The sequence below is a fragment of the Pseudopipra pipra genome, chromosome W (assembly GCF_036250125.1).
Source record: "Pseudopipra pipra isolate bDixPip1 chromosome W, bDixPip1.hap1, whole genome shotgun sequence".
Taxonomy (NCBI): Eukaryota; Metazoa; Chordata; class Aves; order Passeriformes; family Pipridae; genus Pseudopipra; species Pseudopipra pipra.
In genome coordinates this window covers 45,157,207-45,301,385 of record NC_087580.1, presented here as the reverse complement: position 1 = coordinate 45,301,385, position 144,179 = coordinate 45,157,207, and the positions used below count along the sequence as shown (strand labels likewise).

The window sequence follows — 144,179 nt, the reverse complement described above, 5'->3', positions numbered from 1 at the left end:
TCTACATTGGAATGAATGATAATAGTATATGGATTCATTGTGATTCATCTCAGTATATTGGTCATCTGGGCATCTCAATGTGGAGTTTTTTTTCTTAATCAATTTATGAACTTCAATCATATTATTCATAGCACAAAAGCACACAAAGGAGTGTAGAGTATATCACAGTACCACTGGCATTACAATTACCATTTCTTCCAAAGCACAATAGTTGTTGGTTTTCAAACATAATCTGAAGTTTCCCCTCTTGGTGTCACTTTATTAATGTTTTTAGCTTCTTGTTCTATTTCTTGTGATTCACTAAGAAGTTGATGTAGCAAGCCAAACATGAGAACAAGAAGAGGAAGGCCTGGGAAATGTCTAGATGACCTTGTATTGTTTTCTCTAAGCTGTGATTTACTGTCCAGGGACAGAGCTAAGCTCTCCAGTTTGCAATTCACCACGTGGGGGTGTGAAAAAGGGGTAACTTGAAACTCCAAGGTCTATGTGTGTGTGATGTCTGGATGATCAGACCGGCCTGTGAGAGTGATTGATGTGTGACTTGCAGCTGTGTTCTGCCTTGATTTGCTTAACCGCTCCCAGCTGAAAGTGAATGAGGTAAAAACCCTGGATCATGAGGAATAAAGTGATTTCTGTCCATCAAGCCAGAAGTCCGTGTGTCATTCCATCACACTTTATTCCAATTATGTAATTCACCAGTGCTAGTGTACATTATGATTCCAGGAAGAAAGGCACTCAGACTCTCTAAGGTATTGATTAAAATATAATTTATTGCAGCTAGTATAAGAAGGAAAAAGAGAAAAAGAAGAATATGTCCCTTCATGTGGTGGGAAACCTTAGCTGTGGAGCATAGGATGGATCTCCAATCAGGGCATGGTATGTTGCATAGATCCCATCCATAGACAGGTCTTTAGAGCTCTTACAGGATTATCTTGCAAGAAAGCAATCATTTCTACTCTCAAGCAAAAAGATGTGCACATGAGAACATTCTGCTTTACTTTAAAATAAGGACAAGGCCATGTAGGTGCTCCTCCATTACAATTAGCTGGCTAAGTTTATCCTGTGGCCAGGGAATATGTACAACACAACACAGACTACACTAAGCTATAAGTGCATGCTTATAGTACAGCACACTAAGCTATAAATGCAGCACAGCACAGACCTGGGCCTGGGTCTATTCAGGGCATATGAGTCAGCAGTGTGCCCTGGCAGCCAGGAGGGCCAACCGTGTCCTGGGGGGCGTCAGGCATCAGGCAAAGCATTGCCAGCCAGTCGAGGGAGGTGATTGTCCTGCTCTGCTCTGCACTGGTGCAGCCTCACCTTGAATATTGTGTGCGGTTTTGGTCACCGCAATATAAGAAAGACACTAAGCTATTAGAGACCGTCCAAAGGAGGTCTACGAAGATGGTGAAGGGCCTTGAGGGGAAGCTGTATGAGGAGTGGCTGAGGTCACTTGGTCTGTTCAGCCTGGAGGAGACTGAGGGGAGATCTCATTGCAGTCTACAACTTCCTTGTGAGAGGAAGAGGAGGGGCAGACACTGATCACTCCTGTGTGGTGACCTGTCACAGTTAACAGCAGATCTGTCGGAAGGAAGACAGGACTATAGAGGCAGATAGCCTGAGTCACGGTGAGCTTGCTGGAGCTTAGTCACTATGAGTATACAAATGCTGAATCATGGTGAGTGTGCTACAGAGCAGCCAATCATGATGTATGTTTACAAAAAAACATCAATTGTGGTGTAACATGTATGTTATGCCAAGAGCTATAAATGTCCGTAACTTGTTACAATAAAGGATCTATCTATCCCTCTCCTGTCCTGCTTTTGGAAGAAAACTGTTTCTGTGTCGCTTTGGCTGTCTCAACAGCGACATCTGGTGACTCCGACGCAGAGCTGTGCCGAAGATTTTTCTCCGAGAGAGAGAGAGAATTTGCAGTGATTTATCTCCGAGAGAGAGAGAGAGTTTGTGGTGATTTCTCTCCGAGAGAGAGTTTGTGGTGATTTCTCTCCGAGAGAGAGTTTGTGGTGATTTCTCTCCGAGAGAGAGAGTTGGACCCGTGGGCCAATGCACGGGGGAGACGGTGCCCGATGAAGCTTTGAGAGCAGTGGAAGTTCTGCCCGGTCCAGACCTGAGATTTATTGACGCCTCGTTAGGTAAGCTATCGGGACGAGCCATCGGGAACAAAAATTGTAATAATGGGACAAAATATGCAGCTGCAACAGCTGCGTTGTCGTAAAGAGCAAAGCTATCAGTCAGCCATAGTGACTACATTTCACATCGGAAGATAAGCAGGCTGCTAGCGTCCTGAAACCATAACGAACTGTCTTTCTAACTTTAAAAGATCGCGCTTCTAAAAAACCCACGCCTCCAAAACAGAAAATGTAGAAAAACCTAGCAATTTATCCTCGGAGGCAGAAAAGAAAGAGTGGCCCCTCCCCTCCATTGCCGCCGGTGCGAGAATTTTCAGCTGCATAGTTGCGGAATGGCGTCGGCGCCGTGCCGAGGGGGGAGCAGTGCATCACTACCTGACACACGCTGCCCCGACCGAGCCATGCGGGACCGAACCGTGACTCACTGCCCAACCCACTAGGCTCCCCCTCCAATCAAGAGACCTTCCATCCCGGCTCACATACAGTGCCGCCGCTGCAGAAAAAACAGTTTTTCCACCGGATGACTCTGCCAAGAAAACAACTAAGGAGAGAAATTCAATTCGAGACGTGCAGGCAAAAGGAGTGGGGCAGAAACAAACTGGAGAGCCAACAAAGGGGCGGCAAAACCGAGCTGAGTGCCGTGGCCCCTCAGCAGGGGCCGGGCAGAGGACAAGAGAGCGGAGCCCGTCCTTGTACGAGCCATCGGACTTAAGAGTCGGCACCCACCTTCTTTTCTTTCCTTTTCACAGCCTGAGTTACCTATTCTTTGTTCATGTGCTAGTTAACTGTTTCAGTTTCACAGTGTGTGTAAGGCAAAACACATACGATATGCAACAGTTTTAAAAAGTTCTCACGGATTTAATGTAGTGAAAGCCTGAAGAAAGTGTCTTGAACAAAAGAGAGAGGGTACCTACGCTGTGCCACGACCCTGACGAGGATGGCCCCCGCCGCTCACAAGCGGGGGGGGGGGGAAAGAGAAGGGGGGTGCAGCCAGGCACAGGGCGGCTGACAGCGGCGCGCGGGGGGAGCGCGCTGGAATGGCGAAATGGTGCAGGGCTGGCGGTCTCGCTGCCTGCGGTGAAGAATTCCGAAGCATGGGGGGGGGGAAACGGCTTTCCACCGGAGCTGAGCGGAGGTGGTGCCAGGCACAGCTGTCCCTGCCTCCCCTCCCCTTCCTCCCTGCGCGGACAGCCGTGCAAACACCCTTTCGTTGATTTGTGTTTTGTAGACAAGTCTTTACAGATTGCTAGAAAAGGTTTTGTGTAGACTAATTTAGTAAAATGCCTGGTTCCAAGATATCTTATTTGACAAAGGCAGTTTTTGCCAGAAAAAGAAAAAAAAAAAGACAGAAATGGAAAATTGGGCCGTTTTAGCCTGAGATTTCCACCTTTGTGGGGAGAGAGATAAGATCTAAAGAGATAATACAGGGAATTGCCTAGCAACAGACAGCCTTTCAAATTTAAACTGTTGCTTAGTAAGTGAATAAAGGAAATCAAATCCTTTTCTAACTTTTATAACAACAAGCAAGAAACAATCCATGTAAACTTCTTTGATAACCTTGATTTTTCTGTTCTCTTCTCAGTAGAGCATATGCCAGAAAGACTGAGAGGTGGAAATTGTTTCTTAGTCAATTTTTTTTAATGCAAATTGTTGCTGAAAACCAGAAAACATTCTGAAGAACTCGAGTGCTTTCAGAACTGTGAAGTTTTCTAAGAAAGAGAAACAAGAGTATAAATACTCCTTCACCCAAAGATATTTTGCTGGAAAAGATAACAGCACCAATAACAAACTCTAAAATAGAACACAACTGACTATTAGTTACAGCCTTGCATTGATTTGTTTAGGTTTATTACATTGGGGGATTCAAAAGACAAATTCTGCCTTACTCAGATTCTGTGAAATACAAATATGCGTAATTTTGAAGGTATCTAAAATTGTTTTAAACTGCATCTGTTCTAGTCTCTGTGCTAAGCAGCAGAGGTGTGTCCTTGTTATCAAGTGACAAGCTTAGACCAGAACTGTTGCTGCTTTGCCAAGAAGCATCCCTGATCCCCCGGTATGCTCCTATAAGTAAGACCCTGTTGAAGCAACCTGAGTGAGTTTTGCTGTAGCTTTATTTAAATTGCTAAAGTTGGAAGTTGCTAAATGTTGTTTGCAGTTGTTAAATTCTTAAATGCATCTATGTAAGTTACACTGTTATAACTATTTTGTTTAAATAATGTGCTTAAAGTTTTCAAGCATTCCTATTCTTCATTACTTAATACATACAAATATTCTCAAAATATTATGTTATCCCAGAAAAGTATATAATATCAGCAAAAATTCAGAATTAGTTGCTTATAAATCCTAGCTGATCATATCTTTTCAGAGGCTAGGTGAGACTGCTAAAGTCTGAAAGGACGTGACTGTTCTGCAGTTTCGTGTTTTGCATCCAGAGAGGCAGAAATCTGCCCTATGAATTACTGTGAATCCTTACATTAGAAAGGTGGAAGTTTCAATTTTAAAAATGCTGTTCAAATCCCAAGCTATGTGTGGCTTGATAACAGAAAAGTAAAGGATACAAAACTATATTTAATCCAATTATGCAAATAAAACCCTTATCAAAATCAGTAATTCCATCCTCTGGGATTCCATATGCTGGAATTTCGAACAGCCAGTTGTTTCTTCATAATGAAAACTGACAGTTATCAACCTGCTCAATTAATGTCTTGCTACTTGCTTTTATCAAAGTTACGATGGCCTTCCTGAAATTCAGTGTGTTTTGCTTTACAATGGGAGAGAATTGTTCTGCAGTACAACCTGATAAAATGCTGCTCAAAATGATAAAAACAGAGTAAAAGAAAATACAGAAGTTAGAGACCTAAAAAGATGAGTTAAAACTAAATGCGATTGTTCTAACCAATGTTATTTGAGAAGTAGGATTGAAGAATGCTCCAGAAAAAATTCATAAAACCAAGCCATTGAACCTATCTCCTATGGAGAGAATTATACTGCAAAGAATCATCACTAAGCCTTCAACTTCAAAGAAAAACTGCGAAATTACCCACGATAACCACTTAAAACTGACTAAACTATGAATAACAAACTTGTAAGTTTTTTATTAAAGGTGAAGAACAACTAGAAGAGGCAGATGAACAAGAGCCGAGAGTTAACTACATCCCAGACATCAGAGACAACTTGGACTGACTTCTCACAGAAGATGCTGAATTTCAAGCTGTATTAGCAGACTGTAATAGTGACTTATCTATTCATTTTTCTAGGTACCGACTATAGACAGAAATCACGTGTTGCTGCCAATCACACATTACTCACGTAACTCAGACATTGGTTTAACTTCTCCACAATTTAGGAAGTTTTGAAAAAACTGTAAGGACAAGTAATGTTGTAATTTGCTGTTTTTCCAAAGTTAAAACAATTCTTGCAGGTTGAAGTGCATGTCACGCTGCAGACATCCGGCATAAATCTCTAAAGGTTGCAACATTATACTCAGTGTGAGGGGGCATGAATCTCTTTAACAGAATTATTTGCAATGTACTGCATGAATTCTAATAACTGTCTTGTTTTCCTTTAGTAACTACTGCTGTGAAACTTCTCTTGATATGCCTAATGTAAATGTTCAGAGATTCTTATTCAATATTAACACTGTTGAGTAGATAATCCCATGATAATGTATTGTACAGGCTAATTTAATCCATATTTGATACAATATCCCTTCAGTTCAGTCAGGATGCGAATTATGAGTAACTAGGTTCAGGAGGTGAAATACCATTTGTTTTGATTTGCAGCTCTTACAGCATGCTGCTAAAAGATGAACAAAAATATAGAATTAGATGATGTGCTAATAGAATAACATAACCCTGAATTTTACACATGAATAGAAATTGCTTTATAGAGCATTCCATACAAAATTTCTAATACCCTTTTTAATTAATGTTAAAAGTGGAAGTAAGGATAATTCTTCTAATGAGAAAATAGATGTTAGTGCCTTAAAGATTAAATTTCAGTAAGCAACAAACATGTCCCACTGTGGTGGTTTGAAGCTGGATCCCCGCCAAGTCTCCAAACCTCACCGCAAGAGCTCCCCCCCAAAAAAAACCAAGGGAAAAGAAAAAAAACAAGAGAACCAAAATGAGAGACAGCTAAAGCAATTAATATAAATATATTTACACTTATATTACATTTATATACAATTGAAATATATGTACAATTCCAAAAGGAAAAGGGAAAGGGAAGGGGGAAGGAAAAAAAAAACCAAACAAAAAAACCAAAATAGATATACACACGATCAGAAACTCAGGATCTAGCAAACTAAAGAATTAGCAAAAGAATATCTTACTACTCTCCTTGAGACAACCGAAATCGGGCTGGAACAACCGCCGGCACCTTCCACCTCCCAAGGTCCTACTAGGCCTTGCTAGACCCCACTCCCCCACACAGCAGAACTGACAGCAGGGAACCCGCCCCTCCAGAGCCACCGGAAGGGAAGAGGGATTATGTAGTTGGAGGAGAGGTAGCCATGTTTTGAGACCACGAGGAGAGAGAGGGGCCAGGGAGCCCCGCTGGGGGCCAAGGCCCCCCAGCCCCCCGACTGGGGCTGCAGGAACTCAACAGTGTTAACGTGAATCGAGTGCCGTGGCCAAAAAAGCTGGGGGGAGTTTCTTCGCTGTGAGTGGACAGCCGAAGAAACTCAAACAGCAGCATGAGCAGCACTGAACAGAGAGCTGCGGCTGAAAGCCAAGAAGATGGAAGCAGCAAAGATGGCATGGAACCAAGCTGAGAGACACAGAGCTGTCCAACGGAGAGAGACAGAGAACCAAGCTCAGTAGAGACTGTTTGGGGTGAGACTTAGCTTTATTTCCCCAAACCCTTGAGACCCCTTTTGGAAGGAGGGGGTAGACTTCCACTTGGAGGGAGTCCTGAAATGCAGAGAGGTCCTGGAGCTGCACCAGGATGGCCAGAAGGAATGCAGGGAAAGTGTCCTCCCTTTCCCCCCCCTTCACCATGCTGGCAGTTTGAGACAGAGCAAAGGAGCTCTGGTAGGACGCTTGGGGCAAAAACTGAACTGAAAGCCCTAAACGTTCTGACTCAGGAGGAACTTGAATCCCCTGAGGAAGGGACTGTCATGGGTGCCTTGCACTTCGTGATATGACCGTGTGATATGGTTTGAAGCTGGCTCCCTGCCAAGTCTCCAAACCTTACCACCAGAAGTTCCCCCCCCCCCCCCCCAAACCTCAGGGAGAAGAGGGAGAAAAAAAAAACTAAGAAAACCCGAAGCGAGAGAGAGACAACCAAAGTGAGATATATAAATATATTTATACTTATATATATAATTAAAATATACAATTTCAAAAGGGAAAGGGAAGGGGAAGGAAAAGGGAACAAAACTAAAATTATATATATATATATATATATATATATATATATATATATATATATATATATGTATCCCGATTAGTGACACGATATCTAACAACTAAAAAAGTTATCAAAGAAATAGCTCACTACTCTCCTGGGACGACCGAGAGTCGCTCCGGAACGATCGCCGGCAACCTCTGTCTCCCAAGGCCGACCAGGCCTAACCAGGCCTCGCTCCCCAACACGGCAGACTCAACAGCAGGGAACCTGCACCTTCAAGCCGCCGGAAGGAAAGAGATCGAAGGCCTCTCCTCCTTTCTTCTTATAATCTGCCTTACGTAAAAATCGTAGGGAATACTGGGTAAATCTGGACCCTTCCTTGGTTACAAACTGGTCACCAAGGAAGGCCTAGCCCAAACCACCACATTCTCCACCCCTTATTCCATACTATTTTTACGTAACACCTATATCTCACGTTCGCCTACATCCCGCGCGTATATATACACATATACATATATATATAGTCCTTGTTGGTCTCTCGGCGCAGTTGTCTCGTCGTTGGAAAATCAATACCAATGTCAGTTCAGTTCAGTTCAGATCTTTGGTCTCCTCAGTCACAATTACAGTTCTGATTTATGGCTGTTTCATCACTGGATACCAGCATCAGCTTAGTTCAGGTCTCTCTCTCTTTCATCTGGTGACTGGCTTCCTGTAAAAACACAACTCAGGACATACAATTAGTTTTTTCCCAAGGCTAAATTTCCTTGAGGCACACACTGGATGACTCCATCCTTCCTCATTATCCACCACGTATATCCTGGCCCTTGAGCAAAGACAATCCCACAAATGGGTTTGTCTTGGCCTGAGGCAGGGGTAACCCAAACAGCTTTCCCTAGCATTCCCCTCAAATGGATTGCTGGAACTTTATCTCCATCAACAATGTGAAGGAATTCTGCTTGTGCAGAGCCAGCTCGATTGACAGAACCCCTGGTGTTAACTAGCCAGGTAGCCTTGGCTAAGTTCTTGTCCCAGTTTTTATAAGTCCCCTCACCTAGTGACTTTAGAGTTGTCTTCAACAGTCCGTTATATCTCTCAACCTTCCCAGCAGCTGGTGCATGATAGGGAATGTGGTACACCCATTCGATACCGTGTTCCCTCGCCCAAGTGGTGACTAATTCATTTTTGAAATGAGTCCCGTTGTCCAACTCAATACGTTCTGGGGTCCCGTGTCACCACAGGACTTGCTTTTCAAGGTCCAGAATGGTATTCCTGGCCGTTGCGTGGGGCACTGAAAAAGTCTTCAGCCATCCGGTGGTTGCTTCCACCATGGTAAGTACATAGCACTTACCTTGGCGGGTCTGTGGCAGTTTGATATAATCAACCTGCCATGCCTCTCCATACTTGTACTTATCCCATCGTCCACCATACCAGAGGGGCTTCAGTCTTTTCGCCTGCTTAATAGTGGCACAAGTCTCACAATCATGGATAACTTCAGAAATTACATCCATGCTTAAATCCACCCCTCGGTCTCGTACCCATCTGTGGGTGGCATCTCGGCCCTGATGACCGGAAGCGTCATGGGCCCATCGAGCTAGAAACAACTCTCCTTTCTGCTGCCAGTCTAGGTCTACTTGTGACACTCCTATCTGTGCAGCTCGGTCTGCTTCTCTGTTGTTATTGTGTTCTTCATTAGCTCGTTTCTTGGGCACGTGGGCATCTACATGGTGGACTCTCACATTCAGATTATTCGCTCTGGCAGCGATGTCCTGCCACAAGTCAGCAGCCCAGATGGGTTTTCCTCCACGCCTCCAGTTCATCTTCTTCCATTGGTCTAACCATCCCCATAGGGCATTGGCTATCATCCACTAGTCTGTGTAGAGGTAGAGTCTTGGCCATCCTTCTCGTTCAGCAATGTCCAGGGCCAATTGGACGACTTTGAGCTCTGCAAATTGACTCGACTCGCCTTGACCCTCAGCAGCTTCTGCCACTCGTCGGGTGGGACTCCAAACGGCTACCTTCCACTTCCGTCTCCTTCCTACAATATGACAGGAACCATCAGTGAAAAGGGCATAACACCTTTCTTCATCTGGCAGCTGATCAAATGGCGGAGCTTCTTCAGCTCGGCTCACTGGTTCTTCCTCTTCTTCTGCCAGGCTGAAGTTCCCACCTTCAGGCCAATTTGTGATAACCTCCAGAATTCCAGGGTGATTTGAGCTTCGTAATCAAGGCTATCCACTTACTCCACGTAACATCAGTGGCATGATGCGTAGGGGGCACCTTCCCTTTGAACATCCAATTCAGGACTGGTAGTCGGGGTGCTAGGAGGAGCTGTGTTTCCGTGCCAACCACTTCTGAGGCTGCTTGTATGCCTTCGTAGGCTGCCAGAATTTCCTTTTCCACAGGGGTGTAGTTGGCTTCAGAACCCCTGTAGCTTCGGCTCCAGAAGCCAAGTGGTCGCCCGCGCGTCTCACCAGGCACCTTTTGCCAGAGGCTCCAGGAGGGACCTTTATCTCCAGCTGTAGTGTAGAGCACGTTCTTCACATCTGGTCCCGTTCGAACTGGTCCAAGAGCCACGGCATGTGCAATCTCTTGTTTGATCTGTTTGAATGCCTGTTGCTGTTCAGGACCCCATTGAAAGGTATTCTTCTTACGGGTCACAAAGTGAAGAGGGCTCACAATCTGGCTATACCCAGGGATTTGCATTCTCCAGAAGCCTATGGCCCCCAGGAAAGCTTGCGTCTCCTTCTTGTTGGTGGGTGGAGCCATGGCTACAATCTTATTGATGACATCTGTTGGTATCTGACGTCGTCCATCTTGCCACTTCACCCCTAGGAACTGGATCTCTCTGGCAGGTCCCTTGACCTTATTTTTCTTAATGGCGAAACCGGCATCAAGGAGAATCTGGATGATTTCCTCTCCTTTCTCGAAAACTTCTTCCGCTGTGTCCCCCCATACAATGATGTCATCGATGTACTGGATATGTTCTGGGGCCTTGCCCTTCTCCAGTGTGGCCTGAATCAGTCCATGGCAGATGGTTGGACTGTGCTTCCACCCCTGGGACAGTCGGTTCCACGTGTACTGCACACCTCTCCACGTGAAAGCAAACTGCGGCCTGCACTCCGCTGCTAAGGGAATGGAGAAAAATGCATTGGCGATGTCAATGGTAGCATACCACTTTGCTGTCTTGGACTCCAGCTCGTATTGGAGCTCCAACATGTCTGGTACAGCAGCACTCAATGGTGGCGTGACTTCATTCAAGCCACGATAGTCCACCGTCAGTCTCCATTCACCATCGGACTTGCGTACAGGCCAAATAGGGCTATTGAAGGGTGAGTGTGTTCTACTAACCACCCCTTGGCCTTCCAGCTTACGGATCATCTTATGGATGGGAATCACAGCATCTCGATTCGTCCGATACTGTCGCCTATGCACTGTCTTAGTGGCTGTTGGCACTCGCTGGTCCTCGACTCGCAGTAATCCTACAACAGAAGGATCTTCTGAGAGACCAGGCAGGGCAGATAATCATTTGGATTCCTCTTCAATCACCGCGGCTATACCAAAAGCCCAGCAGTACCCCTTCGGGTCTTTGAAGTATCCTCTCCTGAGGTAATCCATGCCAAGAATGCAAGGGGCCTCTGGCCCTGTCACAATGGAATGTTTCTCCCATTGGTCTCCTGTCAGGCTTATTTCAGCCTCTACCACTGACAGCTCTTGAGACCCTCCTGTCACCCCAGAAATTGAAACAGTCTCTGTGCTTACGTGTCCTGAGGGCATTAACGTACACTGTGCGCCGGTATCTATTAATGCTTGGTATCTCTGAGGATCCGATGTGCCAGGCCATCGAACCCACACAGTCCAGTAAACCCTGTTATCTTTTTCGTCCCTCTCCTTCTCCTGGCAGAAGGCAGGGCCCCTCTATTGGCTCTGGTCGGAGCATTCATCGTCGGATCTTTGCTTTGGCTTGTCAGAGGCTTTCCTGTCGTCCTGAAAACGGACTCCAGACCCTCTGCGTTTGGCAGATCTCAATTCTTTTTCAAAAAAATCTGCATCTACTACATAGATGACTTTCTTATCGGCTTCCTTGCGTTTTAGTTCTTTCACTCTGGCCTCAAGTCTGGAAGTAGGTTCACCATCCCACTTCCTCATGTTTTCTCCATGGGTGCGCAGATAGGACCACAGTTCATTGCGCTTAGATCTACGCTTAGGGTTTTCGCTCCTTCTGCGTGTGACGGAAGGAGATCGTGAGCGGGACCAGGACCAAGATCGAGATCGTGGTCGAGACCGGTCTGCTGATCTATCTCTGTAGCGTCTGTCCCTCTGGTCTCCGTAGTCATCTTCATAATCAGAGTGCCCATAAGGCTCATCTCTCTCAGGTCTTTGTCTGTAACTAGAATCAGAATAGTCTCTAGAAAACTCATTCCTAGATTCTATTGTTTCTTTTATATGTCGCAGAACCGTACACAACATGCTCACAGGCGTTTCTGGCATGTTTGGAAGCATCATTCCTGTCAAGGTATGGACATATGATGCAGGAGCACCCTGGATTATCTTCTTCCACATGGGCATTGTGCAAATGGCAACCTCTGGGTCATCAGTGACGGGATCGTAATGAGGGTCCTCATACATAAGTTCCAGCAATGCCAATTCTCTTAGGTACTGGATGGCGTCTTCTATCTTGGTCCACTTCCTCACGGGGTACGGTAAATAGTCTTTAAATGGAAACCTTTGTCTCACACTTAAGACAAGTCGCGCCCAAAGACTGAGGTCGGGTTTCTCCTCTGCAATTAAGCGATCAAGTTCACGATCTCCGGAGATGGAAGCTAGTTGTTCTGCTTCAGCAGTTGACAACATGTGACCTCTAGCCCCACGGTCTCGGCATCGGAGCAACCACGATAGAATTCGCTCACCAGACCGACGAGTGTAATCTTTTTGTAAGTCCCGGAGTTCTGATGGGGTCATTGACCGCAACTCTGTAGTTTCCATTTTTCGGGGTGGTGCTGCTCGTGGAGGTGGAGTTCTGGCACTGGCATCAGTATCAGTTCCCTCTCCGTCATCTCCTGACCTGTTTTGCTCTCCATCTGGTCGTAGGCTTAAAGTGTCGGGCGCTGGTACCCACGACTTCCTTTTCACTACAGGGGCGAGTGGTATCTCAGGTGGTGTAGTCTGGGTTCTACTTTCAGTGCAGGTAGTAGAAGTGGCATTGGTCTCAGGTGGCAGGGTTTGAGTTTCTGCCTCAGCCTTAGTCTTCCGAGCATAGTCCACAGCAGCTCGATAGGCACTCGCCAGGCCCCAGTACAAAGCAAAAAACTGCATATTTGGGTCCTCGTAAGAAAAACACCCTTCTGCCAGACGACGTGCCACCTCATCAGGATCAAACACCTGCTCTGGTTTGAAATCCCAACTAATGGGAGGTGTCACACGCCCTACCAATTTACCAAAGTTGACCCAGATTCCTTGCCATCCAGGGACTGGTTTTTTCAAGGCCCTTCCCAAAGTTCCAGCAAATCCCTTTGAGTTTTGACGTTTCCTGCAACAAGAAAAGCAGTACCACACCACCTTTCCAATGTTAAACACCACTTCCATGGCTTTTAGGAATAGTAGAACTGTTGCCAAACAATTTAGGTAAGGACTGGGGACAATTTTGATCCCAGGGACCTCAGTCATTAGGCCTTTGATGTCATAATTAAGGAAAGGCAGGTATTGGTAGATGCTTGTTGGGTTAGTTCTCACTGGATACCCAGCAGCATATATAAAAACGGCCAAAATAACCAAGAAAATGAATAAAAAGGCCATGTTTATATATTTTTCTCTCTTTGTTCCCAAACAAAGCTATATTTATATAAACAATAGGTTCTTGGCAGCTCTCCCGGTAGTGTTCCCAAACAATGGGCAGTGTTTGCACCAACTTGGCTCCCTTCCCAGACTTGTTCCCAAACAACTGTGGCAAAACCAAAACAAACCGGAGATAACCAGAGATAACCGGGTGGAAACACCAAAATAAGGTGATATGGTTTGAAGCTGGCTCCCTGCCAAGTCTCCAAACCTTACCACCAGAAGTCCCCCCCCCCCCAAACCTCAGGGAGAAGAGGGAGAAAAAAAAACTAAGAAAACCCGAAGCGAGAGAGAGACAACCAAAGTGAGATATATAAATATATTTATACTTATATATATAATTAAAATATACAATTTCAAAAGGGAAAGGGAAGGGGAAGGAAAAGGGAACAAAACTAAAATTATATATATATATATATATATGTATCCCGATTAGTGACACGATATCTAACAACTAAAAAAGTTATCAAAGAAATAGCTCACTACTCTCCTGGGACGACCGAGAGTCGCTCCGGAACGATCGCCGGCAACCTCTGTCTCCCAAGGCCGACCAGGTCTAACCAGGCCTCGTTCCCCAACACGGCAGACTCAACAGCAGGGAACCTGCACCTTCAAGCCACCGGAAGGAAAGAGATCGAAGGCCTCTCCTCCTTTCTTCTTATAATCTGGCTTACGTAAAAATCGTAGGGAATACTGGGTAAATCTGGACCCTTCCTTGGTTACAAACTGGTCACCAAGGAAGGCCTAGCCCAAACCACCACACCGTGGTGAAGCAAACTTGTCCCTGCTTTTGCAGCCCACGTGAGAAAGACCTTCAGCTGGAGCCGAAGGGCCGAGGGGTGAGAGGAAACCCCTGCATTGTAATGAAGAGAGAGAGAGATTTTCCAGCTACGACGGAGTGAACCTGCTACCTGGAAAAGACTGTGTTGCCTTGAAAGTGATTCTCTTCTTTTCTTTCTGAACTTTTATTTGGAGGGAAAGGAGGGATTTGATTTGTGTATATATATATATATTGTTTTACCATAGGAGAGATAGTTAGAATTCTTATATATAATGTATTATAATATTTATTGTTAGTAATAAATTTTAATATAATTTCCCCATGCTAGTAGATGTGTTATGTCTGGAAAACCCTCTCACACTGAAGCAAAATTGTGGGAGGGGGGCTTGGAAATTGGAAATTGGATTTTTGGGGGTTTCAAACCATGACATCCACCTATCTCAAGGATAAATAAGACTTTTAAGTACTAACTTTACATCAAAGATAGAATACATGTGACTCGAGCATTGCAATTTCAGAAATTTTCACTAAAATAACTGTCTCTCTTTAACTTTGTTTTGTAGTGAAGAACGTGATACAATAATATTCAACTACAGACAGAAGCTTTAACTTATTTACCTTCTGTTTTAACCTACAGGGACCAGCTGTAGGACTAGCAGTGCAGTATTGTTCGCTGTCTGTGTAAAGGGACAAAAACTCACGTTTATAGTTAAATTACTGATGTTTAAAAACTCCTGAGATTTTTATTATTCAAACAGTTCCTTCACTCGTTGCAGTTAAATTCAAAAATTTAAATTCTTGTTTTTTTCCCTTTTTGCCCTTCTATATGTCTGCTTACTAAAACAATAATTAAGAGTAATTTAGAAAATTTAATCCTAATCCAGGTTACTGTAGTCCTGTGATTGCAAACTAAACCTTCTTTCTTTCCTTTTCCCCCTTCCTGGCATCACATTTGTGTCTCCCTGCAGCAAACTCATTGAGGAAGTCTATTCAGCCAAATAATAAGTTGGGTTTTTTTGCATAACTAGATCAACCATGTGGCCTGAATATCGAGACTACGTTGTCTCCACAGTGAACTGACTTAAACACTTATGCAAATAAGCCCACGAGACAAGTGGAAGTAAAAATAAGATCAAGTAGTGTATATAACACATGATGTGTAATTTCTCTTGATGTTCCTTAATCATCCACTTTAGAATCATCCCATGGCTAGGCTTCGTGAACGAAGATTTGGGAAGGGCTCTACCCACGTTTGTTGCAAGCGCGTTGGTGGTTGAAAAGGCCAATACGAGATAGGCATGTCCGGTTGCAAAAGGCACAACAGAAAGACTCCTTAGATGGTATATTCTGCAAGGTACGATTCTTTCTGCCTTGCCTTTTCTCCTCAAGGGTGATCCTGCGTTCTTTCTCAAAAGCATCAGCAGCGTTATAGATGGTGTGTCTCCAGACTTCCCGATTGGAGGCCAGAGTAGACTAGTTATGGTGGTCAATATGGCCAAGGTTGAGATGTTGTTTCAGGGAGTCCTTGTATCTTTTCTTTGGGGCCCCTCTCTTGCAGCAGCCGGTGGCAAGTTCATCATAAAGCAGGATCTTAGGGAGGCGGTGGTCCTTCACCCTGGAGACGTGTCCTGCCCAACGCAGCTGTGTTCTCATCAACATGGCCTCAATACTTGTGACTGCTGCTTGTTCAAGAACAGATGTATTGGTCACATAATCTGACCAGTGGATGTTTAGGATTGAACGGAGACAGCGTTGATGGAAGCGTTCTAGAAGACGCAGGCGGTGGCGGTAGATGACCCATGATTCAGATCCATATAAGAGAGTAGACAGCACTATGGCTCTGTAAACACTGATCTTTGTACTTTTCTTCAGGTGTTTGTTTCGCCAAACTCTTTTATGAAGCTTTCCGAAAGCACTATATGCCTTTGCTAACCTGTTGTCTATCTCCCCGTCAATCTTACCATCCGAAGAGATGAGGCTACCTAGGTAATTAAATTGCTGGACTGATTTGAGCTCTGACTGGCCAATGGTGATGTGGGGATGATGGAAGACTTCCTGAGGTGCAGGTTGATGGAGAACTTCTATCTTCTTTAGACTGACTTCCAGCCCAAAGAGCTCAGCAGCGTCTGCAAAGCAGGATGTTAAATACTGCAGGGCTGTTTCTGTGTGGGCAACAAGGGTGGCGTCATCAGCATAAAGCAGCTCCCGGACAAGATGGTTTAAGGTCTTGGTGTGGGCCTTCAGTCGCCTTAGGTTGAATAGGCTTCCATCAGTACGATATCGAATGTAGATATCGTCCTGATCCTCGAGGTCTGCCGTGGCCCTTTGGAGCATCATACTGAAAAAGACTGTGAATAGGGTAGGAGCGAGAACGCAGCCTTGTTTCACGCCATTCTTTATTAGAAAGGGTTCAGAAAGTATGTTACCATATCTGACTTGGCCGTGCTGATCCTCGTGGAGTGAGATGATCATTTTGAGGAACTTGGGGGGACATCCTAAACGTTCCAAAATCTGCCACAGACCTCTTCTGCTCACAGTATCGAAAGCCATGGTGAGGTTGACAAAGGTTACATAAAGACCTTTGTTCTGTTCCCTACACTTCTCTTGCAGTTTCCCCTTTAGAATGCTCTGTATGTAATACTGTCTTCTTAACTTTGACTTAACTGGAAGTTAGTACCCAAAATGAAATAGCATGAATAACAGATAATAGTTATAACAGTGGAACTTAGGTTATGAAACAAATTAAGTGCCTTTCAGTTAGAAATTAAAAGTGTATGGGCATTACTTTCTTATGTTCTTTTAGCTCAAATGACGTTTCTATTGTGTTGCATAGGAAAATCAAATTACTGCAAACTGCAGAAATTACTCGCCAGTGTTATATCTTTGACCTTATTAGCCCTTACTATTCTAAACAAAACTAACTCACTCATAGAACAAGTTATTATCAAGAAAGCATTTTACACATCTAATGACTATTTTTAAATACAAAAAAAGGGGGATAGTGACTATGTATGCGCATAAACAGATGCTAAATCAGAATAGATCTCATTTAAATTTGTTAGACCTTATATTCCTTATAATAATTCCTCTTCAAACCAGGCAGAGTTGTTGAACGTGACTACCAAAAAATGACAGACTGAGAAGTACACAGTCAATAACTACTTAAAATGTAAAATGTGTAACGAAAATGTAAAGGTATAATAGAAATTCCAGTTATGCATGAGTGAAGAATGATTGAGGTGGCCACCTATTGAATAACTGGAAAAAGATTGTATGAGAGAGAAAAACTGTGTAGATATATATGTGTGTAGACTTAAAAATACTTTACATGAGTGTCAAGATTTTAAAGGAATATGTTACATGAATCTGTCGGACCATAGTGAGTCCTTATTCTAGATGGTAGATTAACTTTTTCTTGGTGAAGTGTTGTTATCCATCCTTGTTGGGAAATGCTGCATTTCTTCTTAGCTTTGAATCAGGGGTTGTTGATACTGATGCCTTGCTTGATCAGCCTGTTGCAAAGGGCCCTGCAACAGACTGTCAGGGACATCTTTGTGGCATAAATACCAAAAAAAGGGGGAATTGTCGGGGTTAACAGCAGATCTGTCGGAAGGAAGACAGGACTATAGAGGCAGATAGCCTGAGTCACGGTGAGCTTGCTGGAGCTTAGTCACTATGAGTATACAAATGCTGAATCATTGTGAGTGTGCTACAGAGCAGCCAATCGTGATGTATGTTTTTAAAAAAGCACCAATTGTGGTGTAACATGTATGTTATGCCAAGAGCTATAAATGTCGGTAACTTGTTACAATAAAGGATCTATCTATCCCTTTCCTGTCCTGCTTTTGGAAGAAGACTGTTTCTGTGTCACTTTGGCCATCTCAACAGCGACAGTGACCAGTGACAGAACCCAAAGGAATGGCTTGAAGTTGTGTCAGGGGAGGTTTAGGTTAGATATTAGAAAAAGGTTCTTCACCCAGAGAGTGTTTGGGCACTGGAACAGGCTTCCCAGGGAAGTGGTCACAGAAGCAAGCCTGCCAGAGCTCAAGAAGTGTTTGGACAATACTCTCAGGCACATGGTGTGACTCTTGACGATGGTCCTGTGCAGGGTCAGGAGTTGGACTTTGATGATCCTTGTGGGTCCCGTCCAACTCAGCATGTTCTGTGATTCAGTGGGTTAGCTGTTATGCACATCACTAACTCTTCAATGTACAGTAGTTTCCTAGTTAGGATCACTGCATGTGATCCCAGACTTAATCCCACTATAGTGTTTTTGTATGTTATATTGCTCTGTGTCTCAATTTAACGAGACAGAAATGTTTACTAAGGAGAGTGGGATTTGAGAAAAACTCAAGCTCCTCCTTCTGAGTAATTATAATTTTGAAATTAAGAGGCTCCAGTCAAAAAGGTGTAGAAAAGAAAATAACAACTCTTTACTAAAGAACATATTTATATAGGTAACACAAGAAAAACAAGCAATAATCCTGTAACCAAACTTCCACCAAAAACAATTAAGTACTTTTTTGCCTTTTGGTGCAGTTATAACTACACCCAGCAGGGGCTGCATTACCTCACTCACAGTCACCAGGTGGTGCTGTTGAGCCTCGGGACGAGCAGAGGCTGCAGTTGCTCTCTGATGGTCGGCAGAGGGCGCTGCGGGAAGCAGCCGAATGGGGACCCCCACCAAAGGGGGAAGGGAGAAGGGGAAAGGGTGATTCCTCCTGTGACTCATGCTGTCAAAGACTGGCTCCAGCTGGAGCTCCCCTTCCTCATCAATGGGTGTAAACTGCCACCGGCATGGCGAAGGAGGAGGGGGGGAGGAGAAGAGCAGCCTTTCTCCTTAAAAGTTCCTCCACAGATGGTACCAGCTTCTCCGATGAAATCCGAGGCAAGTCCAGGCAGAACAGGGAGTGAGGGAACGGAGGTAAACCAGGGCCAAAAGCAGCTAGATGACTTGACCCAAAACAAAATGAACCCCGGAGCTCTTCTCTTCACACACGCACTCTCCCTGAGTCAGGGCAAAAGTAAAGTGCCATCCTCAGAAGAAAAAAGCACTCACCTCCTCCTCCAGTCTTCTGAAGCCATTAGATTGGAATGTGGGGCTATCAGCCAGTCCTTTTGTGTGTGTGGCTCACTCTGGCCATCTCCTCCCCCCTCCCTTTCTCAACACCTTTCTTTCACAGTGGTAAAGGGAAAAAATTCCAAGCAGGGCGTTTGGTTTTTTTTTTCTTTAAAACAAGGAAACCTATGACACTCTGATTATACTGTAGTTGATGCATGATGTGTGGACATTGCAGATGTTTCACCCCTTATCTATAGACATGAGAAAAATTGCACATTCATTTACGTAATTTAAACCAATTTGGACATTGATTTTTAAGCTCTATGTGTTCAGGTGATTGATATTTTTACAGCAAGAAACCATTACTTTGGTTGTTTGCTGTCTTGTTAGTCTCAACTTCTAACAGTTGCATTTGGATACAAGCTCTGTCAATCCTAGTAACATTTCTCCAGTCTTAATACTTTTTGTGAGAAATATCTCTAATTAAAATTTCGGAGATGGCCAAATAAAGTGAAACAAAGAACTTTATTAACAGCGCACTGGGTGCAACAGACTCGTGACCAAGTCCGAACACATCCAGATGGGAGGGACGAGCCCTTTTAAGACCCTCGATTAGCATAACCACTCCCTCGCTCCTCCCATGCCAGGCCTCACTCTTTTCTTCCTTAAAAAGGCGATTTTTGCCTTCTGACGCAGTCCATTGGTTGTCCTCATCCACCTATCAGGTTGTTTCCCTGCCCCTGGCCTCATGGTTCCCTGGCAGTGAGCCCAGGCTGGTCTCACCACCTTACATTCTTCCTGGCTCGCCTTCACACTGTAACAGTAAGCAAACAGAACAGTAAGTAACAATAAGTAGCAGTAAGCAGGCAGAACTATAAGCAGAGCAATAGGCAACCTCAAGTAGAACTGTATGTAGCAGCAAGTAGGCAGCAGCAATAAGCAACTTCAAGCAGAACCACAAGCAGTCCACCAGTCCCCGACCACAAAATAGTTCCCCAGTCCTTCAAACAAAATGGCTCCCAAGTGCCCCAGCACGAGGCAGTCATGGAAACCCCTGCTTGTAATAAAACTGTCCTGTTTATTTCCCACACTTTTAATTATGTTAAAAGTTTTCATTGGCTTTGTTTACATTTTGTTCTCAATATGATATGATTAAAGCTTGATTTGAAAGAATTTCACAATCTGATATTTCCTCTCAGTTACTCTCTTGGTTACATTGATTTTCGATCAGCTGTTCATTTCAGGTTAGTATAATTTTTAAGACAGAAATAATATTTTTGCTTGAAATCAGAAACTTGTTAGCAAGACAGCATTATTCTTACCATCTGTCATATGAAAGGGGGGTTTCCTCGAACTCTCTATGTTTGAACAGTTGTTATAGGTTATAAATCCAAGGAGGAATTTTTCTTCCCCCTGCCCCCACTGTAAGAAAGATGGAGTTTGAATGGGAAGGGGAAAGGGGGGGGCGATTAGCTTTACAAAAGATCTGACAGAGCCGCATTCCTGACTGATGGCCCATCAGAGACTGGAGTGAGGGGGGAGGAGTTTTGTTCTGTTGCTGGCCCTCCTCACAAAGGAGAGAACAGTTTTGGGTGTCTTTCTGGAACGGAGATGGGGTCTGTGTGCATGCATTTGGAAAAAAAGCCTTGAGGCCGGATTTTCTTGCTCTCAACCTGGTCAGTCCTGACCACTGGCCTCAACTTGCTTGCACGCTGCCCTTGCCTCCAGCCTGAACCTGCTGTGTTTTCATCGGAGAGTTTTGTGCTCACTGGGAGAAAGGGAGAAGCCTTAAAACACCGTCAGCTGAGAACAACAGTGAGTTCCATGGTGGTGGACTGTTTTTCTTTTCCTCTTCTTCCACTGGGGGAAGGGTGCCCATTTTTTTTCAGCTTCTCCCATGATCCAAGACCCCCCGTGCAGTGACCACCAAAGCCCAACGGCGCTCCCTGCAGGCCACGACAGAGTACTGCAGGCTCTGCACCTCCAGTGATCCAACAGCGCCCCCTGCCAACCGTGATTAGAACCGAGCTAAAGGACAGAGAAGTATTCAGACTGTTTCCTTTTTGAAGGGGACTTCTGTGTACAGGACTATTGTCTAGTTGTTTTTGTGTTCTGTTACTGTCCTTGCCAACATACATATATCTTTTAATAAAGGGTTGTCATTTCTTCTTTTTTTCTATACTTCCTTGATTAGAGCCCCTTAATTTTGGATTTACAATTGCTGAGAGAGAGGAGTTTGGTCTATCTCATAACTCATCCTCTTTAGCAAACATTCCAGTCTCTTCAAACTGAGACAACAGTCTATCAACACCCCAAGAAAGACAAGACCCTTGCACCCAAGCAGTCTGTCAGTGCCCTGTTATGGGGACCTCACTGAACTGTTGGAGGGTGGTTCAGCTACTTATGGATCTCCCTGCTCTTAATTGTTATCAGTTTTGTCAAGTATGTCATCTGCTGCCAGCAGCTGCTAGTGCCCTTGAAGGACTCACACTAAAGATTTTACAGAATAACACACTTTATTAACAAACACACTGATAAGACTGTGACAGGTTAAGGTTCAGAGATTGCTGCTGATAGTAATTGACTGCAAAATGAACTTGCAGCCATATGCAGATAAGCTCTAATCCCCAATGTGAGCTAGTTCTACATAATAATTTAGCATGCATAGAATATGGTTCTAACTTAATAGGTCCCTATGGGGGAGAAGGCAGGTTCAGCCAGTTGACTGATCCCAGAAATTATGATGGAGTCTTCTCTGACCTCTCTCCCCACTTAAACTATATTTATATTATTTTCTTTGAGGGAGGGAAAAGGTAAAGTTACAGTTGATGTCATCTCATGTTTAGGTGGAGTTTGAGTGACTTTAGTCATTAGCATATGTAGGGGTGTGTGCAAGTTTCGAGCTGGCTTCCCGCCAAGTCTCTGAAACTTGACAACAAGGCCTGCTTCCCAGAGAGGGAAGAGAAAATGAACCACGGGAAAAACTGAAAGAAGTTTGAGAGAAACTGGATTCTATCAAAAAAGTATATATTTACAATTATATATATATATACAATTTGAATATATTACCTACAACAGGGAGCTCCCGGGAGGAGGGAAAAAAGGGAAAAGGGAGGGGGAAACAGGGATAAAAAGAAGCCTAAAACAAATATCTTCTAAATATACCTGTTAATAGACAGCTAGTCAATAAATATAAAAACTAATTAAATACTTCCCTGATTAGGACAGCAGAGGTGTGCAAGGTAGCAGCCAACTCCCCCACGCCTCCCGGAGATAACGGCAGGTCTGAGTAGCAGGCCCTGACCTATATAAGCAAAGCTCATCTACGGAGAGACCTGTCACCTTCAGCCACCGGAAGAGAGAAGAGAGTGAACTCTCTTATCTGCGCCTTTTTATATGTTGTGTTACGGAAAGGAATAGCATGGAATACTTCCTAAGTCATTACCCTAGTTCCTTCCTGGTTACAAGCTGGTCTCCAGGAAGGCCTAGAGTGAAACCATCACAGGGTGTGAAAAGTAATATGTATTTTGGAGTTAATGAAGCAAAGTTCAGCTTTCAATTACCATCTGGATCATTCCTTTAGCTTAGTTCCCATTAGCTGCATTGTTTACAACGGAGCATAACCACAACACTGTTGTGGTGCTTCAGCCTTTGTTTCATACCTACATTGATTTCAACAGTGCATGACCACAGCACCTTCATGCCACTCTGTTTCATGTCTCTCTCAGTGGTACACCAAGCTCCCTCAGTGTTCCTGCTCCTAAGGTGTGCAGACAGTTTGTCCCGGTGAACTATAAACAACGCATGCATTCCTTCTTGCTGAACTTTGTTTTTTAGTTTTCTCCCCACATCATCTTAAAACACAAACAATATTACTGGTTCATTGTAATATTTTCTTATATACCTCAATGGTGGAAGCAGAGACACTTTTTATTTTCATGATCAGGCATCCTCTTGTTTGGAAAAGGAGATGCCTTGAAATAGGATCAGTTTTTCTTCCCTCAGTTTGTCCCTAATTTTCTCCTGGTTTTCAGCCCTTAGCCATTGCGATTAATCTCTAAAGAAAGGTACCTATACCTTCTTCTTTTTCATACATGCACATATGACAATAAAATCAAAGCAACTGTATTGAAGCCACGTGACAATTAACAATAGCCATAGGGTTGAAATGGATGACTTACTCCTCTGTCAAAAACAAAGTGCATTAATGAGTAATTTAAGTTACCCAAGCTGGTACATCTTCCTTTGTAGGTGTTTCTGGTGATACTAAGTATCTAATTAACTGCATTTTTTTGTTTCCTTATTTTATCAATTTTATTAGCTAATATTTTTAAACAGCTGTTCACTACTCTTCCTTCTACACCTGTTATCCACTTCTTCCATTTCCTCCTTATAATAAACAAACTTTATTTTTGAAGTGAAATTAATACTTGGAATTTATGCATTGATTTTTACTGTTATATTTTTCCTCTTTGCTCTTGAAAGAAATGCTGGGTTTAAAACATCAATTACAGCCAAGCATTATAGGATTAACTTTTGTTGTTTTTCCAAGTTTATTCCACTTCAATAACAGTATTTTATTATTCATTATTCCCCTCAAACCTTCACGTACACATGCTTAACCCACCATTCAACTCTTAAGTACTGGTTCTTCTGTTTCAAACCTCTTCTTCCTTTTTTGACACCCTTCCTAGTTTTCTTTTATGAATATGCTCACATTTACTTGGAAACATTTCTGAATTGTATCTTTCTCTGTTGATAGCCCTTGGAGGATTGCTCTGCAAAACAAAATGTAACGATTTACCCAATCATTAGGTTATAATGTTTGTAATTTACTTTTATACAGCTTGAAGTCAGATTGGTGAATAAAACTTCTTCAAAGGCTAATCTAATCTTTACATCCACTAGTTAAACTATTGCATTGGGGAGTGTTTATGACCTAACAAAATTATTATGGGCAAATAATTTGATTGTTGGTGGTGCTGATAAATCACTAAAAGGAATGGCATATGTGATATGCTATGGGCTTGTTGTCATTCCCCTGTTGGAGGAATATGGAGCACGTGAACTCCAGAAGTTTATTAATTCATAACACAACAGAACCTTCAAGCTACAGACTCACATTTTACAGACACGACCTCCCTGAACTCCCAGATGGCCTGTAGTCTGGAATGCACATTAGATTAATGGCCCAAGTAGCTTCATAATGCAGAACTATCCTTCCTTTGATTATTTGTGGAAAAGATCTGTGGAGCAAAGTTAGAAATCTTACTTTAGTTGAATGAATGACCTTGCATTCGGATCTTGTTCTCCAAACAGAAATTCCCTAAAATTGAACTGTACAAAGGACTTGGCAAAGGTGAGTCTGTGCCATGACTCAATATTGTGCAATATTGTCAGTACAGGAAGAGTTTTAAAGAAACTCACACACAGAAAATGAATGAGGCTGAATCACCATAAAGCAATGGTGGTTTTCTATATCCTCCTGTCTCTGTCATTTCTGTATGAAATTTCTGTATGAAGAGAGCTGTGTAGTTACCATAAAGCAGTGAAAGGGACTGTGAAAAGTAGTGAGTACCTGTACTGGATTTGTGTGACCAAGTTTTGGTAGCAGAGGGGCTACAGGGGTGGCTCCTGAGAGAAGCTGCTAGAAGCTTCCCCCATGTCTGGTATAGCCAGTGCCAGGCAGCTCCAAGATGGACCTGCCACTGGCCAAGACTGGGCCAATCAAAGATGGTAGTAACGCCTCTGTGATAACATATTTAAGAAGAAAAAAAGAAAGCTATTGCGCAGATGTATTTGTGGCCAGAGAAAAGTGAGAATATGTGAGAGGAACAACTCTGCAGACACCAAGGTCAGTGAAGAAGGAGGGGGAGAAGGTGCTCCAGGCACTGGAGCTGAGAGTCCCCTGCAGACCATGGTGAGGCAGGCTGTCCCCCTCCAGCCCATGGAGGACCATGGGGATGCAGAGATTCACCTGCAGCCTGCAGTGGGGCCCCACACTGGAACAGGTGGATGCCTGAGAGAAGGCTGTGAACCTGTGGGAGGTCCATGCTGGAGCAGGCTCCTGGCAGGGACCTGCGAACCTGTGAAGAGATGAGCTGATGCTGGAGTAGGTTTTCTGGTAGGACTTGTGATGCCGTGGGGGACCCATGCTGGAGCAGGTTGCGCCTAAAAGACTGCACCTCATGGAAGAGTGACCTGCATTGCAGCAGTTTGTGGAGAACTGTTGCCCATGGGATGGACTCACGCTGGAGAAGTTCATGGAGAACTGTCTCCTGTGGGAGGGACCCCACTCCGGAGCAGGGGAAGGACTCCTCCCCCTGAGCAGTGGCAGAAACAACTTGCGATGAATTGACCATAACCCCCATTCCTCATCTCCCTGTGCCACTGGAGGGGAGGAGGTAGGGCTTGGGAAGGAGGGAGTGGGGGGGGGAAGGTGTTTCTAAGATTTATTTTACTTCTCATTATCCTGCTCTGATTTTGTTAGTAATAAATTCAATTAATATCCCCAATTTGATTCTATTTTGCCGGTGACAGCATTTGGTGAGTGATTTCTCCCAGTCCTTATCTCAACCCATGAACCCTTCGTTATATTTTCTCTCCCGTCCAGTTGCAGAGGGGAGTGATAGAGCGGCTTTTCTGGGTGCCTGGCATCCAGCCATTGACAATCCACTATAGTATCTCACAAGGCAAAGCACAGGATGGCAAGTAAAAGTGCTTTTGACCCTTATATTCTACAAGGTGGCTAGCTAGCAATCTGTGTTGTGGGGTGTTTGTGAAATTTAGCAAACTAGCCTAGAAAGGCCTGAAATGACCTTAGATAATTGCTGGAAGACATTCCATGATTTTCAGCTCAAGGCTGCAAGGCCCAGTGGTATCACTTCTCTGGAGGTGGTATGGTGACCTCTTCTTACATTACGTGAAAACCCAAATAAAATCACATGTGGGAATGAGGAAAAGGGGTGATGCAGGTAGGTGACATGGAAAATCTTATGAAATCTGGAATACTTTCTGTGGTGAACGACTGTCTTTGGGGATGGGCATTAACTATTAGAGTTTTAAAAGAATAAACAGAAGAAACCTTTCCAATGAATGAAATTTTATTTGGGGTTGTGTTGAGAACATGGGACTGCTGTGATATTTAGGAGTAAATTAATTTTTCATCTATACATTAAAACTCACATAATTTTTCTTCAACAAGTGATACCACATGTCACCTTTTAGTTAGTAAATTTTGCTAAATTAGGTAGCAAATTTTCCTGAAAACTAAAATTAATTTTAACAATTGTATGTTGCCTAAAAGACTGCGGAAAAAAAGACTCCAGGACAATTTAGTGTAGGAGATAAGATAAAGAGAGCTGATCCTTTAATGAATCCATAGGCCTAGAGGAATACATACCACATGCGCCTGTTCAGACACTGGTTCTATGATTTTATAATAAGGTCCATCCAATCCCAATTCTGTCCAACCCCAGTTCTGCCCCATTCTGCCCCCCGACACACCCCTTCGGGAATTGGGTCTGGGAGCGTTTGGGACCCCTTCTTCCTCATCTTCTGCTTCTTCGCAGCACGTACAGTCCTTGGAGTTCCTCCAAAGTTCTGGGCTTGAAGGTCGCTGTGTCTGTGTGATATCTTCTGGTCCAGGCCTTAAGGTGTTTTTCTACAATTCTACCTTGAAAAGAAGACTAAACACACTAACAGAATTTTGAGGGATTGATATGAGATGGGGTAGTAGGGTTGGGTATGCATAAACATTATGTTACAGGGTAAGGGATATAATACAGCTACATTAAAATCTACATTCACTACACATCTACTTCTAAAATCTATAAAAATTAAAAATAAAAAAAAAACTCTGAGGCATCAGTATGTATTTATTTTAATACACACACGTATTTAATTCTTGTGAGAAAATGTCCTAGCTGCATTCTTAGTATCTTTTAATGTAAAATGCTTGAAATTAAAAATGCTTACCAGATATATTAGCAAAGTAATATGCTGTAGCCATTGTGTCAAATTTAAGTTTACTTATTTATCAAACTCTATATGAAATGGTAAGGTAAATTGTTTGCACCAAGAAGCTACAAGCTACTGGTCGATAGAATTTTACCCCTTCAAATACTAACTGAAGTATTTTTGAAATGTATCTAAGTAACTGAAAAGTCTGTCACCCTGCCACACCTGCCCATTTCTTCTTCCCAATTGAAATTAACTGTTTCTTTCCAGACACTTCTTCTGATTGATCTTGCCAGTAGAGCTGGGCATCACTATAAAACGTGGAATTTTTAAATGATAATTAATCTTCATGTGAGGGACCATCACTGATTGCATGTAACCCTGGGAGGCCGTGAAGATCCCAATGGATTCTTCAAGGATTAAAGCTTGGTCCTTTTTTTGAAGGGAAGAAATTTGTCTGTCAGGCAATATGGACACAAATTACTAACCGATTATGCTCATAGCATCTCTGCTTCACAGTCTTAGGAGGGAATACAGTCCTTCATGAACTTCTCCAACATGGGTCCTTCCCATGGGCTGCAGTTCTTCAAGAACTGCTCCAGCATGGGGCCTTTCTATGGGGTGGAGTCCATCAGGAACAGACTGCTGCAGCGTGTATCTCCCAAGTGCCACAGGTCCTGCCAGAAAACTTGTTCCTGCATGGTCTCATCTCCACAAGATGCAGCCTCCTTCAGGATATATCCACCTTCTCTGCTGTGGGGTCCTCCACAAGCTGCAGAGTAGATATCTGCTTCACCATGGTTCTCCATGGGCTGCAGGGAGACAACTTGCATCATCACCATGGTCTTCACCATGAGCTGCAGAGGAATCTCTGCTCCTGTGCCTGGAGCACCTCCTCCCCCTCCTTCTTCACTGACCTTGGTGTCTGAAGAGTTGTTTCTCTTATATATTCTCACTCCTCTCTCCCAGCTGCTGTTGTGCAGCATTTTTTACCCTTTCTTAAATGTGTCATCACAGAGGTGCTACCAACATCTTTGACTGGATCAGCTTTGGCCAGCGGTGTGTCCATCTTGGACCCAGCTGAGACTGGCTCCATCTGACATGGGGGCAGCTTCTGTTTTTTTCTCACAGGAGCCACCTGCATAGAGTGCACACACTCACACACCCCCCCCCTCCAAAACCTTGCCACAAAGCCCCAGGTACCTTTGTTTTTTGTAAATAATTGATTCCTGTCCCTGTCACCGTGCTCTGCTCTTTCCAACTGCTCAACTCTTCTTCCCAAACAGTAGCAAGCGCTTGCATGTAACGAATGAAGAGCCAGCCCTGAAGCTGACGCACAGCCCCTGCAATAGCTCGGCTGCCCAACAGACTGATTTCAGTAGTTCCCACTTCTCCCACCCCCACCTGCTCCTCGCCCCGCCCACAAAACATTTGGCTGAAAGGGATAGGCATAAATCATTGCAAGGACAGCCCTGTTGCCGGAAAGGCCTTTGCAATTACAGACACTTCCTGCAGCTCCCTGCTAACTCGCTTCATGCAGGAGGGCAGGGGGGAAAGGTGTGGGGAGATGCTTGTAGATGCTTCTGAATTGAAACAATGGGAGAAGCTAGGAGTAGCTTGAGCATAAAGGACATGCTTGAGTCCTGATTAATGAAGCAACTCAAAGGGGACAATGGCAATTGCAGGTTCGGTGCATCCAATCTGCTCAGAGCTTTCCAACACAATTGATTGTTGCATATTAATTTCAGGCAGAGGGTCCCTGGTTTTGTGTAGATCTCCCAAGAACCAGGGCCACCCTGGTAAGACAAAGGTTCATTTAATTGAAAGTGCATGGATGGCATGGACCCAGGACAAGAAAAGTCTACCAAACCATTTCAAGCCTTCTTTGTTGAGTTTATAGCTGTGTGCATGCACACACACACAGAATCACACATAACGGTTGAGATTGGAAGGGACCTCTGGAGGTCATCTTGGCCAACCCCCTTGCTCAAGCAGGGCCACCTAGAGACAGCTGCCCAAGACTATGTCCAGATGGCTTTTGCATTATCTCCAAGGAGGGAGACCCCATAGCCTCTCTGGGCAACCTGTCCCAGTGCTCAATCACACTCACAGTAAAGAAGTGTTTCCTGATGTTCAGATGGAATCTCCTGTGTTTCACTATGTGCCCATTGCCTCTGGTCCTGTCACTGTGCACCACTGAAAAGAGCCTGGCTCTGTCTTCTTTGCACCCTCCCTTCTGATACATGTATACATTGAGGAGATCCCCCCAAGCTTTCTCTTCTCCGAGCTGAACAGCCCCAGGTCTCTTGGCCTTTCCTCATATTGAGATGTTCCAGTATATGCCAAGTAGTACAGGCAGTACTGCTAGCCAGTGGTTTTCTGTTTTCTATGTGCAATTCATGTGGGGTTGCCCTCCCTCCATTGTTCCTGCATGGTTGTATGCTTGTATGCTTTGGTCATAAGCTTTTCAAAGGAGAAGGGAAAAAAGATAAAAACAAGTGGAGCTCTGCCTGAACTCAGCACCAGGCTCTTGACTGCTGAGACATCTGTCACTGCCACCACTGGCGGTGGGGGCAAGTAGAGTCTGGGTAAAGAAGGGAGTAAGGCCTAGCATCTCAAGTTCCATATGATGCAGGACAGCTTTCACCTTATGAAATAGAAAATGAAATAAAATTTAGCTATGTTAATTTAGCTATGTAAGTGTGACTTTGCAAAATGTAAAACTGCTTAAAAGTTTCTGCCCAAACTGTGGGCAATTAAGATAAAAATAGCTTAGGGAACAGGGAAGGCTTTTTAGCACGTAGAGAGGGGTGGGGAACCTGAAACTGTTTGAAATGATAAAACTTTATATAACTACTCTGTAATGGTAAGAATAGGAGGTAAAACTAAGTGTCTATTTAGATAAGGTAGACTGCAAAAAGAGTGTGTGTATAGATAATTTTGAACTTGCTACTTTCAAACTGTATAAAAAGCTATGTTATTCCTTTGCTCAGTGGAGTGCACTGGGGAGTACATCTGCCCCTTTCGCATTCCCTGGTCGTAATAAAAGTGCTTTTCAGATTGTTCAAAGGTTTCTTTGAATCACTTACAGCATGGCCAAGTGATACCTAAGGTGGTTGGGCCGAGACCTGCTGGTGAAGCTGAATGCTGGGATGGAAGGGAAAAAAGTGGAGAAAGTAAGGAGAAGGGGGAACAAAACAAGGGGAGAAAAGTTTGTGTGCCTGGTGGGGATGAGACCCTCCCCTGGTTGTTACATTTTGTTCCATGTGAGAGCTGGTGTTCCAGAAAGGCTCTGGCCCCTTCTGCTGCCTTGGGATGCAAGTGTACAGAGTTGGTATGGAAGAAGGAAGATGTAGGGATGTCTGTGAGCTGAACACCCATCTTTCTCACTGTGTATAATTTATGCTGGGATGGTGAGGCCGATGGCAGAGGAAGAAGGAAGCAGCATTTTCCCAGAGAGCAGCCAGAACAGCATTAGGGGATAGAGGACTTTCCCCTTCCCTACACAGGGAGAGGGGAAGGCACACGCACACACAAAGGCGAATCTAATATATGAACAGGCACCCACGGGGAATCACCTCCCTCTTCCGGTCAGGCCCAGGATGGAGAAGTGGACCTTGCCGTCTTCTAGGCGGGAGACCAAGACGGCAGAGGAAGTCCCTGAGACGGAATGGCAGAAGGCTACGGACTTCACCGATTCCGATATCCTTTTCTTTCGCTCCCCTGGCGTAGCGCTGTTATTGTTTCCAGGGTGGAGGCGAGGGAGGTATAATAGCCTTTGTTTTCCCTCTTGCACTGAGTTCTAGCCCTTTGAGTCGTGAGGCATAGCTAATCGCCTCCCCTGCCTAACTAGCAGGCTCAGCCCCTGCCTAGTGCCCCTGAGCCCGTACCGGGGGACAACGAGTGGTGGTAGCCTCCTTGCCCCACCGCTGCTACTTCGCAAGGGAGAGACCGAAAGGAAGTTTGTTGCCGTGCCCACCACCCCTCGTGCGCTGTCTGGGCAGTTGGGACCCCGTCTGCTGCCAGCTGCTGGGGGCGGGCGTGGGGAAGTGATGCCGATCGCCGCCAACTCGCAACCTTGCGCTGTGCAGCCCGACTCCCGCCTCTTTCCTTCCGCCTACCTGCGGAACCACGACCGGGAATCCGCAAAGTCTGGGGAGGACGGCGTTGAAGATCGATAGGATCCCCTTCTCCAGGTGGCAGAGGCGGGTAGGGGAATTGGGCTCGCCAGCACATTTGTGGTTCTTTCCGCCGTCTCCCTCTCTCCTCCTCCTGCGCTGTCAGCCCCCCCGCCTTCTCCTCCTCCCCCTCCCCCACCGCTGCCGCAGCTCTCGCTTTTCCCCCCAGCTCCCTTCCTCCTCCTGGAGCTCCCCCCCCCAGAATCCACTCCAGCTTCCTCAGTCTCACCATGAACGGGGGCGCCGCTCATATCCAGCAGCCGCCTCCTCCCACCCTCTGCCAGCAGCCGCCGCCAACCCTACACAGGCCGAGCCTCCTGGAGCAAGGAACTCAGAGCCAGGGCAGAGGCAGACACATCGCCGCCCCGGGCACCAGACGTCCTGTGTCAGGTAAGCAGTCCGTGTGAGTCGGAGAAGTATTTTGGGGCGGGGAAAGCTATTCCTCCCCCCCTCCCCCGGGACTACCCCTTTGTTCATCTTCTCCCCCAAAGGTCCCAGAAGTTGACACCCTCTGCAACACTTCAGTGGAGTTATGCCTGCCCCGCCGGGTATGTGTCCCCACGGGAGACACAACGGGTGTCTGTACGCCAGGTGGTAAAACACCTGGGGTCGGGGGAGAGGCCAGAGTCGTGGTATCGCCCTCCATTTCTTTTGAGGTGTCTGCCCTCAGACCTCAGAGTTTATGACCTTTTGAGCGGTCGCCTCGCGCGGCCAGGAGGGTGCTGAGTTCCCGAGGGTTACATGAGAGCATCAGCGCACACGGGGGAGACGTCGGGGCTCCCGCAAAAGGGACTGAGCAAAAACTCTGCTAGGGCTGGTTATACAAAAACAGATAAACTTGTTTGGGCTCTTGTTCAAGTTTTGTACCTCCTGGCGAACAGCTGAAACTTTGGAGTGTGTCGGGGGTAAAGTGAAACAGACTCACCAAGACCAGGGGTTTGTGGAGTCTTCAGGACTGTGTTGTGAAGCCATTTCCTTCTCTGCGTATTTTCTCCTTGTATTTCTGGTGTTGGAGTCGTTGAGTGGACTGGACTGACTGAGAAAGTTTCCGAACTCTCTTGCTCCGCGTGGCTCAAAGGAGTGCATGGTTCTTCCCACAGACCCTGAGCTGAGTGTTAGGTTAGAAACAAACATTTAAAGTTATTCCATCATTTATGTGGTATTATAAATTATACTGTTGGAGAAGAAATGCTGTAATTAATTTTGAAAGGGTACATTTGCTCTTAGTATAATAATTGTTAATATAGTATCTGTGCTGTCTTCATATTTCCCAGACTGTTGATATAGTCTTTTATTCTTAATTTGAGATTACTGGTTTTTTACTGTGCCTTTATGTCTGTACCATCATATAAACTTTTGTTGTATTCTGAATAATACCAGGGCTGTGTAACTTTGACTGTAGCTACTCTGCTTAGCTGATTCTCCAAAATGTTATGTGAGATTCAGTGATTGTCTATGGTTAGCTCTGATCTCTTTGGTAAAGAAACAGCCCCCTAATACAGCTAATCTGTTGATCAATGTAGTAGATAGTGTATGGGTGATCTACTCTTACTTAATTTCCTTAACGAGTGGCTGCTTGCCTTGTTACTGTCCTTTGGCTTTATTAGTATTGGAAAGTGAACTGACACACTTTTGTAAGCATCAAGTGTTTGATTTTTAGAATATTTATTTTATGGGGAAACTTGCAGTCCTTCAGGAGTGGCATTCAGTTCCAAAATTACATGCATATATAAATCCAAAGCAGCCCCTAGCTGGTTGACTACTTTTTTCCTTTACTGTCAGTGTCTTTTGAAACTATTATTAAGACTAATATGGCTTCTTAAATTCTTGTATATGTTGGTAACTCCAAAATGCTGGGAAAACATCTTATGAAAAACCTATCTTTCTTCCTAATAATCTCTGTATATTGACCATTTGACACCTGACTTTTTAAGTGTCAGGTCCATTTAGTGATTCTATGATCTAGATTCTATGATCTAGATTCTATGATCTAGATAATGATATATCTCTGAGGAACAGCTTTTGACCATTCAATTCACTTTTATTTTGTTATATGATGTTTTCAAGACTGAGACCCTAATACTTAAATTTATGTTTATTGCTAAACATGGGAGTTTTTTCCAGACTGCACTGGGATTTTCCATATGATTAAATTTTAAACTCAACTCCTGCTTTCAGGACTGGAGTATTAAATGCCTTTTCACCATTGTTTGCATATGGCAATAAAAACTATTATATGTATAATATATTAAAATCCTATATCTAAAACTATATAACTACATATAATGTCTTTAACAGAGATTTAATATATGTATGGCCAGTCTTCGCGAATGAAGATTTGGGAAAGGTCATTACCCTTCGAGCCTGCACAGTGGATTTTTTAGGTGAGACACAGTGTGTGCTGAACTGAGCCCACCCTTTAATCCTAAGGTTCAACTGCTGGGGCTGAGCGAAGCTCGGACGGTGGCAGCGAGGTCCTCAGGACATAGGTTTGTTTAGAGTGACCTTCTCTTAGATGGACGGCCTTACAGGGCTGACGAGCTCCATCTGCCCGGAGGGGTTCCCTGACCGGGAATCGAACCCGGGCCGCGGCGTTGAGAGCGCCGCATCCTAACCACTAGACCACCAGGGGGCCCGATTTAATATATGCATTGTATTAATATATATATTAGATAGGCATTTACGTTTATGCATTGGTGCAGGGAGCAAAGCAAACAATGAGAGATCATTCTTTGGGATTGGAGCATGGAGAAATAGACTAATTAGTCCTTTCCTAGAATATATTTGTAATTGTGCTTATGTCTTGGGGAGTTACTTAGATGACTTATGGAAGTGTGTAGTATGGATGTTTACACTCTTAGAAATCTTGCTCTAAAATTAGATATATTTTATACACAATAAGGTTCACCACTTTCCCTTGTGGTTGGAAATGTTTTAAAGGAATACCATGTTAAAAATTTATAAGGAATTTTAGTTTTTACATTTGAATTGGTTTATATGTTGCAGAAATATCTCTGTATGTGTATTGGAGATCACTTCTTATATAGTTATCTCTCCTTTATAATTATGTGGGCCGTTCACAAAATATGATATGTAACAGGAAAAAAAATCTTTGGATGTAAGTGATCTCAGGGAAGTTATACTTGGCAAAAGTTCATTTCAATTCTGCTCTTTAGAAATAGGACATTTTTGGTGTAGTTGAACAACTCAAGTTTAAGTCTGATCCCAGATCTTCTCCTAGCTCTCCCACACTTCTGATAATCTCATAATAAAATTGACTTAGTGCATTACTGTGAAAGTAAAGGTTTTACATTGTCTGTGACGTGGAAACTCTTAGGTACAGTAAAGAAATAAAACCTTTATTGCTTGTTCAGTTCATCACAGTCTTGGTAACTGTGTACCAAGATCTTGCCATTGGATTAGCGGGAGTTCACTTTCTTGTCTTTTTTCTGAAAAGGGATAGAGCTTTGGGGGGTTGTTCAAGAGTTTTGGTCTTCATTAATGCAGATCCTGTGCTAAACATTCAGTTTTTGAGCAATCTCTGTCAGAGATGTTGCTGTCAGAAAAGCTTGTTTGCAACTATGGCACTTGGAACAGTTAGGACCAGTTTATTCAAAGAGTTTAGTTCCTTTATATACCAGAATTAAATGGTTAAGTTTTAAAATATGTTTGGATCCTCATAGCAAATGGATGTTCCTTGTTACTTATAATTTCAAACTTATATAAACAGTATGTGTATTATGATCTGTGATTAATCTTCTAGTGTTAAGAACATGTAGATGTTTTGCAGACCAAATCAGGTGGTTTGTAGACAGGGGAAAAGAAATGATTCCCATCCCACCCTGTACCCTGGGAAAAGACCATTTTGGATCTGTGAAAATCTATTTAGTGCATTTAAATATTTGCTACCAGAGAATGAGTCATGCACTTCTTTGTGGAATCAGGAAGTTGAATTTTTTTGATGTTGCTGAAAATCCTGTAAGTCATTGTGGTGGTTTGAAACTCCCAAGAATCTAATTTCTAAGTTCAAGCCCCCCTCCTACAGTTTGCCCCTGTGAGAGGGTTTAGTGATGGTATGGACTTGATATCTTTTTCACCTCATGTGAAGAGTTTTCAGACAAAACACAACCATTCATTATTGGGGGAAGGGGAAAATATTTACAAAGGTTTATTTACACCCACACATATATTTACATTAAATTAAATTTCTCCTTTTCTTCAATAAAAGTCCAAGAAGAAAAGAGAAAAGTCTTTCTGTCACTTCTCAGGCCACAGTTCCTTCATTTCAGTTTTTCGTGGCACTGGTTAGTATCCTTCATTTTCCTGAGGCAGCAGATTTGCGTATGGCAGTCAGGATTTTGGTTCTTGCTTTGTGGAAATTCCAACCCTGAGCCTGAGCCTTCGAGAGATTTCCTTGTAGATCTTCACTCCTCTTGGGTTAGAACATTGAAGGCAGCTTTCAGTTCAGTCTTACCAAAGCTCTTTTGCTCTGTCTCAGCTCGCCAGCATGATAAAGACAGCAGCAGCAGACGGCACGGCCACCTCCTCCGGATTCCGTCCTGGCTCAGCTCTCAGGACGACTCCTGGGTTTTTTCAGTTCTTTTCTCTCTCTCTCTAGCTGCTGCTGCATTTTGGGACCCCCTAAGGGTTTGGAAGTCCACCCCTCCTCTTCAGAAAGTCTCAGGGTTTTGGGAAAGTAATAGTCTTACCCCAAACCAGCTCTGTTGAGTTTTCCTTTGTTTTGGTGCCAGCTCTCCCTCCTGCAGGAACATCTCTGCGTCTTTCAGCTGGCTTCACGTTATCTTGTGGCTACTGGCTATCTTTTGGCTTTTAGCCACCGTTGTCTCTGTTCAGGACTGCTCCACTGCCGCTTTCAGTGTCTTCTGCTGCTGCTGACAGTAAGGAAACTCTTCCAGCTCTTGATTATGGGACCCGGTCCAGCTTTGACACTATACTGGGTCTCCCGTAGCCTCAGCTGGGGGCTGGGGGCCCTTGGCCCCCAGAGGGGCTCACTGGCCCCCTGTTTCCTTCTGGCTCAGATCATGGCTACCTACTTTCTCAACTATCTTCACCACCTTCTCTTCCGTTTCTGTGGGTATGTAATTTCCGTAGGGTGCACGTGGACTATTGATTGGTCCAGTATTATCAGTGGGGCAAACCATTGCTACCTCAGAGAAAAGATTTTTCAAACCACCACATTCATATTCTTGAAAATAAGTTTTCCATTTTTGCCAAAAGGTAAAATATCAAGATCAAGACTATATTATTTAACCCTCTTCAAATTTTGGGAGTAACTAAACAGTAACAGCTAAATATATTTTACAAGTAGTGTCCACAGAGATAGACACAGAAACACACGCGCACAGACACATGCACACTCATAGAATCATAGAATAATTTAGGTTGAAAGGGACCTCCAGAGGTCATCTAGTCCAACCTCTTGCTCAGAACAAGTCTAATTAGGTCAAGTTGCTCAGGGCCTTGAACAGCTCCAAGAATGGAGATACTACAACCTCTTTGGGCAATCTATTCCAGTATTTGACCACTGTAATGGTAAAAAAAAATATTCCTAATTGGAACTTCCCATGGCCCAACTTCTGACCATTGCCTGTCTTCCTATTGCTGTGCACCTCCAAGAAGAGACTGTCTCCATCTTCTGTGTATCCTCCATTTAGGTAGTTGTGGACACAGACACTCATGTACACACACACACAAAGGACAATTGTGCACACCAACATGCAGAGGGAGATGTATACAGACACAGACAGATTGAGATCATAGAATCATAGAATGTCCTGAGTTGGAAGGGACCCACAAGGATCATAGAAGTCCAACTCCTGGCCCTGCACAGGACAACCCCAAAAATCACCCTGTGTGCCTGAGAGCATTGTTCAAATGCTTCTCTAGCTCTGGCAGGCTTGGTGCTGTGACCACTTCCCTGGGGAGCTTGTTCCAGTGCCCAACCACCCTCTAAGTAAAGAACCTTTTCCTAATATCTAACCTAAACCTCCCCTGACACAGCTTCATGCCATTCCCTTGGGTCCCATTGCTGGTCACCAGAGTGAAGTGATCGGCACTTGCCCTTCCACTTCCCCTTGTGAGGAAACTGTAGACTGTGATGAGGTCTCCCCTCAGTCACCTCTTCTCTAGGCTGAACAAACCAAGTGTCCTCAGCCACTCCTCCTATGGCTTCCCCTCTAGGCCCTTCACCATCTTCATAGCCCTCCTTTGGATGCTTTCTAATGGTTTTATATCTTTCTTATATTGTGGTGCCCAAAACTGCACACAGTACTTGAGATGAGGCTGCACCAGTGCAGAGTAGAGGAGGACAATCACCTTTGACCGGCTGGCGATGCTGTGCCTGATGCACCCCAGGGCACAGTTGGCTCTCCTGACTGCTAGGGCCAACACAGAGGTGGACACTCATGCACATGTACACAGGAAGGGAAATGCTCATGTGCTCACACAGGGAGACACTTGTGCACATAAACACAGGAGATGTGCATACAGGGAGATACGCACAAACAGAATAACAACTTCAGACAGCTTAAAGAAGCCTCAGTTTTGCAGGTTCTGGTTATTATGGGGGACTTCAACTACTCTGATATTTGTTGGAAAAGCAACAGTGGTGAACAATCATTCTAAGATATTTCTTGAATGCATTGAGGACAACTTCCTAATGCAATTGCTGGATGTGCTGACTAGGAGTGGTGCTCTTCTGGACCTACTGCTTACAAATAAGGAAGATTGTTTGGAGATGTGACTGTCAATGGCAACCTTGCTGCAGTGATTGTAAGATCACAGAGTTTGAGATCCTAGGGAGCATGAGGAAGACAATTAGCAGAATAAAGACCTTGGACTTCAGAAGAGCTAATTTCAACTTGTTTAGGGAACTGTTATGAAGCATCCCAAGGAAGTCTGCTTTGGAGGGCAAAGGAGCTCAGGAGTCCTTGGAGATTTTCAGAGATAGCCTTCTCAAAGCACAAGAGCAGTCCATCCTCCTAAGCAGGAAAAGAAGCAGACATAACAAGAAACCAGCCTTGTTAAACAGTGAGCTACTGAGAGCTCAAATGCAAAAAAGGAAGCATATGGGAGATGGAAAAGGGGACAAGCTCCCAAAGAATATAGAAATTTTGCTTTGGCATGCAGAAATGCAGTTAAGAAGACAAAAGCTCAGCTGGAGATAAAACTGTCAAGAGATGTCAAGAATGACAAGAAAGGCTTCTATAGGTATGTTTGTAGCAAGCAAGCATGTATGCATGAATGTTTCTCTCTTCATACATATGTGCATGTGCGTGTCCCTCTCATAAAAAGCGTAGGTTCGAAGGGATCTCTGGGTATCATCTGATCCAACCTTCTGTTGAATCCAGCGGGATCTTAGATTAGGTTATCCAAGACTCCATCAAGCTCTCTTGACTATTTCCAGCTAAGCAGTTAAGCTAGTTTTCTACCCATTTTGTGGTCCATCTATCCAGTCCATATCTTAGCAACTTGACAACAAGGATGGGGTGGGAGACCATGTCAAACACCTTGCTAAATTTGAGGTAGATGATATCCACTGCTCTCTCCATATCAACTGAGCAAATGCATGTGCAATAGGAGAGGAGGACACTCATGCACATACAAGGGGAGAAACATACCCTCACACATGAAGACAGAGGCACTTGTGCATGCATGCTCACAGAAGCTGACTGTGGTGGTTTGAAAAACACAGGAATTTTAAAAAGGTCAATTTAAAGGGGTTGTTACAATTTGTTCTAATGTGAAAGGGAAGAAGAAGTTTTCAGACACATACAACTTGGTATTAGGGGAAGGGAAAATATTTACAAGTTTATTTACATACATAAATATATAACAATTTAATTATTTCTTTTACAGTAAAATAATATATTACATTAGGTTAAGTCCCTCCTTTTTCCAAAAGAGACCAGGGGAAAAATGAGAAGAAGTCTTTTTTCACTTTCAAGCTACAGTTCTTTTAAATTAATTTCTTTTAGCACTGTTAAGTGTCTCTTGTCTTTATCTCCTGTTTTTACTTTGTGAAAATCCTGGCTCCTGAGGCCCGAGCTTCTCAGAAGACTGTTTGGGAATTCCACCCCTCCTTCCCACGGTGAAGAAAAGTGGCAAGTCTGGCTGAAAAAAAACTCCTGAGGAGTTTTTGCTCCCGTAGTCTTAGCTAGGCTAGGACCTGCAGTCTTAGCTAGGCTAGGACCTACAGGGGCCCAAGGACTTCCCCCTCAAGCTTGGGGGAAAGATTCCTTTCAGCACTTACATATCTGGGCGTTGCAACTGCTTTCCCAAAGGTCAGGTCTTTCTCTCAGTTTAGCCCTCTCTCTCTCTCTCTCCACCCCTTGATTAACGCTGGCTCTGTTCCAATACTGTGTGTCTGCCAGTCACAAACCTCTGCCTGGCCGACTTGGCACTTTGCTGCCGTTTTCCTCCTCTATCTCTGCGAAGTGGAGAAAATTCGACTTGGAGACCTTTCCTGATCCTCCAGGGTTTTCCTCGGTCACCGACTTCAGGGGGGGGAGGCTCCACAGCATGGTTGGCTGCTCCTGGCCCAGCCGTCAGGAGTCGGCCTCCGGCCCTGGATACACCTGGCATGCTTAAGGCATGGCTGCCTCTGCCTCTAGCCACACAGTCCGAAAATTAACCTCTTCTCTTCCATTTCTGTGAGTATGTAACTTCCGCACGAGCGTACGAAGCTGTTCATTGGTCCCATATAAGAAACAATACCTCCTGAGGAAAAGCCTTTTTCAAACCACCACACTGACACAGGAAGACACACGGAAAAGGAGACATACATAGAATCATAGAATCATAGAATGCTTTGGGTTGAAAGGGACTTTAAAGATCATCTAGTTCTGACCTCCCTGCCATTGGCAGGGACACCTTCCACTAGACTAAGTTATTCAACACCCTATCCAATTTGGCCTTGAACACTTCCAGGGATAGGGCATCTACCAACTTCTCTGGGAGACCTGTTCCAGTACCTCACCACCCTCACAGTAAAGAATTTCTTCCTAATATCTAAACCTACCCTCTTTCACTTTAAAGCCATTCCTCCTTTGTCCTGTCACTACATGCCCTTGTGAAAAGTCCCTCTCCAGCTTTCTTGTAGTCTCCCTTCAGGTACTGAAAGGCTGCTATAAGGTCTCCCCAGAGCCTTCTCCAGGCTGAACAAGCCCAACTCTCTCAACCTGTCATCATAGGAGAGCTGCTCCAGCCCTCTGATCAACTTTGTGGCCTCCTCTGGACCCACTTGAACAGGTCCATGTCTTTCCTGTGCTGGGACCCCAGAGCTGGATGCAGTACTCCAGGTGGGGTCTCAGAAGAGCAGAGTAGAGGGGGAGAATCACGACCTGCTGGTCATACTGCTTTTGGTGCAGCCCAGGACACGTTTGGTTTTCTGGGCTGCAAGTGCACATTGCCAGGTCATATTGATCTTCTCATCCACCAACACCTCCAAGTCTTTCTCCACAGGGCTGCTCTCAATCCATTCTCCATCCAGACTGTATTTGTGCTTGGAATTGCCCCGATCCAGGTGCAGGACCTTGCACTTGGCCTTATTGAACTTCATGAGGTTAGCACAGACCCACCTCTCAAACCTGTCCAGGTCCCTCTGGATGGCATCCCTTCCCTCCAGCTTTTCTACCACACCACACAACTTGGTGTCATCGGCAAACTTTCTGAGGGTGCACTTGATCCCTCTGTCAAAGATATTAAACAGCACCAGTCCCAATACTGACCCCTGAGGAACACTACTCATACTGATGCATGCTCACACACAGGGAGACATGCATGCATGCACCTCCACAGAAGGAGACACTCATATGCATATATATACACATACATGGATGCACAGAGGAACACACACATGTACACACACACAGCTGGAAATGCACACACTTATACCACCATCTCTTCCCCTGTCCTGACTTTTCTGTTTTTATCAGTGTACAAACACTACTAAAAATGCCCTGGATTTGCCTGTATGCAGTTGAAAGGCAATTCAGGCTTAACATCTTGTAGTTTTATACTGAGGATATGTCTGGTAATCCAGTCTCAGTTAAAATGACTGATAACAGACAAGATAACGATAACTCGATGTACAGTACACACTTGATTCAGTGAAATGCAATGACATGAAGCAAAATGCAGCTGTCCTGTGTCTAAAAGAACATATTTAACTAAGTGACTGAATTCAATATTTAAAATTCTTCAGTTGCTCTTTGTAGTTGAATAGATAGTTATATTTGTTTAGCTCAGTCTTTCTGCATCTCAAAGATCGCTGATCTCTTTCCGGGGCCTCTGCATCAACTACGTGGACGGCCTTCTTATTAGCCTTCTTCCTTCTTAATTCTCATACCCAGGCTTCAAGCTCAGAGGTAGGTTCACCATCCCACTTCTTCATGTCTTCCTCTTGGTCGTGCAGGAAAAACCATAGTTCACCACGTGGCCTGCTCTTGGGGCTTCCTTTCCTTCTGAGTGGTACAGAAGGAGACTGAGACCGATCTCTTGGACTGTCTCTGTGGTGATTCTCACATTCGGGGCACTTGTAAGGCCTCTCCCCAGTGTGGGCACACCGGTGGTGGAGATCGGAGCTGTCCCTGAAATCTAATTTGCTGGCCTGTGGGAATGAGGAGGCTTCCATATCTTCTTCTATACTCTGTATCCAGGCAGACATCATGTCCACAGTTGGTTCATCCATCTTCAGATGGTATATTGTCACCAGGCAGTTAACATATGATGTGGGGGCACCTTGAATTACCTTTCTCCACATGGGCAGCATGCAAGGGACATCCTCTGGACTGTTGAAGAGGCTCTCGTATGGGCTACCGTAAATGATTTCCAGCATTGCCAATTCCCACAGGTACTGGATGCCTCCATCTGCAGTAGTCCACTTTCCTGGGGAGCTCATTAGATCTTCCTTGAACAGGTACCTTTCTGTCACACTTAAGAAGAACCGTCTCCAAAGACTGCAAATGTTTCTCTTCTTTCCAATTTCTTTTTCGATTTCACAATCTCTGGCAATAGATCCTAGTTACTGTGATTCATGACCTTCTAACAGGTGACTACTAGCCCCGTTATCCCAGCATCGGAGCAGACAGGTAAGAATTCTTTCACCAGACTGGCAGCTGTAATCTCTCCGCAAGTCCCGAAGTTCTGACGGGCTCAGGGACCAGATAACTTTGCTTTCCTGTCTGATTCCCTCTCCGATTGATCAACCTTCCTCTAGTGAAGAACTGGATCTTTGCCTTGCCTCCTCTTCCTCTGTCATTACTTCCATTAATTCTTCTCCTTCTTCCTCCCTTACTAATCCCTGAGGTAGGCCTGTAGGTCCTGTAGATTTCCTTATCCATGTCTTCTTTTTCACTACGGGGGCAATACTGACTTCAGGTGTTATAGTTTGGGTCCCTGTCTCAGTCGTAGTCTATTTAGAGTATTGAACTGCAGCTCGATAAGCCCCAGTACAGGGTGAGAAGCTGCTGGTTTTGATCGGGGTAGGCAAGGCATCCTTCCATTAAACGACGTGTCAGTTTGTTGGGGTTGAATACTTGTTCTGATGTGAAGTCCCAGGCAAGGGGGGGGGTGTTAAACGCCCTAAGAACCTGTCTAAATTTATCCACATTCCCTGCCATGCAGGAACTGGGTCCTTTAAGGCACATCACAGTAAATTCTCTCTCGAAGTTTGTTTTTTCCTGCAACAAGGCAACAAAGACAATACTACATTCCCCAATCCCCATAACATTCTCATAGTGTTGGTTATAAGCAGTACCATGGCCAGGCAGCTTAAATAAGGATTAGTAAGGATTAATGGCACCTTCATTACAAAGCCATCTATGTCAAAATTAAGAAGGGAAAGAAAATTGTATCTATCCCCCTGGTGGTCTTTCAGAGTATAAGTCACACAGCCTACAAGAATTGTTAGTAAAATCAAAGGTGTAAATACAAGGATTGGGTGTAAAGCCATGTTTATATTAGTATGTTCCTGAGTTAGCAAAACAAAAAGATAAGCAAGGCAGTGTTTATATAAACTATGTTTCTTGGCAGTCTTCCTGGGTTTTGGCACCAACTTTGTTATCGTTTACCTTTGGCTGAACTCCTGGTGTCCACCAAGACTCCGCCCAACCCCCCCCAAAAGGGAAAAGGAGGAGGGAAGGGGGGAAAGAAAAAAACTTGCAAAACTGAGACTGCTGAGAAGGCAGTCTTATATTTACGCAGAGAAGAAAAAGAGAACTATAAGCACTATGCACACAGGGAAGACTGAAAATAAAGACTACTTCCCCACAAAAGGTGTTTTCCTCCTCCGAAAACAACCGTCTATCCTGCACAACTGTCCCGGAAGAGAAGAAGGAGTTGTTTCCTTCTGGTCTCTTTATATCTGAGCTGATGTAACATGGTATGGAATAGCTTGTTGGTAAAATATACATCAGGTGACCTATCCTAGTTCCGTTTCCCTCCCAGGGAGGGTTACAAACCCACTACAGAGGGCTAAAGAGAATCTCCATCCTTTATTGGATGTGGAAGGAAACAGTGACAAAGGATGAGGAAAAGGCCAAGGTACTTAATGGCTTCTTTGCCTCAGTCTTTAATAGTAAGACCAGTTGTTGGCTGGGTACCCAGCCCCTTGAACTGTAAGACAGGGACAGGGAGCAGAATGAAGCCCCCATAATCCAAGGGGAAATGGTTAGAGACCTGCTACACCACTTAAGACACACAAGTCTGTGGGGCCAGATGGGATACATCCAAGGGCACTGTGGAAGCTGGTGGAAGTACTCACTAAGCAATTTTCAATCACTTATCAGCAGTCCTGGCTAATTGGGGAGGTCCCAGACAACTGGATGTTGGCCAACGTGATGCCCATCTATAAGAAGGGCTATAAGGAGGATCCAGGGAACCCTGTCAGACTGACCTCAGTGCCAGGGGAGGTCATGGAGCAGATCATCTTGGGTGCTATCACATGGCACATACAGGATAGCCAGGGGATTAGACCCAGTCAGCATGGATTTATGAAAGGCAGGTCCTGTTTGACTAACCTGATCTCCTTCTATGACAGGGTGACCCACTTGGTGGATGAGGGAAAGGCTGTGGACATTGTCTACCTAGGCTTAAGTAAAGCCTTTGGCATTGTTTTCCATAGCATTCTCCTGGCTGCTCATAGCTTGGATGGATGCACTGTTCACTGGTTAAAAAAACTGGCTGGATGGCTGAGCCCAAAGAGTGGTGGTGAATGGAGTTACATCCAGTTGGCGGCTGGTCACAAGGGGTGTTCCCCAAGGTTCAGTATTGGGGCCTGTCCTGTTTAATATCTTTATCAAGAATATGGATGAGGGAATTGAGTGCACCCTCAGGAAGTTTGCAGATGACACCATGTTGGGCAGTATTCATCTGTTTCAGTGTAGAAAGGCTCTACAGAGGGATCTGGACAGGCTGGATCAATGGACCGAGGCCAATTGTATGAGATTCAACAAGGCCAAGTGCCGCGTTCTGCACTTGGATCACAACAACCCCATGCAACACTACAGGCTTGAGGCAGAGTGATTGGAGAGCTGCCCGGAGAAAAAGAACCTGTAGGTGTTGGTCAACAGCCAACTGAATATGAGCTGACATTGTGCCCAGGTGGCCAAGAAGGTCAATGGCATCCTAGCTTGTATCAGAAATAGTGTGGTCAGCAGGCCAAGGGAAGTGTTTGCCCCCCTGTACTCAGCACTGCTGAGGCTGCACCTTGAATACCTTGTTCAGTTTTATTGTCAGTATGGGGCATTCTCAGCCAGTACAAGCTGGCTTAGGTTTGGTCTTCAGGTCATGTTGACCCCGAGAATAAAAGCTCATAGCCTCAGGTTGTGTTCATTCATTTAATGCAAGTCATGTTGCAGTTAGTACCTTGCCTTGCATGTTCCCTCCTCTTCTTTTGTCCATTAGCACCTATTTACTTAATAAAATACTTGCGAGTTATAGTATTACAAAGAGAAAGATAGCATTTAATGCTCATGTAAAAGGCAACAAAAAGCAAATAATAGAATTATTAAGGTCATTGTAAGCTTTTGTGCCCATTGAGCAATATTAGGAAACCATGACATTAGCCAATTCAAGCCATCAGTTCTTGTCCTACTTCATATAGAACTTGCAAATGAGTTCTAATTTGTTCATTATCTGTCTTTATTAATTCATTTTGATTGACATAAAAGTGGCAGTTAGTATTAATTAGGACACCTACTCCACCTTGTAGTGCTAAAATGTAATTTAAGGTCAATTTGTTCTGAATAATTATTTGGTTGACGAGAAGCTCAACGTGACCCGACAATGTGCTGTTGCATCCCAGAAAGCCAACTGTATCCTGAGCTGCAACAAAAGCATCATGACTAGCAGGTCGAGGTAGGTGATTCTCCCCCTCTACTCTGCTCTGGTAAGATGCCACCTGGAATGCTGCATCCAGTTCTGGGGTCCCCAGTACAAGAAAGACATGGATCTGTTGGAGTGCATCTGGAGGAGGGCCACGAGGAGAGGGCTGGAGCACCTCTCCTATGAAGATAGGCTGAGAAAGTTTGGGTTGTTCACCCTGGAGAAGAGAAGGCTCCGGGAAGAGCTTATTGTGGCCTTTCAGCACTTTAAAGGAGGCTTATAAGAAAGATGGAAGACAGACTTTTTAGCAGTGCCTGTTGCACTAGGACAAGGGGTAATGGTTTTAAACTGAAAGTAGATTCAGAGTAAATATAAGGATGAAATTTTTTACGATGAGGGTGATGAAACACTGGAACAGATTGCCCAGAGAGTTGGTAGATATGGCTTTATTAATATAATAAATAAATAAACCCATACGACCCAGTTGATTGGGGTTCCAACAACCAAATCCGTTTATTGGAAGCAAACACCATCTTTTATATGCACTTCAAAGCAACATGTGACTCCCCTGACCAATCACCATGGGGTATCTCCCTGCCCATGTCTATTGGAGTACATTTGGGACTTCATTTCCCATGATGCCTCATCCAGCATCCCTAAAACACGCCTCCTACATCTCTCCCATTCTTATTATTATGAGGAAGTACAGAACAGTGCATATAATAGAATAGTACATTTTTAAACCTTGTAAAACCTTTAACAATAACCACTGTATCACAGCGACCCAGCTCACTGCTTTTACCTTGGTTCTTCAACAAACCTACTTATTTGAACTTTTATCTCTAACCTTTTGAAATTGCTTGATATAAACTTGAACCTTTATTTTCTTAAGGATTTGTGTGTGACTGGGATAAATAACAACTTTATTGATCTGAGGGTTTTTGCATAACTGGGTAGAACATTGATTTTTACTTTTCTAAGGGTTTGCATGTAATTGGTAGAAGCATCAACTTTATTTTTCTGAGGGTTTTTAGTGAATAAGTGTTGTGTTATCTGTTTTTCCTTGCTAGAACAATGTGGCTGAGGTAGTGTTTGTTATGCGTAATCTATTCAAGGCACATGAAGCACGAAGTATCTCCAAGTTTACACACATACATGTCCACACAGCTTCTCTCATTTATACAGCTTTCACATTCATACATAAGTGTCCACTTCAGTCATTCTTTACTGATGCATACTTAAAATTTTTATTGTGTCCCTACTTTTCAATCATTCAGTTTATGTTTACCAGCAGTCATTAATTATGTGTTTTCCTTTTGGCTCACCTCCATCAATCACTGTCTCTGGTGCTCGTCCCTGTTTTGAGGAAAAGTCAATGCAGGTTCAACACATAAAAGAGATCCATGTTTTATCCCCCCTTTTTTTTTTGTTTTTTTGAAACACGTTTGGCATGCAGTGTGGTCTCTTGACAATAGTCTGTTTTATGAGTGAGTTTTGTTTAGAAAATAAAAAGTTAATGAATTCAAAGATACATAAACAAGTTACCATTACAATTTGTTAACACAGCTTGAAATCCAGCATTCTTTGTAAGCAATTAGTTTGTCTCTGGTGTTTGAGATGTAGTTAATTTTCAGTTCTTGTCCATTCATTTTTGGTAGCTGCTTTTTGCTCTTAATAACAAACTTAACAAATATGTTAATAACAATTTAGACAGCCTTAGGTGGACACTGTGGTAGAAACAGATGTGGCCTCTCTTTATCGTAGATCTGTTCCACTGTTGGGTTGATGAATCTTCTCTGGAGTATTTTGCAGTTCTATTTCTTGAATGATATTGGTTAGAGCCATTATAATCAGTTTTAACTCAGTCTCTTAGGCAGTTATGACTCACAAGCAGTTATTTTTGCATTTTTGCTGACACTAGGCACACTCTTCTGTGGCAACAACATCTGAATGCATTACTTAACGAGGTATGGAGATGTTTAAAAGCCTTTTAAACACGTTATTTTAACTACATTGTCACTATAACTGCTTCTATTCAGCTGCATTTGAAAGCTTAACAACTTAACAACCTTAACAATTTAAACAAGGTCACTGGGGAACTAATGAAAAAATTAGGAAAAACTCTTAAAGCTTCAGTGTTCTTACCAAAGCTTTTCAAGACAACCAGATACAAAGTTAAATTAGTTCTGTATGTATCTCAGGAGGCTCCGGTCGCAGCAAGGCAGGAACCTGGCAGGCTTTTTTAACAGCGCAAAGGCAGTGGACACAGGGGTAGGTCTCCGTCCTTGCACTGCACGAGTGCCTGTCTTTTTTCGGAGGAGGCAAAACCGACCCTCTCGCGGTGTCCTCTGTTGGTTCTCTGTCTACCAGATTAACATGCTTTATGCATGCTTCCTCAGACTGGGACACTTGACAAGCTGGCCATGGACAAGATGGCAACTCCCAAACCGCAGCGTGGCCACCATGTGGCTGCAAGTCATCAGCGATAAAGGGAGGTGGGTTGTCTGGGTCCCCTTCCCCCACATCACAGCAGGAATTTACAAACCGCCCCTTTGCCACGGATTCGCAATTTGAAATTTGCGCCCTTTTGCCGCAGCTTAAATCGCACTCCCTCTGCTCCTGCCTGCGCAAAACCCAGCCCAAGTCCATTGTTAGGTCTTCTCAGTCTGCACGCGGTTCCGCTCCACCCCCCGTGTCTGTTCCCAGTGTCAAGGGGAGTTTTTTGCCTGTTGGGGCTCGTGGGGGGAACAGGAGGTTTAAAGTTTTTCTCCATGGACGAGTTTAAGTTTCTTTGTGAGATTTTTAAGGTGTCCACATCTTCTATCTTTGCTTTCTCTTGAGCTGTCTTTCCAAATTTTTTCCAAGCAGTCACACTAAGGATTCTGCTTAGCAGAAATCCTGATACAGTTATTTCTATCCATTTTAATAGTCCGATCAGCTTGGTTTTCATGGTTTCTTTTGAATATTGCCTCAATGTTTTTACATTTATGTCTATTTCCCTTAAATTTAAACTTCCCATATCGGCTTCTTACCTGGGCTCTACTGTAGCTTTGCCTTTTCTTTCTCTCAAACCTTACTCTGCCAGGTCTCCCGTGCGCACAATACTCAGATTCTTGGAGCTCCCAACATGGTCCTTACCACACAATGTCTCAGTCGGCTTTCGCACTGGTATCCGATGTCCTTTCTTTAATGACGTTGTCCTCCCGCTTTTAGCTCGGTATGCGACGCCTTGCTTTTTTTTCTGGAATGCATTCCTCAGCTTTAAAACAAGCTCATGTGAATGCTACCGCAATTTTTCCTTGGTGCAAGGCAGTTTCTAATATTCCCTGTTACAGGGAGTGCCCCATTTTTGGGCGCCAGATATGGTTTTATTGATATAATTAATAAATAAATCCATATGACCCAGCTGGTTGGGGTTCCAACGACCAAATCTGTTTATTGGAAGCAAACACCATCTTTTATATGCACTTCAAAGCAACATGTGACTCCCCTGACCAATCACCATGGGGTATCTCCCTGCCCATGTCTATTGGAGTACATTTGGGACTTCATTTCCCATGATGCCTCATCCAGCATCCCTAAAACACACCTCTTACAGGTAGATGCTCCATCCATGGAAACATTCAAGGTCAGGTTTGATGGGACTCTGAGCAACCTGACCTAGTTGAAGATGTCTCTACTCACTGCAGGGGGATTGGACTAGATGACCTTTAAATGTCCCCTCCAACCCAAGGTATTCTATTGTAGCGTGGCGGGTACTTTACATGGTAAAGAAGGAAGCACGCTCCTTGTGAGGTGGTGAACAAAGAGAATTTATTTCAAATTCGGCGCTGGTTTTATCCCTTCAAACCATGTGACTTCTTTGACCAATAAGGTTGTCTATGTCGGCGCATGCTCCCTCGGGCACTCTTGCCCTGGTACATCCCCTGTACCTTAAACACACCCCCTACATCACCCCTCTCTTAATTATCTAAAGAAGTCACAAAAACAGTGCAAAAACAACAGTGCAAACAATCAGAACAGTACATTGTAAACCACCAAAGCTCTCAATGACCCAGCACATTGCTTGCTTGGCCTCTTGTACTTCTATGGTAAACTTTATAAAACCTTCTTATATTCCTAAAGGATAGTGCAACTTGGAGAAATAACTTTATTAACCTAAAGGTCTTAGCCCAACCATGTATAAACTTTAACCTTTATTAATCTGAGGGTTTTTAAATAACTGGGGAGTTCAACTTTATTTAAGAAACAGGATAAGCTTAGCAAAACTAAATTTTCTTAAAGTGACCCTGTGGTGGAGGTAGTGTTATTTGTGAGGTGTTTTGTGTTTTAATATTTGTCCAGTCAAACAACTCTCTTTATTAATTTACTCTTCGCATTCATCGGCGGCCGCCACTCATTCATCTCACACACATTCACAGATTTTTTACAGACTGCTTTTTACCACATTGGTCGTCCCTTAATGTAAACCTGAAACTTGAAACATAAACATAACTCTTTTATAACTTCTGCGTTACTCTGGTTCTTGCTGCTGGATTGTGTACCTAAATAGGGTTTTACACACCTGGAAGGAATCCACTTAAATTCTTTTCCTGTAGCCATGCAGGCATAGCCTCGTCCCCAAGTCACAAAATCTAGGGATCTCGTCCACTGTCCTGAATTCAAGTTTCTTACCATGACCAGTGGTTCGGGAGAGGCACAAGCCTGGGGCCTATGTTGCCTTTCATACTTACTCTTTTCAGTGCTGTCACAATTAAAAAAATTGATAACATATGTGGCTTTTTACAGATGTTCTTGCGGGCTATACAGATTCTCCCCCTTTTTTGTTGTTCATTGAACATGTGTTTCAGTGTGTGATGTGCTCTTGCAATAATTGCCTGTCTTATGGGTTAGTGTGGAATGCTTGTGACGTGAGAATTTTCCTATTTGATAGGAAGTGGAGCTGATTTATTATTAGTATTACTCTGCTTTGGGATACCAAAGGTTGCTAAGCAACTAAGCCAGTGTGTTTTACACTTTCAGTGTTTTGTTCAGTGGATGCTGTGGCAGTTATGTTTTGTGGATGTGTATCTCAGTTTCTGTCAGTCATTGGACCTGGCATGTTAGCATGTGATTTTGTGTGTATTATATAGAAATCAAACATTCTATGAATCACAAGAAACCAAACAGAACGCATTTCAAACAACAGGTGAGGGTTAACAATATCTCAAAGAAACTAACTCTCAAAACGGGGGATTAACCTTATAGTATAACAGGAATTAGTTACAACATTAAAAAGTTGTTTAGAAAATTTCCCCAAGGCAATATGAATGGCAGCCAGTTCCAGAACCTGTACAGGAGTTTGGTTCATGGTCTGTACTTCTCATTCCCACTGTTCTGTGGCAGGATTTACTCAAGTCATTGCAGCCTTTTTTGTTTTTTCCAGATGCATCTGTGAAGGCCCTGAGGCCTTTTACTGGTTCATTTTTGCATCTGGTTGTGGCCTCTAAAGGTAAATTACCGATTTCTGCCCACAATCTGTGTTTAGGGAGATGGATTGAAATGTTACTATCAAAGCTTGCCAAGGCAGCATGGAATCCTGCGTCCTCAGCCAGCATCCAGTCTAAGTTGTCCTTCGTAGCTGGGATGTAGATGATGGCAGGATCCCTTCCGTCTAGTTCCTGCAGTCGTCCTCTGCCTTTAATGACAAGCTTAGCAAACATTTTGTTAATAGTCCACACAGTTTTAGGTGGTGTGTGGGGCAGAAAGAGCCACTCCAGAATTAGCAGCGGGTCTTTCTCAGTCTGATCCCACTGAAACAAGACTGCAAATGTCTGGTACCTGCTGGGAACTAAGGCTAGGCAGATTTGCAGTTCAGGATTTCTCCTTCTGCCCTGCCTATTCTCTATTGCCTTGGCACAAATGTCTAATGTCTGCTTTGCCTCTGCTGTCAGAGACCTGTTAGATGTTAGGTTGGAGCCCCTCCTTAGCAGCACAAATAGAGGGTGTAGCTCCTCTGTGGTTATGCCTAAAATAGGCCTTAACCAATTTATGGCCCCCAGGAGTTTTTGCAACTCATGTAAAGTTAAAGTGTCCTTTACCTCAAGCTGCAGTGGCTGTGTGGAAATTTCTTGCTGTGTGATCTTCCATCCAAGATAAGTCCAGGGTTGTGATGGTTGGATCCTTTCTGAAACAACCTGAAATTCTGCATCTTGGACAGTTTTGGTTAGAGCAGTAATAACAAATGGCAGTTCATTTCTTGTGGCCGTGGTTATTAATGTGTTATCTATATGATGGTGTATGATAATTGTCTGATTTTTCATCGGGCTGTTTTGCATCCTCCGAGGAAGGACAGCCCAGCAGTGCTGGCAGTCTTGCATGGGCTGTGCATTGTTCAAGGCCATGATGGAAAATGTAAACCTTGGCACATTCTCAGGGTGCAGAAGGATGGTAAAGAAATAGTTCTTTAAATCAATTATCATTAGAGGCCAATTTGCTGGAAGCCTTGTAGGTAAGGGCAGTCCAAGCTGCAATGCTTCCATATGCTTTGTGACTGCATTTTCTGCTCTTAACATTTGCAGTGTTTTCCACTTCTCACCTTTCTTGGGGGTGCAGAATACAGGGGTATTTTTGGGGCTGGTTGTTGGCACATTGTGGCTTGCCTTAAGCTGCTTCCTCTCTTGTTCGGGAAAGTGGGTGGCAGAGAGGAGGATAGCAAGCAGCACGGCAGCAAGCAGTACGATGCTTATGGCATAGCTTTTGCCTTGCTTATGGCACCCTTGGTATAACTCAGCCCATTCCCTGCTGCTTAGGTAGTTGTGGGATGTTGCTGCTAAGGGTCTCCAAGGGCAATCTCTCTGATAGTGCTTACTGTCACCACATGTAACACAACTAGCTCTGTGTCTGGCCTCATCTTTTACTCCTAACTGGGCTTTTAGGGTTATAGCAAAAGGGTTAGATTGGTGTTTCACAGAGCTAACTCTTCGATAGCCTTCCCTTTCAAGAGGGGTTTGCAAAGCTTCTCCACAGCTTGAGCTTGCCTTTTCAAAAGCCAATTGCTTATACAGCATCTCTCTGGCTTTATTGTATTCCACTTGTTTGTTTAAAACAGATTGCAGCCGATCTAAACATCTTGAATTTGGTTCAGAATAATTTTGTAATGCTTTTGTGGAGGACAGGTTGCTATTTTGGTCTGTAGTGTGAAGGTTTTTTATAGCTTTCAGGGCTTGTTTGGCTATTACACCATATATCTCTCTATGGTATTTAGATTGTGTATCTATTGAACTATAATTTCCATCTCTGGTTAACTGATGTGCTGTTACACCTGCCTGTGGGTCACTGGCATAAGCAGAGCAATTCTCCCTAAAATCAGCCAGCCACACGTTGTTCTCCAATCGTGTGGCATATCTATCAACCGATCCTTCCCCGTTTGCTACCTCACTCCCTCCCGGCAGAACCATCACGGATTCCTCCTCCTCATCCCCCCATTCCTCCCCCCCTGTGGCCCCAGTGAACCCGGTTCCCTGGGGGGGGTGGTGGGTGGTGGAGGCGGCGAGGGGGCTGGGTTACCTCCCCCTTTGTGCTTATGGGTGGGGCAGGGCAGCGCTGAGGCCGGAAGAGACGGGTCAGTTTCCAGTCCATGTGGCGGGCAAGATGGTGGCACCCATGCCTGGGCACGTGGTCGGCAATCATCCGTGGTGCGGGGTGGCAAATATGCTGGGTTACCCCCCCCATTGCTATTACGGGGCCCTCTGCGCTGGTCCCATGGGCTGGGATCTCTCATCACAGGCCCTGTCCCCTTTCGCCGACCTGCATCCCTTTGGCTCCCGGTTCCTGACCCGAAGCTTAAGTCACGAACAGCTCCTCTCCCTCCCCCTGCCGGACTTTGTGCGTTTGAGGTCCTACGCCTAGAAGTCGGGCTGTTGCCAGCAGTGTGAGCGGGGGGATGTGTGTTGGCGTTGGATGCATGTGTTGTCCATTCGTGTGCCCTGCTTAGTGCAGACATTATGACTTGCCAGGCTGGAAAAGCATTGCTAGCTTGGGGGTCTCCCCCCTGGACTTTCAGTTTTATAAGGTTTCCTATTTTGTCCCATATTTCTATGTGAAGGGCTTCAACTAATGGCAGTTCAGGTACAGCTGCCTTAATAAAGCATACCAGTTCTGTTAGTTCAGCCCTTGTGGTTTGTATGTGATATGGTTTTAGCAGGATAGCCAGTGCATCTGTGTCCTGTGATATCTCAGTGGAGAGAAAATTTCCCATTTTACCTTTCGGTCTCGGCGCTGTAGACGTGCGCTGCTGGAAAGTCTTTGGCTATTTGCTGGCTTCTCCCAGTTCTCTGTCGACTGGATCTGCGTGGGTGGCGGAGGCGCTGTGTCTCGGTGGCGGCGGCAGGGCTCGTCAGCGCGAGCGCGGGCTGTGGTGGCTGCAGGCACGGAGCTCTGCAAAGGGGGTTTGAATCCCCTGAAGATACGGACCATCACGAAGGCTTCTGCACTTCGTTGATATGACCATAGTGAAGTGACCTTTGTCCCGGTGAACACAGCCTACGGAAGAGAAGACCCTCGCTTGGAGACGAAGGGCCACGAGGACTTGGATACCCCCCTCCTGTGTACTGGCAGAGATCCAGCTACAGCTGCTGCATGGAAGAGAGAGAGAGAGATAGACTGCTGCCCTGAAGACACTGCTGCTCTGAGAGTGGAAAGGATCTTTTCCTTCTTCCCTCCTGGACTTTTATTTGGAAGGGAGAAGAGATTTGATCCATTGTAAATGCTTTTATGTCATGGTAGAGATAGTTAAGATTGTATATAATGTATTGCAGTATTTATTTTGTACAGTCATTGTAATATATAATCCCTTCCCCCCATTGTGAGTCTCGTATGGTGTCTGGAAAACCCATCTCACACTGGGTTGAGATGTGGGAGGGGGGCTAGGACTAGAGAATTGGATTTTGGGGCTCTCAAACCATGACAGCAAGGTATGGCAGTTTACGTGTGCTTTATGGATTATATTACATAGTTTTAACTAAACTAACCCTAATAGAATGGACAAGTGGCTTAAAAAGATTTCTGCAAAGAAACTGCGGATTGAAGATAATGCTAATAATGTGAGCACAAGCAAACTAGAATAAAATGGCAGAGCTGACACTTGAACTCCTAGTAGGAGTACTCTTCGTCAGACACATTCTGAGGTAAAAACAATGATGATCTAATCAGATCTGACAAGAAGACAAACAAAAAACCCCCCGGAAATTATCAAAAAGACTATTTTAAATATGGATTTACTTCAACTGTCATTAAGAGTATACTATGTCTTGAGATATTAGCTAATGATAGTATGAAGCCATCATGATTAGCAAGACATTTAAAACCTAAACATCCAGAACATGAAGACAAACCTCTACAGTTTTTTCAACAGTGTTTCAAGTCATGTGATACTCAGTCCAGTACTTTACAAAATTTCACTAAACTTAATGATAAATGTTTAGAAGCTTCTATTGAGGTTTCTTACTCAAGAGCGAAAGACAAAATGTGATGTGCCATTAGGGAAACACTTGTTCTTCCTGCAGTAAAAATGGCTGAAATAACGCATGAAAACAATATGGTGACAAACTAAAATGCATTCCTTTCTCAGGAATGCCACTGCTGAAGATTTGAAGAAACAAGTATTAGAACCAATTACACAGTGTGGGAGGTTAGCTATGGAGTTGGATGAAAGTACTGATGTTTCTAACATGTCTCAGCTTACAGTACTTGATAGATTCTGTTTCAAGAATGAAATACACAAAGAACTACTTTTGTGAGCCACTAAAGGAAAGATGCACTCCAGAAGGTATATTCTTAACAGTAAAAGACGTTTAATAAAAAACAATGCTTTATGGAAAAACTGTGTAAGCGTAACCACTAATGGAATGACTGCTTTGACTGGAATAAAAAAAGGATTCTGGGGTATAAGGTTAGAGATAGCACCACACGTGAAACTCATCCACTGCCTCATTCATAGGCACATTATTGCAAAAACGATGTTGGAGTCAGAACTGCACAAAGTGCTACACAGTGTCATTGGTATGGTCAATTTTATAAAAACATGACCTGTAAATAGTAGAATCTTTACAATACTTTGTAATGAGATGAGGAATGACAATGTAAATCTTTTGTACCACACAAAGGTTTGCTGGTTATCTCATGGCAAAGTTCATAAAATATTGTCAAATTTAAAAATGAGTTATGCATTTTTCTTTTACAAAAAGACAAGTGTTTTGAGTTTGCTGACCTTTTCTGTGATTACAAGTGGCTGCCAGTAGTATGCTACCTAGTACTTTTTTTAGAAAGAAACCCCTCACTTTGTGTCCCTTCAAGGTGAAGATTACATTTTAAGAAAGAGCTCAAAAGTAACTGATTTTCAAAAGAAACTCATGCTATGGAGAGAGTGTTTGGAAAAGAGGTGTTTGGAAATTATGTGACTTTGATGCTGAAAACAATGCGTCACCTATAAAAACTCTCTTATCTCTACACTTGCAAAACTTGGAAACAGAATTTTGTTGCCTGTTTAAAAATCTTCCCAATGGAGAGTTTCAGTGGACTTTGAACCCATGTGTCAAAAATATCAAAATATCCTACTAGTTTGCAAAAACAACTGATTGAAATCATCAGGGAAGATGAAAATTTGCTAGCCAAATTTTGTAAAAGTCAGTTCTTTGCCAGCTGAGGAGGGAGGCTGCACAAAACAGTTGTGTAGACCCATCAAATTATTCATGTTAAGGCATGGACTAATCAGTACCTATTGCTCATGTAATCGGTATGTACTTGTCCCATGCAGAATCAGGATGTGCTTGTCCTGTACAAGTGGTGTGGACGTATGGTCAGTGGTGTGTAAATTTTCATTGTTCTAAACTGATGTCCCGTGCAGGTGTGTGTGGGCTGTATGCAGTCTGGCTGGAGTTCATTTCCCCATAGCAGCCCTCACAGCACTGAGCTTTGCATTGATAGCTAGAAGGGTGTTGATAACACAGCAGTGTTTTGGCTACTGCTGAGCAGGGCTGGCACAGAATCAGCACTGTAACATTCCTCCCCCCAAATCAAGGGCAAGATCCTGGGAGGGGACACAACCAGGCCAACTGACCCAAAGTAACCAAAGGGATATTCCATACCGTATGGTGTCAACTCAGATATAAAAGCTAAGGAAAGGAGGAGGAAGGGGGGGCACTTGCTGCTTACAATGTTTGCCTGCTGAGCAACCACTACGCATGCTGAAGCCCCGCTTCCTGGAAAGTAGCCGAACACCACCTGCTAATGGGAAGTAGAGAATGAACCTTGTTATTTTCCTCTTTGCTTGTGCGCGTGCAACCTTTCGCTTTGGCTTTAGTAAACTGCCTTATCTCAACCTATGAGTTGTTTTTCATCTTATTCTCTCTCCCCTGTCTGGCTGGGAAGGGGAGAGATAGAGAAGCTTGGTGGGCACCTGGCACCTAGCAGAGGTCAACCCACCACATGGGGTTATACTGGATTCTTGTTTGATTGCTGTTCTGGCTGTGGTTATATGCCTGGGGTTTTTTTGAAAGGTAAATCTTTTATTGTTTTGTTGTCAGTATGGGGCATTCTCATCCAGTAAGAACTGGCTTAGGTTGGGTCTTCTGGTCACATCGACCCTGAGGATAAAATCATAACCTCAGGTAGTGTTCGTTCTTCTATGCAAGTTGTATTGCAGTTAGAGCTTTGCCTTTCACAATTTCAAGAAAAACTTTTGCATAATTGGTGGATGGGATTGAAAAATAAGTATCATTATTTAGGAAGCACAGCCAATGATGCACTTCTTCCATTTGGATCTTCATGTCTTTCTGAGGTAAATTTTTCAGCTATGACAACCATTAAAACCAATTATCCAAATAAACTGAACTTAGAAATAGATATTTGAATCACTGTATCACAGTGATAAGTCAAGATTCTTTTTTAAAAAGGGAGTACATTCAATTGCATTGCTCTCACTGAAAAATGCTATATTTTTTATGAGAGCATAAAGATATTGTTCTTTTCATCTTTATCTCAAACTTTTAAAATTTATCTTTTGTGTCTGTTTTATAATGTACATAATACATTAGTACAGTAGAACATGCATAGAAATTATAAATTCATACATGTATGTATATTGGGGGAGCTCAGTAGGCCAGGATACATTCCACCCATTGCTATAAACCTCTAAAACTCTCTAATTATATATCATGAGATATTACTTGCATCATAAATAACACCTTCTGTGACAGTCTCCGGATCTTTACATATAAGACTATAATAACAATGGTGAAGATTATAAGTACCTCCAACAATAAATACTCCTATTCAGCCAAGCTGGTCTTCTGGCTCACTTGCTTGACTTGCGACACACTGGAATTGGCTGCTCCTGTGCTTCTAAAAGGTGTTTCTTGAAAACTGACCAGCTCTCAAAAGCAGATTCCTGGGGACACTGATAAGTAGCTCCCCAAATAGCTTAAAGTTTGTTCTCCTGAAGTCCAGGGTAGCAACTCTACTGACCTTTTTTCTCATTCCACTGAAACTTTTAAACTCAACCATTTCATGGTCACTGTGGCCAAGATGGTCACCTACCATCACATCTCCCACAAGTCCTTCTCTATTCACAAACAAATCTAGGAGGGCATCTTTCCTAGTTGGCTCACTGAGTACTTGTGACAAGAAATTATCTTCCGCAAACTTCAGGAATTTCCCGGGCTTGCTCATCACAGCAGTATGATATTCTAAGTTGACGTCAGGGAAGTTGAAATCTTCCATAAGGACAAGAGCTACTGATCCAGAAATTTCTCCTAATTGCCTATAGAATAACTCATCAGCGTTGACATCCTTTCTGGGTGATCAGTAATAGACACCCACTACAACATCTCCTTTGTTTTCCATCCCCTTAATCCTCACCCAGAGGCTCTCAACCACATCATCCCTAACTGTGAGGGTTGGAAAATTAAACTTCTCCCTTACATACACAGTGTGACACCTCCATCTCGCCTGCCCTACCTGTCCCCCCCTGAACAGCTTGTAGCCCTCCATCCCAGCACTACAATCATGGGACTGATTCCACAGTCTCACTAATAGCAACGATACCATACTTCTGGGAACTAACCAACACTTCCATTTCATCCTGTTTGTTACTCATACTGCATGCATTGGTGTACAAGCATTTCAGTTCTGCTCCTGAGTCCTCCGTGCTCCCATGAGCAGCATAAACGTTCCCACTAGCATTGCCACCCTCATGCAATGCCATACTAACCCTTGGCTTCCTTTCAGCTCCCCTGATGGTATCCCATTCTCCCATCAATTCTAGTTTAAAGCCCTCTCAATCAATTCCTCCAGCTTACATCCAAAGATGCATTTTCCCCATTGGGACAAGGAGCATTTAGTATGCTCCTGGGAAAAGGTGAAAAACTTTGGAGGTATTAATCCCCTTTTTAAAGCCACTAAAAGGTGAATTGCTGACTGGAACAAAAGCCAAGTAGTAAACTGGCTTGCAAACCAGGATGCTTATGATGCCAAAAAGGCAGAAATACGACTGTTCAGAGACAGTTTTGGGTCTTTGAGCAGCAAAGGTATTTATTTCGAGCAATGTTGGGGTGCTAGGCCTTCTAATGCTGCACAAACTAGCTCCAAAGTTCTCAGTGAAAAGTCAGGTAATTTATATAGTTTTCATGAGTGATTACAACATCTATACATGCATATTCATTTAATTTCACAATCTAATTATCATATTCATAATAGGCAGAGTCTAGGTGGAGCTTGAGGCAGAGTCGTCCTTTTGGGGAGTCCTCTGGTGGTCGTTCTGGCCCTTCAGCCTCAAGAGGGTCGTCTCTTTCACTCCTCTTTGTCATGAACTTTTCAACTTTTCCTGACTACATACTGGGAGCTTGTGAAAACCCCCTGATTCAGCTCGTTTATCTCCCCGGATGTCCATTCTATCTAATTCATGACTACTAAGTTGTCCTTTCTGTTATCTTTTCATTAGTACAGAACATACGTAGGCAGAGCTCTCGGAACAGGGTACCACTTGCAACATTAATGTTGCATTCCTCAGAGCAAGGGTCTGTAACATCCCCTCAGAACAGAATTCCATCATCTCAGAACCCTTGCTCGGTTTCACTTACAGCTTACACAAGGTGGCAAGAATGCATTTTAAAAGAAACAAGGTGATTGTGGCAGAAGTGGATGCACAATGGCAGGCAGATTTGGTGGATATGCAAGTTTTCCAAGCACAAGGATGGTGTTAAGTACATATAATACTGATACACATATTACTAAAACATATCTGGGGCTTTTGGTCTAAAAGACAAAACAGGTTATTAAATAGCTTGGGCCTTTAAAAGCATTTTTATCAGGGGACACATGCTTCAGAAATTATAGTCTGACTGGAGAAAAGCAGTTTTAAACCAGCCTTTAAACAAACTGCTAAGCAGTTCAACATAAATCACTTTTGTTACTAATAATAAACTTGCATCATAAATAACACCTTCTGTGACAGTCTCCAAATCTTTACATATAAGACTATGACAACAGTGGTAAAGATTATAAGTGCCTCCAACAATACGACAACAGGGTGAGTGAGGAGATGGAACAAAACATTAGCATTTGGTTTCCAACCAGATATTGTGTTATACCAATGTGCTTCATCTACAGTGACTACACTCTGAGCAATTTTAAGTATATTCCCATTGTCACCCGACACTATGGAGACAGGCAGGTTCTTTAGGGAACCTTGGTAGAATGAGGACTGGCCACGGGGTTGTGGTTATAATTTGTTACATGGAAATTTTAACGATCAGCATAGCTTCTTGTTACGCAAAATTTTTAGCAATTGGCATAGTTTACAGTTAAACAGAATTTCTAGTAATTAGCATAGCTTTCTTATTATGTAGAGTTTTCAGTTACATAGACTTTTTAGCTACCTGGACCCTCTGCAAATGGGGTCAAATTCTTAATAATCATTGCGTGATACAATAATCATAATCTAGACTTAGACCTTACCTAAAAGAACATGAGTCATTCACTCAGTCAACAGAAGACAACAATGGAGGCATCTCTGACCACCAGGGGATCATGGGTTTTGCCATCCAGCCTAAGTCCCACTTGTAGTTGCTTGATTTTATAGGCAGTATGTCACGTGCAGTTATGCTTCCCTGTTGCGTAATGGGTGTCACCATATCCTGGCAACAATATTGGTGGGCAAATGCTCTTATTACTACTTTGACAGTAGTTTTGCCTGGTCTATGATGGGGGTCACCACATCCTGATAACAGCACTGGTGAGCAAATGGTCTTATCACAGTACTGAAAAAGGGGGAGAGAAGGGGGTGTGATATGTGATCAGCATGCTTACATATTATGACTGCCTGAGAAAATGGCATTGATTATGCTAACCATATTACCAGGGGTCAAGAGCAGGGGGTACTGGTCACACTTAGATCCCTACCTCTCGGTGTGCATCCAGGTCTCCTAACACTTTTGTGATTTGTGTCTCTAATTCTGCTTAGCTTTGGAAGATGCTGTTTAGGTATCCTCCAACTTCAGTCAGGTACTATCCATTGAATACTTTCTTTAGACAAGTTTTTCACATCCACCTGTGTGAATACTGAGGCATTATAAGTGCAATTACCAATTATAGATACAGTAGCATTGGTTTTACATTCTTGCATGGGCTGAAATGAACAAGTTTCATCTCCCCACTGTTGCCTCAAAGAATCGGTCGGTCGGGAGCCAAAAATAGACTCACCAGGCAACTATTAGTAGAGATAAGGTATGGAGCAGTTTTAATAGAAGACCTTCAACTGCAGGGGTACAGAGATGTGCATGTGCACATGTCCAGGGGTTCCACAATTTAAGGTATTGTCCATCCCATCCCAGATCTATCCGCCCCCCAGTTCTGCTCCTGGCACGCCCCCTGGAAATTGAGTCAGAGGTCCTGAGACTCTCTCTTACTCATCTTCCTCTTCATCACAGCACGTCCAGTCCTTGGAGCTCCTCCAAAGTTCTGGGTTTTGAAGGTTGCTTTGTCTGTGGGGTATCTTGTTGTTCAAGCCAGGGTGCAAATGTTCTTAAACAGAATGAAGGCCTACCTTGAGGGAAGTCTAAACATGCTAAAGGAATTTAGAAAGTTCTATATGAAATGGGGAAAAGGGTTTGGGTAAGTGGAAACTACTGTGCTAAAGTGTAAGGGATTATACAGCTACATTAAAATCTACATTTACTACACAACTACTAAAATTTACAAAAAGTTAAAAATCAAAAAAATCCATAGGCATCACCACTCTACAGGTAGAGCTACAGATTACGCAAAGACTACCGTTCCAATTAGTGGTTACAAATTGTTTTTCTCTAAAACATAGAAGTGTACAAATATATTGAGTTCTGCTATTGATACAAGTCAGCCACAATGTGGGGTTATTGTGCATATATCCATTTCTATTCTGTTTTAATTATATTATCTTACTATTCTGTGCTGGTTTAAAGGTGAACCAGCAGGGGAAATGAACTCAACTCAAAAGAGAGATTATAAGTCAGAATAACAATTTAATAAAATAATACAATAAGTACAATTATACAGACAAACAATTGGTCTTAACCCACAAAACCCAAATATATAACCCGGCACCTTGGGGCATGAACAGAGTGGTGTTCTTTGGGCCCCCTGAGTCCAAAGGAAAAAAAAAGTGAGGGGAAAACCTGTTGGTGAGAGTGCTGTTGCAGTCTGGTCAAGAGTGGTGATTGCAGTCTGGTTGAGGGTGGTGGTCTCAGTCTGGTTGAGAGCGGTGAGCTGCAGTCTGGTTGAGAGCGGTGAGCTGCGGTCTTCCTCTGGATCCCACGAGTGGTAAAAAGGTTCCAAAACTCCAAGTTTATATATTCTCCAGTTCAGGCAGGAATGCTCAGTCCTTCCCTCAGAGTGGGGAATTCCATAAAAGGGTATGAGGACAGGAACATCTTCCTATCTCGCAGGCCTCTACTGCTAACAATTTCTGGGAAATGGCATGGAAGGCTATAGAATACACAGTTTTGGGTTACACCCATACCATGATGAACTGGTCTCAGCTGTCCTAACTAGGACATATTCTCTATCACTTTTTAAACTTTCATATATGCTTGCTTAACCTTCAATTCTCTCAATGTTTAACTACATAAGTACAGGTGTTTTCCCTTCTGTTTTAAACTTTTTACCTTCTTAGTTTTCTTTTGTTAGTTACATATTCGTTTAAAAGAATATTATTGAAACCAACAATTTTATCACTGGGTTTGGTTGTTTCTTTTCAAGTTGCTGTTCTTCAAAGGATCATACAGTAAAAAAACCCCAAAAATATTTACCAAGGCCATTAAGTTGTTATACTTTGGCTTTAACTGACACTGCTGAAACTATTTCATGGGACAGTCTACACGACACCAGGCCTGCTGGTGACAGATGGGGTACATCTGTCTCAAAGGGAGAAAAGGATCTTTGCGCAGGAGTTAGCAGGGCTTGTTGAGAGAGCTTTAAACTAGATCTGAAGGAGGAAACCAGGGTTGCTGGAGATAAGGCTGGGGGCAGCACACCAGAGTTTGAGGAGGAATGTTGGGCTAGCGAGGTCCTTTGGTCCACCATCTCAGTGGAGATCCATGCAGAAGCAAAGACGCAAGGGGTATTGATGTGTTAGAAACCATGGAAGTGCCTGAGAACAGTCATATAGGAATTAGGGCTTCTCCCCTCAAAAAGGTGGAAAGTTCAATAGCCCAACTGAAACACATCTACAGCAATGCACACAACAGGAGGAGCTGGAAGCCATTGTGCAGCAGGAAAACTATGACATAGTTGCCATCCCATGGTGGGATGACTTGGACAACTGGAGTGCTGCAATGGATGGCTAAAAATTCTTCAGAAGGGACAAGCGAGGAAGGAGAGGTGGTGGGGTAGCCATGTATGTTACGGAGTGTTTTGACTGTCTAGAGCTTGATGACGGTGATGAAAGGATCGAGTGTTTATGGGTAAAAATCAGGGCACGGCCAACAAGGCATATGCCGTGGTGGGAGTCTGTTATAACCCCACCCAACCAAGATGAAGACAGGGGCGTAATATTCCAATATCCTTCTGGACAAAATGTCCAGCATACAGCTAGATAAATACATAATGCGATAGCTCACGGGTCAGGCGCAAAGGGTTATAGTAAATGGAGTGACATCAGGCTGCCGACCAGTCACTAGTGGGGTTCCACAGGGCTCTGTTTTAGGGACAGTGCTCTTCAACATCTTCATAAACAACTTGGATGCAGAACTCGAAGGTATGCTGGGTAAGTTTGTCGGTGACACTAAACTGGGAGGAGCTGTTGTCTCCCTTGAAGGCAGAGAGGCCCTGCAGAGAGACCTTGACAAATTAATGGGCTGGGCAATCACCAACCATAGGAGGTTTAACAAAGACAAGTGCTGGATTCTGCACCTGGGATGGGGCAACCCTGGATATATGGACAGACTGGGGAACAAGAGGCTGGAGAGCAGTGCTGCGGAAAGAGATCTGGGGGCCCTGGTCGACAGCAAGTTGAATGTGTCAGCAGTGTGCCCTGGCATCCAGGAGAGCCAACTGTGTCCTGGGGTGCATCAGGCACAGCATTGCCAGCCAGTCAAAGGAGGTGATTGTCCTGCTCTATTCTGCACTGGTGCGGCCTCACCTCAAGTACTGTGTGCAGTTTTGGTCACCACAATATAAGAAGGATATTAAGCTATTAGAGAGTGTCCAAAGGCGGGAAACAAAGACGGTGAAGGGTCTAGAGGGGAAGCCATATGAGGAGCGGCTAAGGGCACTTGGTTTGCTCAGCCTGGAGAAGAGGAGGTGAGCGGAGACCTCATAGCTGTCTACAGTCTCCTCACGAGGGGAAGTGGAAGGGCAGGCACCAATCTCTTCTCTCTGGTGACCAGTGATAGGACCCGAGGGAATGACATGAAGAGATATTTCCCTAAGGAGTGGGGGTGTGACCACAACCTGTCCTGTAGGTGTAACAGCCCATCCACTTTCTTTGATTTCAGCTTTAAGGGACTTAATTAACTGGTGGTCTTTCTCATCATATTTTGGGGTGAACCCTGTCAAATCGATTTCTTTTTGTGGTATTACTGATAGGATGCCTTTTTCTGCAGCCCCTTTTGCTGCCTGGTCAGCAAAATGATTTCCCAATTCGGGAGTTGTTTTCCCCTTCTGATGAGCCCTACAATGCATGATAGACACTTCTTCTGGCTTCCAAATGCTTTGCGGGAGTGCATGGATTTGATCTGCATGTTTGATCCCACTGCCTTGGGCAGTTAGTAGCCCTCTCTCTTTCCAGATGGTTCCATGGGCATGTACAACACTGAATGCATACTTAGAATCAGTCCAGATATTTACCTTCTTTCCTTGCTCAGTTCTAGAGCTCTTGTCAGTGCAATCAGTTCCGCTTTTTGGGATGACACATCCGCTGGCAAGGCCTTCACCTCAATTACTTCATCCTTGGTGGTCACTGCATACCCTGTCATTAGCTTACCATCCCACATGAAGCTGCTTCCGTCCGTGTACAGTTCCCAGTCTGGGTTTTCCAGAGGCACGTCCTTCAGGTCTGGTCTGCTGAAATAAGCCTCCTCGATGGTCTGCAAACGGTCATGCTCAGGCACACAGTCAGTCAATGTTGAGGACAGAAACATAGCAGGATTTACGATAGATGTTGTTTTCAGGGTAACGTCATCCTGTTCCAACAACACAACTTGGTACTTAAGCCTTCTGCTAGGGGACAGCCAGTGGCCCCCCTTTTGCTCAAGCACAACTTGGACTGCATGGGGTACATACATGACAATGCGCTGCCTGAGGGTAAGTTTCCGGGCCTCCTGGATCAGGATAACAGTTGCTGCTACAGCTCTTAGACACCCCGGCCACCCTTGGTTAACACTGTCTAGCTGTTTGGAGAAGTAGGCCACAGCCCTTCACTGGTTTCCCAGGGTCTGTGACAGTACCCCCAGAGCGACATTCAGTTGCTTGTATGTGAACAGTTCAAAAGGCTTAGTTAAATCTGGTAATCTCAATGCTGGAGCTGACATTAAGGATTGTTTTAGCTGTTTAAATACAGCTCTGGTTTCATTTGTCCATGTCACAACTCCTTCCTTGGCTGCTTTCAGTGCTTCATATAGGGGTTTGACTAGTAACCCATAGTTAACTATCCACAGGCAACATCATCCTACCATTCCTAGGAAAGCCTGCATTTCTCATATGGTGTGGGGCTCTGGGAGATGACAGATGGCTTCTTCCCGCTTTGTGCTGAGCCGTCGATGTCCACGATAGATTTTAAGCCCCAGGTAGATGACTATTTCTTTTGCAATCAGCACTTTCTCTCTCGAGACCCTATACCCACTGAGCCCCAAAAAGTTTAAAAGACTTACAGTGAGCTCGATGCATTGGTCCTGACTTTTGGCAGCAATTAGTATGTCATCTACATATTGCAGGACAACTCCTTGTGGCTGCTGCCTTCTCCAGTCTTCCAGTTCTTTTGCCAACTGGTTTCCAAATATTGTCGGGCTGTTTTTGTAGCCTTGGGGTAGGACTGCCCAGGTGAGTTGTGTTTTTCTCCCTGTCTCAGGATTTTCCCATTCAAAAGCAAAAAGCTCTTGACTGTTCTTATGTACAGGAATGCAGAAGAAGGCATCCTTGAGATCAAGCACAGTAAACCACCCTAAATCCTCTGTTAACCTGGTTAATAAGGTATAGGGGTTGGCCACTACTGGGTGTATATCCTCAGTTATTCTGTTGATTGCCCTCAGATCTTGGACCAATCGATATCTCTTGCCATCAGCCTTTTTTACCGGTAGGATAGGGGTGTTGAATTTGGACTCACATTCTACCAATAAGCCAAATTAAGGAAACTTCACTTATGGGTGCTAAACCTTTACGGCTTTCTAGCTTCAAGGGGTATTGTTTTTGTCTTACCGGTGTTGCTCCTGGTTTGAGTGGGATGCTTACAGGTTCTGCTTGTTTGGATCTCCCCAGATAATTGCTGGCTCACACTGTGGGGATGACAGCATTCTCAACTTCTGCAGGGATCTCTCCGTGGTTCTCCTGTATGAAAAAGGTAGCTACCTCGATATATTTAGTGTCAAGAATTATAACTTTTATTTCTCCCCCCTTGCAGAATTTAATTTCAGCTTCTAATTTTTCCAATAAATCTCTACCCAATAAAGGCTTGGGAGAGTTTGGCATATAGAGGAATTGATGAGTTACCCAGTGTTTACCTAATTTAAATCTCAAAGGTTTAAAGAAAGGCCTGGTTTCACTTACCCCTGTAGCCCCAACCACAGTTATAGTAACACGACTCAATTTTCTTTCCAAAGTATTTAACACAGAATATGTTGCGCCTATATCAACCAAGAATTCCACTTCTTCCCCTCCCAGCTTAGCTACAACCAGAGGTTCTGCTGGGGAAGAATCCTCCGGTCCCCTTCATGCATCCTGGTTCACAGTCAGTTGGGGGGCTGGAGGGGGAGGGGGGGGAAGATTTTTCACTTCTCTTCAAGTCTGGACAATCCGTTTTCCAACGCCCCTTCCTTTTACAGAAAGAACATCGATCGTTTGCCCTATCATGTTGGCGATTAGATCTATAATACTCGTGGTGGACATTGCGTTTGCGGTGTTCTCGGTAGTCACTGTTTAGCTCCATCACCCTTGCCCTGGCTTTCTGATCTCTATTCTGATATACCATCCAAGCTATATCCAATAAATCAACAATATCCTTTTTATCACCTACCTTCTGCAATTTTTTCCTTATATCATCTGCAGACTGGCCTATGAATAAATAGACCAAGTGCTTTTTCCCTAGATCTGATTCCGTATCTATGTCTGTGTATTTTCATATGACCTCTTTTAGCCTATTCAGAAAGTCTGTTGGAGATTCAGTTTTTCCTGCTTCATCTCATACATTTTTGACCAGTTTACTGCCTTCGGAATTCCATGCTTGAAACTATACACTACCCAGTCCTGATAACGTTTCGATGCTTCCCTTTTCTCTGGTAAATTAGGGTCCCATTTGAGGTCTTCTGAAGGGAATATATCTTTAAGTTCCCCTTGAATTTGTCCAGATGTTATCAGTATCAGCCCGTTTAATCATTTCCTTCTCTGTGGGGTCAAGTAATGTATCCATTATTACTTCTAAGTCATACCAATCTGGGTTTTGTGTTTTTATTGCTCTTTGCACATAATTAGCCAGTCTGTCTGGGTTATCTCTATATGCTCCGACTGAAGCCTTCCATATTTGCAATTTGACCAGAGAAAAAGGAACCTTTATCAACACTGGGCCCTGATTGCTCATAGCTTGTCTTAAGGGAGCCTCCACTATAGGTTTTTCCTTCTTTGTCCTCGTTCTCCTAGCCACTGGACTGGGATCCGACAAAGCCTCACGCACAAAGCCTCCCCTTTGTCTTTGGTTTTAGTACAGGAAGTTTTTCCTTCTCCTCCTCCGAGCTATTGCCTGATTCGTCATCAGAGGCTTCTGTGCCTGTGTCAGTGAAATCACCACTGCTTCGAGTTTTGGCTTTCATGCTTGAGGGGTCAAAGGGGAGGAGACCTCGCCTTTGCCTCCTGTTGGCGGCCGAGACTGACTTGCTTCTTTTTCGTGTCCCTATTCCCCCATGATATGAGGCAGAGACTGGAAATTCCTTCGGTTCCTGCTTCCCCCCCGCAGTGGGAAATCCTAAACTAGGTGGCGCAGTTGAAGTGACCGCGCCCCCTGTGGTTGGAGGGTAGGGACCATAAAGGACGGGGGTGCTGGGGGAGAGGGGGTGGCTCTGTCTCCGCCCATAATGGCGGAGCTGGAGGGTCCCGTGTCAGCAGGGGCGGAGACCCCGGCTGCAGGCACCGCCTCTGCTCCTCCTCCCGCTGTTCCAAGATCTACGCCGGCACCTCCCATCGCCATGGGGACAGCTCTGGCCGCAGTGGGCGGCCCCGCCCCCCTTCCCGGGGCCGCGCCGGCCCCTGCGGGGACAGAGCAGTCCACGCCCTCAACTAGCCTGCGCTGGCAGCAGCCCCCGTTGCCGTAGCGACCGCACCGGCAGTTGGCACCGCCCCTGGGGCGGCTCCAGCTAGAATCGATCCCTGCTACGCCGGCAGGGGCCAAAACCACAGCTGCGGGGGGCATAGCCCGCCCGCCAGATAGAACAGCTGGGACAAACCCCGCTTGTCCCGGCACGATCGTGCCCGCTCCCACGGTCCCGGCCGGACCCGGAACCCCTTCCGCAGCGGCCCCCGCTCCTGCCGCGACCGGAGCAAGCACCCCCGTTATCGTGACAACCGCGCCTGCGCCTGCCGTGCCCAGAGCGGCTCCAGTGAGAGCCGGTCTCACAGCCCCTGCCGCGCCGTCGCTGGCAGAGCCAGCGGCCCCGGCTCCGACCGGCGCCGATGCGCCGGCCGGTCCCGCAGCAGCCCCCGACGCGACTGGAGCAGGCACCCTCGACCCAACCAGTCCCGCGGGGTCGGCAGGACCTGCTCCAGGGGCTACGCCGGCTCCCATGGGACCTACGCCCACTGCGCCTGCTCCCGGAGCCAGAGGGGGCCTAAAAGATTCAGGGAGAAAAAACTCCAGGGCAATTTAGTAGGAGGTAAGATAAGGGAAGATTTTAATGAAGCCTCTCAGACTCCGAGAATACAAACCCCGCGTGCACCCCCTGACCCAGGTGTTACAATTTTTATAATGATGTCTATCCAATCCCTGTTTGTCCACTTCCCGGCCTTTGCCCCGTTCTGCCCCCTCGACACCCCCCCTCGGGAATTGAGTCTGGGGGAGTTTTGGGACCCCCTCTTCCTCGTCTTCCTCGGCCTTGGAGGCTTTCCAAAGTTCTGGGTTTGAAGGTTGCTTTGCCTGGGTGATATCTTGTTGTCCAGGCCAGGGTGCAGATGTTCTTAAACAGAATGAAGGCCTACCTTGAAAAAGAGACTAAATATGCTACTGGAATTTAGGGGTAATTGATATGGAATGGGGTAATAGGGTTGGGTAAGTGTAACTACTGTGCTAAAGGGTGAGGGATACAATACAGCTACTTCTAAAATCTGCAAAAATTAAAAAATAAAAAAACCTCCAAGGCAACACCATGATCGACTAGGAAATACCACAGCTCGGTTCGTGGGGTCTGTCCGCTCTAACTGGGGAACGTCTGGCTCTGACTTCAGAGGCTCTGGCTCGCACTGGTGCCATGTGGAAGCTGTTTTCCTTCATCTCCTCTCTAAGTTTCTTCTGCTCATCTTGGCTACTTCTGTAGTCAGTGCCTTGAGGCCCTCAACCATTGTCTCTATAGTGGAGATATGAGCCCGTAACAGGGTGTGGACCATGCTGTCGTACATCCTGAGTTTATTCATTACAGAGCCCACTGTCTCTCTGTTTCCTCCAAAGTGCAGTGATGCCAAGAAATTGGTGTATACGGGTGGCCCTTGCTGTGAAAGGCTCCGTCACATCTGTGATGTACACCTGATGTCGTCGGGATTGTAGCTGGGTTGTCCATCTTTTTCAAAAAGTATCTCTAACAGTGCCATTTCTCTCAGGCATTGGATACCTTCCTCCATGGTCTTCCAGGCCGTCTCATAATGGTGCTGCTGCAGGAAGTCTCTGTAAACAAACTTCTCTCTCACACCTGTTAGAAGTCACTCCCAAAGAGAAAGGGGTTTTGATTCCTTTACAAATGCTTGCTTGATACCCACATCCTGGGCCAGGGATCTCAAATATCTTGCTTCGTTGCCATCAAGTGGCAAGCCTTCACCCATAAGGTTCCACACTCAAATCAGCCAGGTCAAAATGGGCTCGTTTTGGCTTTGAGTAATGTCATTCTGCATATTGCAGAGCTGGTCATATGAGAGGGATTTGGTAATGACCTCAGGCTCTGGGTCCTCCACTGGCTGTGAAGGCTCTGGTTCCTCATCCTCGTTAACTGGGCGTATTGACTTGGCTTTATACTTCTTCCTCTGCACTGGGGCCACTTCCACTGGCTGTGATTCCCTTCTGATGTGACTGGGGACTGAGCACTTGTGATGTCTGTTGGTTTCTCTGCTCCACTGTCTTTCCCTTCTGACTGTAGATGGTGTTGTACAGTCCATACCATGGTGCAGTAAGCATGGGCTAAAGTCCAGCACATTGCTATAAGCTGTTCATCTCTGAAATTTATGGACCGATGTTCTTTCAGACACTCAGCAACCTTACAGGGGATCTGTGTTTGGTCAGGGGAAAGCTTCCAAACAATTGGGGGAGAATATTCCTTCAGCACCTGGCCTATCTCCTCTCATGCTCCCATCCAGTCAGAGTGATTTATGTCTATGGCAGGCTGTTGGACCGTGGCAGGTGTTTGGACTGTGGCAGGTGGTTGAACTGTGGCAGGCTGTTGGACAGGTTCCTGGGTAGGGTCCCTAGTGTCTGGGGTAGATCTTGGGGCAGTTACCAAAGACAACCTCACCCTGTCTCTAAATGCTGGGTAGGCCACACTGAACAAACACAGCAAAAACATCATCAAAAATAGAATATCTTTAATGTCCAGGGGAAAATTCAACCCTTCAGAAGCTACTGTGATAGGGCCATATGAGAAGTAGGTGAAGGGTTGGGAAAAAGCATTTACCTGCGTTCCTCCCCCAAAATAGGTACTATTATCAGTGAAACCCCAAAAATAGGAACCTGGGTGGTGGTAATAATGCATCCATGTATATATATTTCAAAAGAGAACTACGGGACCAGAATTTTTCAGCCACTGGTACCAATTTACAAACTTAATAGCAGCCACAGCTATTGCAGCCATGGTGTCCATCTTTAAGCAGTGATCTATAAATGGAAAAACCATATACACTGCCAAATGCCAAAAGAAGTTAGACCACATGATGGCTAATGGTGTCTCTATATGCAATACACAGGTAATTAGACAAAAGAGTTATTCCCTTTTCTACCTTTCCTCTCGTCAAGCCCCACGATTTGGGCACCAATTAAATGTCTTAGTTTAGCAAGATTACAACTTTGAAATTAGGAAGCTTCAGGTGAAAGTGTGGAAAAGGAAAAAAAACAATTAAAAAAACCAGCTCTTTATTAACAAACCCGAATAAACAACAATGGTGCAACCAAAACTTTCAAAAGAAACAAAAAAAAGTCCTAATTCCCCAGGGGGGAAAGAAGCCTGCGGCAAACCAGGGGGGCTGAGGACAAAACTGTCCCCGGCAGCTCAACAGCTGCTCACAGCCATGTGAGCGGCCGATGGCTTCGCAGAAAGAGTCCTTTTTCCCACAGGCACAGTCTCAGGTCAGGCAGCTCTGATAATGCAACCTCACACCCCAAGGGCAGAATACCTTGCTCGAGATGGGTCGAGATGGGTCGGTCTCTCTCTCTCAGTTGTCCTCCACGTGGTGTCCAGTGGGGAAAGAGAAAAAAAACTTCCCCTCAGGGAAAAAAAAAAAGGAGGTGGCTGAAGCCAAAAGCGGCTCCCGTTCTGTCGGTCAGTGGACAAACAAATCCTCCCGACAAAGGGGCTTCTGAGGCGTGGCACTGGCCAGCTTTTAAAGGGAACCTCCCACACACACCCCCCCCAACCTCCCACGCTGCCCTGCGCATGCAGCACCGCTCTATCCCCCCTCCTGCCTCCCCCCACCCTGGAAGAAACAGATGGGGGGGGATGACTGACACTGGGAAAAAATGACAACATCTCTTTTCAAAGCTATAACACTTAGGCAAGCCATGTCTCCTCTATTGGGCCTTGTATGTAGGGCTTAAGAAGGCCATATGTTAGCATGAGGAGCTGCTGTAAGAGAATCTGCTGGAATGCCCTGTACTGGCCTGTGCTGCATGCTGGTGGATGTTATGACTTAGAGAACATTCCAATATGTAAGGATAAGATATATGGTTCTGCTTGCTACACAAGATAGAAGGCAGCATGGTATGGAAGAGAGGCTAAACATCTTCATGGACAGGATCTGTGCAGCATGTCTTAGGAAAATCCATCTGGAGTCCATCTGATGTTGCATGAAAACAATGTTCCAAACATCTGAAAAGACCTAAGATTTACTCACTATCAATATTCCTCTTGTTATTCTATAATATGAAAAAAGCTATTTTATTATGCCTTTTGTTGTTGGGCCTTTCTTATTAAGATCCAGAAAAAAACCCTGCACATTCTCTCTCTGTCACCATTCCCATTCTTTGGTGCAGAACAAATGTAATTTAAAAACAGGGAATGTTTTGATAACTTTCATGCAGCAACAGTACTCCAGAACTGGGATATTTTAGAGAAACCCAAAATATTACAAGACTTTAAGTAATATTCATCAATTCATAGAATGATAGAATCATTTAAACTTTTAGATCATCAAGTCCAGCTGTTGACCTAATACTGCCAAATCCACCACTAAACCTAAGTGCCACATCTACACATCTTTTCAATACTTCCAGGGATGATGACTCAACCACTTACCTGGGCAGCCTGTTCCAATGCTTGACAACCCCTTCTGTGAAGAAATTTTTCCTAATGTCCAGTCTAAACCTCCCCTGGTGCAACTTGAGGCCATTTCTTCTTGTCCTATCACTTGATACTTGGGAAAAGAGACAGACACCCACGTCATTACAACCTCCTATCAGGTAGTTGTACAGAGCGATAAGGTGTCCCCTCAGCCTCCTTTTCTCCAGGCTAAACAATCGCAGTTCCCTCAGCCACTCCTCACAGGAATCAGTGTCTCCTAACAATTTATGCTTTGCACTGTTTCTCAATTAGCTATATGTTTTTAGAATCCTCAAGGTTGGAAGAGACTGTTAAGATCATCAAGTCCAACTGTCAACCCAGCACTACCACTGTGTCATGGTTTGAGAGTCCCAAAATCCAATTCCTGAGTTCAAGCCCCCCTCCCTCATCTCAGCGCAGTGTGAGATGGGTTTTCCAGACACCACACGAGACTCAAAATGGGGGGAAGGGAATATATATTACAATGACTGTACAGATAGAATATTACAATACATTACACACACAATCTCAACTATCTCTACCATGATAAAACAGTATTTACAATGGATCAAATCTCTCTCCAAATAAAAGTCCAGGAGGGAAGAAGGAAAAGATCCTTTCCACTCTCAGAGCAGCAGTGTCTCTAGGGCAGCAGGCTCTCCTCTTTCATGCAGCAGTTGTAGCTGGATCTCTGCCAGTACACACGAGGGGGGTATCCAAGCCCCTCGGCCCTTCGACTCCAAGCGAGTGTCTTCTCTTCCGTGGGCTGTGTTCACCAGGACAAAGGTCACTTCACCACGTCATATCAACGAAGCGCAGGGATCTTCGTGACGGTCCCTATCTTCAGAGGATTCAAGCCCCCTTGAAGAGCTCCTGTGCTCTGCTTAACAGCAGCGGGGGGGGGGGGGGGCAAAGCCCTCCTCTGCATTCCTTTGGCCATCCCGGTCCAGCTCCGGGAAGCCCTGAGCATCTCAGCTCCTCTCTTTTCAGTGCTGTAGCACTCTAAGACTCTTCTTAAATAAGAGTCCATCATCTTCTTCCTATCTAGGAGGTCTCAGAGGGGTTTGGGGACTTTGTTTCAGTTCTTACCCAAACTCTCTCTCTCTGTAGAGCTTAGTTCTCTCTCTGCTGACAGTTCTCTCTCTCTCAGACAACTCTGTGTCTTCCTGCTCGGCTGCATGTTTGTTTGCTGCTCCTTATCTTCTGGCTCTCTGCCACCGTTTCTCCGGTCAGTACTGCTCTGCCGCCGCTTTTGCTGCTCACGGTGGAGGAGAAAAAACTCCCAGCCTCTCAGCTACAGATACTTAGCCCAGTTTAACACTGTTCCAAGTCCCTGTAGCCCCCCAGCCGGGGGCTGGGGGGGCCCAGCCCCCAGTGGGGCTCCTGCTGCTTCCCCTCATGGCTTCAGAACATGGCCACCTCTCCAACAACAACTACAACTACTACCACCTTCTTTTCCGGTCTGCTTGTGATATGTTTATATTTTGCAGAAGCACTCATGGGCTCAAACCTAAGGATCACCACCCCCTGGGGGTTTACCGTTTTATAACTTCAGGGGGAAAACTGTTTTTCCCACCACCACAACACTCCACCCCCTCACTCTGCGAAATATAAACGTATCACAACAATTTGAAAAACTCTAATCAACATGCAATCTTCAACAAACTAAAATATAATCAAAATCTCTCTACTACACATCAATATAGCATTATCACAAACTTTACTCTGAGTTCTTACATCGCTATAGCTTTACTTTCTCTACAATGGTACAGTCTGTGTTTTGTCTGGAAACTCCGTTATCACAAGCATCATAGCTCTTATCTCTTTATCTTGGTGGAACCTCCAAACACTGTAACCACTAAACCACATCACCCAGTGCCAGATCCAGACCACTCTTGAACACCTCCAGGGATGGTGACTCCACCACCTCCCTGAGCAACCTATTCCAATGCCTGACCACCCTAACAGTAGAAAAATGTTTTCTAATATTCAATCTGAATCTCCCCTGTCTCAGCTTGAAGCCATTTCTTCTAGTTCTCTCACTGCAGGCATAGTAGATGACACCAGCCCCCACCTCATTACAACCTCCTTTCAGGTAGTTGTAGAGAGCGATAAGGTCCCCCCCCCCGAGTCTCCTCTTCTCAAGACTAAACAACCCCAGCTCCCTCAGCTGTTCCTCATAAGACATGTTCTCTAGACCTTTCATGAGCCCTATTGCCCTTCACTGGACACTCTCCAGTACCTCAACTTCCTTTTAAAGGGAGGAGTTCAAAACTGAACACAGTACTTGAGGTGGGGCCTCACCAATGCTGAGTAGAGGAGGACGATCACTTCCCCAGTTCTTCTGGCTACACTATTCTTGATAACGGCCAAGTTGCCATTGGCCTTCTTGGCCACCTAGGCACACTGCTGACTCATATTGAGCCGGCTGTCAACCAACACCCCAGGTCCCTTTCTGCTGAATGGCTCTCAAGCCACTCCTCCCCCAGCCTGTAGCGCTGCATGGGGTTGCTGAGATCCAAGTGCAGGACCCAGCATTTTGCCTTCACAGAATCACAGAATATGCCAAGTTGGAAAGGACCAACAAGGATCATCGAGTCAACTCCTGGCCCTGCACAGGACCATCCGCAAGAGTATCGTCCAAATGCTTCTTGAACTGTGTCAGGCTTGGTGCTGTGACCACTTCTCTGGGGAGCCTCATCCAGTGCCCAACCACCCTCTGGGTGAAGAACCTTTTCCTAATATCCAACCTAAACCTCCCCTGACACAACTTCGGGCCATTCCCTCAGATTCTGTCACTTGTCACCATAGAGATCAGTGTTTGCCCTTCCTCTTCCCCTCACGATGAAGTTGTAGACTGCAATGAGGTCTCCCCTCAGTCTCCTCCAGGCTGAACATATCAAGTGCCCTCAGCTGCTCCTCATACAGCTTCCCCTCAAGGCCCTTCACCATCTTCATTGCTGTGCTGGTTTAAAGGTAAACCGGCAGGAGAAATGAACCCAACTCAAAAGAGATTATAAATCAGAATTACAATTTAATAAAAATAATACAATAAATAAAATTATACAGATGAACAATTGGTTTTATCCCACAAAAACCCAGATGTATAACCCGGCACCCTGGGGCATGAACAGAATGTTGTTCGTTGGCCCCTGTGCCCCACGTGGTCTCCTGAGTCCAAAGTAAAAGGAGAGGAAAAACCTGTTGATGCGAGTGATGGTCGCAGTCCGGTCGAGAATGGTGGTCGCAGTCCAGTCAAGAGTGGTGGTCACAGTCCGGTCGAGGTTCTGGTCCTCCTCTGGATCCGACAAGTGGTACCAGAAGTCCCAAGACCCCAAGATTATATACACTCAGGTTCGAGTGGGAATGCCCAGTACCTCCCCCAGGGGGGGAGTTCCACAATGGGTGATGTGAGTCCTGAGATATTTTTGGAATCCTTGGCGGCCCATTAGCAGACATGACCCCTCAGGCTGGGTGTGGAGATGCTAATGACTCCCTGGAGGGGAGTTAACATCACCCATAACTATAGCCTGAGGGGTCAGATGGGCTCTGGGCAGCTGCTGCAAATGGTCTGTTGTTAACAGTTCCTGGGAAATGACATAGAGGGTATAGAATACACAGTTTGGGTTACACCCATACAGTGATGAACTGCTCCCAGCTGCTCTAACTAGGACAATTACCCTCCTTTGGACACTCTAATAGCTTAATATCTTTATATCTTTATATAAGATTGCAGTGACCAAAACTGCACACAATACTCAAGGTGAGGCTGCACCAGTGCCTTATTGAACCTCATGCAGTTGTCCTTAGTCCATTGATTGAGTCTGTCCAGTGTTGCGGGTCCGAAGAGAAGAGGGGAAAGGACACGAGGAAGGGTGCAAGCAGACTTGTTTATTCAGGCGTGCGCCCGATTCTTAACCGTCCCGCCAGGGAAAGGGGGCAGAACATGGGGTGGGCTATCAGACAGACAAATGGGGGAGCAAATCAGAACAGGGCACAGGCAAAAGGGGGAGGAGGAAGTCTGGGCATGTGTAGTTGTGCACTGTGTAGCATGAATACAGTGAAACCACATAATAACAGTAAAGTCCATATGAAAGTCCTGCCAATTGCTGTATGCTTTTCTCCATGCCTGGAACTGTTCTCATCCTGAATCTTGCTTCTCTACATCTCACCCTTTCTTATTAGTTTGAAAAATGCCTGTTGCGATAGTCCTTCTTGCAGCATGCTGTGACACAAGAAATAGTTAGTAACAAAACAAACAGAGAAAGCAAAATTTCAAAACAAGTGGACAGCTGCATTTGCTGAGTGACTCCCCCCCTAAAATTGTTTCCAGCCCAAGATGCCACTGCTCCATGGTGTCTAAAAGCTTAGTGATAGTGGTCTTCTGTGGACTACGAGATCCTGGAAAGTAAGCAGAACATGTTAGAAGGGAGAATTTAGGATTGGGATCACGTGATAAGGGAACTGCAGGGATTGCTGTGGTTTCCTGGCACTTGCTGAAGGGATGGGCTACGCAGGATGGAACGCGGTTGAGGGGGTGCTGCCTTGTTTCTTGACAGCTCACAGGTGCACTGTTTAAGATCTGGCATTGAATTAAAAGTCACTTTTCTTCTCAAGTCTGGTGACTTTTTCGGGGGTAGCAGTTGTCCATAAATGTTAGTACGGGAGCGGCAATCTTTAGTCCAGTGTCTGCCTTTCCCACATCGTTTGCATGGCGTCTTGGGAAGCTCAGTCTTTGTAGTTAATTGTGGGCAGTTCTTTTTTATATGTCCTGTCTCACCACAGTGAAAACAGGTTTGTGGTCCAGCTAAAACTTCAGCTATTAGTCTTGCTTTATGAGAATTATACCCCACATTCTTACAAGCTTCTATCATCTCCAGGAGTGTGGGATCTTTTAGCATTTTTAAGGCTTGTTGGCAATCCTCGTTAGCCTTTTCAATCACAAGTTTATTAAACAAAATGTCTTGGCTTTCCTTTTACTGGACTTGCCGTGCTATAGCTTCCCTTAGCCGGGTTATAAAGTCCACAAAAGGTTCTGTTGAGCCCTGATGAATTAGGGTGAAGGAGGGTGTTTGGACATATGCATCAGCAACCTTTTTAAAGGCTTCCATTGCCAGATCTTTTGTAATATCCAGGTATTTTAAATCCACACGAGCCTGGTCTTGTCGGCTCGCTTAGTTACCCTCTCCATCCAGCATATCAATAGCATTGCTTACAGGAATACCACGCCTCTCCATCTTTTCATTGACATATTTAACTATAAGACGTTTCCATTCCACTTCAAAAACGGATGCCTGCACAGTCGATAACAGTCCATTAATTACCGCTTTGATATCATAAGGTATTAAACGGCAGGCGAGAAAAAACGATTCAAAAAGTCCAACGGTATAGGGTGAGCCTAAACCGTACTCTACAATCGCTTTTTTGATGTCCTTTAACATAGTATAAGACACCAGACGCCACTCGGGGGCACGACCTTCCTCTAGGTAAATTGGAAAAGCTTTTAAAAACTCGGCATCGTTAGCCTGTGCGGCTTCTGTCCGGAAAGCTTTCCAAATATCGTTGCATGGAAGAGAGGCATTTGCCATCCTGCAACTGCCAGGAGCCTCGGTAACAAAGGCTTCATGGGCGTGGCCATCTTTCCAGATGTTATCGTCGGAAGAGGCCCTGGCCCTGCTCCTTAGTTTCCGTCTACCCCGGGAGGGTGATGACGTGGGGGTAGAGGCGGCGCTGGAGGGAGAGGGCGTTCTGGTGGGAGGGTCCGTGGGCGCGCTGGGGGCGTAGGGGGGCGGGCGCGAAGGCGGGCTAGGGGGTGGTGCCGACGGAGTCCGCGTGGGCGGGCTAGGGGACGGGACCAACGGAGCGCGCGCGAAAAGTTTGCGCGCCGTGCTGCCACGCGGCGTGCGTTCCCGCGATCTTCCCCCGCGTGCTTCGGCCCCGTGCGCGTGCAAATGCCCTTCCCCCCCCGTCGCCATGTTGCCAAGACCGCGTGTTCCCTGCGCCGCTTTTTTCCCTCCCGCCGTGCTCGTTTTTCCAGGGCTTGTCTTTTGTTGGGGATTTTGAATTGGAATTTTTATATTTTCGTGGTGATTCTTGGAGATGTTCATTGGAACTCATCAACTGATGCTGTAGCACCATCAGAATCAATCTCCAGGCAATTAATGCCGTTTTGTCTCCCCTCTCTATCGCTCTTCAGATATTGTATCCAATTTTCTCCCAGTCTTTTAGGGACATGTTGTCAGAGATTGCTTCCCTTCTGTTTTCAAGCCATTTAGCAAGGGATTTTGCGGATTTTTTTGTCTAAAGGGTGTCCATTTTCCAAAATAAAGTCTTTAAGCTTGCGGTATACAAACTTTTGAGGGGTAGATAGCGAGAGGCCCATTGCGAAATTACTTAGGCTTCTGTTGGTCTGTAGTTGGTTTTAAAGTTGATTTTGTGAGGGTGGGAGATGGGATTAGAGGTTTTTCCCGGAGCTCACCTTTCTCGGTGCGGTGGCTATCTTGCCGTAATCTGGGGTTCTACCAGGAAGGACCAGCGAGACGAAAACGCTTCTCTCAGCGCTGTCTGAGCCCTTTGTGGCGTGGGGGAGGTTTTCTTAAGGTAAAAACCTTTTCTGCCCGACGGTGGGCGCCATCTGTTGCGGGTCCGAAGAGAAGAGGGGACAGGACACGAGGAAGGGTGCAAGCAGACTTGTTTATTCAGGCGTGCGCCCAATTCTTAACTGTCCCGCCAGGGAAAGGGGGCAGAACATGGGGTGGGCTATCAGACAGACAAATGGGGGAGCAAATCAGAACAGGGCACAGGCAAAAGGGGGAGGAGGAAGTCTGGGCATGTGTAGTTGTGCACTGTGTAGCATGAATACAGTGAAACCACATAATAACAGTAAAGTCCATATGAAAGTCCTGCCAATTGCTGTATGCTTTTCTCCATGCCTGGAACTGTTCTCATCCTGAATCTTGCTTCTCTACAGTCCAGGTCTCTCTGTAGAGCCTTCCTACCCTCGAACAGATCAACCCCCCCACCCAACTTGGTGCCATCTGCAAATTTACTGAGGATGCACTCAATCCCTGTGCCCAGATCATCAAGAAAAATGTTAAACAGGACCAGCCCCAAAACTGAGCCCTGGGGAACACCACTAGTGACTGTTTGCCACCTGGATTTAACTCCATTCACCACAACTCTCTGGGCCAAGCCATCCAGCCAGTTTTTTACCCATCAAAGAGTCCACCCATCCAAGCCATGAGCAGCCAGTTTTTCTAGGAGGATGCTGTGGGAGACAGTGTCAAATGCTTTACTGAAGTCCAGGTAGACAACATCCACAACCTTCCCCTCATCTGCTAAACGGGTCACCTGGTCATAGAAGGAGATCAGGTTTGTCAAGCAGGACCTTCCTTTCATAAATCCATGTTGGCTGGGCTTGATCCCCTGGTTGTCCTGCATGTGCCATGTAATGGCACTCAGGACGATCTCTTCCATAACCTTGCCTGAAACTGAGGTAAGGCTGACAGGCCTGTAGTTTCCCAGATAATCCTTCCAAATCTTCTTGTAGATGGATGTTACATTTGCCAATTTCCAGTCAGCTGGAACTTCTCCAGTTTACCAGGACTGCTGATAGATGATTGAGAGTGGTTTGGCAAGTTCTTTCACGAGTTCCCTCATTACTCTGGGGTGGATCCCATCAGGGCCCATAGACTTGTGACTGTCTAATTGGCATAGCAGGTCACTAACCATCTCCTTCTGGATTATGAGGGCTTTACTCATCTCCCCATCACCAACTTCCAGCCCAGGGAGCTGAGTATCCTGAGGACAACTGGTCTTGATATTGAAGACTGAGGCAAAGAAGGCATAAAGTACCTCTGCCTTTTCCTCATCCCCTGTTGCTACACTACCCTCTGTGTTCAACAAATGATGGAGACATTCCTTGACCCTCCTTTTGCTGCCGATGTATTTATAGCAACTTTTTTTGTTCTATTTAACTGTAGTGGCCAAATCAAGTTCTAATTGGGCTTTAGTCCTTCTTATGTTCTCCCTACATGACCTTGCGCATCCTTATAGTCCTTCCTGACCCTCCTTCCAGAGACGATAACTTCTCTTTTTTTCCTTAAGTTCCAGCCTAAGTTCTCTGTTTAAGCAGGCTGGTCTTTTTCCCCAATGACTTGTCTTTCTACACATGGGGACAGCCTGGTACTGAATATTTATCAATTCCTTTTTAAAGCACATCCAGCCTTCTTGGACTCCTTTGTCCTTCAGTACTGACTCCCAAGGGACTCTGTCAATCAATCTCCTAAACAGACCAAAGTCTGCCTGCTGGAAGTCCAAGGCGGGAGTTCTGCTGGTGCCCCTCCTTTCTTCACCCAGTATTGAAAACTCAAACATTTTGTGATCACTATGCCCAAGACAGCCATTGACCACCACATCACCCAGTTCTTTGTTCCCAAAGAGGTCTAACAGGGCACCTCCTCTGGTAAGCTCATTTACCAGTTGTGTTAGGAAGTTGTCTTCCACACACTCCAGTAACCTCCTAGACTGCTTCCTCTCTGCTGTGTTGTATTTCCAGCAGACATCTGGCAAGTTGAAGTTGCCCACGAGTACAAGGGCCGGCAACTGTAAGACTTCTGCCAACTGCTTGTAGAATGCCTCATCAGCCTGTTCATCCTGGTTGGATAATCTTTAACAGACTCCCACCTTGATGACCTTCCCCTGATCTTTACCCAGAGGCACTCAACCTTGTAATCTTCATCATCATCAATTTCAGTACAATCAAAACACTCCCTAACGTACAGTGCTACCCCACCACCTCTCCTGCTTTGTCTGTCTCTTCTAAAGAGCTTATAGCCATCCATTGCAGCACTCCAGTTGTGAGAGTCACCCCACTACATTTGGGATAGTGACTGCATCATAACTTTCCTGCTGCACAATGGCTTTCAGCTCTTCCTGCTTGCTGCCCATACTGTGTGCATTGGTGTAGATGCACTTCAACTGGGCTAATGGTTTTGCCCCTGTCACAGGCCTGCCACTCCTATGCTCATCTCTAGTGAGCCTGGTCTTACCCCTTCCTATTTCAAGCCTAGTTTAAAGACATCTCAGTCAGCCCTGCCAACTCCTGGGACATAATCCTTTTCCCCCTCTGAGTACCCCATCCAACATGAGCAGGTGCTCTACTATGCAAACTGCCACACTTGGTTGCTATCTTTCTTCACTAGTCTGGGAGCTGTTATTTGGTGTTATATAGGCCTTTCCCTATCACCAGTTAAAAGGCTGCTCGACCTTCTCTAATCAGAGGTCATCCGAAACAAAGGCTGTGCACACCCTTTGATGAGGATAGCTGACTTTTTGAGAAGCTGCTAGAGCTGGCCTTACCTCAACCTTAATGGACAGCAGCAGGCACTCTCAAGTTTCTCTGAGGGTTCCCAGGAGTCTCCAGATCCCAGACAAAGTGCCCAGAAATTCAAGGAGATCTGAAGAAGACCTCAAACTACTGCATCTGTTGGCTGCCTTTTTCTGTTGTGATCCACACTAATCATTCTTGACAATAAGGTTGTGTTGCAGAAACACTCGTGGACAGAGTGTTTGTTTAAAAGTCCAACTAATTTAATGGGATATTTTGCATAGGGAAATGTTCATGTGATGGGTGTACATGGCAAGGTTTTGGTGGCGGAGGGGACTGCAGGGGTGGCCTCTGTGAGAAGAGGTCAAAGGCTCCTGATAGCTGCAAAATGGTCCAGCACAGTGGCATGCTTTTTCTGTGCTGGAAGGTAGACATGGATGTTTTGGGAAGCTAGAGCTGAATTCCTTAGTTCTGCTAGTCCTCTTGTGACAGGTTACTCTGGGTAATATCCTTCATGTTAACACGTATGTCCTGAGTAGGAACATACTCAAGGCCAGGTTGGATGGGGCCCTGATCAACCTGACCTAGTGGGTGTCATCCTTGCCCATGGCAGGAGGGCTGGAACTAGATGATCTTTAAGGTCCCTTCCAACCCAAACCATTCTGTGATTCTGTGAAAGGCTGCCCTGTGCCAGACACAGCCAGTTCCAGCCAGCTCCACAATGGACCCACTGCAGGCCAAAGCTGAGACAATCAACAAAGTTGGTGGCACCTCTGTGAAAGGGTAAAAACACCAGACAGGCAGAGGAGAAGAGAAAAAAAGATTGAGAAACAGCAGAGAGAACACCAAGGTCAGAGAAGAAAGACAAGAAGGACAAGAAGGAGGTGTTTCAGGCGCTAGAGCAGATATTCCCCCACAGGCTGTAGAAGAGACCATGCTGCAGCAGATATTCACTGCAGTCCTTCAAGTATCCCACATCAGAGCAGCTGGATATTTCCTGAAGGAGCTGCAGCCTGTGGAAAAGCCCATATTGAAACAGCTTCTTCTGATAGGAATTGAGGCCTGTGGAGAACCCACACTGGAGCAATATTTTTCCTGAAGGACTGCAGCCCTTGGAGAGAACTCATGCTGGAACAGGGAAAAAGTGTGTGGAGGAAGGAACAGCAAAGAGGAGGTGTTATTTTAGTTTTTGTCTTTGTTTCTCAGTGCCCAAATCTCTTTTAATTGGTAATAAACTAAATTAATTTTCCCCAAGTCAAGTCTGTTTTACCCATGACAGTAATTGGTAAGCAATCTCCCTGTCTTTACTTCGACCCATGAGCTTTTTCATCCCTTGTTTTGTTGTGGAGGAGGAGTGAAAGAGTAGCTGGATGGGCACCAGGCTGCTGACCAAGGTTAACCCACCACATGAAGCAAATCTCTCTAACAGGCTGATCAGTTTCTGTCTGGATGGTGACAGGATCCTCCATTGTAAGGCTCCTTGTAACGATGTCTTCCGTTGGATCAGCTGAGACTCCCTGAACTATTTTTCTGGTGAATTTTTATAATCTACATGGCTCCTCCTACATGACCCCTCCAATGCGTGCATGAGCCACTGCTATTTGTGAAGTAAGATACACGCAGGTACCCCCAGAAATGCCAAGGCAGTGGAAAGAATCCAAGGAAATTTATTTTGAAGGCAAGAATGCTAAAAACTTACAAAGAAATCATGCACCAGCTGCGAAAGCTCTGGGCCTGAGCAAGACACACCTCCTGTTCTCTTCCAGGCCTCTTATGTTCTCTGTCCTCCCCCCCAGGCCCTCTCCGCTGTGCCAGACTGTGACATCTGTTTCTCTCCCCATAACAGAGAAAGAGAGAGCCTGTGGCTTTCTCTGTGATGCAAAAGGAGAAGGGAAAGGAAAACATCCAACTATTTTTGAGAAAAGTACTCTTAGACAGGAAAGACTTCCTAAGCAAAAACAAGTCCTAAACTCCTTGTTACAAATTCTTCTGAAAGGGTATTTACTCTTACACTATTGATTATCTTCTCTTAACTATGTACAAAAGACTGCCCTATGTGACCAGTTTTGCATCTGCAGAAACAGTTTCCACTGACTATTTACAAGTATCTTATCTATGTACAATTAGGTCAATTCTACAGCAGGCACTGCTTGGGGGAGTCACTCAGCCTGCCAGATTCTCCACCAAGGATCTTAGTCAACATACTGAAGCATATGAAGTAGTGCCTATCAATTGGCAGGGACTACCTGTGGGAATCTCCTGGACTGTCTGAAATTCCCACTGGGAGAGATCCTGTAGCAATTATTCAATTGCTTTGCTGTGAAGGGGCCAGGAGTTGTCAATTGCCATGTCTCAAGTCAGTCCATTGTCTCATGTAGCAGACACTACCTGGGGAGCTCCTGGACTACCCAGGGAACTGATGGCTAGGCCCACCGGGTATACACACAAGCATAGCCCTAATACCCAGCTACACCACAATTATAATTTCCTCCTTATATAACAATTATAAATTAAATTCCATAAAATTTGCCATAGGTGGCAGGAGTTTGTTTTAGTGGATTTTGAAATCATAGAATCATAGAATGTTAAGGGGTTGGAATGGACCTTAAATATCATCTAGTCCCAACCCCCCCTGCCATGGGCAGGGACACCTCCCACTAGACCAGGTTGCTCAAGGCCTTATCCAACCTGGCTTTGAACACTGCTGGGATTGGGGCATCCACAACCTCCCTGGGCAACCTGTTCCAGTATCTCACCACCCTCACAGTAAAAAATTTCTTCCTAATATCTAACCTAAATTTCCCGTCTTTCAGTTTGTACCCATTATTCCTTGTCCTATCACCACAGTTCCTGACGAAGAGTCCCTCTACAACTTCCTGGTAGGTCCCCTTCAGATACTGGAAGGTTGCTATGAGGTCTTCATGCAACCTTCTCCAGGCTGAACAGTCCCAACTTTCTCATCCTGTCTTTGTAGGGGTGGTGCTCCAGTCCTCTTATCAACATGGTGACCCTCCTCTGGACTTACTCCAACAGTTCCATGTCCTTCTTATGTTGGGGACACCAGAACTGTATATAGTACTCCAGGTGGGGTCTCACAAGAGCAGAGGGGGAGAATCACCTGCTTTGACGTGCTGGTCACACTTCTTTTGATGCAGCCCAGGATACACTTGGTTTTCTGGGCTGCAGGCGCACACTGCCAGCTCATGTTGGGTTTTTCATCAACCAACATCCCCAAGTCTTTCTCCATGGGGCTGCTCTCAATCCCTTCTCTGCCCAACCTGTAGGTATGCCTGGGATTGCCATGACTGAGGTGTAAGACCTTGCACTTCTCTTTGTTGAACTTCATGAGGTTAGCACAGACTCACCTCTCAAGCCTATCAAGGTCCCTCTGGGTGGCATCCCTTCCCTCCAGCGTGTCAACCGCACCACACAGCTTGGTGTCATCAGCAAATTTGCCAAGGCTGCACTCAATCCCACTGTCCATGTTGCTGACAAAGACGTTGAACAGTATCAGCCCCAGTACCGACCCCTGAGGGACACCACTCGTCACTGGTCTCCATGTGGACAATGAGCTGTTGACCACAACTCTTTTTGTGCGGCCATCCAGCCAGTTCTTTATCCACCAAGTGGTCCATACATCAAAACCATGTCTCTCCAATTTGGAGACAAGGATGTCATGTGGGACAGTGTCAAATGCTTTGCATAAGTCCAGGTAGATGATGTCAGTTTCTCTGCCCCCATCCACCAATGCTGTAGCCCCATCATAGAAGGTCAACAAATTTGTTAGGCATAATTTCCCCTTCGTGAAGCCATGTTGGCTGTTGTCAATCACCTCTTTGTTTTCCATGTGCCTTAGCATAGTTTCCAGGAGAATCTGCTCCATTGTCTTGCCTGGCACAGAGGTGAGACTGATTGGTCTGTAGTTCCCTGGGTCTTCTGCTTTCCCCTTTATAAAAATGGGGGTTATATTTCCCTTTTTCCAGTCATCAGGGACTTGACCACACTGCCACAATTTTTCAAAAATGTTGGATAGTGGCTTAGCAACTTGGTCTGCCAGCTCCCTCAGGACCCGCAGATGAAACTCATCAGGTCCCATGGACTTGTGCACATTCAGGTTCCTGAGATGGTCTCAAACCTGATCCTCTCCTACAATGGGCTCAGGGTCTTCATTCTCCCAGTCCCTGCATTTACCTTTCTCAACTTGGTCAGCCGTGGCTTGAGCACTTGCCGTTATGACCGAGGCATAGAAGTCATTGGGAACCTCAGCCTTCTCTTTGTCCAGGGTAGCCAGATCTCCTGTTTCCTTCCAGAGAGGGCCCACATTATCCCTAGTCTTTCTCTTGCTTGAAACATATCTATAGAAGCCCCTCCTGTTATCCTTGATATCCCTGGCCAGACTCAATTCTAACTGGGCCTTGGCTTCCCTAGCTTGTCCCTAGCTTATCCCCTTATTCCCGTACAATTTCCCTGTATTCCTCCCAGGCCACCTGTCCTCGTTTCTACTTCCTGAAAGTTCCTTTTTTCCCCTCTGAGTTTGCACAGTAGCTCCTTATCCATCCATGGGGGCCTCCTGGCATTTTTGCCTGATTTCCTCCTTGTTGGGATGCATCGTTCCTGAGCTTGGAGGAGGTGATCCTTGAAATTCAGCCAGTGTTCTTGAATCCCTCTGCCTTCCAGGGTTCTATCCCATGGGACTATACCGAGTAGGTCCTTGAAGAGGCCAAAGTCTTCTCTCCTGAAGTTCAGGGCAGTGAACTTGCTGTGTGCCCTCCTCACTGCCCTGAGGATCTCCAACTCCACCATCTTGCGGTCACTGCAGCCAAGGCTGCCTTGGAGCACTACATTCCCCACCAGCCTCTCCCTGTTGGTGAGAACAAGGTCCAGCATGGCACCTCTTCTCATTGGCTCCTCAATCACTTGTGTAAGGAAGTTGTCATTGACACATTCAAGGAACCTCTGGGATTGCTTGCGCCCTGACATGTTGTCCCTCCAACAGATATCGCGGTGGTTGAAATCCCCCATGAGGACCAGGGCTTGCGAGTGTGAGGCCACTCCTATCTGCCTATAGAGGGCTTCATCTACACCATCCTCCTGATCGGGTGGCCTGTAACAGACCCCCACTATAACATCCCCTGTCCCTGCTCTCCCTTTAATGTTGACCCACAAGTTCTCGGTTGGCTCCTCATCCTTCCCTAGACAGAGTTTCATACTCTCCAGCCGGTCACTGACATAAAGGGCTACATCTTCTCCTCATCTCCCTAGCCTGTCTTTCCTGAAAAGCCTAAAACCTTCCATTCCAATGGTCCAGTCATAGGAGCCATGCCACCATGTCTCTGTGATGCCAATGATATACCCACGCAGGCATGCGCATGTCTCTAGTTCCTCGTTTGTTCCCCATGCTATCTGCGTTTGTGTAGAAGCATCTGAGCTGGGCCTGGGATAAAGCTGGCTCACTGGTTGGAGTATTTGGAATGCCTTTGCACTGTTCCGGGCATCCATTACAGGTGTTGGCATCTGACCGGCGGGATTGGGATGGATAGCTGCCCCCCTCCCACAAAATTACTGTACCCAAACATGAAAAACCCTTCTGCCATTTCTAGTACTCTGAGCACATGTTCCCCTGTAAACAATACTAGGAAGAATATGAAGCTAAATGATGACTGATGTTTGAATTAACAGTGAAGCTTTCAAGAATTAAAACAACATTTACATAAAAAAAAGTGTTGTCCTAAATAAAACTATTTATTGTCCTAAATGAAACATAGACCAAAATAATAGCAATGAAAAGCCCTGTAATATTGAATTGGGTTTATGCAGTAAGGTTTCAATAGTGGAAGCAGGGGAGGCTGCAGGGGTGGATTCTGTGAGAAGAGATCCAGGAACTGCCCCCATGTGGGACAAAGAGTTTCAGACAGCTCCAAGATGGACCTGCTGCTGGCCAAAGCTGAACAAATCATAGAATCATAGAATCATAGAATCAGACAGATTGGAAGGGACCTCTGAGATCGTCAAGTCCAACCCTTGATCCACTACCGCCGTGGTTACTAGACCATGGCGCTAAGTGCCACATCCAGTCTCATCTTAAAAACCTCCAGGAACGGAGAATCCACCACTTCCCTGGGCAGCCCATTTCAATGCCTGATTACCCTCTCTGTAAAGAATTTCTTCCTAATATCTAACCTAAACCTCCCCTGGCACAGCTTAAGACCATGCCCTCTTGTCTTACTGATAGCTGCCTGGGAGAAGAGACCAATCCTCATCTGGCTACAACCTCCTTTCAGGTAGCTGTAGAGAGTGATGAGGTCTCCCCTGAGCCTCCTCTTCTCCAGGCTAAACAACTCCAGCTCCCTCAGCGTCTCCTCACAGGACTTGTGCTCAAATCCCTTCACCAGCCTTGTTGCTCTTCTCTGGACCTGCTCCAGCACCTCAATATCCTTCCTGAACTGAAGGGCCCAGAACTGGACACAGTACTCCAGGTGTGGCCTCACCAGCGCTGAGTACAGGGGAAGAATCACTTCCCTGGACCTGTTGGCCACACTGTTCCTGATACAGGCCAGGATGCCATTTGCCTTCTTGGCCACCTGGGCACACTGCTGGCTCATGTTCAGCTTCCTGTCAATCCACACTCCCAGGTCCCTTTCTTCCTGGTTGCTCTCCAGCCACTCTGTCCCCAGCCTGTAGCGCTGCATGGGGTTATTGTGGCCAAAGTGGAGGACCCGGCACTTGGCCTTGTTGAACCTCATCTCTTTGGAATCAGCCCAACTCTCCAGCCTGTCCAGGTCCTTCTGCAGAGCCCTCCTGCCTTCCAGCTGATCGACACTCCCCCCCAGCTTAGTGTCATCTGCAAATTTGCTGATGGTGGACTGGATGGATGATGCTGGTGGTGCCTCTGTGGTAACAAATTTCAGAAGGGGTAAAAAATGTTGTGCAGCAGCAGTTGGGAGAAAGGAGTGAGAAAATGTGAGAGAAACAACTCTGCAGACACCAAGGTCAGTGAAGAAGGAGGGGGAGGAGGTGCTGCAGACACTGGAGCAGAGATTCCCCTGCAACCTGTGGTGAAGACCATAGTGAGGCAGGCTGTCCCCCTGCAGCCCATGGAGGTTCATGGTAGAGCAGAGGTCCACTCTGCAGTCTGTGGAGGAGACCCACACCAGAGCAGCCTGTGGAAGGGAGCCCATGCTGGAGCAGGTTTTCTGGCAGGACCTGTGATCATGCAGGGGACCCATGCTGGAGCAGTTCTTGAAGAACTGCAGCCTGTGGGAAGGACTGACATTGGAGAAAGTTGAGGAAGTGGGGGAAGAAGAGTCAGGAGTGAGCCTGGGAAGAAGGGGGTGGGGACAAAGTACTTTTAGGTTCTGAGGTTTTCATTAATCTACACTATTTTTATTTGGCAGTAAATTAAAAACAATTTTCTCAGTCTGTTTTGCCCATGACTATAATTATTGTCCTCATCTTGACCCATGAGCTTCCCCTGCTGTGCTGAGAAGAGGGAGTGAGAGAGTGGCTTGGTAGGCATCTGGTAGCTCAACAATGTTAACCCACCACAGAAATCTAGATTCACTTTAAAGCCTGCTTGTGAGCACAAATGTTTTAAATAAGCTGTGATAGTTGGATGAATTTTTGTAGTTTGCAACTGGTATAAATTCTTTAGGTTCAAGCACAAAATCTATCTAAGTTTAATGGCCATTTATTACATTTATGTACTACTTAAACAGTTTGTAACAATTTAAGAATTTCAGTGTATTGAAATCACGCATGAGGGGAGTTCAGACTAAGAGAGATTCTACCAATTTTTTTTACTATTTTTTGTTTCTTAAAATACAATAATGGAATTACATGAGGAGGGAGTGCATAACAAAAGGCATGTTCTTAAGCATTCTTTCCATTTGAAAATAGAGGGATTAAAACTTTTCTAAAAACTTAAATTTGAAGATCATGTCCTTGAACAAAATAAGTCTACAACAAAGTGAATGTACTCACTAATTATTTGAAACTCACACATTGTTATTGTTTACCTTGGCTGAATGCCAGGTATTCACTGGGCCTGCACCCAACCTCCCTCCGGAGGGAAAGGGGAGGAGGGAAGGGGGAGAAGAAGGAAAAAAACCTACGAAATCAAAACTGCCAAGAAAAGCGGCTTTATATGTACACAGAGAGGGAAAGAAATTATAAACACTATACACACAGAGAAGAACTAACATCAAAGACTACTTCCCCACAACGAATGCTCTCCTCCCCTGAAGAAGCGGCCTGTCCACAACTGCGCAGCTACCCGGAAGAGAAGGAAGGACCTTTCTTCCTTCTTGTCTTTTATATCTGAGCTAATGTAACATAGTATGGAATATCTTATTGGTGAAATATACATCAGGTGATCTATCGTAGTTCCATTTCCCTCTCAGGGAGGGTAACAAGCCCATTACAATCTCCACCCCTTATGCCATACTATTTTATATCACACTCATATCCTATTTTCGCCTATATCCCACACTTATACAGATCTCGTCTTCTAGAGTTGTTTCAGCGTTGAGCACCAGCATCGGCTTAGTTTGGGTCATCCTCGTCTAGTGACTTTTCCTGTAACATATGACTCAGAATATGAATAAATTTTTTCCCAAGGTTAAATCTCCTTGAGGCACACACACTGGGTTTCCCCATCTTCTCTCATTAACCAAGTATATCCAGGTCCTTGAGCAAAGACAATCCCACAGATGGGTTTTCCTTTGCTCGAGGGAGGGTTAACCCAAACTTCTTTATCTAACATACCTCTCAAGTGAATTACTGGGACTTTGTTTCCATCCACAGTGTGAAGGGACTCTGATTGAGCAGAGCCGGCTCGATTGACGGAGCCTCTAGTGTTGACTAGCCAAGTAGCCTTTGCTAGCTGCTGATATCAATTTTTGAAAGTCCCCCCACTCAATGCCTTCAGAACAGTTTTCAGCAATCCATTACATCGCTCAACTTTTCCAGCGGCTGATGCATGATATGGGATATGATATATCCATTCAATGCCATGTTCCCTTGCCCAAGTAGTAACTAAACTGTTTTTGAAATGAGTCCCATTGTCTGACTCAACTCGCTCTGGGGTGCCATGTCGCCACAGTACTTGCTTTTCAAGACCCAGAATGGTATTTCGGGCAGTTGCGTGAGGCACCGGATAAGTCTCTAACCATCCAGTGGTTGCTTCCACCATGGTGAGCACAAAACGCTTACCTTGGCGAGTCTGTGGCAGTCTGATATAGTCAACCTGCCAAGCCTCCCCATATCTATACTTATCCCAATGTCCACCATACCATGAGGGCTTCTCTCTCTTTGCTTGTTTAATGGCAGCGCATGTCTCACAATCATGGATAACCTGGGAAATAGTGTCCATTGTTAGATCCACCCCTCGGTCTATAGGTGGCTTCTCTGCCTTGATGACCTGAAGCATCATGGGCCCACCGAGATATGAACAACTCTCCCTTGTGCTGCCAATCTAGATCTACCTGTGACACCTTGACTTGTGCAGCTCGGTCTGCTTGTTTATTGTTGTGATGTTCCTCATTAGCTCGATTTTTGGGTACATGAGAATCTATATGGCAGACTCTCACAGTCAGCTTCTCAATTCGAGCAGCAATGTCTTGCCATAAATCAGCAGCCCAGATAGGTTTTCCTCTATGCTTCCAATTAATCTTCTTCCATTGATCCAGCTACCCCCACAGAGCATTGGCTATCATCCACGAGTCAGTGTAGAGGTAAAGCCTTGGCCATTTCTCTCGTTCGGCAATGTCCAGGGCCAATTGAATGGCTTTGAGTTCTGCAAATTGACTCGATTCACCTTCTCCTTCAGTAGCTTCTTCCAGTTGCCGGGTGGGACTCCAGACAGCTGCTTTCTACTTCCGGTTCTTCCCTACAATACGGCAAGAACCATCAGTGAAGAGGGCATAACGCGTTTCTTGTTTGGGTAACTGATTGTATGGTGGAGCTTCCTCAGCCCTATCCACTTGTTCTTCTTCCTCCTCATCTGCCAGACTAAAGTTTCCACCTTCAGGCCAATTTGTTATGATTTCTAGGATTCCAGGGCGATTCGAGTTTCCGATTCGGGCACACTGTGTAATCAAAGCAATCCACTTACTCCATGTGACATCAGTGGCATGATGCATAGAGGGCACCTTTCCCTTGAACATCCAGCTCAGCACCCGTAGTCGGGGTGCCAGGAGAAGCTGTGCTTCTGTGCCAATCACCTCTGAGGCTGCTTGTATTCCTTCATAACCTTCTAGGATTTCCTTCTCCATGGGGGTGTAGTTGGCTTCAGATCCTCTGTAGCTTCGGCTCCAGAAACCAAGTGGTCAGCCTTGGGTCTCACCAGGCACCTTTTGCCATAGGCTCCAGGAGGGACCATTATCCCTGGATGAAGATTAAAGTACATTCTTCACATTTGGTTCTGTCCTAACTGGTCCAAGGACCACTGCATGTGCAATCACCTGCTTAATCTGTTTAAAGGCTTGCTGTTGTTCAGGACCCCATTGGAAATCATTCTTCTTACGGGTCACTAAGTAAAGAGGGCTCACGATTTGACTGTATTCAGGGATATGCATACTCCAAAAACCTATGACCCCTAGGAAAGCTTGTGTTTCCTTCTTGTTAGTCGGTGGAGCCATCGCTATGATCTTGTTGATGACTTCTGTTGGAATCTGATGACATCCATCTTACCATTTAACCTGTAAGAATTGAATGTCTTTGGCAGGTCCCTTGACCTTACTCTTTTTGATGGCAAAACCAACTTTGAGGAGAATCTGGATGATTTCTTTTCCTTTTTCCAAAACTTCCTCTGCTGTGTTCCCCCATACAATAATATCATCAATATATGTGTTCTGGAACCTTGCCCTTCTCTAGTGTGGCCTGAATCAGTCCATGGCAGATGGTGGGACTGTGTCTCCACCCCCGGGGCAGTCGGTTCCAGGTGTACTGCACGCCCCTCCATGTAAAAGCAAACTGTGACCTGCATTCTGCTTGCTAGGGGGATGGAGAAGAATGCATTTGCAATATCAGTGGTGGCATACCACTTCGCTGCCTTGGAGTCCAGTTCGTACTGGAGCTCCAATATGTCTGGCACAGTGGCACTCAATGGTGGGGTAACTTCATTTAAACCACGATAGTCCACAGTCAGTGTCCATCCTCCATCACACTTACATACAGGCCAGATGGGGCTATTGAAGGGTGACTCTTACTGACCACCCCTTGGCTCTCCAGCTCTCGGATCATCTTATGGATGGGGATCACAGAGTCTCGGTTCGTTCGGTATTGTTGTCCATGTACTGCTGTAGTGACCGTGGGCACTTGCTGATCCTTGACTTGCAACAGTCCCACAATGGAAGAATCTTCTGAGAGGTCAGGCAGGGTAGATAATTGTTTAAATTTCTCTGTAGCCACTGTGGCTACACCAAAAGCCCATCGATACCCCTTTGGATCTTTGAAGTATCCTCTCCTGAGGTAATCAATGCCAAGGATGCAAGGGGCCTCTGGACCAGTCACAATGGGGTGCTTTTCCCATTTGTCCCCTGTTAAACTCACTTCAACCTCTAGCACTGGTAATTCTTGACATCCTCCTGTCACTCCAGAAATCCAGATGGGCTCTGTGCTTTTATGCCTTGATGGCATCAAGGTGCACTGTGCACCAGTGTCTACTAAAGCTCGATATCTCTGCGGATCTGATGTGCCAGGCCATCAAACCCACACAGTCCAGTAAACCCTATCGTCCCTTTCCTTCTCCCGGACGAAGGCAGGGCCCGTCTATTGTTCTTGATCAGAGTGTTCACTGTCTGATCTTTGCATTGCCCAATCAGAGGTCTCCTCATCAGGATCACAGGAATTGATCTCAGTCTTTCTGCGTCTCAAAGGTCGCTGATCTCTTTCCGGGGCCTCTGCATCAACTATGTGGATGGCTTTCTTACTAGGTTTCTTCCCTCTTAATTCTCGTCCCCAGGTTTCAAGTTTATAGGTAAGTTCACCATCCTACTTCTTCGTGTCTTCCCCTTGGTCACGCAGAAAGAACCATAGCTCGCAACGTGGTCTGCTCTTGGGGATTCCTTTCCTTCTGAGTAGGACAGAAGGAGACTGAGACTGATCTCTTGGGCTGTCTCTGTGGTGATTCTCACATTCAGGGCACTTGTAAGGCCTCTCCATCCTCTCCCCAGTGTGGGTGCACTGGTGGTAGAGATCGGAGCTGTCTCTGAAATCTAACTTGCTGGCCCGTGGGAGTGCGGAGGCTTCCATACCTTCTGCTATACTCCGTATCCAGGCAGACATCATGTCCACAGTTGGTTCATCCATCCTTGGATGATATATTGTTAACAGGCAATTAACAAATGATGCAGGGGCACCTTGAATTACTTTTCTCCACATGGGCAGCGTGCAAGGAACAAGCTCTGGATTTATAAAGTTGTTATTGCTTGGGTCACTGTAAATCATTTCCAGCATGGCCAATTCCCACAGGTACTGGACGCCTTCCTCTGCAGTAGTCCACCTTCTTGGGGAGCTCATTAGATCTTTCTTGAATGGGTACCTTTCTCTCACACCGAAGAGGAGCCGGCCCCAAAGACTGTGAATATACCTCTCCCTTCCAATTTCCTGTTCAATTTCATGATCTCTGGCAATAGATCCTAGTTGCTGTGCTTCATGACCCTCTAACAGGTGACTTCTAGCCCCGTTATCCCAGCATCAGAGCAGCCAAGTAAGAATTCTTTCACCAGGCTGGCAGTTGTAATCTCTCCGCAAGTCCCGAAGTTCTGATGGGGTCAGGGACCAGGTAACTTCACTTTCCTGTGTGATTTCCTCTCTGCTTCTCCCATGTGGAACCGCTTCCTCTAGTGAATCACTGGCTATTTGTCCTGCCTCCCCTTCTTCTCTTGGAGGCACGGGTAGGGTAGATCCTTCTCCTTCTTCCTCCCTTACTAATCGCCAAGGTAGGCCTGTAGGTCCTGTAGATCTCCTTGTCCATATCTTCTTTTTCACTACACGGGCAATAGTGACTTCAGATGTCATAGTTTGGGTCCCTGTCTCAGTCATAGTCTTTTTAGAGTATTGAACTGCAGCTTGATAGGCACAGGCCAGGCCCCAGTACAGGGCAAGAAGCTGCTGGTTTTGATCGGGGTAGGCAAGGCACCCTTCCATTAAACGATGTGTCAGCTTGTTGGGTTTGAATACTTGTTCTGATGTGAAGTCCCAGGCAATGGGGGGTGTTAAACGCCCTAAGAACCTGTCTAAATTCATCCACATCCCCTGCCACCCAGGAACTGGGCCCTTTAATGTACATCTCAGTACGTTCTCTCTTGAAGTTGGTTTTGTCCTACAACAAGGTAACAAAGATAATACCACTTTTCCCAATTCTCATAAAGTTCTCATAGTGTTGGTTGTAAGCAATATCATGGCCAGGCAGCTTAAGTAAGGATTATTGAGAATCGCTGGTGCCTTCATTACAAAGCCCTCTATGTCAAAATTAAGAAGGGAAAGGAAGTTGTATCAGTCCCCCTGGAGGTCCTTTAAGGGGTAAGTTCCACATCCCAGAAAGACTGTTAGTAAAAGTATAGATATTAAAACTGGGCGTATAGCCATGTTTATGTTAATATGTTGCCAAGTTAGCAAAACAAAAGGATAAGTAAGGCAGTGTTTATATAAACAACCTTTCTTGGCAGTCTTCACTGGGCCTGCACCCAACCTCCCTCCAGAGGGAAAGGGGAGGAGGGAAGGGGGAGAAGAAGGAAAAAAATCGACGAAATTGAAACTGCCAAGAAAAGTGGCTTTATATGTACACAGAGAGGGAAAGAAATTATAAACACTATACACAGAGAGAAGAACTAACATCAAAGACTACTTCCCCACAACAAACGCTCTCCTCCCCCGAAGAAGTGGCCCGTCCACAACCACGCAGCTACCCGGAAGAGAAGGAAGGACCTTTCTTCCTTCTTTTATATCTGAGCTAATGTAACATAGTATGGAATATCAGGTGATCTATCGTAGTTCCATTTCCCTCTCAGGGAGGGTAACAAACCCATTACACACATGATTCTTGACTTTCTATTTTAAAATCAAGAAAAAAATATTGAGAGCTGTTTTAAATGACTGATAAATTTTTGTTAAATTAAAGTAGTGATGGCAATAAGCAATGACACATTACATTTTTTTTCCCAAATAACTGTGTTAGGAGAGGTTTCTAAGGAGATCTTGCACTGACAATGATTTCTGCCTGTGCCTGGTCTGTATTTTGTCAAGCAGCATTACAATATCTTCGATCAGTCTTCTTATGGTCCAAAGCAATATGGACCACAAAGATGTATAAAAATGCTGCATGTGAAATAACAAAATTATCCACATTTCAAAAACAGTGAGAAATTGTTAGTGAAAAACTTTAAGTACATCTTCCTCAAAAAGTCATGTAATAATGCAGCTTTGCAAATGAGACTGTTATTTGTACTTTTTTTTTTTTATACGCCTTTGCTCAATGGAAAAAGAGAGGCTCTTTTTTTTTCTACAGTGCACAGGATCTGTCCATGTATTCATTTTCATGTTAGCCAAAAGCTGTTCCCAGCTTCTAATTATTTCAGTTCAGTACAGCTTAGTCTTTACTTAAGTTTGTGCATATGCATTTTACTGCATATGTTTGTTTTGGGTTCATGAACCAGTGCTAATTCTGTTATCTTTAAGCATTTAAAAAAATAATCTGGGTGAAGTTATCACTGGCACACTGAAAATGTCTTTCTACTGCTTATTGTCTTGAATATAAGAGATGTCTAAAACAGATGTTTGGCAAGTAAATATCTCTGCCATGTAAAAAAAGTTCCTGGCTGGTACAGTTGTCTATATTTATTTTTAGTGTTCATAGGAATTCAGTTTTCATTTTAATGATTTTTTTTTCTTCCCCTCCCCTGCTTCTCCTGTAGGTACTTCGTTTCAATGTCAGTCAATCCATCAAGATCACATTTTCAGCAATGACAGTGACAAGGTGAGGTTTGCATAAATGTTCCATTTAGAAGGTGCATATTTTTATGAATCACATTGATTTTATTGTACTAATAGTACACTAATAATATTTATTTTCCAGGCTCAGTAGCTAACATTGTGTTACACTTTGAAATGTCTCTGGCTTTTTAAGAAGTATATGTATTTGCTTCACTCAAGACAATCTTTTTAGATGATTAAGGAGATATTTGTCTTATAGCATATTTTTCTTCTTGCTTGCATTCACTTGCTATTATAAATATTTTTGGTTTACCATACAGATATTCACAGGTAATAAAAAGTGGTAAAGTCATTGTTGATACGTTAGGCACACTAACATGTCTTACTCCTATCACCTGTGTCTTTTTGAGGTTTGAGCTAGTTAACAAAGCTGAAATTTTTGCAATGTCTTTCTTTTCTATATTTGGAGATGGCAACTCTCGGTTTTACAGACAGGAACCTATTGTTCATTACTGTAGCTTTAAAATATCCTGTCTAGCACCATCCAAGTGTTTTCGTAACCTTTTATTAAGAGATCATGCTCACACGCTGGATTGCTTTCAGTCTGTAGAGATGTGCATTGGAATTGTTGTCATCAGTAATGTTTATGTGGGCTGTATGATGTATCAGTAATACATGTGTGGAATGCAGAACAGAAAAGTTTTCAGTCTGAATTACTGTCACAACTTGCTTTCGTGTTTCTGTTCTTGTGTTTTTTCCTTAGCAGTTCCCCTCCTTAATATCACAAATTCATTAACATTAGTACAATATGTAACATGTAAAATAAACCCCTTGTAATCCAGGAGGAAGTAGTTAGAGACCTGCTGTGCCACCTAGACATTCACAAGTCTATGGGAAGGGATGTGATCCACCTGAGGGTACTGAGGGAGCTGGCAGAAGTGCTCACCAAGACACTCTCCATCATTTGTCATCAGTCCTGGCTAACCAGGGAGGTCCCAGATGACTGGAGGTTGGCCAATGTGACACCCATCTACAAGAAGGTTTGGAAGGAGGATCCAGGGAACTACAGGCCTGTCAGCCTGACCTTGGTGCCAGGGAAGGTTATGCAGCAGATTATCATGAGTGGGATCACACAGTGAATGCAGGACAACCAGGAGATCAAGCCCAGCCAGCATGGGTTTAGGACAAACTCGATATCCTTTTATGACCAGGTGACCTGCCTAGTGGATGAGGGAAAGGCTGTGGATGTTATCTACCTAGACTTTAGTAAAGCCTTGGGCACTATCTCCCACAGTATTCCCTTGAAGAAACTGGCAACCCATGGCTTAGACAGGTGCACTGTTCCTTGGGTAGAAAACTGGATGGATGGCCAGGCCCAGAGAGTGGTGGTGAATAGAGTTAAATCCAGTTGGCAGCTGGTCACAAGTGGTGTTCCCCAAGGCTCAGTTTTGGGTCCAGTTCTGTTAAATGTCCTTATCGAAGATCTGGATGAGGGGATTGAGTGTATCCTCACCAAGTTTGCAGATGACACCAAGTTGGGTGGGAGTGTTGACCTGCTTGAGGGTAAGAAGGCTCTACAGAGGGATCTGGACAGGCTAGATTGATGGGCTGAGGCCAATTGTATGAGGTTCAACAAGGCCAAGTGCCACGTCCTGCACTTGGGTCACAGCAACCCCCTGCAAGGCTACAGGCTTGGGAAAGAGTGGCTGGAATACTGCCTGTGGAAAAAGATCTGGTTGACTGATGGCTGGACATGAGCCAGCATGTGCCCACGTGGCCAAGAAGGCCAATGGTATTCTGGTTTGTATCAGAAATAGTGTGGCCAGCAGGACTAGGAAAGTGAGGTTGCACCTCAAATACTGTGTTCAGTTTTGGGCCCCTCACTGCAAAAAGACATTGAGGTGTTAGAGTGTGTCCAGAGAAGGGCAACAAAGCTGGTGAAGAGTCTGGAACATAAGTCCTATGAGGAGTGGCTGAGGGAACTGGGGTTGTTTAGCCTGGAGAAAAGGAGGCTGAGGGGAGACCTTATAGCTCTCTACAACTACCTGCAAGAAGGTTGTGATGAGATGGGGGTTGGCCCTGTCTCCCAATTAACAAGTGACAGCATGAGAGGAAATGACCTCAAGTTGCACTAGGGAAGTTTTAAATTGGATATTAGGAAAATTTTCTTCACTGAAAGGGTTGTCAGGCATTGGAATAGGCTGCCCAGGAAAGTGGTGGAATCACCACCCCTGGAAGTGTTCAAAAGGCATGTAGATGTGGCACTTGTGGATATGGTATAGTGGCAAACATGGTGGTGGTGCTCATTCCAACACCAAGTTTCTTTTCAGAATGACTGCATTTTTTCATAATTTGGAAGCGTGTCCAGATTTGGAGTCTAAATATCTTTCAAATATTGGACAAACATGCTACTTACAACTTTATAAAAAATATTTAAAGTTTCCAGTTGATTTGGTGGTCATTGTCAGGGAGCAGCAAGAGTGATTGCTCCACAATAGCAGGTGATCTGGGAGCTGAGGGTGACAGCAAGGCAGACAGAAGCAATGACCCCAACTACAAGGGGTGCATTCTTGCAGCACCTGAACAAGGAGAGCAGAAGCGGTCTGGTCTGGTGACGGTGACCAGGGTCAGTTATGGTCCAGTGATAAGCAAGGTCATAGTGATAAGGCAGGCCCAAGGTCAAGCCAGGAAATCCAGTCAGCAAGGCAAGGATTGGATCAATAAGGTACATGGCCAGGTACAAGTGTACATAGCATACCTACAGTGTAGCTCAGGCAAGGAACAAGGTCCACTGGCCTGAATTAAATGTAGGTCCTGCACTGAGCCTTATACATAAGGTATGCCCCCGGGCCCGTGCAGGGCCACCCCCGACGGGGGAAAGGAGAGAGGGAGCTTCGCCGGCGTGGCTTTGCGCCCTCGTGAGAGAGGAGAGGGGAAGCCTCGGAGCACACAGAGGTTTGCCGGTCCAGTTTGGGGGAGGGGAAGGGTGCCGAGAGGGCCGTGGGGTCCTCGGACTGGCAGGTGGGCGGGCGGAGCAGCCCTGCATGAAGTGTCACAGGTAAGCGGTGAGTGGGAAGATATGAGGTAACACGGTGGGGGGAGGATAAGGTCAGGGTGGATAATGGTTTCCTCTGGGGGGTTGGGGGTCTCAGCTGGGCTAGGGTTTTGAGAGGTACTCAAGCCCCGGGTTGGTACGGGGGCCGGAACGGTTTTGTTCGTGTGTTTGTTTTTGGCTCACCTGCGGCTACTGCTCAGGTTCGGTATGTTCTGGATATATTTGTTGCATCCTGAAAGGGTGGTCAGGACAAAGGGTTGTTCCTGGGTATTTCCTTGGAATTGAATACAGATAGGTGGCATAAAAGTAGGAAGTGAAAGACTTGCCCTAATTGTTTTAATAGGAATGAAGCCTGTGTACCCCTATGTGGTTGCGAGCTATGCTGGCGATGGTACATGCCTTCGGTAGGATCGCCCATGCCAGACAGGTCAAAACAGCAGGGTCAGATACAATACACCCTTGGGCAGGATGAGCTCGTTAGCTTTCTGGCAGTCATCCTAGGAGAAGGACAACTCCAATCCCAAACCGGGGCAGATGGAGCTCACTTAGCCCTGTAAGGCCATCCATCTAAGAGAAGGACACTCTAATCAAACCTACGTCCTGAGGATCTCGCTGCCACCGTCCAAGCTCGCTCGGCCCTGGCAGATGAACCTTAGGATTAAAGGGTGGGCCCAGTTCTGCGCATACTGTGTCTCACCTAAAAAATCCACTGCGCAGGCTCGAAGGCTTTACCCACATTCACAAAGCCCTGTAGCGATGGACGAGGGTCGAAACGGCAGGTGAAAGGTGCACTGAAAGCCGCAGACCCAACCCTGCATGCAGGCGGTTCAGAATATTGGTCATTAGAGACTGACCGGAGATGACAGTCTCTTGGGGCAGCACCCTGAATGACCAAGCAGCCTTTTCAAGGACAGCACTGCTTGCTCCACTCAGAGAGGGCCCTAGAAAAGGTGGCTTAACCAAAGCTCATCTCCCGCTTCACCCGGTTGGTCAACCACAGGCCAATGGGCGTCTTCTACTAATGCGGTCACACAAAGATCAAAAGACAAAGGCATACACCTGCCTCCAAAGGTGTAACCAAACTGACTCGAGCATGCTGGAACATCAGAACCATGCCTGATTCTGCGAATAGTGGATGCCCTGAGCGTCACTCTCCCCTTATCGCCCATGAACTATCACGTCTCAACATTGACATAGCTGCTCTCAGTGAAGTCCATCTCCACGAGGAAGGCTGTCGTTGGGTATCTGTCAAAGGGTCTCGGCGTGAAGGGGGAAAAAGGACAGACGACACACACGAGGATGGTGAGACAAAGAGATGTCTGCCTGCTCAGCGCAGCAGGCAGCCTTTTATTAGGTTCTCCTACTTCTACTTTCCTACACACACAACACAAACATATTTCCACAAAAACACTGAGGAATGTGCACCTGCACTTCAGCCACACAGCTCAAGGCTGTGTCCATGGGAACTATCTAGTTAGCTTCACTGCTCCCATGGAAAACGGCCCAACACCCCGCAACACTCCAAACTCCTCAAACTTCATTTGTGGGGCTGTGACTTCACCCCACAATTCCCCCTGTCTGTAATTGTGCCACAAAGGCCACCCGCATCGCATCCTGCAGGGCCCTTTGCAGGAGCGATACTAACCAAGGCAGCATCAGCAACACAACTACAACCATCAACACTACCAAGCATCCCGTTTTGAAAAGTGAAGCTAACCAGCTAGGTATTCCCCATCTGCCAAACCAGTTCTCCAAGCCAAAAAACCCAGTGCTTTCTTTGATCTTCTGAGTTGCCGCCTGCAACTCAGCAATGCTACTATAAGTAGAATGATCTGACAGATTCATACAACACATCCCATTAAAGTCTTGACACCCGTATCCATGGACTAGAAGTAAGAAATCCACGGCTGCTCTATTTTGTAATGTTGCATGTCGGACAGAATTCACGTCAGTGGCCAGTTGGTACAATACTTGTGAAGTTTTATTGACTTGCTTCGCTACCCAGCAAGCCATATGATTTAAAGTGCTTAAGGCCTTAGCTGCAGCTGCCCAAGGGAGAACTACGGAAGCAGCCACTCTCTGTCCATAATTCCAGAGCAGTATGTTATCATTACACTGTTCATTAAGGTGTACTGCCCTGCGACTTCGTTGATGGAGCAACGAGTGATTAAGTAGTAGTCTGTGAGCGGGTGTCAACAACCCCAACCTTCCAAATGTACAAGGTCCCCCTATTGACTGTGCAGGGATTCCTGGCTAGATTCTATCTTCACACAGAAGAAACACTCCCGTAGGGAGTCGACAAGGTGCACTCACTGCTGGAGTACTCCAAGTCGGATTCTCACCAACACCAGAAGGAACTATTTCTATAGAAAGACAGTTCAGGGAACACATCCCGTACCATAGACTCACCACGTGCTCGTTCTATGTCATAACCTACACGATGATTAAAATACACACAGTCTTTTACAAAGAGTGACTCTAAAATACCTAACTTTTGAAGTGGAGTGTTAACAGACAATACATCATCCCAGCTATCAACACGATCACGACACCCGCACACAGTATGACAGTCCCGTTTCAATAAGTCACGCTGTCGGATGACATCCTGCACCAGGAGAGATGCTTCCGTGTCGCCCAGAGGAACATCAACAAGACAGGTGTGAAATGGCTGCTCTGGATACGCCAGTGATGCACAAAAGGTCGTGTGATTCAGTTCCTTCATTAGCGGTCACCCAGATGTTTCGACTATGCCATGGAGTGAACTTTGACAGGTCAGGAACTGCACTGACGACTTCCAGGACCAACAGCAGGACGTACATACTGCGCAGGTATTCAGCGAGGACTATTATCTGTAGAGACAAACATATCCCTTCCCCCAAGTCATGTGGATCAGACCATTGACCAGAGACAAGTTCTGCATCTGCATGCTGAGCTCTGTCCTCAGCTCTCACAGGGATCACAAGATTATCCATTTGGAGTAGGCTTTTTGCCAAGCACAGCATATTTTTCCTGAAACTCTAAAAGAAGGTAAATAAAGACAATTGCCAGAGAAGGTCAAAAGGTTTAAGACATACAGAGCTTTGTCTAGCTTAGAGACTGAGGGGGTTATCCCCTCATTCCCCCTTTCTGTTTTTTGAAGCAAGTGCTTCAGGGCACCATACACTCTCTCCACAATAACGTGTCCTGTAGAAGACTGTGAAATAGCCGTAACATGAGTGATCCTCCACAAAGCAAAGAAAATTTGGACAGATTTACAGACATAAGACAGCTTATTGTTCATCCACACTTCAGTGGGTGCTCCGGATGTATCAAAAGCACAACAGAAGTGTTTAATGACATCATGGCTTTTTTGTCTAGTATGTGCATTAGCAACCACCACATGGGAAAACATGTCAATGGACACATGGACATGCTTTAAATTACCAAATTCATTGACATGAGTGTCATCCGATTGCCACATCTGTAAGGCCTTAAGGCCTCAAGGGTTAGTACCAAAATAGACAGGAGTATAGGCATTATGGCACTCTGGACAAGAGCATAGGCATCATGACAGTCTAGACAGGAGTATAGGCATTACGACAATCTGGACAAGAGTATAGGCATCATGACAATCTGGACAGGAGGCAACAATTAAGCGAGCAATAGAATGAGTCAAGCCAAATCGACATCTGAAAGCTTCTGCACCTTGATAATAAAAGAAACTAATGAGACAAGACAGCTTGCTAGTGAATGTTAGGAACAAGTCTCAAAGTGACAGTAAAAACAAAAGCATCTGCTCGGACGTTCCCCTCTGTGAAGAAACCTTGGAAAGAGGTATGACTACAAACGTAGCACAAAATAAGGAACAGGCCTGTGCAAAAGAGTTCTCTAGAGCTCGAACAAAACTTGAAAAATAAGACCTGGAGATGGACAATACAACACCGCCTGATAGAGTTGCTGTAATAAATTAACAACATATGCAGAATCAGTAATAACATTTAAAGACCGAATAGGAAATAACTGAAAAGCAAGAGTTACAGCTCGACATTCCATAATTTGAGGAGAATCCTCTCGATGAACAATTTGATGTTGTCATCCACATTCTGCTTTCCACGCTACCGCAGCTTCACTTGTCTTCCTTGAGCTGTCTGCAAAGACTGTAAGGCCATCAAGGGGCTCTGTGCTGCGTAGTGTTTTTGTCCAATTGGAATTGCCCTAAAAAAAAAATCTTAAGAAGGGAATGTGAAGGTAAATGATAAGAAATTTGGCCGTGGAACCCAGCTAAAGCAGCTTGCAATTCACATTTGTTTTCAAGGCACCACTCAAAGTAACGAGATTGTACAGGTACAACAATGCATGCTGGATTTCTGCCAGTACACTCTACACACCTTTTTCTAACCTCAATGATGATTTGAGCTATGAGCTCAAACAATCCAGGAGCAGTTTTTCGAGCCCGATAAGGCAAAAAATAGCCACTCTATGATGTGCAGTAGATCAGACCAATGGTCAAACCACTGTACCAATACCCCAAAAGGAACACTGTGATCCGCAAAAATAAAAAATTAGACAATTTAGCAATGATCAATTCATGAAACAAATTTAGGATATAAAACCTGCTCTACTTGCTGGATGGTTTGAACTGCTCTTTTAGTCAGTTCCCTTGGTTCCTGAGGATTGTCAGAATGTTTGAGTAGGTCAAATAGAGGTGCCAGCTGGGTGTTTGCCAATTCCAAATAGGACCTAATCCAATTCAAAGACCCTAACAACTTTTGTATGTCAGGTAGAGTTTTGACATCAATATTCAATTGAACTGGCTGAGGAATAACTGCTTTCCGTGTAATTTTGAACCCTAAATACTTCCAAGGTTCCTCTTGCTGCACCTTCTCAGGAGCAACTACTAGGCCAAAGGATTGTAGACTCTTTCTGGTTTCAGCTTCCAACACACCCAACTGATCCTCAGTGGCCACAGCCAGCAGAAATATTACCTATATAATGACAACAAAAGACAGTCAGAAAATTACAGGAGGCAATGTTGGAATCATAAACCACTGACAAATTATAGGAATATCTTCATTTCCTGGGAGAGGGTTTTCTATGTAAAACACTTGTAAGGTTCTGCACGATCAATAGATGGAACTGAAATGTGATTTTTTCTTCTCTATAACTGGGGTCGAACTGGATTGTGAAAAAACAACCTGTCAAATTAATAATAACAATGGGTTATTCAGCAGGAAGCATAGAAGGGAGCGATAAACCAGTGCTGACATGGTAACCATGACCGCCCCACCTGTCTGAGATCATACAACAGTCTCCATTTCACAGATTTTTTCTTTATCACAAAGACAGGGGTGATTAAAGGATTCTGAGATGGTTCAATGTGATCAGCATCAAGCTGGTCTTTAACAAGCTGTTGCAGAGCCAACAGCTGTTCTGTAGGTATGAGCCACTGCTGAAATCACACAGGATCTGTATGTTCTAAAAGAAAATTCTGAGCAGTACCTCCTAGTCTCACAATCCAAACCCCTGGCGTGACCACAGGCCAGGAGGCTGGTCAGGATGTCCGTGCAATGATAGTTACGTCAGGTCCCGAATGCAGAAGTCTGTCCACTTGGACAACTGACAGCAAGCTTCGAGTATCGTAGAGAGTGCAGGTCAGCTGTGGACGTTGTGCAGAGATCGGCACCGACCAAAAGACTTGTGGCACATCAGTAGAACCAAATCCTCCATCCCAACGCTCACAAGGCTCTGCTTGGAGAACACAACTCAGAAAAGATACAAATTGATCTATTTGTGTCCCTTTAGGAATTGTCACTGGAGGATAAGGTGTGGAGACCATAGCACAAATCTGCCTCGTATAGGTAGCATCAATGACTGCAACATGAACAAAAAATCCCCAAAATCTCACAATTGTGCTACTAGAATGGCTGATTAACAAGACACTTAACCCACACTGCCTTCGTACAATGCTAAACATCCACCAGTCAGATTATGTGATCAATACATCTGGTACAGAACAAGCAGCAGTCAAGCATTGAGGACATTTTTCTGAAAACACAGCTGCCACAGGCATGGCACATCCCAAGGATGAAGGACTAGCTGTTTCACGATGAATATTGCCACCAGCTGCCGCATGAAAGGAGCCCTGAAGAGAAAACACAAGGACTCCCTGAAACGACATCACAGCCCTGGCCACACTGATCAACATAACTGGTGTACTCTGGTCTCCAATCAGGAGGCCTAGAGACACACTATCTGTAGCGCTGTCGATGATTCTGAGAAAGGATGCAGGATGGCCCTGACAGTCTGCAGGGCCCCCCCGCAACAGGTTGACCAAGCAGGGCAGCAACATCGATAACCCTTGATTTAAACCCTGGAAAACACAGAAAAGTTCAAACGACTCTGCCTCCTGCACAGCCCACACAGTTACAGCCCATGGGCAGCATGACACATGAAAAAGGAACAGCACCAGGGAAAAGGCTCCACCTGAGATTTAACCTCTATAAACCTCTGAAACAAGGCTGAAATAGAACACCAAATTTGCGTAAGAACCTCTTATTTAACTTCAGTCCTAATCATATGGCTAGTCAGACAGGGCTAGTCTTGAAATAACTAAAACCTCACCAGTTTTCATAAGAGTGGAATTACTCATGGTGGGAATTTGAAGAATTCATATACCATTCAGAATAAGGAGTCACTATGGTTCAACAGAATCATGTTACACATCTCTAAAATCTTGACACCGGCAGAAAGTATTTGTAAGTTTACACAGTTACACATTCATATAGCTTTTCTCTTTCACACAATCTTTTTCCACTCATGCATTCAGGTGGCCACCTCAAACACTCTCCTCAGTCACACACAGATTTCAAGCAGTTATTGGCTGTGTAGTTCTCATCAGTCTCATAACTTAAAGGGAATTTAAGGCATATTTGCTAATATTAACTTGTAAATCTTATACAGCTCCCCATGCAAAAGACAAATACGACGGGAACGGACAGGATGTTACCTTGAAAATTTTCAACCTTTTTCATAGAGCAAGGACACTCTATTTGTCATAACGGCAACAGAACTACTGCTGCATTTTGTCCTCCCTTCTTCACCTCCTCCCGCCCTCTGCCCCCCCCTGCGTCTCCTGTTTCTCTTGAGTACTCGGCCCCCCTGGAAGCAAGTATCGCTTCGTTAAGGGAGCTTTCACTAGCACTTGTCGGAGGACGGGGGAGAGGGAGGGAGGGAGGGGGAATAGATGTTGGGTTTTTTCGGAAAAAAATCAGGAAGAGAAGTCAAATTGCCTTTGCTCTCCTTATGTCGCAAGTTATCTACATGGTCTGCTGAGAAAGAACGATACACAGGAGGGAAGGAACAGCTGCAGATGGACACGTTCCAGGGAGGAGGAAGGGGGGACGGGGGGACGGGGGGGCTTGGGGGGGGGTGTGTAAAACAGGGGAGAATACAGACAGCCCCCCCACTGCACTGCCTGACACCGCGGCCGCCACTACCAGCCCGCTACCCCCCCCGCAACACCGCTCGGGACCATGGCTGTCGGCAGCGCGGGGGAAAACAGACCCCCCCGCTGTCCGCTGCGCCGCGGCCCGCGGCCGAACGGCCGCCGCCAGCGCATGTGTGGGTGTACCGCTCCGAGCCGGGGTCGGGGTTGGGGCCGGGGCCGGGGACCGCAGCTGCTACCAGTCTGCCGGCACCCAGGACCGCGGCCGCTGGGGCCGCAGCACGGCTGCCGCTGCCCGCGCGGGCATAGATAGACTCGTCGGCGCCGAAGCCGGACCCGGCGCCGCTCCGCAGGCACCCACAGTGGCCGGACCAGACACAGCTGTGCAGGCACCCGGCGCCGGGTACACAGGCGCGGTACCGTCCGGAGGAGACGTAGAAAGCTCCTTAAGGTGGAATTCAGCCACTATGTTCACAAGATCGTCTCCCGGTCCATCAGCAGCACATTCATGCCGTAGCTGTCCTTGGTTATCTTGGACAAGTGCTGCCGAGTCGCTAGCAGTGCGTCCATTTTGGCGGGGCCGCTCGGCTGCTCCCGGTCCCGCTCCGCAACCTCCGATCCCGCTTCGGCTCCCTTCGGTTCCGCCCGGCCCCTCTTCTTTAGCACTCTAATGTCCTCCCAGGCAAAGCAGCCTCCCTCTCAGTCCGAAGACACAAAAGTAACAAGCGACATAACTTAGCTTCGTCGGTCTAACACCAAAACGCCATAACAAAGCTTTCCAGGCAATAAACAAACGCCTGTCGTTTGCACTCATGGTCTGCCCCATGGTGACTTAGAAAGTCTCAGGAGCCCACCTGCGCCTGACCAAGTGCCAAATGCACCCAGGCTTCCCAGGCAACTCGTGCCTTCCAAGTGCAGCAGAAACACTCGTGTGCAGGTGTAGAGAACGATCGGACCGGGTCCTGCAGCGCACCCCGCTGCTATACATCTCCTGAGCACCGAGACCCCGCTGCACCGCTCCCCGCAGCTCACCTGCCTCCGGCCACGATACCCCTATGACCCAGGCAATACTCTACAGTCTTTTCCTTTTCGCCTGGTCCACCGGGGCACCAACTGTCGCTGGGTATCTGTCGAAGGGTCTCGGCATGAAGGGGGAAAAAGGACAGACGACACACACGAGGATGGTGAGACAAAGAGATGTCTGCCTGCTCAGCGCAGCAGGCAGCCTTTTATTAGGTTCTCCTACTTTCCCACACACACAACACAAACATATTTCCACAAAAACACTGAGGAATGCGCACCTGCACTTCAGCCACACAGCTCAAGGCTGTGTCCATGGGAACTATCTAGTTAGCTTCACTGCTCCCATGGAAAACGGCCCAACACCCCGCAACACTCCAAACTCCTCAAACTTCATTTGTGGGGCTGTGACTTCACCCCACAGAAGGCAGCCTTAGAGAACACGATGCCGGTTACACACTCTTTTGGTCAAGTAAACCCAGAACCGAAAGGCATCTTTCAGGAGTTGTCTTCATGATCAAAAACTCCATTGTTCCTAAACTCGAAAATCTGCCGACAGGTCATTCTGACCACATAATCTCCCTATGCCTCCCACTACACAACAAGCAACATGTTGTTCTCTTTAGTATATATACCCCAACTCTCCAAGCTGACCCTGCCAAAAAAGATAAATTTTACACTGACCTGCACTGCCTTACCCAAAAGGTTCCTGCAGATGATAAGATCATTATCCTCAGTGATTTCAATGCCAGACTAGGAAAGAACTTTGAAGCCTGGAAAGGAGTATTAGGCAAGCATGGTGTTGGAAACTGCAATGATAATGATCGCCTTCTGCTAGAATTCTGTGTGGAGCAACAGCTCACCATCACTAATACTATCTTTCAGCAGAAAAATAGTTTGAAGACAACGTGGATGCATCCTAGATGTAAACATTGGCATCTCATTGATTATGTCTTGGTGCGACAGAGAGATGTTCGCGATGTCCATCACAGCCACGTGATGCCTAGTGCAGAATGCCAAACAGACCATTGACTTGTGCTCTGCAAACTTAACTTCAATCTTAAATTCAAACCTAAAAGGGGCAGTATCCCAAGGAGGAGACTCCAAGTTAACAATCTCCAATCAGCCACAGTGAGAGACAGATTCCAGGCAAATCTTCAAACTAGGCTCGAAAATCATTCTATAGATTCTATAGATGCTTCTCCTGAAACAATTTGGCACCATATTAAAAACAGCATGCAACAGTCCTCTGAAGAATCCTTAGGATTCTCCTTCAAGAAGAACAAGGACTGGTTTGATGAAAACAATCAAGAGATCCAGGAATTGTTGAGGAAGAAGAGAACTGCTCATCAAGCACACCTTGCACTGCCTTCCTGTCACATAAGAAAAGCAGCCTTTCGTCTTGCATGCAGCAAGCTCCAACAGAAACTCCGTGACGTCCAGAACAAGTGGTGGATCGATCTAGCTGAAAAAACTCAATTATGCGCAGATACGGGTGATCACAGAGGATTCTATGAGGCCTTGAAAACAGCATACGGGCCTACATACCAGGTCCAAAGCCCTCTACTCAGCGCAGATGGTCAAATGCTTCTGACAGATAAAACCTCCATTCTGAATCGTTGGTCTGAACACTTTCAGACTCTCTAGTCGTGTAGTTCAAGACTCAGCAATCCAGTCCATCTCACAACAACCAGTGAAGAATGAATTGGATACTGCCCCCAGTTTGGGAGAAACCCTTAAGGCCATACAGCAGGTGAAAATTGGCAAGGCAGCTGGGGTTGATGGAATTCCACCTGAAATCTGGAAACATGGGGGCCAAGCACTCCATGCTAAATTTCATGAGTTTGTTGGGAACTAGGCAAACTAACATCAGACCTTCGTGATGCAGTCATCACCACTTTGTATAAGAAGAAAGGAGTTAAATCAGACTATTCAAATTACTGTGGTATTACTCTGCTCTCCATTGCTGGCAAAATCCTGGCAAGAATACTTTTGAACAGACTAATACCCGCTACAGCAGAAGGAATTCTACCCAAAAGCCAATGTGGTTTCAGAGCCAACAGGAGTACCACAGACATGGTATTTGTTCTCAGACAACTGCAAGAGAAGTGTAGGGAACAGAACAAAGGTCTCTACGTAACCTTTGTTGATCTCACCAAGGCTTTCAATACTGTGGGCAGAAAAGGTCTATGGCAGATTTTGGAACGTTTAGGATGCCCCCCTAAATTCCTTAAAATGATCATCTCACTCCATGAGGATCAGCACGGCCAAGTCAGATATGGCAATGCACTTTCTGAGCCCTTTTTAGTAACCAATGGTGTGAAACAAGGCTGCGTTCTTGCACCAACCCTATTCATAGTCTTTTTCAGCATGATGCTCCAAAGGGCCACGGCAGACCTCGATGATCAGGACGATATCTACATTTGATACCATACTGATGGAAGCCTTTTCAACCTAAGGCAACTGAAGGCCCACACTAAGACCTTAAACCATCTTGTCCAGGAGCTGCTTTATGCTGATGATGCTGCCCTTGTTGCCCACACAGAAGCAGCTCTGCAGCGTTTAACATCCTGCTTTGCAGACACTGCCGAGCTCTTTGGGCAGAAGTCAGCTTAAAGAAAACAGAAGTTCTCTATCGACATTCACCTCAGGAAGTCTTCCATCATCCCCATATCACTATTGGGCAATCAGAGCTCAAATCAGTCCAGCAGTTTAATTACCTAGGTTGCCTCATCTCCTCGGACAGTAAGACTGACGGAGAGATAGACAACAGGTTAGCAAAGGCATATAGTGCTTTCAGAAAACTCCATAAAAGAGTATGGCATAATAAACACTTGAAAAAAAGTACCAAGATCAGTGTTTACAGAGCCACTGTGCTGACTGCTCTTTTATATGGTTCCTAATCATGGGTCATCTACCACCACCACCTGCGACTCCTAGAATGCTTCCATCAATGCTGTCTCCGTACAATCCTAAACATCCACTGGTCAGATTATGTGACCAATACATCTGTTATAGAACAAGCAGCAGTCACAAGTATTGAGGCGATGTTGCTGAGAACACAGCTGCGTTGGGCAGGACACATCTCAAGGATGAAGGACCACCGCCTCCCTAAGATCTTGCTTTATGGTGAACTTGCCACTGGCTGCCGCAAGAGAGGAACCCCGAGTAGAAGATACAAGGACTCCCTGAAACAACATCTCAGCCTTGCCCATATTGATCAACATAACTGGTCTACTCTGGCCTCCAATCAGGAGGCCTGGAGACACACTATCTGTAACACTGCTGATGCTTTTGAGAACGCACACAGGATCACTCTCGTGGAGAAAAGACAACGCAGAAAGAATTGTGTCCTGCAGAATATACCACCTAAGGAGTCTTTCTGCTGTGCCTTTTGCAATCGGACATGTCTATCTCGTATTGGCCTTATTAGCCACCAGTGTGCTTGTAACAAATGTGGATATAGCTTTTCCCAAATCTTTGTTCGCGAAGCCTAGCCATGATGATGATGATGACAACATAAGGTAATGCTCATCAGGCTGAGCAAAGACACTGGACCATGTGTCAGGGAACTCTTGTTTTATTGTACAGTCACCTTAACTGTAGCAATCAGCCCACTCTCCAGACTCAAAAGGTGATGGCTAACAAGCCCTTAATTTTGTACAATACACTTCAATAAGTTCTCAACTCCCACAACAAACTCCTCAAAGATGCTGGCACACAAGCCACAACACCACTACTCAAAGGTGCTGCCTAACAAGACACAACACACTTCTACAAGCTCCCCACTCCCACAACAAACTTCTGTACTGAGTAGAATATGATAGCTGTGCATTGCCCAGACAAAGCATGGGAAGAGCCCGATACACTTCCTTTTATAGTTAACCTGGTGCACACCTCTTATGTAAACTAGATTTTTGCACCGTTTTGTTCATGCATGGGCAGCCAGCCCTTTGAGCCCTTCTCCAGGAAGTGAATTGGGTGGGGCAAGCGGGGGACACTGAGCAGGACTCTCAAGGCAGAGAAGGAAGTTGGCTCAGAACAGTACTGCCCCATCTCCACAGGACCCTCTCCTCTGATCACATCTTTCCTGTCATAATAGTCAGAACGTTTGAGACAAAACATGCTTATGCCTGGTCCTCCACAACAGGTGTCTCAATTGCAAGGGTCCTTGTAACGACATCTTTGGCTGGATCAGATGAGACTCCCTAAACTGTTCTTCTGTAAATGCTCATAATGTAGTTGGCTTCTGGTCCTACAATGCCACTCTAATGTATGCATGATCAGTTTCTATTGAGTAGTTAAACTATCTTAACTTTGTACATCTTAACTACTGTCCTATTCAATAATAAATATATCTAAACATACAAATAGCACCTATGAATTGGTCAGTTACTTTATCTGTGCAAAGCAGGAATTGCCTCCGGAGTTCCTATCAACCTATTGATTATCTTATCAACATGAAGCCAGGACTGTCTGGAAAGGGGGGGTCCTTTATCAATTGGTCAGTTTCCTCATTAAGACAGAAACTGTCTGGGGGGGTTCCTGTGAGTGCTCTATTGATGAATAAGTGGGCTGGGTATATACACAGGCACAGGCTGTATACCCAGCTGTATTAATTATAATTGTAGTGTAAGTTTAAATTCCACGGGTTTTGCCAGATTGCCAATTGATATGGTTTGAAGCTGGCTCCCTGCCAAGTCTCCAAACCTTACCACTAGAAGTCCCCCACCCCCCAAAACCTCAGGGAGAAGAGAGAGAAAAAAAAACTAAGAAAACCCGAAACGAGAGACAGCTAAAGTGATATATATAAATATATTTACACTTATATTACAATTATATACAATTAAAATATATACAATTTCACAAGGGAAAGGGAAGGGGGAAGGGAAAGGGAACAAAACTAAAATAAAATATATATATATCCCAATCAGTAGCCCGAGATCTAGTAACTAAAAGGGTTAGCAAGGAAATATCTCACACTTTCCTTGGGACAACGGAGAGTCGCTCTGGACCAATCGCCGGCAACCTCCGCCTCCCAAGGTCGGCAAGGCCTAACCAGGCCTCGCTCCCCAACACGGCAGACTCAACAGCAGGGAACCTGCACCTCCAAACCACCGGAAGGAAAGAGAGCGAAGGCCTCTCCTCCTTTCTTCTTATAGTCTGGCTTACGTAAAAGTCGTAGGGAATACTGGGTGAATCTGGACCCTTCCTTGGTTACAAACTGGTCACCAAGGAAGGCCTAGCCCAAACCACCACACCAATACATCTGTTGGTAGCAATATTTGTAGAAAGCAGCAAAATAAAGATTCTTTAGATCCTTTTACATGTTGCTTATTGATAAATTTCTTTTGTTCCTTGTGAGTTATATTCCAACTAGATTCTTGAGGGAGAGGAACAAGCAGTGGTAAATTCCTTTCAGAGCTACACTAGTGTACAAACTTCCATACTGGAACTTCCTTCCTCTTTAACACTACTCCCTTTCTGCCATTATGATGAAGATCATCCTTTTATTAGTAGCTGGGTTAACATATATTTCAGGGAAAATAATAATATATGTTCAATTAAAAAGCTTTTAATTTCAGTTGAGAATTCCTTTTTTGACATGTCACAAAATTTTGGAAAAGTGGGAGAAAACACAGCAGGTTTAAACTCCAGAAGAAACACAACAGGTTTAAACTCCAGAAGACTAGATGACTTTTGTTGAATTGCATGGCATATCATTTGTTTCCATATTCATAAAAGAAAAGGACTAGAATGTTTTAATTTTCATTTTTGTTGGAAGGCAGGAGGAGGGAATCGACCTTATTGGCATTGATTCTGCATCAAATTAGAATATCAAGTTGTAAAAGCTGATAAAAGGAAAACAAGTCCAAAACACAGGAAGAATGCATTTTGGAAGCATTTCAGATATATGTGTTTTTGTCCCCAGGCGTCAGTTTTCTTTGAGTTTTCTATGAGAAAATGTGAGACTGTTTTGCACTTTATAGGAGAATCTGGTGATTTCCCCCAGTAAAATGATTGTTTCTTCTCAAGAATATTCACAATTCTGCCAAGCTTGAGTTATAATATTGCTTTCTAAAAGCAGTAGGTTGCAGTAGTAGGATGTAATACCAATTTAAGAATCACAGAATCATTTAGGTTGGAAAAGACCTCTGGGATCAAGTCCAACTTTTGACTGATCACTACCTTGTCCACTAGACCATGGGACTAAGTGCCACATCCAGTTGTTTCTTGAACACCTCCAGGGATGGTGATTCCACCACTTCCCTGGGGAGTCCATTCCAATGCTTAACCACCCTTTCTGTGAAGAAATTCCTCCTGATGTCCAACCAGAATCTTCCCTGGTGAAGCTTGAGGCTAATATGCTCTTGTCCTGTCCCTAGTTGCCTGGGAGAAGAGGCTGATCCCCACCTTGCTACAAACTCTTTTCAGGTAGTTGTAGAGAGTGATAAGGTCAACACTCAACCTCATTTATCCCAGGCTAAACAACCCCAGCTTCCTCAGCTCCTTCTCATAGGATGTACTCTCTAGACCCTTCACCAGCTTTGTTGCCCTTCTCTGGACACACTCCAGCACCTCAATGTCCTTCTTGCAGTGAGTGGCCCAAAACCGAACACAGTATTTGATGTCTCTGTGATCTCAGACCTAGGGGGAAGGTTAAAATAGCTTGGGAAGAAATGCAGAATTTATGGGCCACAAGGACATCTTGGCAGAACTGCCAAGATAAGGAAGATAAGGAAGAAACTAATAAAACCAACTCAGCAATTGAAATCAGCTCCAAGTGGATAAAAGGTAATTCTGGTAGGGGGAATCTGTGACCCAAAGACCACAGACCCAAGAAATCCACCTACTCAAAAGAAAAGAAAAACTGAGCATGCAGACTAATTAGCATGAGAAGCGAATCATTAACCAACAGAAGACAGAATACTAGTTAATAAGAGAACTGTGTAACTTGTAGCCAATGAACACTAATTCCTTTGTTTGCTAAAATATATGGCCTTCTTTGCTGCAAAAACATACTGCTAACTCAGGGTCAATTTATGCACCAGTTCTGCAAAAATACTTTCTAGACACTTGTATTCCAGACCGCACGCTGTTGGCTCATGTTCAGCCAGCTGTCAACCAGCACCCCCAGGTCCTTTTCCACTGGGCTACTTTCCAGCCACTCTTCCCAAAACCTGTAGCGTTGCATGGGGTTGTTGTGGCCCAAGTGTAGGACCCGGCACTTGGCCTTGTTGAACCTCATACCGGTGCTCTCGGCCCATCAATCCAGCCTGTCCAGATCCCTCTGCAGAGCCTTCCTACCCTCCAGCAGATCAACACTCCCAACCAACTTGTTGTCCATGAATTTCCTGAGGGTGTACTCGATCCCCTCATCCAGAGCATCAATAAAGATATTAAACAGGACTGGGCCCAACACCGAGCCCCGGGGAACACTACTAGTGACCAGCTGCTAACTGGATGTGGCACCATTCACCATCACTCTCTGGGCCCAGCTATCCAGCCAGTTTCTAACCAAGTGAAGAGTGTACATGTCCAAGCTGTGGGCTGCCAGTTTTTCCAGGAGTATGCCATGGGAGACGGTATCAAAGGCTTTGCTGAAGTCCAGGTAGACAACATCCACAGCCTTTCCCTCATCCACTAGGTGGGTCACCTGGTCATAAAAGGATATCAGGTTGGTCAGGCAGGACCTGCCTTTCCTAAAACCATGCTGGCTGGGCTTGACTTGATCCCCTGGTTGTCCTGTACGTGCCACGTGATCACACTCAAGATAATCTGCTGCATAACCTTCCCCAGCACCAAGGTCAGGCTGACAGACCTGTAGTTCCCCGGATCCTCCTTCCAGCCCTTCTTGTGGATGGGCATCACATTGACCATCCTCCAGTCATCTCAGATCTCCTCTGTTATCCAGGACTGACGATAAATGATGGAGAGTTGCTTGGCAAGCTCTTCAGCCAGCTCCCTCAGTACCCTGAGGTACTCCTACCCCTTTCTCCCAATACTCCATGTGTGTCTATATGAATAAGGATTTCCACACCAATTACTTCATTTTGTTGACTCAGCACGCAAGAATCTGGAATTCATGCTAAGTGAAATCATCAGGAAACTCAAGACTAGGATTTCTTCATGTGTGGCTGTCATAGGTTTACTTGTTCTAAAAAAAACCAAGCAGGAATTTTTCTTTCCCCTGCCTCACTGTAAAAGAAAGATGTTGAATGGGGGAGGGTGGTTTTCCTTGGATGATTGATCTGCACAAAAGAACTAGCTATCAGGCCTGCATTCCAAGCTGATGGCCCTCCTAAAAAACTGTGGGGAGGGGTGATGAGTTTTGTTTTCTTCTCAGAAACAGGACACTTCACTTTTGCCTTAACTCAGGCAAGGTGTGTGTTTAAGGGGTCAGAGGTTCACTCTGTTTTCAACCTGATCATCTGGCTGTTTTCTGGCCCCAGCTTGTCTCCGGTTTTTCCTGCGCCCTGTTCTGCCCCCAGACCGGACCTGCTTGGACTTCATTGGAGGGATTTGACCCGTCTGCAGAGGAACTTTTAGGGGAGGAGGTTGCCCTCTCCCTCCTCCGCTCCCTTGTTGGCAGCGGCATGTGTTCATTGATGAAAAGGGGGAATTCCCGGCCACAGCCAGCCGCGGACAGTGTGAGTTTCGTGGGAGGAGCCTTTTTTCCCCTTTTCCCCTTCTTGGTGTGTGTGGGGGGAAGATCTCCATTTTCGGCTTCTCCCGTGCACCGGGGCCCCCACGCAGCGACCATCAGAGTCCAACAGCAACCCCTGCTGAACACCACAGAGCAACTGCAGGCTCTGCTCCTCCAGTGATCCAACAGCGCCCCCTGCTGACTGCGATTAGAATTGCGCCAAAAAGCAAAAAACTGTTTCCCTTTTTGAAGGGGATTTTTGCGTACAGGATTATTGTTTGATTGTTCTTGTGTTCTTTTGTTGTTCTGCCAATACACATATATCCTTAATAAAGGGCTGTTATTTTTTCCTTTCTCCATACTTCCTCAATTGGAGCCTCTTAATTTCAGATTTACAATTGCTTAGAGGGAGGAGTTTGGTCTTCCTCATAACTCATCCTCCTTAGCAAAACACTTCAGTCTCATTAAACTGAGACAGTGGTCTCATGGCATTAAAAAAAGAGAGCCATTGTTTGTCAAATCACAGAATATTCTGAGTTGGAGGGGGCCCGCAAGGATCATCGAGTCCAACTCTTAAGTGAATGGCCCATATGGGGATCAAACCCACAACCTTGGTGTTATTAGCACCATACTCTAACCCATTGAGCTAATCTCAGGGTATACAATGAACCTGTTTAATCTCACAACACCAAAATGCAACATTTTGCAACTTATCTCTTAAAATATGTAGTATTTAATATACGTACATGCCATAGGTTTGAAAAGAGATGTTGGAATTATTTCCCAATGCCCCCCCATCTGTTTCTTCTGGGATGGGGGGGGTGAAATGGCGCGAAGCCACACGCGTTGGGCAGTGCAGGAGCAGGAGGAGGGGGAGCGCTCTTGTGAAACGCGGTTGATGTGGGGACAGCTGGGGGAGAGTCCTTTGTTCGGGGACTTTTGGGTTTGGCCTGCGGACCCGACAGAGCGGGAAGCCCGGTTTCAGCTGCCTCCTTTTCTTTTCCTGAGAGGAAGTTTTTTCCCCCATGGGACACCTCGCGGAGGACGACTGAGAGAGAGAGACCAAAGCATCTCAGAGCGAGGTATTGAGTATTCAGGACTGCCTGTGGGAGAAAGGACTTCTTCATCGCTGACTTTGAAGTCATCGGCTGCTGACTGCTGCAGGCACACATGGCTGCGAGCAGCTGTTGAACTGCTGGGACAGTCCTGCCTTTCCCCCTTCTTTCCCCCTCCCCCGCCCCAGGTTGCCGCAGGTTTCTTTTCCCCCACCTGGGGAATTGGGACTTTGTTTTGTTCTTCTGAAAGTTTTTGATTGCCCCATTTGCTGTTTATTCAGATTTTGTTAATAAAAAACTGGTTTTTTCCTTTTCCACATTTCCACCTGAAGTTTCTTAATTTCTAAGTTGTAATCTTTTTAAACTAAGACATTCATTAGCTCCCAAATTGTGGGGCTCGAAGAGAGGAAAGGTGGAAAAGGAATAACTGCCCTTGTGTGATTTACATGTGTGTTGAACCTGTAGGCACCATGATGCTTTGGGTTGTTGCTTTCCTCTGGCACATAACCATGCCAAGATATCTGTCCCATCTGTCAATGTGTTTCAGCTCAGATATTAAGACCCTCATTGCGGTAAGTACCTTCAAGTTTGTGCATTGGGTTTATGACATGGAAAATTCAGCGCCTGTGATTTTCATCTGGGATATGTCCTCAAGGATGCACTACTGCTCTAGCCTAAGCTGCTTCCTCTGGGGATTTAAGGATAATGGCACCCATCCCTATGGAGAAATGCAGTGGGGTATATTTGCCCAACCCTTGATCCATTTTCCCTTTGAATCCAATTCAATTGCCTTTGGGAAGTTTAAATTCTCCTTAGATGTCAGAGATGTTTTACTTTTTGGGCTTTTTGTGCTAGTTTGTGCCATTATAGCATACGTAATATACGAAGCCAAGGCCAAGAATTATCAAGAACGTGTCCAGAAGCCTGCCCCAGGGGTGGAAAACCTTGAGTGGCATGGGTTATGGGAGGATATGGGTAAATTCCTAGAAAGTTGTTTGGCTTCTAGAGCATGGAAGCTCACCCTCGAACAACTCCTAAACCCTACAAAAATAAAGAAAGCCGTGAGGGAGAGAGGTCGTGATAGACCCATGGAGAGGCAGTTGGCAGCTGCATGTGGGGCTTTGGCCATTGCCTACCGGAAGCTGCTTGGAATGGTGCAGCACTTCCAGGGAAAAGATGAAAACAAGATGCCTGATAGCATGGTGACTCAGGATAGGGCCAAATCAAAGGGACAGACCAAGCCAATGGAGGTTGCCCCTATCCAAAAGAGGAAATGTAAGAACAAATCAGTTCACCCAGTTGACGATGACAGGGAGGCAGCATCCTCACAGGTGGCTGGCCCAGAGCCAGAAATCATCACTGAGTCCTTATCGTATAACAACCTCCAGAGCTTACTGACAGATGTTATTCATTGCTCGAATGAGCCCATTCTGGCCTGGATGATCCGAGTTTGGGACTCTACGGGTGATGCCATAAACCTTGATGGTGGTGAAGCGAGGTTCTTGAGGTCTATTGCCCAGGATGTGGGTATCGAGGGAGTGTTTGTGAGAGAATCAAAGCCCCCATCTCTCTGAGCATGACTTCTGGACGGTGTGAGGGAGAGGTTCATTTACAGAGATCACTTGCAGGCAGACCATTATACAAAGGGCTGGAAGACCATAGAGGAAGGGATCCTACGCCTGAGGGAAATGGAACTGTTGGAGGTACTGTTTGGAAGGGATGGGCAACCCACCAACGATCCTGACAGGGTTAAGTGTACACCACAGATGTGGTGGAGCCTCATATGTATGGGGTCACCCATATACGTCAGTTACCTGACATCATTGCAGGCTGGGGAGAAGCGAGAGCCAGTGATGTCTATAATAAATAAACTTCAGTTGTATGACAGTATGATCGAAGGCCCACTACAGGCCCGCATCTCCACTGTAGAGACATTGATTAAGGACCTCAAGACACTAACTACAGAGGTGAAAGATAAACAGGAGAGACTGAGAGGATTGAGGGAAACAGCTTCCATATGGCACCAGTGAGAACCAGATGTCCTCCAGCTAGAGAGAGCGGACAGACCTCACTGAGTTGTGGTATTTCCTAGCTGACCACGGAGAAGACATGAGATGGTGGGACAGGAAACTGTCCCGTGCCCTAGCAGCCTGAGTACAAGAGTTGAAAGAGAGAGAAAAAGGGAAGTCCATGAAAGTAAGTGCAGTACTGGTATCCTATGGGCAGGGATCTGACCCACTAGAAGGTACCTCCCGTCGGCATTCACAGGAAAAAAAACTGTGATTGACAGAATGAAGACCAGTGTTAGAGGGGCCCTGCCTCTAGCCAGATGGGACAACCGTGTCTATGGACTGTGTGGATCCGATGGCCTGGCACGTCAGACCCACAAGAATACCAGGCTTTGGTTGACACTGGCGCTCAATGTCGGAGGACAGAAACTGTGTGAACAGTTTCCATTGCATTTCTGCGACCTCTGCCTTGGCATGACTGGGTGCAGACAGCAATAAATACTGCGCCACTAATATGGCTGCAGGTCCTGTGCCAAGGTGAAGGAGGAGTTATGCTGGCAGGAAAACAAGTTTTATGGACACCTGGTGTGGTCCAATTAGTAATGTACAGCTAAGTGTGTTTACCTTACGTATCCAATGTAACCTGAAAAAGAATCACATGTTTCTGCATCACAAGCAGCATATAAGCTGCCTTTCCTCTAATAAAGCGGACATTTTTGCCAATCATATTGATTTGTGTGCAATTCTGTCTGATCCCCTCCGCCGAAATCTGGCGCCCGTTTAACAGGGAGTACTGCTTCGCCGAGTTCTGCAGGGACGTAAGGTGACTGACAGGAGCTGAGGGACGCGGTCGTGGCGGCAGCGCTGTCCCCGGTGCTGCGATAAAGGCCGTGCGCACGGCACTGAGGAATCTCGCCTTGGCCAGGTGAGTCGACCGAGGGAGGAGGCATGGGGCCCGCGGCATCCAAGGAGGATGAGGCCATGGAAACGCTCCTCCACTACATGATCTCTCTACGAGAGCCTAAGTATGATGAAAAAGCCCTTAAAGGGCTGCTGGACTGGGCGAGAGCGAAGAATTTGATCCCTACCGCTCAAGCCGCCTTTGAGGTGTCCACGTGGGACGCTATAAAGGACCACTTGTGGGAAGAACTGTCTAAGGGGTCGAAAGATGCGAAGAAATATCCTACGCTTTGGCGTCTGGTGGTTGACTCGTTAGAAAGAGAGCACGCTTTACGCCGGGCCTCTACGGCTGCGGAGGCGGCTGCACAGGCAGCTTCCCGGGGTGGCGGAGAGACTGTGGTGCAACCGTGCGCGGAGCGATTCGTTTTTGAGGAGGCTTCGGCTCCGGTGCGACCGAAGAAGGTTTTGAAAGCCGCGGGTTTGTCTCGGTTCAGCAGCGGGCCAGCGCTGGCGCACAAGGCTGTGGCTGCGGAGGATAGGGCTGGCGCCGTGCCATCGGCGCCGCCCTCTACTGCACCTGCGCAGCCGGCTCTGCCATCTCTTCCTGCGTCTGCACAGTCAGCGGCGCCACTCCCCACTGCACCTGCTCCGGGTGCTGTGTCGGGGCCTGTTACCGCGCAGGCACCGCCCAGGGCGGCAGTGTTAGGAGCCTCCGCGTCACCAGGGGGCGCTACGGCGCTGCTGCCTGGAACTGCCGTGTCGCCTGCGCCTCCGTCATCAGGACCCGTCGCGTCCGAACCCGGAAGTACGCCGGCGGAGATCGTTGCTATGGCGACCGGAGCTTTTCCGAAAGGAGCTTTTCCGACGGGGGCTGCCGCTCTGCCGGCGGGACCTGCCGCTGTTTCGACGGAGGCAGGAGCTGCCGCGGGAGGCGCCACTACCCTTGCCCCGCTGCTCTTGCGGCAGATGAGAGCACTGCTGGTTCATGACAACGCGGGACCGGTATCCCCTCCGCTTCCGGCCCCGGGTCCGGTTTCTGATGCTGGGAGTTCGGAGAGTGACGGCGACGGGCTTGCTGCTTTTGCTACGAAGGACCAGATGGCTTCTTTGTTGCGTTGCCTTGACGAGATCAAGTCTACGCTGGCGGAGCGGCAGCTCGCTCCATGGCATCCGGAGATATGCAGTGTTCCAGCTTCATCTACGGTGCTGACCTCGCCTCCTCCGGATCCCCTTCCCGGGATGCCCGGAGTTAGACCTTCTGATGTGGGGCTTCCAACCTTGCCAGGTGGAGGGGGGGGAGGGGAGGGGGTGCGTGGTAATCCAGCACGAAACTGGAAAAACATCATACGGGATGCTGTTTCTGATGGGGATTATGGGCTCTTAGGAGTTAGTGCTTTCCCTGCAATAGTGGATGGTGCAGGGCATAAATCCTGGGAAGCTTTAGATTGGAAACTCATAAAAGAGGCTAAGGTAGCCGTTTCCCAATATGGTTTAAAGAGTAGTTATACACAATCGATAATGCAACATCTTTTTACTGCAAGTCTGTTAACACCGTTCGATACACGAATGATAGTGACCACACTGCTGACTCCTTCGCAGCAGCTACAATTTTTTAATAAATGGGATGCTAGCTGCGCAGCAGAGGCAGCACAGCCCAGGCAGCAAGGTCACCCTCTCTATGGCATTACAGCTGACATGCTCACGGGTGTTGGTCAGTACAACACATCGGACATACAAGCGCAATTTCCAGATGAGGCACTGAAAACCAGTCAAGACCTGGTCTACAGGTCCTTGCTTGCAGTGCATGATGCGAGGTCAGGGCCCCCATGTACTATGATCAAACAGGGGCCCCATGAGCCGTATAATCTGTTTATAGATCGTTTGTTTCAGTCGGTAAATACAGATCCAGATATGGATCAGGCTATGAAGGCAAGATTTCTGGATGTGTTGGCCTATGATAACGCCAATGAGAAAACCAAACAGATTTTAAGCACGCTGCCTAGGGGTGCGGGCACAGCTCAACTCCTGGAGGCTGTATCAAGAATGAGCAAACAGGAGGACGCGGCCTATCTAGCTACTGCAGTAGGTGCAGTAGTAAAGCCTCTTCTGTCTGGGAAAGGAAGGAGTGGTAAGAAACGCAGAGAAAAGAGGTGTTTTGCCTGTGGTCAGAGGGGCCATCTCAGCACCCAGTGTCGAGCATTTCCTTTGCCAGGGACTGCTCGCCCTGCTATTGTGGCAGGGGGGTCGAAATGGTGTAATAACTGTCGCGTGAGCAGTCATAACACACATGAGTGTAGACGGCAGGGAAACTCCAAACGGAGCGCGATGCACTCTCACGCGATGACAGCAAATCGGGGTGCTTGGACCGCTGCCGCGCAGCCACTGCAGGAAGCGCCGGAGTGGACCTGGCAACAGCAGTAGATACTCTGCTTGAGACTCAAGATGTGTACGTGATTGAGTCCACGATGCAAGGACCTTTAGGTAGAGGATTAAGTGCTCATTTGGTAGGACGATCATCTTTGTCTCGCCAGGGAATTTTTGTGGTGCCAGCGGTCATAGATGCAGATTCTACGGCTGTAATCAAAATCATGGTATACACCCTAACACCACCAGTTTTTATTCCTGCTAACAGTAAAATAGCTCAGCTAGTGCCTTTTAGGGCAGAAGTGCCCACTGCAGAACCATTGACACGAGGGGATGGGGGTTTTGGCTCGACAGGCCCCCCTAAGGTGATGTTAGCAGTAGACATAAAGCAGGGAAAACCCGAGGAAGACGTAGTTATACGGCATCCTAATGGTCAATCCAGCACTATGACTATGCTTCTTGATACCGGGGCTGATATTTCCATTATTCCCACACATAAATGGCCTCGAGCATGGCCTGTGGAAGTGGCACCTACAGGAGTTAAGGGAGTAGGCGGTGTACAGCAGACATGGATCAGCAGGGATGTGATAACTTTCCAGTTTTCTGATGGGGCAATAGTGGGAACGCGTCCTTATGTGTTATCTTTACCAATTGACCTGATAGGTCGAGATCTGTTGGGGCAGATGGGAGCACGCCTGATTACGTCTCCTTTTCAGGAGCGGCCACTGACAGGCAGCCGACCTTAAAATTGCAGTGGAAAACAGAAACACCAGTATGGATAGATCAGTGGCCGCTGAAAAAGGAGAGGCTGCAAATAGTTCGGCAATTAGTTCAAGAGCAATTGGATGCAGGACATATTGTTCCATCTACAAGTCCATGGAACACTCCCATATTTGCCATCCCAAAGAAATCAGGAAAGTGGAGGTTATTACATGATCTGCGAGCTGTCAATGCGGTCATGGAAGATATGGGACCCTTACAGGCTGGTCTGCCTTCTCCTATGATGATCCCCCATGACTGGGCCATGCTGGTGATAGATTTAAAGGACTGTTTTTTCACGATCCTTTTGCATCCAGATGATGCTGTCAGGTTTGCCTTCACAGTGCCTTCCATTAACAAAGCAGAACCAGCACAGCGTTTTCATTGGGTAACTCTTCCCCAGGGGATGAAAAATTCACCTACTATGTGTCAAATTTATGTTGCGTGGGCCTTGCAGTCATTTCGAACCCAACATCCTGACTTATTAGTATATCATTACATAGATGATATTCTGATAGCGGGAAAACATTTGGATGTGCCTGCGCTGTTGCAGCAATTAGAACAAGAGTTGAGTCGTCGAGGTCTCAAAATTGCCCCTGAAAAGATTCAGAAGCAGGAGCCATGGCAATACCTGGGATGGACCATCACGAATGGTATAGTGAGGCCACAGAAATTAGTTATTAACACTGCCATAAAAACTTTGACTGATGTGCAGAAGATGATGGGTGACATACAGTGGGTCAGACCTGTGTGTGGAATAACCAATGATGATCTAGCTCCCCTGATGCCTTTATTAAGATCAGTTGCTCAGGCAGGACTTCCAAGAGAATTGTCAGAAGACCAAAAGGCAGCTATAGTCAATATCTCAGGAAAAATAGCTGCAGGATATGCCTGTAGAATAATAGAAGACCAGCCAGTGCAGTACCTCCTTGTAAATTCTGGAGAAAGCAGGAAGCATCCATTGGGCATCATCTGTCAAATCACAACCAGTATGCGAATTTTAGAATGGGTATTTTTACCATATCAACCCAAAAAGACAATTCTGACACGACCTGAATTGTTTGCACAACTTGTCATAAAAGGGCGACGGAGAGTTTGTGAATTAATTGGTAGGGATCCATCTGTAATATTTGTGCCAGTCGCCCAGAACTATTTGGAGTGGTTGCTTGAGAAATCAGAGCCATTCCAGATAGCCATGGCAGACTTTGAAGGTCTGGTCACCAATCATTATCCGTCGGACAAATTGCTACCCTTGCTGCAACATCAGACAATTGAACAGCTTGTGTTGCGTTCAGATGACCCAGTTGCTGGGATTACTGTCTTTACAGACGCCGGTAGAAAATCTCGGCGTGCAGCAATTACTTGGCAGGAGGGAGCAGAATGGAAACATAAAATACTTCCGGGTGTTTCAGGAGACACATTGCAAACCCTTGAATTGAGGGGTGTGGTGTGGGCCTTGAACTTCTGGAAGGAAGAACCCGTTAATGTGGTTTCAGATTCACTTTATGTAGTGGGTACAGTGCAACGAATTGAGCGAGCAATGATCAAAACCCTGAAAAATAAAATCTTAGCAGCGCTTATGACACAGTTGCTGCATTTGCTAGATCAGCGGACACAGCCCTACTTCATCACTCACATAAGAAGCCATCAGAAGCTAGAGGGTGGTCTAACAATTGGGAATAACAGAGCAGATACATTAGTGGCACCTGCATGGACTGGTCCCGCAGTAAATAAGTTTCAGCAAGCAGTCCTGTCTCATGACTTTTTTCATCAGTCTGCCGATGTATTGGTTAGACAGTTTGGACTCACTTCATCAGACGCACGGGGAATTGTACAGGCCTGTTCAGCCTGTCATAAGAACGGGCTGGGCATTGGCTTAGGAGTCAATCCTCGGGGGCTGCAAGCATTGCAGCTTTGGCAAATGGATGTTACTCATGTTGCGGAGTTTGGGAGGTTAAAATATGTGCATGTATGCATTGATACCTTTTCTCATGCCATGTGGGCCTCTGCTCAGGCTGGAGAAGGTACCAGGTATGTCATTCGACATATGTATGCATGCATAGCAGCCCTAGGGGTCCCCACAGAGATTAAGACCGATAATGGACCTGGTTATACCTCACAACGTTTCCGCAGATTCTGTGTGAATTGGGGCATTTCTCATGTTACTGGTATTGCTAATTCTCCTACAGGTCAAGCTATTATTGAACGGGCTCATGGAGTTTTGAAGTCACTTCTGCACAAACAGAAAGGGGGAGAAGAACTAGCCAGTCCACATGACCGGCTTGCAAAAGTGTTATATGTACTGAATTTTTTGCGGTTGACGGGTACTAGGACAGACCCTCCCATTGTTATCCATAACACTTCCTTGCAGTCGGGTTTGGTAAGTCAACAGGTAGTAGTTAAGGTACAATATAAGGATCCACAAACGGGAGAATGGAAAGGACCTGCAGAAGTGAAGATGACTGGAAGAGGCTATGCTTGCATCTTAACAGACACAGGTGTTCGATGGATACCAGCTCGATGGATTAAGCCCTGGAAAAGTGCTGATTCTTCAGATCAGACTTAGCATTGTTGTTGGTATTGTTAGCACTGTTAGAAGGTGTTGTATATAGCAGTTTTGTCAGCATCATTAAGAGCACATCTTAGTCTTATTAAAGCACAATTTTAGTATACTTTAACACACATTTCTAGATAGCAGAGGTTTTAGACTATTTACTACATGTTAGTAAACACAATGACACGGAACTCAGGAGTATGTTTGTGTGAAAGTGTGTTGACAGTGGCCACTGTGAAAGCTTGTATGCGTGTGTGTGCGTGACTGCATGATGATTACTGTGTTGATAATAAATACACACACACTTGACATACACAAATACTGTTACATTAAAACAGAAGACACTTTTAGACAATGTTTGGAGAAGCACTCTTAGGCACACTTTGAGAGCACATATCTTAGGGTCAATAGGTTGTTGAGTTTATTGGTGATGGTGGTGTTATTGTATGTTTGCATTTATTGGACTGTTATGGATGCAATAAGGAATATTACAGAAATGCAATTTAAACTGTTCAAACTTCAACGGGGGATTTGTCGGAGGACAGAAACTGTGTGAACAGTTTCCATTGCATTTCTGCGACCTCTGCCTTGGCATGGCTGGGTGCAGACAGCAATAAATACTGCGCCACTAATATGGCTGCAGGTCCTGTGCCAAGGTGAAGGAGGAGTTATGCTGGCAGGAAAACAAGTTTTATGGACACCTGGTGTGGTCCAATTAGTAATGTACAGCTAAGTGTGTTTACCTTACGTATCCAATGTAACCTGAAAAAGAATCACATGTTTCTGCATCACAAGCAGCATATAAGCTGCCTTTCCTCTAATAAAGCGGACATTTTTGCCAATCATATTGATTTGTGTGCAATTCTGTCTGATCCCCTCCGCCGAAAGCTCAATGTACGTTAATGCCCTCAGGACATGTGGGACCAGAGACTATTTCCATTTCTGGGGTGACGGGAGGGTCTCAAGAGTTGACTGTGTTGGAATCTGAGGTGAGCTTGACCGGGAAGGACTGGTAGAAACACCCCATTGTGACTGGTCCAGATGCCCCATGTATCCTGGGCACTGACTATCTCAGGAACAGGTATTTCAAAGACCCCAAGGGATATAGATGGGTTTTTGGAATAGCTGCTGTGGAGACAGAGGCGGTTAAGCAGTTGAATTCGTTACCTGGCCTCTCAGAGAATCCTTCTGCTGTGGGATTTTTGAAGGTTGAGGAACAGCAAGTGCCAATTGCCACCACAATAGTGCATCGTTGGCAGTACCGGGCGAACTGAGATTCTGTGATCCCCATCCATAACATGAGAGGGCCAAGAGGTGATCAGCAAGACCCATTCACCCTTCAACAGCCCCATCTGGCCCATGCGTAAGTCTGATGGAGAATGAAGATTGACTGTGGACTATCGTGGCCTGAATGAAGCCACCCCGCCGCTGAGTGCCGCCGTGTCAGACATGTTGGAACTCCATTAGGAGCTGGACTCCAAGGCAGCAAGGTCGTACGCCACTATTGACATTGGAAATGCGTTCTTCTCCATCCCTTTAGCAGCAGAGTGTAGGCCACAGTTTGCTTTCACCTGGAGGGGCGTGCGGTACACCTGGAACCGATTGCCCCGGGGTGGAGACACAGTCCCACCATCTGCCAGGGACTGATCCAAGCTACACTAGAGAAGGGTGGTGTAGGGTGGAGCTCTCGAACACCTACAATACATTGACGACATCATCATATGGGGGGACACAGCAGTTCCACCTGAAGTTTCTTATTTTCTAAGTTGTAATCTTGTTAAACTAAGACAGTACAATACAGTTTTCCATTGTATATGGTGTTGTGAACTGATTACAAACAAGTCTTAAATTGCTGGTTTGGAGGTGGAAACTTTCAAGTATCAATGTGTTGCCTAAAGGAGAACGAGGGAAAATCTCCAGAGCAGTTTAACTGGAGATAAGAAAAGGGTTTAATTTGTGCCTAGGCATAAAGATTACAGGACGTGTGCCCCTTCCGTGCCTGAGATGTTACAATTTATTATACTGCCTGACCAATCTGAAGTTTGTCCATCCCGTAGCTTTTGCCCTGGTCCACCCCCAGCCCACCCCCTGGGAATTGGGTCTGGGGTCCTTTTCGGGACCACCTCTTCATCATCTTCATCTTCTTCAGAGCACAAAGGGTACACGGTCACCTAGTTCTTGACTGTGCTCTTGCGGTTCAGGCCAGGATTAGATATCCTCAAACAGAAGAGGCCTGCCTTGACAAAAGACTAAACATTTTCTACTGGAATTCAGGGGTAGGACTGATATGGGGAACATAGAATGGGGTGATGGGGTAGGGGAATGTGTAAACTACTGTGCTAAAGGGTGAGGGATATAATATAGCTACTTCTAAAATCTACTTCTACTATAATTACTTATAAAGCTTATAAAAGCTAGAAAAATAAAAAAACTAAAAGGGTCTTAAGGCATCAAATGCATGAATCAGATGGACCCTTCTATACACTTGTAATTTCTTTGATTTTTTTCTTTGAAGTGCAACATGTCATATATATTTAATACCAGTGGTTTTTAAATGAATAGAATAATAATATAAAGTGAGGCTGGAATTGTTATTCATAAAGAAATCACAAAAATGGAGAAAATTCTTCTTGAAGTGCTGCATTTAGGGAAAAGTATTTTATAAAAAGAAAATGCTATTGCTTAAAATATTACTTTGCTTTAAACTCCAACAATGGCTTCCCATTAAAGGTAAATAGATATATTATTTTTCAGTGCCTTTAAACGATATTCAGTTTATTTTCTTTAAGCATTTTTACTACATTTGCTTTTTATTTCAACACTGGTATAATTCCACAAAAAGATGCTTCCACTAGTTGAAAAAAAACATGTAGTCTATATACCTCTCTGACTGCCAGCTGTCTTTAGATTAGTGCAAGAACAATCTGATTTGGGGTTACCTTTTTTCTAAGACTTTGTTTCACTGTGAAAAGTACTGCATAATGCATCTTGTCTTGCTATGTTTGCTTACCGAAAATGCAAATTTGAAGCTTCTGAAATCACTTCACTGTGTCCTTATGGTCTAAAGTACTTCTACATCGTGCATGGTTAGACCTTCTCCCAGTCTTAGGCGGGACTGGGCAATCAGTTAAGTGACTGTCTGTTCATTTAATTTCTCACTATTCTTTTTTGTAAATAAACCTACAAAGATGCAAATTGGAATGTCTTTGGAATGTCTCTTTCAGAGGCCTCATCCAGCTATTTCCTTTAGTTCCTATGCAAATAAAACCAAATTGACCACACAATAGCAATGTAAAAAATAAAGCACCATAGGAGCAGTGCTGGCACTAAGAGCTGCCAGATAAGGAACTAAATAAAGGACAAATTATCCCTTAAATTAAACATTTCTATGATACAGATTAGTGAAGTAAAATACTCAGCATGAAGTATACAGAATGCATAAAATGCCTAGATTTGCCTCTTCCTCACCTTAAGGTTCTAGATTCAAAGTTATCTTGTTTTAACTGCAGCGGTTCAACATTGTATACGCTTTCACTAGCACATCTTAATATTTTCTAGTGTCTTGTTTGATGATGATAAGTCCTTCATGCTTCATCAATTTCCTTGGAAATTTTCCCTATAACTTTGTACATCTTACTGTTTGGAAAGATTATCTCTCAGAGACCATAGCTACTGCAGAAGGAGCAAGGAGAGCAATAAGAGACAGAGAGGTGTTGCAGAGATGAAAGGGCGTGATTATTATTGGGTACAAAGAGTGGTAGGCAAGAAGGAGGGCATAAAAGGGCTGCTGGTGCTGATAATTCTAGGGCCTTGGTTCACAGGCTAGCACAATTGAAAACACTGTTACAAGCAAGACTACTAATTAAGAAAACTAAATGAATTTTGCATCACTTCAAGCATCTTGTGGGTAAGGGATTTACAGGGACCTCAAGGGTCGTAAAATGTTAAATGCTTTCCTGAACCTGATGGGCCACTGATGTGTCTTACTAGGGCAGAAGATGACACCCTGGAAGTGACTTCCTGGTTTCCACAGCTCCCTGCAAATCAAGAGGCTACGCTCCCAAAAGTTCACAATGAGGATGACTCCCTGGTGAGACCATCAGCAACACTCCCAAGCCCCTTAGGGGCATTTGTAAACCCAGCTTTACCCCTGCCCTCAAATGTAGCAGGGGAGGTGAAGGCAGTCCAGCTTGTGGCTTCTCTAGAGTATGTGCAGCAGTGGAAATGGTTGATTTCCAGGTTTGGGGCTAGGTGAAGTGTAGAAGAATACAGTATTGTTAATTTATATCAGGCAACACTACATCAAACTTACAAAACATTTGTTCAGGCTTGTGCTGGTTTAAAGGTAAACCAGCAGGGGAAATGAATCCAACTCAAAAGAGAGATTATAAGTCAGAATAACAATTTAATAAAATAATACAATAAATACAATTATACAGACAAACAATTGGTTTTAACCCACAAAACCCAAATGTATAACCCAGCACCCTGGGGCATGAACAGAGTGGTGTTTGTTGGGCCCCCTGAGTCCAAAGTAAAAGGAGAGGGGAAAAACCTGTTGGTGAGAGTGCTGTTGCAGTCTGGTCAAGAGTGATGGTTGCAGTCTGGTTGAAAAGTGGTGGTTGCAGTCCAGTCGAGAGTGGTGGTCTCAGTCTGGTTGAGAGTGGTGGTCTCAGTCTGGTTGAGAGCGGTGGTCACAGTCCTTCTCTGGATCCCACGAGTGGTTAAAAAAGTCCCAAGACTCCAAGATTATATATATCCTCTGGTTCAGGCAGGAATGCCCAGTACCTCCCTCAAGGCAGGGAGTTCCACAATGGGTGTGAGGACAGGAGCATCCTCCTATCTCGCAGGCCTCTTAACACCCAGTTTATAGCCTGAGGAGTCAGGCGTGCTCTAGGCAGATGGTGTAAATGGTCTATTGACAACAGTTTTTGGGAAACGGCATGGAAGGCTATAGAATATACAGTTTTGGGTTACACCCATCCAGTGATGAACTGGTCCCAGCTGTTCTAACTAGGACAAGGGTGTAGAGCAAATTTATGTACATCTACTCCAGCTGTTTGAAACTGGCAATTATGCCAGTTTGTTGAAGCTATCATCATGAACGAATTTATATTCTCCCACTATTAATTTAAGCAATATGAACGCAGAATTTTTTTTTAAGATTGGCTCAGCACTCTCCTAAAAAGTAAGAGAGCTGTGTTTTGATCAGCTTGTCTGCCTGGTTATCTTTATTGTAAAAGGCGTTGGGGATGGGATGCACAGAACCCTAGAGTCTATCCCTCGTTCTAAAATAGATAAAAAGTGCTTCTATTTAATTGATCTAAATAACAACGAAAATAATCTCTGTTTTGCTGGGAGCCTTGCAGTCCTTACAGCACTGAGGGATCTAACAGATGCAGAACTGTTAATAGGTGCAAAAGAGCTTCAGAACAAACTGAGTGTAAGGATATGTGGAAAGGGGAGTTCATCTGCTTCATTAAGGTTATCTGATTAAGGGCCTTTTCAATGCAAAATAAGATAATAGGTAAAGAGGGAAGCTTCTCACAAGAATGCACAGAGACACAAACCTGGTAGACAAAGGATAAAAGAGAAAATGCCAAGGAACAAAAGTCTCTGGTCATTAATTGATGGGCCATTAAGAAACTACAGGCACAGCTTTTAGAGAGGGCCACCTGGACTTTGTAACTGATAAGAGGGAAACTCTTATCAGACACATGAGGATTTGGGATATTCGAGTGGGGACCTGTTCCAAAATCTATTAGGGAACATTGAGGAGAAGAGGATTGGGGAGGAACAAAGAAGGGAATAGACAGAAATGGGTATAAAAGAGGCCAGTCATATAAAACGGAGCCATTTAATACACTTGACCAAGTCCTGTGCTTGATCACTGTAGCCTGTTCTATTTTAGTAAATCCTTTCTTAACTATCTCTCTGTGTAATCTGACTCTCTACCCTGTGTGTGTGAGTGTTGTAAGGACTAGATGCCAGCTACTGGCTAGCCCAGCATGAGTGGATTTGGTGCCAACAAGTAGAGTCAGACCTGGCATGTAGGTGCCCCCTGGCTTGTGATGTCAGCAACTGAAGTTAATAGGGTTGTCCCAGTGCCAATCACTGGAGCAGGGGGCTCAGTTCTGTCGTTGTTGGGACGGACTACGGCATATAATATTCAGCAAGAAAGTTTATTGGAAAAGAAAAATGAAGCAGCAGCAGCCACGAGCTGCAATTTACAGCCTCTTAAATACAGCTCTTTTGGTACACGTATATCACACAGATAGGTCAGCTTACATACACAAACTACAATTCTCACAGCTAATAGGTGGATTTTAGCTGGACTTTCTCTGGACTTTCTCAGTCCTACTTTCTCACAACATTTCTGTGTACCTGTCCCTGTTTTCCTTTGATGTTTATATTTTTCTCAGTCACTCTGTTCAAAACAAGTCCTCGTTCTCATGAGACAGTGTTCCCTGTTCTCAGGGGACAGCTCTTCTCCTGCTGCTCCTCTGCTCTCTCAGGATGCATCAGTACGTTGTCAGGACCAGGGCCTCCATTCTCAGCCAGTTTCTTGTTCCATATCAGGGGTCCCGGCCCAGCCGAGATTCCCCGCACAGTTCCACTTAGATGGGACTGGGATGTGTCCTGGACATAGCTCCTTGGCAGGCCAGGGTGAGTGAGAGTCGCAGCACCAGTGACTGGAGTAAGACCATGGATCACAGGCCAATGTGCTTGGGTGTCAGCTGCTGGGGCAGTGCTCACAGTGTTTATATCTTTCCCGAACCTTGTGCGCATGGAGGACTGTGTGTTTAATTCGCTAGCAAACTTCAAGCTGGACTAGACAGCAAGTAGGAGGCTCAGGGTCTGTGCAGGGATATCAGATGGGCAGAGGGTCTGTGCTGGTATTCAGGACAACCTGTAAGTGTGGGCTCCCTGTGAGATGACTGTGCAAGTCTGTAAGCATGTGCATCTGCTAGCAAGCATCAAGCTGGACTAGGCGGCAAGTAGGAGACCTGTGAAGTAGCCAAGAGGGCTCAGGATCCAAATACACAGAAGATCTGTGCCACTGTGTGAAGGATCTGCAAAAGTTCAAGTGCTTGTGAATCTAGAGCGAGGGAGTGTGTGCTCTCACTTGTGAACGTCAGTCTTTACCAGTCAGAGAGGAGGAAGGAGGCTTGGCTGTCTATACTTATGTTTTATGTGAGTCCTGGAAGTGTTATATGTAGGTGCTGTTAAAGGAAAATTCTTGTCTGTAGCAGTAGTGTGTAGTCAGCTGTGTCGGTATCATCTGTGTGTGTGTGTGTCTACAGGATTGTGGTGGTTTGACCCTGGCTGGATGCCAGGTGCCCACCAAAGCCGCTCTGTCACTCCACTCCTCAGCTGGACAGGGTAGAGAAAAAATAATGAGAGGCTCATGGGTCAAGATAAGGGCAGGGAGAGATCACTCACCAATTACCGTCACGGGCAAAACAGACTTGACTTGGGGAAAATGAATTTAATTTACTACCAATCAAATCAGAGTAGGATAATGAGAAATAAAAACGAAATCTTAAAACACCTTCCTCCCACCCCTTCCTTCTTCCTGGGCTTAACTTTACTCCTTAGTTCTCTACCTCTCCCCCCAAAGCGGCCCAGGGGGATGGGGAATGGGGGTTGTGGTCATTTCATCACACGTTGTCCCTGCAGCTCCTTCCTCCTCAGGGAGAGAACTCCTCACACTCTTCCTTGCTCCAGCATGAGGTCCCTCCCACGGGATACAGTCCGCCACAAACTTTGCCAATATGGGTCCCTCCAATGGGCTGCAGTTCTTCACGAATTGTTCCCTCATGGGAACACCTTCCACAGGGTGCAGTCCTTCAGGAACAGCCTACTCTAGTGTGGTTCCCCCACAGGGTCACAAGTCCTGCCAGCAAACCTGTTCCTGCGTGGGCTCCTCTCTCCATGGGTCCACAGGTCCTGCCAGAAGACCTGCTCCAGTGCGGTCTTCTCACGGGGTCACAGACTCCTTTGGGCACATCCACCTGCTCTGACGTGAGTCTCCTCCATGGGCTGCAGGTGGATGCCTGCTCCACCGTTGTGGGAATTGGTAGATGCAGGTTAACCAAGATGGCCACAACTCACAGTTGAAGTGTGAAGAATAGATTTATTCCATCATTGCAGGGACACACATACACTGCTAAGTCCAAACTTAGCAGGGGCAAAAAGCACCAAAAAGGCCTGAGCCTTGCCTTACTTACATACCAAAGCCTAACGCATGCTCAAATGCATCACCAGGCTGCATTTTGACAATTCTGAACTCTCTCGTCTCCCTTCCCCCTAAGCCTGTGGGAAAGAATGCTTTTAAGTCTTTAACAACATTCTGTTATCTTCCTTGAGAGAATTCCATTTCTTTCAACAGACAGAAAACAACCCAAAGGAAACACAGTGTGAAAATTCCCACACTGAAACAATATTCTTAGCATTCCCAGCTGCAGAGTTATCTTGAGTGAAAACAACTAAAGAAAAACACTTATCTCCTCACCAAATCTTCTGTTTTCAATCCCTTCCTTCCCACAACCATTAACCTCCATGGGCTGCAGGTGCACAGCCTGCCTGCCATGGTCTTCACGTTAATCTCTGCTCTGGAGCCTGGAGCACCTCCTCCCCCTCCTTCTTCACTGTGTCTGCAGAGTTGTTTGTCTCGAATATTCTCACTTGTCTCTCCAGCTGCTGGTGCACAGGGTTTTTTCCTCCCTTCTTAAATATGCTATCACACCATCACTACCATTGGCTTAGCCTTGGCCAGCGGCAGGTCCATCTTGGAGCCAGATGGTGCTATTGGACATAGCTTCTAGCAGCTTCTTACATAAGCCACCCCTGTAGTTCCCCCCACAACCAAAACTTTGTTGCGCAAATCCAATACAGGGGTACACAGCCTCACTGCCTGAACCTGCAAATGTGAAAGCAGCAGCCGTATCCATCAGCCTGGGACAGAGACCCTCAAGTCTCCTGGCTGGGCTCCAGCAGCCAGTCATGAGGAATCACCAGGCCCTGTAGCTGCTGGATGCAGTGGTTACTTATAACATCTCTGGGGTGATCTGTGTACAGGAAGGTCATGCTGAGTGACATCCCCTTGTTTGAGACTCTGCTACATGTTAATATACATGTCAGCCTCTTATTTGAGGGGAAAAAAGGTTGTGGGATTTTTAAGCCAAACAATAGTCTTATGTACCCCAAGGTCTGTTTCACGCTTTTGCACAATGAACTTTTCCATGGTGTTAAGGATGTCAGGAAGTTATTTGGGGCTTATTTAAGCTTTGTCATACATTATATAATCATGGCCATAGCTGTAAATATTATTGTCAGCTCTGCCTGTTGTGTGACTGTGCACTTAACACTGGCATGAGAATTCAGTGCCCTAGCTGCAAACGGCTGTGCAGGTCTCAGGAATGTTTGCAGAGGCACAAGGCCCTGACTTTTAAAAACGCAAATTGCTTGTTTGGCTATGATTTTTTGTGAGTTGTGGGCAATCCAGGAGACTCCTGGAATGCATGGAGGATAACTTCTTGAGCCAGGTGATCGAAGCTCAGTCTTCAATGGCAACGTCTCTTCCCGTACCTCTCGAGTGGATGGACAGCAGGATGGGGACTGGAGGAGCAAAGTCCCACCCACTGTAAGTGAAGATCAGGTTCGTAACCATCTGAAGAACCTGAACGTACATAAGTCTATGGGACCCGATGAGATGCATCCCAGAGTCCTGAGGGAATTGGCTGATGTAGTTGCCAAGCCACTCTCCATGACATTTGAAAAGTCATGGCAGTCAGGAGAAGTCCCAGGTGACTGGAAAAAGGGAAACATTGTACCCATCTTTAAAAAGGGTAGAAAGGAGGACCCTCAGAACTAGTGACCTGCCAGCCTCACCTCTGTGCCTGGGAAGATCATGGAACAGATCCTTCTAGAAGCTATGCTAAGGCACATGGAGGACAGGGAGGGGATTCAGGACAGCCAGCATGGCTTCACCAAGGGCAAGTCCTGCCTGACCAACCTAGTGGCTTTCTATGATGGAGTGACTACATCAGTGAACAAGGGAAGGGCTACAGATGTCATTTATCTGGACTTGTGCATAGCCTTTGACACTGTCCCCCACAACATCCTTCTCTAACTTGGAGAGAGATGGATTAGATGGGTGGATTGTTAGGTGGAAAAGAAATTGCTTGGACAGTCACATCCCGAGGATAGTAGTCAACAGCTCAGAGTCCCAATGGACATCAGTGACAAGTGGTGTCCCTCAGGGGTCCATATTGGGACCAGTGCTATTCAATGTCTTCATTAATGACGTAGACAAAGGCACCCTCATCAAGTTTGCAGATGACATCAAGCTGAGTGGTGCTGTTGACACACCTGAAGGATAGGATGACATCCAGAGGGACCTGGACAAGCTCGAGAAGTGGGCCCATGGGAATCTCATGTGGTTTAACAAGACCAAGTGCAAGGTGCTGCACCTGGGTCAGGGCAACCCCTGGTATCAATCCTGGCTGGGGGATGACCAGATCCAGAGCAGCCCTGCTGAGAAGGACTTGGGGGTGCTGGTGGATGAGAGGCTGGACATGAGCTGGCAATGTTTGCTTGCGGCCCAGAAAGCCAACCATATCGTGGACTACATTAAAAGCAGTATGGCCAGCAGGTCAAGGGAGGTGATTCTCCCTCTTTAGTGAGACCACACCTTGAGTACTGCATCCAGTTCTGGGGTCCCCAGCACAGGAAGGACATTGACCTGTTGGAGCGAGTCCAGAGGAAGCCCACCAAGATGATTAGAGGGACAGAGTATCTCTCCTACGAGGAAAGGTTAAGAGAATTGGGATTGTTTGGCCTGGAAAAGAGAAGTCTTCGGGGTGACCTAATTGTGGCCTTCCAGTACCTGAAGGGAGCCTACAAGAAAGATGGAGAGAGACTATTTACAAGACCATGTAGTGACAGGACAAGGGGGAATGGCTTAAATTGAAAGAGTGTAAGTTTAGATTAGATATTAGGAAGAAATTCTTCACTGTAAGGGTGATGAGGCACTGGAACAGGTTGCCCAGAGAAGCTTTGGATGCCCCATCTCTGGAAGTGTTCAAGGCCAGGCTGGATTGAGCTCTGAGCAACCTGGTCTAGTGAAAGGTGTGCCTGTCCACGGCAGGGGGTTTGGAACTAGGTGATCTTTAAGGTCCCTTCCAACTCAAGCCATTCTATGATTCTAAGAAAGAATCTCTGCTTTGAATCCAGGTGCCAGAGCAGAGATTCCCCTGCAGCCTGTGGTGAAGACCATGGTGGCATGCAGGTTGCCCCCTTGCAGCCCACAGAGGTCCACTGTAGAGCAGATATCCACCCTGCAGCCCATAGAGGACCCCACGCTCTGAAGGAAGCTGCAGCCTCTGGAGAGTAGCCCACACAGGAGCAAGTCTTCTGGCAGGACCTGTGACCCTGTGGGGGACCCACACTGGAGTAGCCTGCTCCCAAAGAACTGTACCCCATGGAAAGGACACACACTGGAGCAGTTCTTGAAGAACTGCAGTCTGGATCCCTTTCCCCACCCTCGACGTGGGGGAGCCCAGTTGTGGTTCCTTCTCCATCTGAAGAACCATTCCGACGTCTTGAAAGGACGGGGAAAGGGAACTCCAGCGCAGGGGTTTTTCAGGCCCCGAGCCCGGAGGGGAGAGGTGCTCCCCCCTCCCCCCACCACCCACGTGGTCCCATGGCAGGCACAGAGACAGCACACCGGGCGTGGAGAGAGGAGGCAAGAGAGTGTTTATTGTTGGGAAGGGGTTTATAAAGCTTTTAGGAGGGTCAAAGGGGACCAATCACGAGTTCAGGGTCACACAAAAGAAACCATCAGGTAAAGGGTCAACAGCCAATAGGAAGGGGTTAACAGGGGACCAATGGGACACCTCAGGACACCTTGTATGGGAGACAATAGCTTCACAGGGGGGGTGTTGGGAAGAAGAAACACGTGTTTACAAAGAGACCACAAAGAGCCATCCTAAGACATGTTCAAACAAGTTTCTCATCAGACTTAGTGCTACACTGCAGCCCGTGGGAAGGACCTGCATTTGATAAATTTGTGGAGGACTGTAGCCTGTGGAAAGTACCCCATGCTGGAAGAGCGTGAGGAGGAAGGAGTGGCAGAGTTGAAGTGTTATGAACAGACTGCAACCCCCATTCCTCATCCCCCTGCGCTGCTTGGGAGGAAGGAGGTAGAAGATTCGGCAGTGAAGATGAGCCTTGGAAGAAGGGAGAAGGGAGACATGGGGGGAGGGTGTTTTTATTTCTCACTATCCTACTCTGTTATTAGTTGGCAATAAATTAAATCAGTCTTCTCCAAGGTGAGTCTGTTTTGCCCATGACAATAATTAGTGAGTGTCATCCCTGTCTTTATCTCAACCCATGAGCTTTTTCATTGTGTTTTCTCCCCCGTGCTGTTGAGGAGGTGGAGTGAGAGAGTGGCTTGGTAGGCACCTGATGGCCAGCCAAGGTCAACCCACCACAGAGAAGAAAGGAAACATAAAGGAGAATGGGAGTTTAAAGGGGACATGTGCCTTGCCAACTTTGGTTGTTTATGGACACAAAGTTTCCGGCCTACGCTTTGCTAGTGTATAATGTCAAAGGCTATGAAGCCTAATTTGTTGTTAGTAAGCTTCTGAAGGAAAGAATGCATGTGCAGTGGAGGTGGTAAACTCATGCACATGGACATTTCCTTGATGAGTATCTGTTTCATAGACTCTTCACATTTTTTACCCATGTAACTAAACAACCTTCCCCGTGTGCTGGATATTGAGGAGTGCAAAGGTTATTTCCCCCATTTTTGCAATACTGCTGAAAATCAAAGTTATGTGGGCCCTCTTCCACAACTGGGGTATTATGGGGCACACAGCATGATGCTTGAGGAGAAAACACAATTCTTGGCATGATATACAGCTAATCAGAAAAAGATTTCTGACTATTGCCAGAAAGATGTGAAAATTTTGAGGGAGGCCTTCAGATCATACAGGAATGAGATTGTGGGGATAACTTGGGCTATCAGAGCCAAACATTCCCTAAACCCCTGATTACCGACACTGTCCAGTGTGACTGCTTCCTGCTGCCTGGCTGTGTCCTTGTAGAAGAGCCTCATGGAGAAATGTGTGGATAATGTGTCATGTCTGTAATGGAGAAGCAAGTCAAGGAATGCTTCTGAGAAGCTATGAACAAAAAGTATCCCTGTCAAAATATAGCTCCTTTTCTAGCAGCAGAATGGGCCTCCATTCTTTAGGTTTTCCATTTATTTTGCACCGTCCAGCCTGTCTTGTTCTTTTTCTTCTTCCTGTCCTAGTCAGACTGCTGCCTGGCACAACCCATCCTTTTTCTTTTAAGTGGCTGGGGTCAGCCTTCCCTCTGGGGGCATGAAGCAGCTCTCTTTCTTTTAAAACTCTTTCTTTGAATATAATCAAGCCTCAAGACCTCCTGCTTTGTTGGTGTTTCTGGTTTGTCCAGGACGTTCTTGGAAATGCATTCAAATACATCTGTTCCAATGTCTTGAATTATACTTTTAACATGTGGCTTAATAATTTCCAAACCTCTTTTCCAAAGCAGAATGTTTAGAAAAAAAGGCTATGGAATGTACTTCCAGTGTCCATCCCACACATAGCAGGAACGCTTTGAAAACCAGGGGCACCATTGTCAGCCTGGGCTCTGTGTTAATTCATGTACAAGGCCAGCTCCTCATAGTTGTTTACCACTACCTATTTGGCATGGTTTCGAAAATTTCAGACTTCTCGGTCCACAGATACAGCTTCACAACCACCTTCACAAAGCAAAATGAGACATGCTTGTCATGCTTACAGGCACAGTATGGCTTATCATATGTCACTATAACGGTCTCATTGTTATTACTGCTGTTTGGAACACAGCACAATAATGGAAACAAAAAGTCCCTGGCAACCTAGTGCTCTATAATGTCCATGTAGAGGCAGAGCAAGTTAAACCCTCCAGTGATGTCTGCCACAAAGGGAAATTTCTTAGCAGCAATCCCTGGAGAAGCCCCCAAAATATGTTTTTTTTTCCTCAGGCTTTAATAATACTGATAGACTTTGGGCTGCTCAATCCCCTGAGTTGGAGGACCATGACTGCGGGAACAGTGTCTTATCATTTGTGAACACTGAAATTGTAATAGACCAGTTGATCATCTGAATGTTCATAAGTCAATGGCACCTGATGGGATTCATCCCAGAGTACTGAAGGAGCTAGCAGATGTAATGGCAGGACCCCTCTCAATCATCTACCAAGGTCTGGAGAGGTCCCTGCCGACTGCAAGCTAGCCAACATTATTCTGATTTACAAAAAGGACATGAGGGAAGACCCAGGAAAATACAGACATGCTAGTCTAACTAGCATGGAAGTTTGAAAAATTGTAGTACTTGGAAAAATGATGGAGAAGATCATACTGGGTGCAACTGAAAGGCATTTAAAGGACAATGCAATCATCAGGTGCAGTCGAAATTGGTTCACAAAGGGAAAGTCCTGTTTAACCAGTTTGATATCCTTCTACGATAAGGTCACCTGCATAGTTGATAAAGGGAAGGTGATGGGTGTACTTTTTCTGGATCTTATTAAGGCTTTTGATACTGTCCCTCACAGTATCCTTCTGGACGAGTTGTCCACCTGTGAGATGAGCAGATACACGATACACTGAGTGAAGAACTGACTCAATGGCAGGGCACAAAGGGTTGTAGTGAATGGGGCTACATCTGGCTGGTGACCAGTCACCAGTGGTGTTTCTCAGGGTTCAATGCCAATTTTGTTCAATATTTTTATCAATGATCTGGATGCAAGAGTTGAATGCACGCTTAGCAAGTTTGCTGATGATACTAAACTGAGAGGTGCTATTGACTCTCTTGTGGGACAGGAGACCTTGCAGAGGGATTGGGATAGATTGGCATGAAATTTTACAAGAACAAATGCCAGATTCTGCACCTGGGTCAGAGTAACACTGGACACAAGTATAAATTGGGAGAGGAGTAGCAGCCCTGCAGAAAGGGATCTGGAGGTGCTGGTTGACAACAGACTCACTATGAGTTAGCAGTGTGCCCTGGCAGCCAAGAGGGCAAACAACATTTTTGAGTGCATAAAAAATAGTATAACCATCCAGTCAAAAGAGGTGATTATCCTGCTGTGTTTAGCATTGTTGTGGCCTCACCTTGAATACTCTGTGCAGTTCTGGGCCCCACAATTTAAGAAGGATGTGAAGGTCCTTGAATGCATTCAGAGGAGGGCAACACAGCTAGTGAAAGGGCTGGAAGGCATGTCCTGTGAGGAGCAACTGAGAACACTGGGTTTGTTTAGTTTGGAGAGAAGGAGGCTGAGGGGTGACCTCATTGCTCTGTACAGCTTCCTGAGGAGAGGAAGTGGAGACAGAGGTGCTGATCTCTTCTCTCTGGTATCCTGTCACAAAACATATGGGAATCATTCAAAGTTGCATCAGGGGAGGTTCAGACTTGACTTTAGGAAACATTTCTTTACAGAGTGAGTGGTCAAACACTGGAACAGGCTTCCTAGAGGTACAGGCAATGCCCCAAGCCTGTCAGTGTTTAAGAGGCATTTGGACAATGCCCTTAATAACATGCTTTAACTTTTGGTCAGCATTGAAGTGGTCAGGCAGTTGGACTAGGTCCCTTCCAACTGAAATATTCTATTCTATTCTATTCTATTCTATTCTATTCTATTCTATTCTATTCTATTCTATTCTATTCTATTCTATTCTATTCTATTCTATTCTATTCTATTCTATTCTATTCTATTCATGTCATCAGGAACTTCCCCTGATTGCCATGATGTTTTGAAGATGATAGAGACCACCTTTGCAATGACAGCAGCCAGCTACCTCAGCACCCTTAGATGGATCCTATCTGGTCCCATGGACTTGAGTTTGACCATCCTGGCCTACAGAGCTGACATCACTCAAGTAATTAGGGTGATGCCAGAGGCCCCAGTTCACAGAATATTCTGAGTTGGAAGGGACCCACAAGGATCATCACTCTTAAGTGAATGGCCCATAGAGGGATCAAACCTGCAACCTTGGTGTTATTAGCACCATGTTCAGAACTAAACTTATACAAGATCTCCAAGGAGGCCTGAGACCAAGTTTGCATGGTCAGAATCATCATGCTTAGCACTCTGACTACTGACAACTGCCATTACTATCAGCAAGGAATGGAGAAGGAGAGATAACCAGTTTTCTGTAACTTTGTAGTGTTCTTTGCATTATTAATCACTCTTTCACAGAGGCAATATATAAACTCCACACAGATCCAATTATTGCACAGTACTTACTATGTACATTTATTCTGTGCTGACCTAAACCACAACATTAGTAAAAATGGTGTCATAAGTGAGCTCCAAAGCAGGTTTTGGACTGTGAAAAGAGGATTGTACAGCTGTAGTCCAATTTATGCCCGCAAGGCTGAGACTACCTACATTCCTAGAAGGGAAATTCCTGGCTGAAGCAGGGGCAGTTGCACCCTCAGGCATCTGGCAGTGAAAAGCTGTTCTGAAAGTGGTCGGTATCACGTGCGACTGCGGTGGTCCCTTCCCTCAGCACCTACACCTAGGAACAAAAGAGCGTTTCCAGAAGTGCTGGGGATTTTTATTCCCCGTGTCCTGAGTTCTTGTGATGCTTCACTTCAGGGACCCCCTCTTTCTGGCAGGTCACAAGATGCTGGGGACAGTCCCTCCCCGGCTCAGTTTGGATGGGGTAGGGGTGGGGGTCCTCCACACTCTGAACTATGTGATGGTATGAAAAAATTCACCAAAAATCTTTGCCATTTAACTAAAACTACAACACAGATGGACTCCTTGCAAGGGAGAATAGATTTCCTTGCTGATAAGAAATCTTGTAAGGATCATGTAAAGCCAGTGCTCAGGGGAACACTTTTGATCAGCAGAATTGTTGCTAGGGGATGAACTAAGGATAGGGTTCAGGCTCCTGATGCTGATGCTCCTATGATTGCTGCTGGCACAAGTGCATATAAAGAATTGACTTGT

The 144,179-nt window shown here is 45.5% G+C and overlaps 1 long non-coding RNA gene and 1 other non-coding gene across 2 annotated transcripts; one reads left to right on the top strand and one right to left on the bottom strand.

Annotated features, from left to right (window-relative positions):
- The first annotated feature begins 30,053 nt into the window (after positions 1-30,053).
- Positions 30,054-131,301, top strand: LOC135405132 (uncharacterized). The gene is made up of 3 exons (XR_010425751.1): positions 30,054-31,707; positions 97,347-97,408; positions 131,142-131,301. It is a non-coding gene; the product is annotated as an uncharacterized LOC135405132 (long non-coding RNA).
- Positions 33,878-33,949, bottom strand: TRNAE-CUC (transfer RNA glutamic acid (anticodon CUC)). The gene has a single exon. It is a non-coding gene; the product is annotated as a tRNA-Glu (tRNA).
- Positions 131,302-144,179: the final 12,878 nt, after the last annotated feature.